Here is a 144,179-nt window from a genome sequence, read left to right on the forward strand (position 1 = left end):
TTGAATTAAGGTTCCCTCTGGATATACGCCCAGGAGTGGGATTGCTGGGTCATAGGGTAAGTTTATTTTTAGTTTTTTGAGGAGTCTGCATACTGTTTTCTATAATGGCTGCACCAAACTGCATTCCCACCAGCAGTGTAGGAGGGTTCCCCTTTCTCCACAGCCTCTCCAGCATTTGTCATTTGTGGACTTTTGAATGATGGCCATTCTGACTGGTGTGAGGTGAACCTCACTGTAGTTTTGATTTGCATTTCTCTGATACTTAGTGATACTGAGCACTTTTTCATGTGCCTATTGGGCCATTAAATTTTTTTAACGGAGGTACTGGGGATTAAACCCTACCTCTCTACCACTGAGCTACACACCCCCCCAAACTTTCTTTTTTTGTTCACAAGCCTACTTCCCACTTGTCTGTCAAACCCTCCCGAACTCTAAACACATCTTCCCCTTTCATCTTCCTCTCGGGGCTCTCCGTCCTGGCGCTGGGCAATGACACAGCTCCTAAGTGCCACCTGCTGCTGAGTCACTTTTGTGACAACCGGGAACCAGAAGGGAGGCGCCGGGTGGCCGGCACGGTCCCTGCGTCTCTAAGGTTGGGGTGGCTCTGGTCCACCCTCGCCCTCGCTGACTTGTCAGCACGGCACCACTTCCCACTCCCTGGTCCCTGCCGGGCCACCTCCAGAGCCACGGCTGAGTGCGTGAATGAAATTATTGTATTTCGTTTTCACAGTAGCCCTGTGAGGGTGATGGCTTCGCCTGGTCTCAGCAAGGCCGTGTTCAGGTCAGGGAGGCACAGCACTTGTCCGCCCCAGACAGAGCCCAGAGTGACCTATTTCTTGCCTTAGCAGCTCAGTCCCTGGCGTGCCAAGGGCCTAATCCTGCTCGAGGGGCCCCGTGTGTCCGGCTCGGCCACCTCCTCAGCTGGCTGCGTGCCCTGAGCGGGCAGGGGCCCTCCCCAAGCTCTGAACTTGGTCGTTGAGCTTGTCAGAGCAGAGGGCCGGCCTTGTTCCCACGGCCTGACGCGCTGAGGCAGCACTTGCTGGCCAGGCCGAGGCTGCTGCAGCCACCAGCGCTCTTACCATAAGCAGAGGGGAGCAGCCACGCACCCCCACTGGCCCCCAAACTGCCTCTCCACACCCGTGACTGCACCTCTCCCCGGTCATCAGAGCCCCTCCCCAGGCTTCCCTACCTCCTCCAGTGCAGTTGGTGCCACTGAGAACTGATTTGTGTCCTTCTAAAACCCACAGGTCGAAGCCTGAAGCCGTGTGATGGCATTTGGAGATGGGACCTTAGGGAGACAATTGAGTTTAAGTGAGGTTATGAGGGTGGGGCCCCCATGATGGGGTTGGCGCCCTGGTCAGAAGAGACACGAGAGAGCTCACTGTCTCCTCAGCACGCGAGGACACGGAGACGACGGCCACATACAAACCAGGAAGAGGGCCTCCCCGGAACTCTGCCAGGCAGGCACCCTGATCGTGGACGTCCAGCCTCTGGACTAGGAGAAGTAAATTTCTGTCATTTAAGGCACCAGTCTGAAGTACCTTGTTATGGCAGCTCTCACAATCTAATACTGGTTTGTTTCCTTATTCTCAGTGCAAAACGAGATATCGAACGTGATTACTGTTGGAATTACTATTCCAGGTGCTGATTTCACATTTTTTTAAACTTATTTTTTAGAGGAAGGACTGGGGATTGAACCTAGGACCTCGTGCATGCTGAGCACGCACTCTACCAATGAGCTCTCCCCTCCCTCCTGAGTTCCCATTTCGAGAGCATAGTTAGCCAGAACTTTGCATGGGTTCTACTTCTAGATGCTCTTGGACCAAGTTTAAACTCTCCATCCGCCCTAGATGGACTGGCCTGTTCCCAGGGCATCTGTGGGGTCCTTAGCAGTGCAGACCCCCGGGCCCCAGAGCCCAGCCCTCCCACTCAGTCTTCCTCCTCCGCCTCCCCTCTGCCTGGTCTGCATACAGATCACCAGAGGGTTCAGGAGGCTACCCCCTGGCACCGTGGGCAGGGCACTGATTCTTTTCTAAACACAAAGCCATCTCTATGCACTGCCTCCCAGAGGAAATTTGCAGATGAAGCTCATGGTGTGACAAGTCCGGACTGCTCTTCAGGAGGTCAGACTGGCCTGAAGACGGAGGTACCTTACGACCCTCAATACACCGTGAGCTGGACTTCACAACAAACTGGGTAAGGAGTATTACCCACTGAAAGACTGCTTAAGATGAATCCAATCACTGCACAAGAAAACTTGAGATGCCCTGGAAAGATCTGGATCATAAGTGGGAAAAGAATAAAAGAAAAGCTCATTGAGGTTTTCCCAAACTCACAACAATCCAAAAAATCCACATGAGTAACAATTACGAATTGTGCAGCTGAAACTCTCCTGAACTTCAATAATAAAAGCAGGATTTGAGCAATTGTGCTAGAGAAAAGAATTCGCTTTCTATTCTCTCTACAGAGAGAAATTTATATTGCAGAATCTTTCTTAGATGAAGAGGAGTATGAAGACCCAAAAAATGTAGGGAAAAGGGAATTTAGAGATGCCTCAGATAATAAGCAAAAAGACAGCATTATTCTCCTGGATTTGGGGGTGTTTGCAGTACTAGTCAGCTTCTGAAAATGTGTGATGTGTTATTCTAAATAAATTATTGACTTTAGAACCCTACTTTCGTTACTCTTCCCCTAAGGAGGGTCTCGAACATTGAAGGAGGAGCTTCAGGACTGACAGGCCCTGAGATGTGACGGATGGAGTCAGCCTCCTCTTCCGCAAGAGCTACTTGGAGCCTGATTCCTGGAGATGAAAATGGGAAGCTAGAAGAAGAATGTGGCAGAGAGCAGGCCGCTTAAATGCCCTTCTGAGACCCCCTGGAGAGAGCTGGCTCTAGTCCCTCCCGTCCCCCAGACTTGAGCAGATCACGGATGCCGCCTTCCCTGGAGCAGAACCCGAAGTCTGCGGTTCATGCTCTTTGGGGCACTTGGTGGTAGGGAACATTCCATTCTGTTTTCAGGCAAATAGGTAATGTTCCATGCTTGTGACACCGTGGGCTTCAGTTTACACGAAGTTCCCTTTTTACCGCAGATCCACTCAATGCCAAAGTTTTGATGAGTCATTGAACCGTTACAAGGGCATGGAGTGGGTTCACAACGTTGCGTTAGTCTCTGGTGCGCAGCATAGGGCTTCAGTTATACACGTATATATTCTTTTCAACGTTCATCTGTTATTACAAGGTACTGAGAGCATCAGGAGGGCGACACCGTCTGCCTGTTTGCTTCGACAGCAGTTAAGCATTGTTCTAGATTTGGAGTTTGCTCCGAACAACCCCACGGGACTACCTGACTGAATTAAAATCTGATACGCCTGTTACTGGGGAGGGTGAAACGTTCTAACACAGACTCATGACCATAGCTGCACCGTAGGTGAAGTCACTAAAAATCACTGGTTTGTGCACTTGAGCTGGGTGAATTTTAAGGTCCAACAAAGTTGTTTTAAAACCTTGATATGCTCCAACGTGTTTACATTTAGGGATTACAAACATGAACTAAATAAAAATAGACAGGTACATCCGATTTCACAAAGTGTTAGGCTTATTTGTTGAAACCGGAACTTCCACAGAAGAATCATCTTAGCTTGCAGGACTCTCGTCACTTAGGCTGTCTCACCCACTCCCCCTGAATCTCCTAGCATTCCCGAAAACCTTTGAAACCCTTAGCTTCTGAAGTTTAAGATTGCAATTTAGAGCTGGAGAGGGTGTGGAGGAAAGGGAGCCCTCCTACACCGCTGGTGGGAATGCAGTTTGGTGCAGCCACTGTGGAGAAAATATGGAGGTTCCTCAAAAAACTAAAAATAGACTTACCATACAATCCAGCAGTCCCGCTCCTGGGCATACAGCCAGAGGAAGCTCTAATTCAAAAAGACACCTGCACCCCAGTGTTCACAGCAGCACTGTTTACAACAGCCAAGACATGGAAACAGCCTAAATTTCCATCGACAGGTGACTGGATAAAGACGCTGTGGTATATTTATATGACGGAATACTACTCAGCCATAAAAATAATAAAACAATACCATTTGCAACAACATGGATGGACCTGGAGATTGTCATACTAAGTGAAGTAAGTCAGACAGAGAAAGACAAATATGATTCCACTTATATGTGGAATCTTAAGAAAGACACAAATGAACTTACTTACAAAACAGAAACAGACTCACAGACACAGATACACACTACTATATATAAAATAGATAAACAACAGGGTCCTACTGCATAGCACAGGGAAATATATTCAATTTCCTGTAGTACCCTATAAGGAAAAAAATATGAAAAAATATGTATGTATATGTGTGACTGAAAAATTATGCTATACACCAGAAATTGACACAACATTGTAAACTGACTATAGCCAATTTTTAAAAATGCTTGCAATTTGGACCAGAAAGCCCCATAAGAGATGTTGATTTCAGTCCTGAATTGCTGAGAACTGTGGCCAGGGAATCCATTGCTCATTCAATAATGAATCAAATACCTAATATGTGTTGACTGTGGAAAGGAAGAGTTTCTCATGTTTTTCTATCACTACATTTGGTGAAGCAGGACACATCACTGAGAGCAAAAAAAAAAAGTCTTTTAGGAGTGGACTCTAGAGACTGAAAGCCACACGACACAAAGTTTTCAGCGGTGAATTTAAAAAATGTAAAAACGCAGCAAATCTGTGTCTACTGCAACTGCTGAACCATTTCATCTAGCAATTTCCACCGTTAACATGAGTAAGTGTCATCTCCGTGGTCTGCGGGCCACGCCCTCTTTAGTTGACTGATGCTCCCGCCGAGTGTGCCCCCTTTAGGGGCCTTTCCTAACATCGGACACTGAGCAGGCTGTGGTTAGTTACGTTGTTTCTATCTCATTTCTCTAGCTGGCATCAGCAGTACCAAGCAGCAGAGTACTCTTTTCCTGGAAAATTCCAGCAAGGATTTGTTAATTGAAATGAACTACTTACCACCTTGGAAATTCTCGTCCCCTGAAGTGGCACACGGGCAGACACGCTTGACCTGGCATGGAGCATGGGTGGGGGTGCGGGAAAGCTCTGGAAGGCCGGGCGTGCTGGGGTCAGTAGTCCCGGAGCAGCTGCACAGCTTGGGGTTCCCGGGTACCTGAACGCTCAGTCAGGACAGGAGGTCCGGAGCTGGGAGAGATGCTTGGTGACGGCTGGATCCCAGTGACCAGACAAGGGGCAAAACAGACATTCCTTCCTTGGTCTGCCTTCTTCTCACCCCTTAAATATTTAAAAGAATTTTTGAGGAGTGCTGACAGATATCAAAAAAAGATAATTTCGTGAAGATGTCATATCGTTTTCCTAAAAAGTTACTTCTAAACGTTTAATTATGTGTGTATCATCATTTGGGGAAATCTATCACAGCACAGGAGGCTGTTTGTCGCCACTTTGGCCCCCAGCCTCTGAGCTCCCTTCCTACCTCGGGGAATGTCCTATTCTAGGAAGTAGAAGCACCTACCGTGGAAGCTGAAGATGCCAGATTCTCATGTTCTCAGCCGCTGTTGCCGCTGGGATGTGGGCACGTGGTCTAGGCTCAGCCAACCCGATGGCTCTGCCCCAGACGTTGAATTGGAAAACTTGACTCAAAGCAGCCTGAACTGCACACTTTACTCTGGAGAGGGACTCACTCCCCCAACACGCCTTGACAAACCGTTTTCGTAGCCCACCCCCACCATCCAGGCCCGCCTTGCATTCCTTGCCTTGCTTGCGTCTCCAGATGGCTGTAGGGCACACGTCTGGCCAGGGAGACAGAGATGGAGATCTGTCTTGAGATTTCTTGGAAACCTTTTGCCTTCTTGATACCTCAGGAGCCACCTTCGCTGTCTTGTCCCCACTTCTGCCTGGAAGGCAAATGTAACATTGAGGGCTGCGGCAGCCATCTTGCAACCACGAGGGAACCATCCTGAAGATGAAAGCCAATATGCACAGGGTGGTAAAGCAGATCAAAAGAGCCGGTGTCCCTGGAAGATTTTTTAGATAGTTGAATCCATGTTTGCAACAACGAATTTCTAGAGATGTGAGAAAAATAAGCACTTATGTTTAACCTATGATTAGCTGGGTTTTTTACTATTTGCGTTTTCATTCCTAATTGATACAGGCAGTGTCCAGCGTCCAGCATGGGTGAGGCCTGTGGTGCAAACCACCACGTCAGCGCCTGGGGTGGCAGCAGTGGTGGTGTTGTGACAGAACCGGTTCTGCAGCATTATTTTGGGTGTCATTCTACTTTCTTAGCCTCCAAACTCCTCCAGGATGCCCGAGGATGTCGTGAGCTCCATAAAGGGCCTTTTAATATATTCTTTTTCTGCTTAAATTTACCAAAGTTTAATAACAATGATAGGAAAAGATGAGCTCATTAGGGTGGGTCTTAATCCAACATGACTGCAGTCGGCCCTTCTGACCAAGGATCCCACTTGACCCCAGGAGAAGAAATGTGGTGTGTTAATGCCTGTCCCGCAGCAGCTGCTGGCCTTATGGAATAGTGGAATGACTAACTGTGGCCTTAATTCCAGTGCCTGCTGAAAGACACTGCTGATTATCCAACAGCACATAGAGGATCTTCTGAACTCAGTGCCAGTGTGTGGCGTTGGTTATCTTGAAGCCTGAATACATAGCTGTACGGTCCAAACAGGATGGCTTCCCTCATGAATACACCAATGATCTACTGCTGAATTTTTAATTCTTCCCTTTACGTCTGGGCTCTGCTAGTTTGAAGGTCTCAGCAGTCAGCGAGGAATTCCTCCGCCAGGAGACTCAAGCGTAGTTCCTTTGAGATTGAAGTCGAGACACTGGCTATTCCAGACTCCCCGTGCTAGTGGGTGAAAACGCAAAAAGGCGCGTGATGGTGGTGACAATCAAGGGGGCGCCAGGTTGCCGTTGTATGATGGGTAATGGAGGCCAGTAGCTAGAATTCAGCTGTGGTGGTGCCGCATGTTACCGGTATGTCCAGTGGAAAACAATTTTTCATTAAAAAATGAATGCACTCAGCTCCCTCAGAATAAGGATTCTCCCCTGATTAGCCGAGGTGCTTGATAAAGGGAAAGGGGGTTTGGAATGTGCGTTTAAGAGAGGAGTCATAAGTTGATATAATTACATACCAATGAAAGCCTTGTGGCCAATGGCAAAAATAACAACCCTAACTTCCAACTGTATTTTCTTCCTTGCTGTGTTATACGTATATTTGCATCTATTTTAATGAATCACCCTTTACTTTTAACTGTCTCCCATTTTATATAGGATAAATTCAAGATAGATATGGTAACACTTTAATCTTTAAGTTCAGAACATTGAGATGGGCTGTGACAGGTAAAGGAGGAAGGACTCATTGCCCAGAGGTCCTGGAATTTGAGCTGGACACAGAAGATGTCCTTTAGTGCGACCCCTTTGGAGGAAGGAGTGAAGGTACTTTTTAATTGTACAAGGAATGTAGCTTTATATTAAGTGGAAGCATTTTTATTTTATACAGTTTTAATTTTCAGAATTGTAAGAGTGGTAAGAAGCAAATCCGATGCTGGGTGTTAAAAGGGACAGACTATTGTAGACATTTGGCATTGTCTGGGGCAGCTTGGGAGCATGGTAAAGACTGCTAGCTCCTTCCCAAATCCATCCTCCTTGTCCTCCCTGACCTTTTGCTGTGTGTATTGCATGTGGAATAAAAACTGCATTTCCCAACGTCTCTCCAGCTATCTTATTAAGGTGAGTTCTGCCAATGAGTAGTGATGCATGGTGTGGTATTTCTGGGAAGGCTCCCTGAACAAGAGAGGACAAGTGCTCTTTAGGCCTCCCCTTTTCTGCCTAATGCCAGCCTGGGAGGTGGATGCAATGGCTGGAGAGCCAGAAGCCATCTTGGATCAAAGGTTGTCTTGGGAACAGAGGTCCTGCCTGGTGGAGGGGAAATATGAGAGCCTCTGATGACACTGGACTCTTTCAGTTTAATAAAATAGAAACAGACACGTTCTGAATGTCCAGGCAAGCACAGGGAAGACATTGGTAAGCGAGGCACAGTTTCTACCCTAGGAAACTTATAAACAAGTGGGGTGGAGTGACAGTTATGCAAAGATGCTCTGGAAGCACACAGGTGGTGCACCTAAGTGGATGGTGGGTGGAGTGGTCTGGGAAGACTTTCTGGAGGAAGTAACCCTCTTACAGATGAATAGGATTTGGCTAGTTGTGGGAGGAAAGGGTGGAAAGAGTTTTCTTGGCAACATTCATTAACACCTCTTAAGAGACAAGTCTGGGGGTAAGCTAGGGTAGAGTTTGGACTTTATCCTCAGAACAATGCTTCATTTGGACAAGTGAAAGGAATGTAAGCATGGGAGTGACATGGCCAGATTTATTTTTCAGAAAGATCATTCTAGCTGCTTTGTGCAGAATGGATTTGGGGAACAAGATCAGTGCTGGGGAGACAAGGAGAGAAGAGAGGAACTGCGAAAGGAGCGTGACACCTTGGCTCTGGTGACGCACCTGAAATACACAGGGGAGGGTGTAAACACTAAATAATTTGTTGGAAAAGCAGGGCTGGATCCAGGCTCCGCGGGGGTCTTTTTAGGAAACAGGACACACAATTAGGCACGAAGTTGACTATTCACTGAAGATGAAAAAATAAACCATAAGATATTACTGAAATCTTGGAGATTCGGGTTCCTTTTTTCCTGCTTACTCGAACTGCTTGCCTAGAAATGCCTCCAGGAAGCAGCTTGGAGAGCCCTCCCTGCCCACAGCACCCTACACCTCCAACACCCCCCGAATGACCCTGGAGACTCGCCCTGGGGAGGAAACTGAGTCAACTGGCCGTCTTGGAGGAGCGACCCTTCAGCCACAGCAAACCACAGAGGCTCGTTGGTCTGATAAACGGACCGTCCTACTGCCTGGGTTGGTTGTAATGGGAGGCAGTACACCGAGAGCGCAGTCACCCCCACCCTGAGGTCCTGCGGCCTCCCTCCCTCCGCTGACTCGCCGCCTTGCTCCCTGCTGCACTAGCTGCTTTGCGGGGACAGGAGGGGCGAGCACCCTTCCTGGCGCACGGCGCGGGCACACGGTGCGGATGGATCTCCGGGAGAAAACAGGCCGGCTTACCGCCGAGACCAGGCAGCAGCCGCGGGGACCATTCCTTTCCTCACTCTGCGTATGCAAACTTGACCTCAAACACAAAAACCCTGTCTTTGGCATTTCTGGACTTAGAACTCAACATCACCCCAGCAGGAGATTTCTAAAGAAAAAACGCCAGCCAGTTCATAGTCACAGAGCCGTAAGGTTTTTATTTTTAATGTTAAAAAATTGCAACGTATGTCATTGTTGAAATAAAATAACTAACTTCTGCAAAACAACAAGTAATCATCAGCTGAGACCGGGTGGCGCGTGGATCAGTCCCGGGAGAAGCGGGCGGCGGGTACCAGGCTGCAGGTCCTGGGGGCTTCGGGGGCGGAGCGGTGCGGGAGCGCGCAGAGCGTGGGGCGGGGACTCACGGGGCGAGGCGCGGGGTTCCTGGGGGCGCGCGGTGCGGGGGACGGGACTCCTGGGGGCGCGCGGGACAGGGGGCGGGGCGGGGGCACGCGGGGAGGGGGCGGGGCTTCCAGGGGCGCGCGGCCAGGCGCTGCGGCTGGGGCTCCTGGAGGTGGGCAGGACGGGGGGCGGGGCTCCTGGGGGCGCGTGGGACGCGGGGGCGGTGCGGGAGCACGCGGGGCGGGGGGCGGGGTTCCTAGGGGCGCGCAGTGCGCGGGGAGGGGCTCCTGGGGTGCGCGGTGCGGAGCCGCGGCGCGCGGGGCTGGCGGGCGCGGCGCTGCCAATCGCAGACGGAGGCCGCCCCAGTGAATCATGTGGTGCCTGGGGAGGAAGTGCGGCTTGTTTTCTTTCCTCTAGTCGCCGGGCTCCGGGTGGAGAGAGATGCGCGGAGACCCCTTCGGGGACGGCGGCGGCGGCGGCAGCGAGTCCCGATGAGGCCCGAGCGCCCCCGGCCGCGCCGCAGCGCCCCCGGCCCGATGGAGGCCCCGCCGTGGGACCCCCTCCGCAACGACTCGCTGCCGCCCACGCTGACCCCCGCCGTGCCCCCCTACGTGAAGCTCGGCCTCACCGTGGTCTACACCGTGTTCTACTCGCTGCTCTTTGTGTTCATCTACGTGCAGCTCTGGCTGGTGCTGCGCTACCGCCACAAGCGGCTGAGCTACCAGAGCGTCTTCCTCTTCCTCTGCCTCCTCTGGGCCTCCCTGCGGACCGTGCTCTTCTCCTTCTACTTCAAGGACTTCGTGGCGGCCAACGCGCTCAGCCCCTTCGTCTTCTGGCTGCTCTACTGCTTCCCGGTGTGCCTCCAGTTCTTCACCCTCACGCTGATGAACCTGTATTTCACGCAGGTGAGTCGCGGGAAGCCACGCCCGCGGGCGAGAGGCACCTGGCGGCGCGCGCCTGGCGGGGGCGAGGCGGCCGTGGCGGGCCGGTCCCCGAGCCGGAGGGCTGAGCGTGTGGCGGGGACAAAGCACGGGTTCTGGGCTGGTCTGAGCCCGGTTCCACCTGCAGGCCTTTCTCCCAGGTAACGACCTCCCATTCGCAAAGAAGGCAAAGGAGGAGGAAAAGGGAAGCGAGGGCTGGGGGCCACCCATTACCCGCTGCCCTCAGCTGGGCGCATCCAGTCGGGTACCGGTGGGAGGTGTGCCCACCAGGGAGACGTGAGCTCCAGCGTTTCTCATCTAGACCCTCATTCCAAAGCTTCGAAGCCCCAGCATGCACGTTGGTCTCTAGACTGGGGCCAGACACTGGGTTTTTGAGTGACGGGAGGCTGGGACATTCCTGGTGGGGATGAGGTGCTGTGAGCTTAGGCGCCCCACCGCTGACGAACTCCTCCGCAGGACTGTCCCACAGCAGCCGGGGTGCCACCACCCTGCTACCGCGCTGGTGCAGCGGGCGGGCTGAGCTCATCCGAGAGGCCCCGAGAAAAAGCCGTAAAAGTTGACTGCGGCGCTTTTATAGGCACACGGGAGTCATTTTATGGAGCATGTTGTTAATAAGCTAATGGGAGAAGCGCCAGTTGTCTTGGCTGTTGTGACCGTTGACTTAGTAGAGTCCTTTCCAAGTACTGTGTGAGGTGTGGCATGAAGGCGGAGCAGCACAAGGCCGCCATTGTCATCGCCGTCACCTCTGCTTCCCAGAAGCTGTCCGAGCCCTGAAGTGTCCATTTTCGCCAGGACCCTGCTCAGGGGAAAGGCACCAACTGCGTCACCCGGTGAGGGGCGTTTCAGAGCTGCCGTTTGGGTAGGCTTTGTGCCAGCAAGCAGTCCACTCCTCTCAGTGGTGGCCTTATGTATTGGAAGAAAATGTCGTTGATTAAAAAAAGGAAAAAAAGAGTAGTGGAGAAGGGCTGGCCCTAGGACGGGGGAACCCTGGACTGAAAATCTGGAGGAAATACCCTTGGCTGAAAACTAACAAATGGACTGTTCAGTAGCCAGTATAATCTTATCGAACAGGATCTCTGCTCAGAGCCTTCTCCTAAATCCAGAGTATCAGCATATTTTCTGGTCCGTGAGTAATGTGTATCATCTGTCCAAATACTGCTTTTCAGCCTGAAAACCAGTTCAGGCAGTCAGCTACATTGCAGACGCTCCGGCGTTTTAACTGGATTGCAGGGAGTGATTTCAAGCAAGACACAAAGGTCAGGTAGGCTGATGCTACTTCAAGGACTGTGACGATGGACCGGCTGCACGTGGAGATCTTTATACTGCTCCCTTTTTGAGAAAAAAAAAAAAAAAAAAAAAGAGCGAGAGGAAAGCGGAGGGCACTAGCACGGCCCTCCGGCGACCGCATGCGGATTCTGCACTGGGTCAGGGGCAGGGCTGCTGCACATTTTCTGCACCATCTGCTGGTTGGCAAGGAAGTGCTGAGCGAGGGAAAGAGTGACCGGCAGACAGCCTCTCGAGCCAGGAGTCCACAAGCCACCGCCCTGGCTGCTTTATCAATCTCAGGTCTTGTTTTCTGTCTGTCTCTGGGGTGGCTGTCAGGAGAAGGTGGCAGTGACTGCTGGCATCTCAGACCCTGGCTTCCTGACAAATACACTTCCGAGGGCATGATAAAGAGGGTGCCCTTTGACTCCCAGCTCTGACACCCCTCTCCCCCCTCCCCTCCCCTCCCACGCTCCTCTTCGGGGGGGTTCTCACCCACTGGAATGGCCAGGGGAGCCTTAGGGACCGCTGCTGCCCAGGCCCCATCTCAGAGCATGCAAACCAGATTGTGGACGATGGGGGTCGTGGCTAACGATTAAGAAGCACGTGCTGTGTGCTGGCCACGCGCTAAGTGTTTTGGCTTACTGCCTCTTCACAGCCACCCTCTGAAGGAAGTACCGATGGTGTTCCCATTTTTCTGAGGATGGTCCGGGAGGTTATATGACTTGCTCAAGGTCACATGACCATCGAGCCCTGGAGCTGGGAGTCACGCCCAAATCTGTGACATCTGAGTGCGGGGCTTATCCTTTATGGCACAGTGTTTAAAACCTCTTATAATTATAGTGGGAAAACATAATTCACTCTAAACATCACAGCCCATCCTCTGAGAGCTTAGCATCCAGCGAGGGGATGAAAGTGCGCTTCTGACACAGCTAAGGAATAACCGCAGGGCTTTTAGGGGAGCATATGTTTCAGCTTCAGGAGACGGGAGCAGGACCTGGGTCCTCAGCAAAGAGGTGGGTTTGCACCGTCTCCTGGGTGGGAGGGGGAAAGGGCAGTGGGAAGGGAGCCGTGTGCCCCAAGTTTGGTTCTGAGAGTGGAGGACATTTTTTCTGTTGGTGCCACATCCTCTGTGGCTGGTCCAGGCCTTGGGGTTTGTGTGCGCACCTCCGTGATAACCTGGTAAGAAGGGTGCTCCCCTCTGAGGTTCAGAGAGGCGAGGTCAGGTGACCACGTGCCCAGCAGCCTGCGAGGCACCTCTCTGAGATGCACGTGGATGCTCCTGTCCCAGTTCCTGGCGGCCTGGCTCAGCACCCTCCTCCACTGCTCCCTGGCCAACACCTTTGTGCAGGGCACACACCACACACCGGTACCAGCTCCTGTCTGCCTGAAGACACACATTCTTAGGGTAATCTGGTAATTGCACAGGCTCAATTTGATTTACTTTTCCCCAAAATCTCTCCTTTAAACCTCTGCTGAGTGCATTCTGTCTTTTCACTGCCTGTCAGGTGGACCATCTCGCTCTCTGGTCATAACTCGGTTATGAGAGCTTTACAGTCAGTTTAAACCTCCTGTCCACCCCCCCCCCCCCACGTCCAGGGCACGCCTGGCTGAGCATCCAGGGCTTGGAGGAGAAGGGTGTGCCCTGCGCTCTTAGCCTCTCCCCCGCCACCTTTGGAATCTGGCTCTCCTGGGGTGGACCTGGGAAGGGGCAGGGTTGTGTCATGTGACCCTGCCTGTCCATCTCCGGCCTGGCTCTGCCTCTCTGGGTGACTCTGCCTGTGGCTGTGTCTACGTTGTGGGACGGGCTTCATCCTGGCCCCTCTCCCCACCTCCCTTCCATCCCAGCCCGGGTGATGGGCTGGTGCCCACCCTGTGTCTCCTCCCCGGCCCCCACCTTTACATTCTCTGCTTTCCTCCCATCTGCAGAAATCCCTAGTGGAAGCAGTGACCGCCCCCCAAGTCCCCAGCGCCCTCAGACCTCCCTGACTGGCTGGCCTGGGCCAGGACTCCCTCCTCACCCACTCAGCCCTGATGTCTCCCGTTGGGCCTGCGCACGCCCAGCTCTGCAGGCATCTGTCCTCCTCACGGGCCTGGGGTGGAGACCGTCGTCTCCCACAGCGAGCACTGCTCTCCTGCCCACAGGCTGGTAACTTCTCCTCGGCTCCCTCTCCAGCTGCTCCAGCAGGCTGCAGATGTGGGGCAGCGGCCAGTGGTAGGACTGGTTCTGTTGTTTACAGGCCCCGTGTGGGGTGTGCGCGCGGCCCCAAACCTGTGGGGCTCTCCTTGGAGCTCGAGGTGCTGAGTCCCTGTGTTGCCAGCTCTGGGCTCTGTCGAGGTGCAGCAGATGCCCCCCCCCCCCAGCTCCTGATGCTCTGGGAGGTGGGAGAGCCCTGGCTGGAGCAGAGGCCTTTCCTCCAAGGCCTGTTCTTCAAGCATCATGTGCTATGAATTGGCATTTTTAAGCGGACTTAGCAGGCAGGACCGGAGACCTGAGGTTCTTGGGGGTCTCTGCTCACCGGGCCTTGTGGGGCCCTCACCCCTGGCTGTAGAGCAGAGGCTCCCAGGCTAAGGCTGCCAGCTTCTGGGCAGGTCGTGGCGGGGGGGAGGGGGCGGAGTGCCCTCGGCAGTCCTGTCTCCCACCTGTTCTCTGTCCACGTTGCGTGTCTGGACCTCAGACTCCTGGGTTCCTGAATCTGGTGGAATGCGGTGGGCTCAGCTTCCCGCTGCTGCAGACTTGTCTTGAGCCTTGTGACGACGACTCCTGTGACAGGAGAGGAAGGAGAAGTGAGCCGTCGGGGTGGGGGGAGGGGTGGTACGTGGATGCTGACGCAGGAGCCAGGACCCACCACGCCTTAGAGGGTGGCTGGGAAGCTGCAGCAGGTTATTGTGGGTGCCTGAGGCTCATGGAGGCCATAGTGGGGGTCTGGGGTTATGGTGGGTGTCAGAGTTCATGGCGGGGCCTGGGGTCGCGGTGGGTGTCGGAGGTCGTGGCAGGGTCCTGGGGTCATGGTGGGCCAGTGGAGGCCGTAGAACAGGGAAGGAGCACCAGAGTGGAAGGAGCAGGGACCCTGTGGACAGAGCGGGGCCCGCCTGTGCTGCGCCTCCACAGCCCGTTACCGACCTGCTCCAGGAAAACGGCAGCCTGGGTGCCCCTGGGGTTGGGGCAGGTTGGGGGTGCCGTCCGGTCCAGTGGCTCCTGTTCTCCAGACCCGGCTCTGATGGCCTCGAGAATTCTGGTGACCTGTCCAGGGTCACCCCAGCAGGCGTGCAGAGCCAGGACGAGTGCTGGGTGCACACCACACCCCTCAGCGGGAAAGGCGTCCGGTCCTCGTCCCTGCAGACCAGGGACCAGGGGGTGGCTGAAAGTTGAATCTGGGGACCCTGTCTGCACCCCCACCAGGAGAAGGGAGGTGGGGGGGTCTTAGGAGTAAGTGGATCTCGCTACGCTCCTGGCAGTCAGTTTAATCGAGAAATGTTCCTGAATCACGTGTGCCCAGTGCTGATCTAGGACTTGTGAAGAGGGAAGCTTCTAGGCCTCTTGGCGATTGAGGAAGTAAGGGGCTTAGGAGCACATGAGGCAAGTCTTTGCAGGCCCCCAAGTACCTTGTCTTAGCTGGGGCCACACGGTTGCACAGGGGCAGGGAATCCTCACCTCTGCAGCACCCAACGCTGGCTCCCTGGGGTCACTCGCTGGCTCACGGCCACCAGAGCTCTGTGTGTGTGTGTGTGTGTGTGTGTGTGTGTGTGCATGCGTGCACACCCAAGCAAGCACACACAGAACCAGGAGGAGTTTCTTACTAGCATTCAGTCTCCCATCGACCACCAGCACCCCCAGGAAGTCACTTCCTCGTTTTCCTTCCAGAACTTCCCCGGAGAAGCAGCTTTCTAACTGTGCAACCCGGTTTCCCAAGCTCTCTCCTCCCAGCACTTGGTCTTTATTCTCTCTGCCCCCATTGCTGCTGCTTCGGTGCTGAAGGGCTCCCTGGCCAGCGTCAGGTGAACCAGATTTCTGTCCTGCCCTCGGCCCACATGGGGACAGTGAGACTCACAGTGTATCTGAGATCCAGCGCCATTGACCTTGAAGCCTCAGCTCCCCACTGGCAGAGGCTGAGCTGAGCGCCGCCAGCTTGGTCCCTTCGGCTCCCATCCCTGGGTCTGGGGCCTGCACAGCCTCGCACTGCAGGGTTTTGCTGCATCCTTTGCTCCACAGCCTTTCCCAGGGTCAGACAAGCAGTGACTAGCAGGGGGGCGGAGGGTGCCGCCTGAAGGCTTTTCTCACCGCTCAGGCGAGTTGCTGGTGGCTGTGTCCAGCGGCCTTGCCCTGCCCGCCAGGGGGCTGTGACGTACCCTCGCCTGAACACCCGCACCTTCTGGTCCCCAGAGCCGTCGGCTGCGAGGTGCTGGGTGGGGCAGTGAGGGCCAGGCTGACTGGAGAGGAGCACTGACAGACTTGATGGCCACGCATCCGAAGGACATCACTGAAAGGGTCTGAGGTTTATGAAAACGTCACAGCACGTGATTCCAAGATCCGCTTCCGTGGTTCCTGCTCGCCGTGAGAGTCCCGTGGGAGGAGGGAAGGCTCCTTCTGGCTGTGTGTCTGGCGGGCCCGCTTCCCCAGGACGGGAAGGGCCTCAGCAAACTGCGGACGGAGCCTGGTCCGTGGGCAGCCGCGGAGGTCTGCGAAGGCTTGTAAACATTTCATTTTTGACTTGTACTGTGCCTAAGTTTAGAGTCTGTTAACTTCCGAGGACAGATGAGGTCCGAGTGGTTTTACCCTGTGAGTGGGCTGATTTCCTCAAACTCGCGTGCAGGGGTGACAGGCGAGGAAGTTGGAAAGGCGCACACGTCAGTGTTCCAGGCCTTGTGCACCACATCTGGCATCAGTTGCATGTTCCTTTTCTTTTAAACGTCTCTTTTAAAAGATCAAAATGATTCTCAGCTCACAGGTCATACAAAAGCAGGCTTCGGGCTGGACTTGGTCCCTGGGACAAGGTTAGGACAAACGCTGGTGTGTCACCAAGCTCCCCCCTCACCTGACTGTGGCATTTACTGGGGCAAGTCTTTCTGGCGGGTTGGAAACAGGCCGTGGCTTCACGTCTGGTGATTAGAGTGTCACTCACTCAGCACACAAATCTCTTCAGTCACCTGCTTGCAGGTGTCTGGGGTCAGAGACAGTAAGGTGGAATTTTTGCCCGAAAGGGTCGTAGACTGCAGAGAAGGACAGATGTACATAGAGATGGGGGTGCCTCCCACAGCACCCAGCAGGGAACCTCTCCCCGCCTGCTGGGAGCAGGGGCACACGGACCAGGGCTCCTGGGGGGGCACCTCTTGTGATGGCATCGCCACCCCCCCTTTTAGGACAGACTTACCAGCTGAGCTACACAGTTTGTAAAACACGGGGTCAACGTCTACACACACTGACATCAGCTGCCCGGGCTGCACTCTGCCTCCTGGGCTGCTGTCCAGCCCTGAGAGCTGTCAGAGGTCACTTGGCCCCCCAGGCGATGTGACAGTCTGTCTTGTGGGATGGGACAGGGCGGGAAGGAGTGGGGGGGCAGACAGGAGAGAGTGTGGGCCGGAGGTGAGCAGTGCGGGCTTCTGCGGGCCCCCCTGCCCGAGGCAGTCCCTCCCCACTTCCCCCTGCCCAGCCCCTGGCCAACCCCAGTCCGCTTTCTGCAGATTTGCCTGTTCTGGATACTTCACATCAGAGGAGTCATACGATCACTGGCCTTTTGTGTGTGGCTTCTTTCACGGGGCGTAGTGTTTCGAGGCTCATCCACGTTGGAGCACGTGTCGCTCCCTCATCCCTGTTAGGCTGGTGGTTCTCCTGTAAGTGTGACCCCCAGCTCACACAGCCACCTGTCCACCCAGGGTCACCGAGGTTGCTTCCCCACGTGCTTCTGAGTGCCTGGGGTTCTCGGGAGGCTGTGCAGGCCGGATGCAGGCCAGAAGAACAGACCTGCTAAATTCTGTGTGCCTGGTGTCGGCAGCCTATGTTACATAGTGACGGTCCTTACAGAGGTGACACCAGGCAGGAGATGTTTCCGATAGAAGGTTGGGGACTTAATTCACTTTGTCACCTCTGTCATTCTCCCTCCAGGACATGTGTTTTCAAAAGAACCAGTGGCTTTGCTGCTCTTTAAGCATCCATCAAATCCACTTGCCCTGCTTTGCTACTGGCAGCTCCCTGGGGCCCAGACTGACACCAGGACGGAGCTGGGGGTAGCCTGGGGGAGGCTGGTCGCCTCCCCTCCCAACCCCTGTGGCCTCACAGAGCCGGGTCCCCGCTCTCATGACAGACGGCCCTTCACAGACTTGGTGGCACATGTCCTGTCCTCCCTGCTGGGGGTGGGGCAGCCTCAGCCCCTTCGTGGTTTCCTGGGGGATGTAGGTTTGTCCATCATGGTCCTGGTCGCCATCCCGGGGTCCTTTCCTGTGTCCCACGGAGAGTTGGGGGCAGACTGGCAGGAGACCCATGTCTCACTTCTCCCCCCACCCCCGCCCCAGAGCAGTTTCTGTCACCATGTTCTTTCCCTGAGGAGGGACCGGCGGCCGTTCTCTCGGGCAGGTCACAAGGAGCCGCGCTGACCCTCTTGGTCTGTTGCAGAATGCTGTGGACGGGGCAGCTTAAACACCAGAAACACCTGCCTCAGGGTCTGGGGACGGGACACTGGGGGAAGGGTGTCCGTGTGGCTGGGCTCCAGGGGGCCTCTGCCTGGGGCCGGCGGCAGTGCGTGTCCTCACATCGGGGAGCGGCAGGCAGAGGGCTCCCGGGTGCCTTCGCTCAGAGAGCGGATCCCGCCCGCGAGGGCTCCACCCGCAGGACCCAAGTGCCCCCTGAGGCCTCCCTGCCTCACACCGTCACACTGAGGGCGAGGATCTCAACATGTAATCTGGGGGGGGGGGCACAGACACGCCGTTCGTGACAGACACCACCCCAGACGGCTCCCCGCAGGGGCAGGAGTTCCAGGGAACCTCAGATTTCTTCCTTCTCGGGCAGAACGTCATTTTCTAGTGGGGAAAAAAAAAACAGAAACGCGTTTTAACCGCTCACTGGTTTTGTCATCTGTGCGTGACTTGCCGCGAGGACCGGGAAGCAGGGGTGCGACATGTCTCCCCCACAGGGGCCGGAGACCTCCCTTCCTGGAGCCTTCAGGGCCGGCTGGCTGGCAACCCAGCTAAACCTCCTCGGCGGAGAAAGGTCTCCTCTGGGCTGTAGTGTGTCCGTATTTAAGCACATTTGGAACAATCACGGGCAGGGCTCTGACTGGCGAACTGTGAGCTGTGTCTGTGGCAGGAGCGGTTCAGAAGCATAAATAATCATGAAGCCACCTGGCGGGGCCACGGCCCTTCCCACCCCCGAGCCCAAGCAGGGAAAGTCCTGCCGGGGAGTCTCTGGGCTTGGTGCTTCCCGGCCCGCCTCCGTGGGCCGGGCCGGGCCTCCGTGCCTGCAGCCCTGGCTGCCCTGGGGGCGCTGGGTCCTGTCCTTTCCCTCCTCCGAGCACGTGGGGCCGCGCCCACCCAGAAGCAAGGCTGCAGCTGCACCTGTGGGCCTTCGCGGGGTGGAGGACACAGAAGTCACCCTGATGGACGTTGGTACCCAGGCTGTTATCTCCCCGCTGGACACCGAGGCCCAGGGAGGTCGAGTCTGTAGGGGGCGAACAAAGCAGGCCTGTGACCGTGTAAGCCCAGGTGCTCGGGAGAGGCAGAGCGAGGGCGGCCCGGGTTCGGTGTGTCGCTGGTGACTTGGGGGCCTTTGCACGGGTGCCGCTGCCCCTCGACGGCACTGCCTGGCCTGCCCTCCCCAGGGTGGGTCCAGGAGCCCGCTAGGGCAGCCTGGCTGGGGCTGGCGCTGTCGGATGGGGCTGCCGTCCCATTTAGGAGGACAGGGAGGCCCTGGGGAGCCGACAGAAGAGAGGGGATCTCAGCTGGAAGCTGGAGCAAGGAGCCCCTTCAGGGAGCGAGGGGGGTGCAGATGCCCTTCTCGGGCAAGACCTTGTCCCTTCATCACTTACAGGAAGTGCGGAGAGTCCGGGGGGAGAGGTGTGGGCCGGGCTTCTGCCTTCCCGGGGTTCCCAGGCTGCCAGTGGGGGTAGGACACACACACGTGCACACACACAGGAGCCTGAGGAGGGCTCTCAGGTGCCTGGTCAGCTGACAGGAGGCTGGAGAAGGCTGAGGTTGCTTCTGGGGGTTCTGGGCTTTGCGGAAGTTCCAGGGAGAGGCAGTGTCATCATTCACAAAAGCGGTTTGCCTAACTGCTGGGGGCTCTGGGTCCCAAGGGTGAACAGGAGGCCAGGCCGTGAGCGGGACTCCCTCCCTGAACCTCCCCCTCACCGGATCCAAAGACAGGAGGTGACGTGGTGAAGACCTCCCCTCGGGAGCCAGTCACCTCCCTGGGTGCCTGGCCAGCCGGGCACACAGCACGTCTGGGCTCCAGGCTGTTGCCCCCCGCATCCACAGCGTGGGCAACACACTCCTTGATTTTTCCTGGGATTCTGTGGCTTTAGAAACTTGGATAGTGTCTGCAGACATTGGAGACATTACCCTCACCCTTCCTTTCTTAGCAAACTGACCTGACATGCCAGACCCCTTCTGCTCTTCAGGGATTGCTGCAGAAACGGGGAAATCCTGCATTTGGATTCAGGGATCCCAGAAATTAAGAAAAATTCAGGTCTTGTCACCCCGCTCTGGTGAATGAGGATGCTCAGCGTATGGAAGCAGAGTAATGACTGTCACCCTGGGAGACCAGCGCCTCGGGGTTTGCATAATTTCCCCAGGATACCAAGAAGTGGGAGGCATGGTGTGTGGGGGGGAGGATCCTGAGAGCCTGCACTGAAATGCGTCAGTGGTTCCTAACCTTTTTGAGCATGAAATTTCCTTTTATGGTCGAGAGAGCATCTATGACCACAGTTGAGTAGCTGTGCATTTAGAATCACGCTTTGAGGACAGATGCGGGGACTCACGATAACTGGCGGGGACAGCGGACGAACGCTTCCGTAGTGCTTGCTAGGCACAGGCACTTGGCTAAGGGTTCTGTATGTGTTAATTCACCTGATCCTGACAAAAGCCTTTGGGATAGACACTATTGTTAGTCTCATTTTACAGAGGAGGCACTTGAAGCCCAGAGAGGTTAGGTAACTTTTCCAGAGTCACACAGCTGATCATCAGTGGAGCCTGAATTCACGCCCAGGTGAGCCGGCTCCAGAATCCACGCTTTTAACCATCCTGAGATGTTTCTCTGCTGGCGGTGGGCACACAGTTGTGACCTGTAGACAGTGGATGCCCTGGGCTTTTTTGGTTTTTTTTTTTTGTGCGTATGTGAAAGGCTTGAAATTATTCTTAAAGAACTTGGCACTATCAGATAACCGTGGTGTTAACTGTAAGTATGTGCACACAAGGAAGGCGGGCGTCTGAGAGACACAGCAGCAGCAGGCCCTGAAGGCTTGCACACTGCAAGGAAGGACACATCCTCTTGCTTTCTGGTTGCAGTCATTTTTCTTTAGAAAGCAGGCCAGCTGCCTCCAGGCAGTCCACCACCTTCAAGGTCAGCGACTGTCCTTGTAGTGGCTCCGTGTCATCCGTATTTTGTGCAGAGTTGTAGGTAAGAACGCAGGGACTAGAGTCGTGTGTTTCAGCACCGATACATTGTCAGCGCCTCATGACAGGTGAACAGACAAGTTGCAGACGGGTGTGGACGGCCTTCATTCAGATGAGGTAAAAACCATGCAAGGCGGGACCCTGGATTGTTTATAGGAGTCAAAGTAGAAGCCTGCTTGGCTGTCGGAACCCCAGGTTCAGGGAGCGGCTCCCTCCGAGGAGAAGGGAGGGGTCCGAGCCAGGGAGAGAGATGCTGGCGGCTTCAATGGTGCCTTTTTATTCACTGAAAATGAAAGACACCTGCGCAGAGGTGGCGTGCCCGAGGTGACTGAGCCGCAGGGCGGGCCTGTGAGCTTGGGCCTTGCTGCTGCCTTGTGGACAGGGCTTCATAATAAGCCTGCCATGAATCTGTAGCATTTTCAAACGACTTTGCATACATACATTTAAAATAGTATGGGGGGAGGGTACAGCTCCATGATAAGAGTGTGTGCTTAGCGTGCACGAGGTCCTGGGTTCCATCCCCGGTGCCTCCTTTAAATAGATAAGAACCCCCCAAACACAACAACAACAACAACAACAAATAAAATAGTGTGAGTGAGGGGGAGAGAGACGGAGACTGGCTTAGACTTCGGTCTGTGCCTGGTGCCCGCAGTTTCAGACCCTCTCCGTTACTCTGAGGGTCTCCGGGGGCCACAGCCCTCAGGCGGGACCACGGCCCCCTGGGGATCAGGTGTCCAGCCTGGGCGTGGGGTGGGAGGTTGTCAGGCGTCCACCCTGCCTGTTGGCTTCTCCGGGGGGCATCACTTCGGGAGGTGGGGGCTCAGACGTGGAGGCTCGGAGTCACAGGTCGTGTCTGGTGGGGGGCTTGATCGAGCAAAACGGTCACGGAGAGGGATTCGCAACACAGTGCAGGCCTGGAAGCATTCAGTTGTCGCTGTCACTGCCTCTGGGGACAGAAGAGGTTGCTTTTGTTGGGTTTCGCTGAATGCCCAAGGGACAGGGTCCCACCCGCGAAGAGGTACCCAGGCCGCTTCTGCCAGAAACAGCTGACAGGTACTAGGAAAGATGACGGCGAGGCAGCAAATGCCAGCTGGAGGTAGGAGGAGGGAGAGCCGGCTGGCAGGAGTTCACAGGGTGGGAACAGACCCGTGAGACGTCCGGGACTATAATTTATGAGGGGAGGCCGGCCGAGGGCGGCCATTGCTTCTAGGACGTTTCTGCTGGCGTTGAGCAAGGACGTCACATGCGCTCTCTGGCCTGTCCTGCGTCATCTGGGGGGTGGCGGGAAGGGCTTGGGGTGGCCAGGAGGGCGCTGAGCTGCTGGGGCTGGACGTGAGGGGAGAGCCAGCTCCCTGCTCCACCCCGGCCTCCCGTGGGCCAGCTTGCAAGTCGCATCCACGCCCACCTGGAGCTCTTCTCAGAACTGGAATCAGAGGAGCCAGGACTGCCCACAGGGCGTCCCCCAACCTGACTCAGATCTCCAGAAGGCCACCGGCTTTCTCTTCATTGGCGCTAGTTCTGGGTAGGACTTTTTAAAAGCCGTTAGAATGATGCTGAGACGGACGGGGATTCGGATTTGAGAGGGCAAAGTACTTTGTTTCCACCACGCGAGATAGTGTTGGATGGAACCTGCTCCCTGGCCCTCCAGTCCCTTCCCTGCCCCCAGGGAGCCCCTGAGAAACCTTGGGTCGACACCGGCTGTGCAGACACGGAGGGGGAGAGGGAAGCAGAGGAGGCCAGGCCCTCCTGTGCTCCAGTCCTGTTTCCTGGGCAGGCTCCCCTGGGACCTCCCTTCTCTCCAGGCTTCTAGCCTGAGCCTGCTGCTGTCCCCGCGACCCTCTGGCAGCCTCCCTCCCCGGTCCTGCCTCCCGCCCCCGGGCGCCCTCCCCTGCACCTCCTGCCTCGCCCCCCACTGCTGCTCCACGGCTCCTCCTCCACCTGCGGGTCCCCATCTCACAACTGTGCGCTCGCATCCTCTCTCTCTCATTTCACAAACACATTTTTTAAAGAGCGGCTGATGCTCCAGGAATGACTCACGGCTCTCGCTTCCTCCTGTCTGCCACCCCAGTGTCCGCCCGCTTCCCCTCCACCCCCTCCACCCACAACATCTGCCAGAGCCGGGGACCGGCTCCCCGGATTCTTCCGTCCAACGTCTGGGCCGCATTGCCGGTCCGTGTCTCTGACCTGGGCTCACCCCTCCACCCCCCAGGCCCTGGAGGCAGTGCTGCCCGGGGCACTCCCACCCCCGGCCCAGCTCCCACCCCACCTGCCTTTCCCTCCTTTACGTCACAGCCTGTGTGGTTCCCCATTTGAGGTTCTGTGTTCACAGACTTGTGCAACCCTCACCGCCACCAGCTTCAGATCATCATCACCCCAGGAGCGGTCACCCCCCGCCATTTGTCCCCAGACCCCCAGCCCAGGCAGCCACTTGTCTAGCTCTGTCTTTGGTTTGCCTGTCACGCCTTCTTTTCACCTCCTCTGAACCTGTGGTCCAGGCCCTTTGGTTCTGACCCCCCCTGCCCCGCCCCCCTAAAGCACAGACCTGATTTCTGATTGTGTTCATTCTGCTGAAGACCTTCTGGGTCCCCTAAAGGGACGGCACTGTCCTCGCCCACTCAGGCTCTACTTCCTTCCCCGCCTGGACTCCCATCCCTGCCCACCTGCTGCCGCGCGGCCTCCCCAGGGACCCAGGTTCCCCTTGGCCATCTCACCTCCAGGCTCAGGCCCCACCTTAAACTTCCAGCAGCGTGCCCCAGTGGAGGCCTCTGATCCGCAGATCAGCACCCAGGGGAGGGAGACTGCAGGCATCTCTGCAGACTTGGCAATAAGGGAGCCCACCTCGCCCCCGAGCCGTTGTGCGGGCTGCTGAGGTCGGGAGAAACTGCAGCAAGCAGCATTTCCCCCAGAGAGAGCCGTCAGGTCTGACGCTCTGTAGTCCAGTGGGCTGCGACGTTTGAGGCCCGGGTCAGTGGACACGCACATTCCAACCACATGCATGTGGCGCCAGTGAAAACTCTAATAACGGTGGCGGGGCTGGGGGAGTGGACTCTACCTCTGGGGAAGGATGGGCTCAAACAGAAATCTGAAAATAAGGGAAGTGCTGGACAGTGGTAGACCACTAATACCTTTAAAATTTTTTTAAACCATTTTTAAATACCTTTACTTTTTTTTTTAACTTTTTTATTGAGTTATAGTCATTTTACAATGTTGTGTCAAATTCCAGTGTAGAGCACAATTTTTCAGTTATACATGAACATACGTATATTGATTGTCATACATTTTTTTTCTCTGTGAGCTACCACAAGATCTCGTATATATTTCTCTGTGCTATTAAGTACCTTTATTTTTGAAAGTGTGTGCACAGCCTAAAAGATGTTTAGCGTCACGAACTTTCTCGCAAAGCAAACATCTCAACTTCAGCGGCCGTGCGCAGCGCCTCGGCAGGGAGGGAATGGGGGGTTCCAAGCACTGGTACCAGTGTGTCGGGGTCAGCATATTGTGTCTCCAACCTGCTGTGTTCTGTTTGTTTGTTTTGTCATTGCAGGTGATTTTTAAAGCCAAGTCCAAATATTCTCCAGAATTACTCAAGTACCGGTAAGTAGCCGCGGGCATCTCTCTGGGTGACAGCAGGTGAAGGGCTCCCCTGTGGAGCGTTGCCCAGCAGAGGGGTGCACGCCTGGCTCCTCTGAGCTGCCTGGACCCGCTGTGTCCTGGGTGCTGCCCTGCGAGGTGGCCTCCCCTGCCCGCCAGCCTCTGCTCTGAATTGAGACTTCCCAGGTCTGGTGGCACATCTGCCTTGTTTGGAAACCAGAGCCCGGTGCCTGTCTTCATCTGGGAGAACAGAGAGGGGAGGGGAGCGGTGCTGCTGCCTCTCGGCCTTCCAGAGGCCCCGGCAGCAAAGGGAAGATGGGGTCCCTGGGACGCAGCGCGGCCAGGCGTCCCCCCGCCCTGTGTGCAGGCGCAGCGATGCCACATCCCGGTCCCCGCGGTCCTGCCCTTGCTGTGCTGGCCTGAGCCCTGGTCTGTGGCTGCCCATTGCTGGTGGGGGCTGTTCTCTGGAACTCTGCGGTACGGTTACCCTAACTCCCCGCACATCAGCGAGCCTGGGGCTCTTTCCACACCCAGCAAGTATATTTTGACCACGTAAGACTCAGGTGGGCACCCCAAGGCGGAAACGCAGTCTGTGTCCTCAAGGGACGCACGGTCTGTCTGTAAAGGGGGCGGAACAACCCAAGAACTTGCAGAGGGAGCACACGTGATACTGCGGGGGTGTGAGCGGGTCTCTGCCATGGCCACTGTGGGGGCGCAGGACATCTGAGGAGCAAGCCAGGCCTGCGCAGGGCCGAGTGCAGGAGGCTGGTCATCACGGAGGGGCCCCTTCCATCGTGTGCCGAATTTAGATGCAGAGGCCAGTTGTGTGTGGGTCCTGGGAAGACGGCCCACTGCTTTCCCCGGATTTTCAGTGAGGTCTGTCAACTCCCCAGCAGCAGAGAACCAGGGGCTTCCAGAATGGTCAGATGTGGCCAGAGGGGGACGGGAGACAAGCTGTCCCAAAGGTGTGAGTGGGGGAGGGGGGCATGGGGGGAGTCCAGGTGTTCTGCCGCCCCACCCAGGGGAGTTCGCGTCCAGGGCAGACAGTCCTGGAAAGGCGACTTTGGCACTTAACATCTTGAGTCAAAATGAAAATTTAATTACCTTATTACTTAAGATACGGAAAAATGTATCCATGTTAAATTTTTGTTTGTTTTGGTGGGGGGAGGTAATTCGGTTTATTTATTTATTTTATTTTTTAAATGGAGGAACTGGGGATTGAACCCAGGACCTGTTGCATGCTAAGCAGGCGCTCTACCACTGAGCTCTACCCTCCCCACCTCGTGTTATATTTTATTTAAATACAGATCACCTTAAATTTACCAAGAGTTTTTATTTAAAATTCTGAAAGTGTCTGTTTTAATCTTCGTTTTGTATCCGAGGAGGCTGAGGTTCAGAAAGGTGACAGTTCTCGGGCCAGGGTACAAGGGATGAGGCTGGCGGTGCCTCCCCGCCACCCTGGCCTGATCCTGGTGTCTCACTATTTTGAGGGGAGTTGAGTTCCTGTTTCTGCTGAACTGTTCATGCGGGACTTCGGAGTCCGCTGTGCGAGTAAGTGATGGAGGAACTCGGGGCCAGCAGCGGGGCAGCTTTGGAGGAAGTGGGCACAGAAGGCGATGAAACCTTTTTCTGGAAGTGGCTTTCTTGACAAGTGAGGCCTCACTGCTCCCCAGAGTGACATCAGAGGAGAAGGCTCAAGGCCCGCTGAGTCCGCCCGGCAGCTCTTTGAGGCAGGAGAGGAGAGGGGAGTGGGCATCTCCTCGCTACGGACCAGGACTTGCCTGGTGTCTGTGGTGGCTGTGTCTCCCGCGCCACATCCTCTGGGTCCCACTGGGCAGAGGGGTGGACGGAGGCTCAGGGGCCCTGGAGTGACCCTCTGGGATGGAGAGGGTGGCGGGGAGCCACACCCCGGTGGCTGTGGGCACCACGCTGTCTGGGTGGTGAGCTAGGCCTGGTGTTCTCGGGTTTACCCATTCCCGGTGTCCTCCAGGGCTCATGTATTACTTTTGTAGTAAAGAAGGAGGCGTAAGAATTCATCTCCACCATAGTATTAGAAACAACAGCTTGGAGAGTCCTCTGGAAAAGCCGGGTGTCCAGACTGGGCTTCTCCAGAGGCTGTTGCTGTCGCATGGTTGGAAGGTGTGTGCAGGGAGCCGGGAACGAGGAGGCTGGTCCCAGAGGTTCTGGCTGTTTCCAAATAGTGCTGTTCACACAAGCACAGCAGATCATAAGAAAACCGTGAAAAACAGGGCTTTGGAGGAGCCAGACTGCAGGTTTTGGTGACTCCCAGAAGTCCTGCCTTTGTCTCTCTCTCCACGCCTCTGATTTCCCCCATCACTGTGAGGACGTGGTAGAGAACGGGTAAAACCATAATAACTGACCGGGAGCCGTGCTAACCACCCCACACGCGTTCTCTCCCCGGCCCTCAGCAGCCGTGCAGGACAGACACAGAAGTCCTGCCTCGCGTTGTGTGGAGGCCTGGTCAGGACAGTCCTGGGGTCGCACACACGAGTCATCTCTCCCTGAGTCTGACCTAGCATTTTTCCCTGAGGCACATTTTTCCCTTACGGCCGCTTCAGGAAGAGAAGAACCAGCCCTGCGTCGAGCGCACAGCATCCCACGTGGGGAGACGGTCCTGATCTTAGCAGTGTGAGGACATGAAACAGACTTGCCCTAGATTCGATTGTCGTGCAGGGGTGCACCAGCCCAGCCTGGTGCTTTGGCGCTGCGGCGCGGGGCTGGGGGCCGCCCTCCCTGAGCTCCGTCAGTTCAGGGCCGGGGAGGGTGCCAGCACCTGGAACTGACCCACGTGGAAGCTGCTGTGAGGGTCGCTGCCTGCTCGGCATGACAGGAGCGGCAGCAGACAGTCGGGGGGCTTCTGGGCTCCTCGTTCAGGGAGAGCCTTGCTGACTGAGGGCAGCTGTCCCAGGAGCCGGCGGCCGGCCCTCCACGCCCAGCGGGCAGCAGGTGCGTGATGCCCGGGGAGAGGAGGTGGATTGGAAGGGCCTAGTCCCATCCTGTAAAAGAGCTGTCCTTGGAGACTAATTCATGTTAGTTGACCCTCAGAGGTTCCTCAGGTTCAGACTACTCCCCTAAATGGGGAAGGGTCTGGGAGCTGCTGTGACAGTGTCCGCAGGAAAGAAAGGGCGGCCTCGTCTAGGTCTCTGACAGGTGCTTTCTGGATTCTAAATGCACATCTTCACCTGGACCGACTTTCCCTCTGCACTCCCTCCCCCTCAGCGTATTTACTGAGCTCCTGCTGTATACAGTGTGGGTAGAGGGAGTGAAGGAAAGAGCCAAAGTCTGGACCCTCGGGGAGCGTATGGCCCGGGAGCACAGGCACTGGTCAGACCATTGTCCCTATGCCTTACTATAAACTGGCTGTCAGTCTGTGAAGTTCAGGTGCAGAGGACCAGAAAGGCAGCTCCCAGGGAGGCCTGATTGTGTGCACACTGTGTGCGTGTGTGCACGTGCGTGCAGGTACAGGAGGGAGTCAGAAAGGCTTCTCTGAAGAAGTGGGATTTAGCGGGGAGGGCACAGCTCAGTGGTAGAGCACGTGCTTAGCATGCGGGGGGTCCTGGGTTCAATCTCCAGGACCTCCATTAAAAAATAAGAAAATACATAAACCTAAAAAAAAAAGAAGTGAAACTGGAGCTAAGACCCGTAGGGTGAGAATGAGTGAGGCAGGCAGAGCCAGCGTGTGTTAAATCATTAACTGCAAGACATAAAACCCCATTCAGATGAGCTTGGGAAAGTGGGGTGTGTTACATCGCCCTGACATCTGATGGCAGGAAATCAAACGTGGTTGGACCATTGCTCCCCCTGCCCACCCCACTCACCGCCACACCACCTCCTGTCAGTGACGTGATGTCTGGAGCCGGGACCAGCATCCAGGTTTCTGTCTCGGTCTGTGGTGGCTTTGGGAGATCCTGACATTGATCGCCCTCTAGCTTCAGACCCACTTTTAATGGATGGTTTTTTGCTTTGGGACTTGGAAACACATTCAAGTTCAATGGTTGATTTTTTTTTTCCAGCCTCTTTTGCCTTTATTACCAAAAAAAGAAAAAAGCACTTCTTTGGGTATAAAATTACAACTTTGGGGCAAGTAATCGAGATTAGTTCTTTCATTAGGTATGTGTGATTCTAAACTATTAAATGTTAAAGAAATGACCATTTGTTCTTAACACCCAGCTTCCCTTCTATGAAGGCAATAATGTTGGCAGAATGAAAGCCACACATGACCAAAAAATAAAGGAAGAAAAACGAAGAGAACATGTGATTATTTGGAAAGAAATTACAATAACGCTTCCATGTTGGGCTTACATAAATGTTTTTTAGCTTGCCAAAGCAAAAGTAGGTCATTGTATGAAGGTATTAAGAATATATCAAAAGGTTCTATTTATTTAACGTATGAGCATCAATGACCCTTTTAAAAATATCAAAACTACATAAGATTACCAAAAAAATAATTAGATTTGTAAGTTTGTAAATTCACCTCACTCATAATCCTATTCCAAAATGTGTTCCTCTTTGGACCCTTATTTTTTAAATTCTCTCTGTACATCTGCCCCATACACTCAGCTTGCTTCTCCCCTGCGAGGTCCCACACATCACCTTCTTCCTTCCCTCTCCGCATTCTTTCTCTTCAATCATACCCGATGTATGCAATGCCCATACTTACTGAGGCTAAAAAAACGCCAGAGAATTGGCTGCCGAAAACCAAACATCTCTTCCTTTTCTCACCTCCGGGAAAGGAGGCTTGGGGAACATCGCCCAGCAGGATGTGCAGGGGGCCGGGCAGTGAGGTGCTGGTGACGCTTCAGGAGGTTCTGCCCCAGCATCACTCTCTGCACATCACGGGGGAGAAAATGTTGATCTTACTGTGCGAGGCCAGTGTCTCAGCCTCTTGCCCCCTCCGTTTCTTTCTCTTGCTTGCTTGCTCATTCTGCCTTTTTGTTCCCTCTCCTTTCCCTTTTTTTTTTTTTTTGCCCTTTTTTTTAAAAAAGCTTTTTTTGTTGAGTTATGGTCATTTTACAATGTTGTGTCAAATTCCAGGGTGGAGCATAAGTTTTCAGTTATACATGAACGTATATACATTCATTGTCACATTCTCTTTTGCTGTGAGCCACCGGTTGATTTTTTTTTTTAATTGAAGTGTAGTCAGTTTGCAATGTTGTGTCAGTTTCTCGTGTGCAGCATCATGTTTCAGTCATCCATGAACATACATTATCTTTCATATTCTCTTTCATTGTAGGTCACTACACGATATTGAACATAGTTCCCTGTGCTCTACAGTGTGAACTTGCTGTTTATCTATTTTATATGTAGTAGTGAGTGTCTGCAAGTCCCCAACTCCCAATTTATCCCTCCCCTCCCTCTTCCCCCTCAGTAACTGTAAGTTTGTTCTCTACGTCTGTGAGTCTGTTTCTAGTTTGTAAATAAGTTCGTTTGTGCCTTTTATCAGATTCCACATATAAGTGATCTCATATGGTATTTTTCTTTCTCTGTCTGACTTACTTCGCTTAGAATGACAATCTCCAGGTTCATCCATGTTGCTGCAAATGGCATTATTTTATTATTTTTATGGCTGAGTGGTATTCCATTGTATAAATATACCACAGCTTCTTTATCCAGTCATCTTTGGATGGACATTGAGGTTGTTATCATGTCTTGGCTGTTGTAAATAGTGCTGCTGTGAACATTGGGGTGCAGGTGTCTTTTCAAATTAAAGTTCCCTCTGGATATATGCCCGGGAGTGGGACTGCTGGATCATATGGTAAGTCTGTTTTCAGTCTTTTGAGGAATCTCCATACTGTTTTCCACAGTGGCTGCACCAAACTGCATTCCCACCAGCAGTGTAGGAGGGTTTCCTTTTCTCCACACCCCCTCCAGCATTAAATGGTCGAGTCTTGAGCCAAACCACTCTGCTCCTTACTAGCGTCCTGAGTGATGTCTCCTTGAAGTAAACGCGATACGGATGGTCCTAAAGGGAAGCTTGAACTGCTGGTTTCTGCTTTAGTAAATCTGAGAAGCCTTTCTCTAGACCTGGCACAGGTCAGTAGGCAGCATGCAGCTGAGAAACGATGTGTAGAAACAGCCCACCACAGAGCTTGTCTCCTTCAGCCCTGGGCGACGTGCTGAGCAGGCGCTAACACACGGCAGACCACCCGCCAGGGAGTGCTCTCCAGGCTCAATGACTTTTGGGGGTTAAACCCCCTTTTCAACATTGTTTCCCTTAAGCCTCCAAAATGGCCTGCAAGGTGGGGATTGTTGTCTCTTTTTTGACGACGACCCTGAGGCTCACACAGGTCGATTCTGCCCAGGTTCTCAGGGCGCAGAACAGCTGGCACCCTCGCCCACGCTCAGCTCTGGCTCAGCACTGGGCTCTGCTCTCTGCATCCTCGTGGGGCTTGGGTACCAGGGGGCACGTCGGCCGATGCCCACAGTCTGTGAACCTCATGGCCCCCTGGGACAGGGAAAGGGGGCTCGGAGAGGTACAGCACCTCCCCGCGTTTGCAGTTGATTTGTAATTTAAATCCAGAAAACTGCCAAAGCCCAAGCCGGTCAGTGTTTGTTTACTGCTCTAAGCATTTGAACAAATAAAAAAAAAATCAGTTTCCTTCTGGATGGATCCAGAATGTACAGGCAACACTCTGGGAATGGAGCCTCACATTTCCTCTGGTCTTTCCCAGGTTCCCCCTCTACCTGGCCTCGCTCCTCATCAGCCTCATCTTCCTGCTGGTGAACCTCACCTGCGCGGTGTTGGTGAAGACGGGCCACTGGGAGAGGAAGGTCATCGTGTCTGTGCGCGTGGCCATTAACGACACGCTCTTCGTGCTGTGTGCCGTCTCTCTGTCTGTCTGCCTCTACAAAATCTCTAAGATGTCCTTGGCCAACATCTACCTGGAGTCCAAGGTAAGATGGAACTGTGGTTGAGATGCCTCCACTCAACCGGTTCTAGAAAGTTCCCTGGTTTGCAGGTGGACTTGACCCATGCATCTCATACCTGACCTCCTGCAGGTGGTTAGCCAGGGGGCGGGCTGGGGGCGGGTTGCAGATCACAGAGGTACGTGGTTCCTTGACCTTTGTAGGCGAGAAGCGTTCGCTCTGGGGGGCGCAGGGTGTATCGGAGTGTGCAGAATTGCTGGCTGAGAGGTGAGTCCCTGGTTTGTAGACGCAGCGGTCTAAGCGGCATTTTAAAGGACCAGGGGATGGGCTGTGCCACGGGTACCAGCAGGAGCACACGTCTGGTGTGCGCTTGTAACCACGCTCTGCTTGCAGAGACGCATGCAACCCTCACTGCTTTGGGGGGGTGGGTGTTACCCACTCGACAGACAGGGAAACTGAGGCACAGAGAGGTCAGTGGCTCACCCTGGGTCACACAGCTTGTCAGTGCAGAGCTGAGATTTGGACTCGGCAGCCTGGCTCTGGGGCTTGGGGTCTGTCCTGTCCTCTCCTCCTCCCGGTCTTAGTGCAGGGGGACTTGGATCCAGGCTCACCCCCACCTTGGCTGTGCCCACCAGAGCGTCCCCCTCATTCAGGACCGCATGCCTCTGGTGGTGACATTCAGAGATGGAGCCAGGCGGGCTGGGAGAGGGCAGCGCCTGCCTGTTCTCTTGTTTCGCTGCTGGGCCTCCCTGCCTAGAGTGTCTGTGTTCTCCCCCCAGCCCCAGAGCTACAGAGGGGCAGGCGTGGTGCCCGGAGCAGAGGGGCCAGCGTGCCCCCGCCCAGCCTGGTCCCTGATCTCCCCTCGTTGAGACGCTGGTGACACGTGCAGGTCGGGAGCGGGTGCCCTGGACTCTGGCCAGCCGTGGGACCACCCCTACCTCTATTACCTTTACCGTTTTTTTTCCTTTTTCAATTTTTTATTTGGTGTTAACCGCACAAGAAAATAACAAATCAGTTATTCTGATGCACGTAAAGTCAGAGCAGTACAACCGTGGGGCAAAACATCCAGCCCAGGAGTGGAAACCCGACACTTCCGGCCCCCAGGTGCGCGATGCGCTTCCTACCACAGTGCGCTTCAGCGCTTTCTGCCAACTTTTTGAAAAGTGCTTTTTTCTTTGTGATCCTCCATTCACAAAGCTAAAAACCACACCTTTCAACGCTGTCGCTGGAAGCCTCTGGACTTAGCCACCTAGAGGTGAAAACAAATAAATACAAAACGCGTTCATCCCTTGGCCCATTTGTAATCCGTTCCCAACCTCCATGGAAGGTACAGGCCCCACGGGGTGTCAGGATGTCTGCCTTTCCCACCTGGAGCTCTTCCTTGACACGGAGCTCGTCGGCTCCTGAGCTTCGGTTTTCTCACTTGCAAAGTGGTTGAGTGATTTCACAGCTCCTCTTTTTTGACATTCAGTGGCACAAGGCACCCCCACCCCACCCCCCTCCTTGCCAGGCTCCCAGGTGTCTGTAACATCTTTGGTCTGAAGACCGGGAGCAGCTCTGTCTGCAGGATGTTGTATCTTCAGTGGTAACCAGTGGGTTAACATCTGTGCCTCCAGCAGGGCATCCTGTGATTTGCCTGGGCTCTTGCCAAATCCCCAAAGTCAGTATGGCAGGGAAGTTTTTTCATTTATAAATTTTGACAAACTTTAGACTTGATGTTGCCTTAGCTTTTTTCTTTGTATTTATTTATATTGTCCTGTATAAGTGCCAGCCAAGGCTTTTTAAAAACAATTGTGGTGGGGGAGGGGGAATTAGGAGTTTGGGATTAACATATACACACTACTGTATATAAAACAGAGAAGCAACAAGGTTCTACTGCACAGCACAGGGAACTGTATTCAATATCTTGTAATAACCTGCAATGAAAAAGGATATGAAAAAGAATATATATATATGTATATGTATATTTGTAACTGAATCACTTTGCTGTACACCTGAAACTAACACAATATCATAAAATCAACTACACTTCAGTTAAAAAAAAAAAAACAGAATTGTGGTTTTAACGGGAAGGGTTAAATTTTAGATTGTCACATTACTAGTTAGATCACCCCCTTGGCAAACAAACTCATAAACTATGACGGGCAAAATAAAATAGTCTCTTGGGTTTAGTGAGTGACTTCCAAATGCAAAACTCAAAAATCAGTTCAGAGTTTCGGTTCTGTTAGCTATCTGTTTCTCGCTAAGGGGTCCTTTAACTGACTTTGGCCAATTGATAGCTTCATGAATTTGGGCACGAACCCCGCATTTCCACATGGCTCCCACCCCCGGGTCTGGTGGGGGTCCAAGACGCCCAGCCTGGCCGGCGCTGGGTTTGGAGGAAGCATCGCTGCCTGGAGCCACTGTCCCCAGCACCAGTCCCGCGGCTTGTCCCCAAGCCAGGTGCCGGGCACTGGGCTCTAAGCTGAGAGGGTCCTTGGAACTGGGCAGTGGCACTTAGAGATCTAACGGAATAAACCATCTGGCTTTCTTGTTCTTACAGACTTGGCCTGAGGCAAATGGCTCCTATTTGAAGGCGCTCCCAGGTCACGTCCCAGGTTTGGGAGCCTCAGTAGGAGGGTCATTTGAGATTTTAGGAAGGGGCGTGGAGCAGGGTGAGGTCTGCAGTGGGGCGGCGGGCCTCGGGGTGGAGGGTACTCCCGCACGCTCGGCGGAGCCGCGCTGCCTCTGAGACGGGGGGGGCCCGCCAGGTCCCAGCCCAGGCCGTGTTCGGGAGGAGGCCGGTCCCCTGCTCACGCCCTCGCTTTTCCAGGGCTCCTCCGTGTGTCAAGTGACTGCCGTCGGCGTCACCGTCATCCTGCTTTACGCCTCCCGCGCCTGCTACAACCTGTTCACCCTGTCGTTCTCCCAGAGCAGGAACGTGCGCTCCTTCGACTACGACTGGTACAATGTGTCCGACCAGGTCAGTGGCTGCCCCCCGCCCCGTGAGGCGCCTGCATCCTTGCCTGTAAAACGGGGTCGCAGTGCTGCCTTGTCCCAGCCCACGCGTCTCTTAGAAAACTGGGACACACACCCTCACACACACAGACACGCACACTCACATCTCTTTTTCTTTACTGGGGCCTGTGTCCAGCAGTATTTACTTTTTTTTTAAGTGCTTTCATATAAATGTAAGATGATCTTGTTAAAGGGTGAAATCTGCAGAGGTAAAACAAATTGTATTGAGGTTTCAGAAAATATATAAAATTATGAGGTTTTTTTTTTTTTTTTAATGGAACGTATAAACTGACAGGATTGGAGAAAATCTAGACAAAAGTGACCGAGGATATTAAGGTGTTAGAAAGAACCCATTTCACATCTCCATCTGAAACTTTCTTTTTTTAGTAGCTTCAGGAAATTCATAAATTACAAAGCAGATGAACAAAGGTAGTGAAACATTATCTGGCATCCATGCTCAGAAAAGCTCAAAATGAAAAAGAGCGAGGCTTAGTTAGTCTCCTCTCACTGGAGAAGTATCAGTTCTGTGTCTCCAGCGGCCCCGGACCAAGTGCTGGAGACACAAAAACGACCAGACCCACCCCTGCCTATAGGAGTCGATGTTCACAGAGGACATGAGACACACAAACAGCCATCACAGCAAAGAAACAGAGCTTCTGTAGTTGGGGTCCATTGGATTGAATCACAAACACTCCTGAGCTTTTCCTGGAAAGACAGTGGACACCCAACTATAGAGGAATGCACGTAAATCTTGCCCTGAATGAAGACTCTGGAAGAAAGAATAAAATGACCATGATAAGTTAAAACTGTGAAGACAAGATGAAATCCTGAAGAGGCACACCCGTGCAAGATGTTACAGCTAGAAATTATTATAACAGCATCAGTAACAAGCATCACCCCCCCCCCCCCTCAAACCACCAGCTCATGAGCAGGATGGGAGACAGTGGGCTGCGGCACTGCTGCCGGCGTCCCCCGTGACCAGAACTTAAGTATATAAAAATCTAAACTTTCGTCAGTGATAGATTAGAGGCTTAGTCCTAATACACACAGGATTTTATTGTAGTGAAATAGACAAGATTGACTGTTTCAATCATTCACAAGCTTGCATTTCAGTGACATGTCCGTCACCCTCGTCCGTCTCCAGAAATCCCTCATCACCCCAGACAGAACCTGCCCCCACTAAACAACAGAGATTTGGTTTATAACAAGACAATTATCTCAGTGTTTCTTTTAATTAAGAGCTTATGATTATACCAAGTTTAAAATATGACCACAGTTTTTAAAATTCTGTTGTTTTTAGTGGCGATTGATTTATTGATCTCTAGACCTCTGTGTCGTAAGCAGAACAGATGGCCCAGGTCTCAGCTTGCTTGTGTGGATCAGAACGTCACACAGCACCTGCTGCTGAGACGGAGAGGTGGAATTTGAGGTGCAGAGTTTGGGAGCAATGTTTGTGAGGAGGAGCGTGACCGGCATGGGTGACTGGACTTTAACCATGAGGTGACAGGGAGGGCGGAAGGATTCCGCCCGGGGCGCTGGCCCTTCCTGGCTTGACAGTGGTGTCGCCGTCCTTTGAACCGGCCGGGCCACACGGGGAGAGCTGTGCCGCCGGCCACGCGCCTCCGCTGTTCTCCACCGCTTGGCTGTCGCACTTGTCCAGGAGGCAGACACCCTGGACTCAGACAGCATTTTTCTAGACAGTCTCGTTTGCTGTAAGTTTTAAAGGGTAAAGGATAGGATGCGAAGAGAGGTCTAAAAACCGACACGCATCTCCTAAGGGAGAGGCCACAGGCATGACGTGTGTGCTGCCCTCGGGAACGGGGGCCAGGGCGGCAGAAGGAACGGCCTCATTGCCGTTACTGAAGAGAAGAAAATCGGCTTATTCCAGGCCGACTTTGGACGAAGGAGGGTTTTGTGGGGGAGGAATGAAACGTCAGAGGCTGGCAGTTTCTCTCCTTGAATGTTTTGAAGAAAACTGTCTGTCTTGTACGGTTGAAGTAACTCCCCACCTGAGGTCTGGACCATGAGTGTTTCCTGATTTCAACGTGCACATTTTAGGCGAAAAGAACGACACGATATTAGAGTTAGTCTCCGTCTGCGTGAGGAAGAGCTGGCTCAGACTTGCTTCCCTTGCCCTCCGCCTGGTGACTCTCCGTGTTCCCTTCCCGACAGGCGGACCTGCGGAACCAGCTGGGCGACGCCGGCTACGTGGTGTTCGGAGTGGTCCTGTTCGTGTGGGAGCTCTTACCTACCACCTTAGTGGTCTTCTTCTTCCGAGTTAGGAGTCCTGCAAAGGACCTGGTCAGTAAACCGCTTTATCTTTGCAGAAGCATCTCCTAATTCTCATCACGAAGCAGACAGAATTTTTCCCAAGATTTTCAGTGGAGAGCCTCTTCCGCCCTCTTCTGATATGAAAAGTTCCCTTGTCGATTTAACTGAGACTTTCTTTCCCCCCACCCCTTAATCATCTTCTAAGGGAAATTTGTTTTTCAGTTTAGTTTTATTTTACCAAAAAAAAACAAAAAAGGTCGGGGGAGAGAGGGGAGGGGAGCAGCCGAGCAGTGGAGCGCGTGCTCAGCGTGCGTGGGGTCCTGGGCTCCATCCCTAAACCTAAACCCTTCCAGTGCCTCGTTTTCCCTCCTTCCCTGCAGGCAGACAGCTCACATTTTCTGGGAACCTTGTGTGACCAGGGGACAAAGGATGAGTCTCTTAATAAAACCCTCTTACCCCATGTGCCCTCTCACCACTTCCTGGTGTCCCAGAGGCTCAGGAGCTCGACCCCCTACCCCCAGGGCGGTCCTGAGGAAGGCATACACCTGCGTCCCAAGGAGGGAAAGGCTGTTGCCCAAAGTGCTGTCTTGGTTTTGGTTTGTCTGTTTGTTTGGTTTTTTGTTTGTTTGTTTTCCTTTCTCTGCAAGCTATTTTTATAGAAGTCTAGTCAGTTTACAACGTTGTGTCAGTTTCCGGTGCGCAGCATGTTTCAGTCACACACAGACACACATGTATCCCTTTTCATATTCTTTTCCATTATAGGTTATTACAAGGTATTGCATATATTCCCCGTGCTGTACAGAAGAAATCTCTTGTTTATCTACTTTGTATCTAGGATCTGCTACTCTCTCAGCACTGTCTTGTTAAATGAATACAGAACAACGTGGATACTCTCACGGTCCAGGGGAGCTTGTCAGCCTCGACACGCTCTGCGTGTGCGTTGAGCTACTTGGCTGCTGTGTTTGAATATATCTGTTACTTAAGGTATTATCTTAGAGCAGTGGTTCCCAGGCTTTTTGGTCTCTAGATGTTTCACACTGATGAATTAGTTATTTTGTTTGCTTTTTTTTATTGAGGTATAATTGAAGGCATATATTAGTCTTCGGTGTGCAGTGTAATGATCTGATATTTATGTCTGTTGCAAAATGGTCACCACCTAGAGTTTCCAAATTTTTTTGTGACGGGAACTTGCAAGATCCACTCTTTTCACGACTTTCAGATATGCAGTACAGTGTTAACTGTAGTCGCCGTGCTGTGCGCTAGTCCCCAGGACTTAGTTTCTCACTGGAAGTCTGTGTCTTTTGACCCCTATCACCCACCTCCCACCTCTGGCAACCGCCAGTCTGTTCTCTGTATCTGTGAGCTTAGGGTTTGTTTGTTTTTAGAGTCCACATGTAAGTGAGATCATGTGGTATTTATCTTTTTTTGTATATATATATTTTTTCTTGAAGTACAGTCAGTTTACAATGCTGTGTCATTGGTGTACAGTATAAAAAAGTTTCATCTTTTTTTAGTTGACTTATTTCACTTAGCATAATGCTTTCCAGGTCCAGCCGTATTTTTGCAAATGGCACGATTTCATTCTTTTTTGTGGCTGAGTATTTGTGTGTGTGTGTGTGTTTCGCATTTTCTTTATCCATTCCTGCCTCGCAGGACATTTAGGTTATTTCCACTTCTTGGCTGTTGTAAGGAATGCTGCAGTGAACATGGGGGTGTGTGCATCTTTTTGAATTATTATTTTCGTTTTCTTCAGATACATATTCAGAAGCGGAATGGCTGGATCATGTGGTGGTTCTATTTTTAGTTTTTTGAGGAGCTGCCACAGTGGCTGCACCATTTACGTCCCCACCAACAGTGCACAAGGGCTCCCTTTTCTCCACGTCCTCACCAAATTTGTTGTCTCTTGCCTTTTTGATAATAGCCGTTCTGACAGGTGTGCAATGGTGGTTTTGATTTTTATTTCCTGATCATTAATGATGTTGGGCACTTTTTCATGTTCCAGTTGGCCTTTTATATGTCTTCTTTGGAAAAATGTCTCTTTTGGAAAAATGTTCAGATCCTCTGCCCATTTTAAAATCAGATTGTGGTGGTGTTTGTTGTTTTTGCTGTTGAGTTGTATGAGTTCTTTATGTGTTTTATATATCAACCCCTTACCACACATAGACTTCGCAGGCATTTTCTCCCATTTGGTGGGCTGCCTTTTGACTGCGTTGATGGTTTCCTTTGCTCTGCAGCAGCTTTTCATTTTGATGTAGCCCCACTTGTTTATTTGTGCTTTTGTTTCCTTTGCTTTTGGAGTCAGATCCAAAAAATCACCAAGACTGATGTCAAGCTTACTGCCTGTGTTTCCTTCTGGGAGTTTATGGCTTCAGGTCTTACATTTGAGTCTGTCATTCATCTTGAGTTAATTTTTGTGTACGGTGTAAGATAGTGGTCCATTTTCCCCGACACCATTTATTGAAGAGACTGTCCTTTCCCCACTGAAGGTTCTTGGCACTTTGTTGTAAATGAGCTGGCCGTGTCTTCGTAGGTTTCTGTCTGAGCGCTCCATGCTACTGATCTGTGCGTCTGTTTCTATGCCAGTACCATTTTGCTTTGATTGCTGTAACTTTGGAGTATAGTTTGAAGTCAGGGGGCACGATGCCTCCGCTTTCTTCTTTTTGCTCAGGATTGCTTTGGCTGTTTGGGGTTACACTGATGGATTATCAAGGACCCCAGAATGCTTTTGTTTGGGGGTATGTGTGCGTGAGAAAATTTTTTACTCACTCAGTTTATTAATTCATTATTAATAAACCCATGTTACTACATATTTCTTTTTTATAGAAAAAAGAACTATATTTTCCAAAACAAATGATGGAGAATAATAGTATTGTTTTAAAATTTTGTGAATCTATTTTAGTATCTGGCTTAATAGAATACAGCTGGGTTCTCACAGCTGCTTCTGCATCCAGTCTGTGATGTGTTTTGCTTGAAGTACATGAAGAAAACCCAGCCTCACAGAGATACATAGTTGCAAAAATGAGTATTTTAATAACTTTCTAATGTAACGGTGAACATTCTTTAATATACATCCAAACTCAGTAAGTTGTGATTTCTTAAAGGCCAGCTGCAGTGTGGAATGTAACCCCTATCGGTGCACTTTTCAGAGGGTGTTATACAGGAGCACCTGCTGGTTTACCTTGTGCTCGGAGTGGACCTTTTTAGCGTGGTTTCGTAATGTCTTGCACTGATCATTTGGAAAATACTGGTTTATTGAGTTATGTGGACCTTCTAAGTTAAGTTTTCCTTATACAGTATCAAAAAAAATTCTCATGCATTAATATCACCACTGATCATCAGAAAAATCTTTTCAACTTTTGGGAAGCTGTCAAGCTCATGGTGGGGAACACACATCTTTCAAAGCTTTAATCTCAGCTTAAAATGAAGCACGTGTGAGGCCTGGTGTCTGAGAGAGTCCTGACCAGCTGACTGTCCTTCTAGACCAACCCGGGAATGGTCCCCAGCCACGGATTCAGTCCCAGGTCTTACTTCTTTGACAACCCTCGGAGGTATGACAGTGATGATGACCTTGCCTGGAACGTTGCCCCTCAGGGACTTCAGGGAAGGTAAGACCCCAGCTCCTGTCAGAGGGGCACGAGCTGGATGAGAGCCCTGGGACTGGAGGCAGGGTCAGGGGACAAGAGGAGGAGGGGGGAGGGCTGCCTGTGAGACTAACTGCAGCTGAGGACAGGCCTGCCCCAGGGTCAGGGCTTCACCCCCTCCCTCAAGGCCACGGGCAGGGTCGGCCAGCAGGCCAGCAGGAGTGGGTAGCCCTTGGACCCCGTCTCCCTTTCCCCAGCCCACGGCACTCCCACCACACCGCCCTGCCAGGGACCAGCACATCCCATCGTTCCCCTGGGGACCCTGGACTTCAAGGGCAGCAGGGGCGAGGGGAGCTGGCGGGGGAGGGGGGCTGGCCTGGGGTTCCCAGGACCCCCGGGCCTTGCCTCTGAAAGGGATGCTTCAGGCTGTGTTTCTCAGAAGTGAGACCTTGTCTCCCGCAGTCCTTTGTCAGGTCCCCCCGCCCCCGGGCAGGGTGAGAGAGAGGCTGTGCCCACTTTTCTGCTCTTCTACTAACAGTGACATCCTTGGGAAACCTTGAAAGAGACCTGAAGGGAGCCCGGGCTGTCAGGACAGGGAACTGAGGACGAGCCGGGAGCACACACTGCTTTCTCAGTGGATCTGGGAGCAGAGAGATCCTGGTCAGAGAGAATCCAGGGTGGGGCTGGGGAGGAGAGCAGGCAGGCCAGCCCCCCAGCCGGCGCTGTGAACAACGTGGAAGCCAGTAGTGTGCACGGAGGACAGGGTCCAAGGGGCCTGACCCTCCTCCCTGAAACCGTCCTTGTCGGGGGACAAGGCGGGCCGGTGTTGTGGGCGGTAGAAGGGTTTACCAAAGACACAAGATGAACATAGAGTTTACTGGGTTATGCTGCCATAGACCACAGCAGGCCACACGGACGAGGGGCGCCCGTGGGAGCCGCGAGGGCCGGCTGTTGGCATCTTTTACAAGGTCGCGTCACAGGGGCCTGACCGGCTCGGGCACGGGGCTCTGGGTGGCTGCAGGTGAGGTGAGAGGCTTAGGGCCCGGGAAGGGCGGTGGGGTCTGTGACTGACACGGGGGGGCTGAACGCAGCCCGCCTGAGCTGTTGTGAGGTTGGGCGTGACCCGGCTGTTGGGTTGTTAGGGCAGATGCGCCAGTGAAGAGTGTCCTTCATCAGCTGAGGGCTGGCAGGCGGGCATCGGGGAGCCCACGCGTGGGGGCCGCTGGCCCCTCAGTCCTGTTACCCAGTGACCTGACTGCTTCCCGACTTGCTGTATGTGTCCCCCCGCCCCCCTGGGACGGCCCTCACCCCTCACCTGCCAGGAGCGACACGGAGCTGAGGGCGCCCTGGCGACCCCTGTGGCAGAGGAGACCCCTTTTCCATGACGCAGGGGAAGCTGGGAAGAGTAACAGCGCTGAGCGCGGTGACTAGAGGCCAAGACGCTGCTCTGAGCGCTGCCCAGGGGCTGGCTCAGCCCCACCGAGGTAGTCCCTGCTCTAACAGGAGGTAAAACCGAGGCACAGAAGCCACACACGCAGTGAGCTCTGCTCCGCTAGGATTCGGATACCATTTGTCGCTGAATCATTCTGTCGTTACCAGCGGTTGGCTTATGGGTCCAGTGATGCTGTGCTTCTGGGCTCTCTTGGGTTCAGGTGGCTCCAGGGCAGACTTCTAGTCACCATGTGAAGCACTGTTTTGTGGGGAAGGGGCTTCCAGGAGCTGCTCTGGAAAGCTTTGGGGCTGCCTCATTTACAGAAGACCCCAGTTCTGCCCAGACCAGACATGTCAAGACCGGCAGAGACAGTGTCCCCAGGCGCTGACACGCCCCTTTCTTTCCCAGCTTTGCTCCGGACTACTATGACTGGGGACAGCAAGCAAACAGCGTCCTGGCACAAGGGGGAACTTCGCAACCAGATTCAGTTTTGGATCCTGACAAACCGAGCCACGGGTAGTGTCAGTTAACAGTTTTATGGAAGATTCCTCAGTTGAAAAGCTTCAGAAAGACTAATGTAATGACAACTGAACTTTAGGGCACTTTTCCTTAAGAAATAGGACTTGATTTTTATTTGTCACAGGTTTCTGATGGCTCCATAGGACTAAGCAATAATTTAGATTGATAAAACCGTATTTTAGTACTAAAAAGTGAGCCTGGCTGCCAATTTCAGCAGCTGTAATTTAAACTTTAAAAAAATTCTGTACTTTTATAAAGATGTATTTTATATAACTTAAATAATAATGCTAAAATATACTAGGGTTTTTTGAGAATGTTACTGCAATATATGTTGTAATTTGCACAGACTTTTATGCATAATTCACTTTAAAAGGATACAGGACATGGTCTGATGGGTTTTTTTTTTAAAGGCTTTTGGACTAAAGTATTCTTCAGATCCTTACCTCTTCAGGTCACTCAGATTCTGAGCTCCATGCTGGTAGAGACTAACTATAATCGACATCTAGAAAGCCAGTTGCAACCCGCGTTGAAAGTTGTAACGTAGCAGAATGTCAGCGGACTGCGCGTGACGGAACTGTCTCCTCAGAGCTGTTCAAAGCCCAGGTGGTTGGGCCCTCAAAGAATCTCCTGTATGTTGCCAACATTTAGTGCTTCTCTAAACAAGGCGCTAGTGCAGACACTACGCTGATAAGTTGATAACGTTAACAGCATTGATAGACTCGACTCACGCTGGCAAAGCTCCCCTGCTGTACTGGAGACTTCTGCGTGCTTTGTGAGCCCCGTGACATCCGAGACCCGCCGCGTCGGGACTCCGCGGGACTGCCCCTCTCCCAGCTCACCGCACATCCATCCGTCCGTGGGCAAGGAAGAGGGTCTCACCGGGGGATCGGTAACAAATTCCCCTGGGTCCTCGAGCCAAAAGACTGGAATCCTAGCAGCTTTCTTTTAGTTTCCAACCACGTTAAGGAGCTGTGAGAGCAGCCTGCTGGAGGCTGCGCGCTTGACATGGGAGCAGCAGGGCCCTGCTGTCTAGCACGAGGGCCGTCTCTCAGCCACGTGCAGGGGCTCACCGTTGTCATTCATGTAAGTGAAACACATGTCGTGACGTACTAGTTCCCCAGCCGTAAGTGCCATTCTAGAATCTCCAAGGGTGACACATGCAATGATGATGCGTATATAACATCTAGCCTGCAGTTGTAAACTACCTGCGGTAGGAGCGCGTACCCGGCTGTCAGGGAGGTCGCACGCTCGCTCTTCCTGAGGAACGGAGTGACCTACCAGAGGCAGAAAGTGCCCCCCGCTCGGCCTAGGGGACCTCCCATCTCTGGACGGAGGTGGGGAGGGGCAGGCGGAGAGGAGCTCACACTGGTCAGTTCTGCCTGAGTGAGGAAGCCCGTTTCGGGTGTCTCGGACCTACCATTTCAGTCTTCAGGCATAACTAATCTCTGGGCATTGATTTCACAGCAATCAAAGTCTGCTTCTCTTGATGGTTCTATTTAAAACTGGGATCTCAAGTTTGAAGTGGGTCAGGATCGGGCTTTTCCTTGGCCCGGAACACCTCTGCCCTGCATAGTCACACAAAACATACTTGCCTTTCAGTGTGTGCAAGAATTTGGGTCACATATTTAACATAATTACTGCCAGGGGAAATTCTACACTGAAGCCACATTTGCACTGACTACTCCAGTTGCCTTAAAACGGCACAGTTGCTGTTCTGAGTAGCTTTACGAACAGCCTACCTGCCACACTGTCTGTTACTGATACTTAGGAGAATTTAAAGGCAGATCAGCAAATGCTTAAAAACCCTTTAAATGGTGCTTTCAGGAAATACTGTAGCTCTTCAATATTCGGTCACTGAAGGGCAGATGTATTTTTAAAAGCGTCACTAAAGCCATGCAGTTTTTATACTCATCCTACGATGATGGACAAATACTTTGTTATTCTGATTATTGGCAGGAAGATCGAAATACTCAGTGTTAACTGGTAAAAGCCATAACATATTTTTATGATAGAGCTGCTAGCATTTGAACTGTTATTTTTTATTGGAAAGGATAAAAATGTTCTCAGTGCCTATTTTTCTCTTCCCTTTTTAAAAAATAGGGGGTGCTGAAGCACAAATGTTGTAAACACATCTAGAATATAAAAAACTATGATTGTAGCGAACTGTCTTTCTCTCAAGGTAAACGATCGCATGTAGCCTGTGAAATGTTGCAGGTGTGGTGTGGAAAGGAAGATTACAGTTTTCTGCAGCTTCCTGAGTTGCTTGTGCAATGTGCACTAACAAAGCAACTCGCAGGTGAACTGGTGAAGGCAAGGAGTGGTGACTGCTGGCTCTAAAATACCCAGGTGTTCTCTCGTTCTAAGGCAACATGATGAAACTAAAAGTTAAAAAAGTAGGGGGAAGAGGCACTTAAATCACTGAAAATTTTGTGCCATGATTTATCGAAGTCTGACTCGGCACTAGAAGGCTGCACGTGACAGTTTCTTTGCATCCAGTGGAAACATGAATAGATGTCCACACTTCCGAGTTAACCGTCGAAAAACTTCCAGCTGATTTGGGTACAGGCAGACCTCAGAGATCCTGCAGGTTCGGCTCCAGACCACCGCAGTAAAGCAAGTACTGCAGTCAAGGGAGTCCCGTGAACTCTGTGGTCTCCCAGTGCGTGCAAAAGGTATGTTTACACTACACTGCAGTCAGTTACTAAGTGTACAATATATTGTCCTAAAAAAAGTTGTACATACCTTAATTAAAAAATACCATATTGCTAAAAATAAAAAGTGCTAACCATTATCTGAGCCTTCAGCAAGCTGTAGGAGTAACATCAAAGGTTACTGCTCACAGGTCCACATAACAAATGTAGGAATACTGCGAGAATTGCCAGAATGTGACACAGACATGATGCGAGCAAATGCTGTTGGAAAAAAATGGCACCGACAGACTTGGCGCGATGCAGCGTTGCCCCAAACCTTCAGTTTGTGGGGGAAAAGAAATGCACTGTCTGAAGTCCATGCTACTTATGGCTTTTCGTCGTCCAGGTGGAGCAGCTACTGGAAAGGAGCAAGCTAAACAGTGGGATTCTCATCAAAGACTATGAACAAGCTGATTAAAGTGGGCAAAGGTTTATATCAAAGGGGCGGCGCTGGTGAGGAGGTAGATGTCAGGGTCTGCGGAGCACCAAGCACGTGCTGGGCCCAGTCGGCCGGCTCGGCGACGCCCTGACGCTGACCCTGCTCCTGGCCCTTAGCAGGTGTGCAGGAAGAGCCCCTGCACCAGAGGGTCAGTAACTCCCCTGACAGCCACGAGCGCTGCCCCTGGGCCCCCACCTAGGTCTAGCTCCCCGGGTCAGGGCGCCCATGGCGGGCTCATCCGTGGTGGGGTTCTGAGATTGGAAGCCCTACTTGATAGAACCCCGGCAGCCACAGTCCTCAGGTCCAGACCCAGTGGCTCAGCGCTTCTGATGGTATCTGGCTGGTTCCTCTCCAGCTGGTCCTTGACCGGTGGCTGGGACCTGTTCCCTCTCTTCCTCGAGGTGGGTCACACCTTGGCCGCATTCACTCTTTAGCCTCCAAAGTTGACCGGTCCCTTTGGACCTCGGCTGCCCCACCACTCAGAGACTTAGACATTCTCTCCAGAACAGGTGCGCCGCCTCTGAGCCCGAGAAGCCTGGTCAGGACCGAGGTCAGCTCTGCGCTCTCTCTCCAGCTCCAGCTATGACCTGCTGCCTCTCAGCCTGTGTGGTCTCAGAGTCCCTCTTTCCCTGCGGGTCCCTGTCACCGTGGCCCTTCCTGACTCTGACCCTCAGTTTCCCAGGAACCTAGCTAACCTGCGCCGGTCCTGCTGTCTGTCCGCAGGCCTGAGTCTCAGTGGTCCTGGACGGCATTACCTGAGGTATAAAAAGGGTTTGCTTAGGATCCACGAGTTACCGCTCTGCCGGCCAGTTTGTCCCGTACACCCTTGGTGTGCTGGCCCCTTGGTGCGTCCACTCGCCGGAGTCTGGGCTTCAGGAGTGCGGACCTGGCACCCGTCAGAGAGCAGAACACTTACCATGGGGAGAGACAGTCTGTGAGGAGGTCCGCAGGGAAGGTTCAGTTCTGTCAGACGATGTGTGGTGAATGCTGGCCGCCCTGACCGAGGGGCTGGTTTTAATCGTCTGCGACAACTTGCTGGCCTGCCAAACAGACACTGAGGGTACCTGCTCCACAAGCAGGTTTCCGTGTTGAGCATGGCCGACCTCGGTGTGGCCGGAAATGCACAGGCAGCTTCGCGACTTCACAGCTCGCCGTGTCCGCGGGTGCGGACCCCCAGGGCTGCCGCTCTGTCGTGTGTGTTCGCTGGACTCGTGCGGCTCAGTCCCACATTCAGGGGCCAGCCGTACTCTCCCTGGGCGTGTCGTCACCACAAACTCGACGTGACCGAGTCAGGCCATGTGGCGGCGGGGCCTGGGAGGGGAGGGAGCCCTCCCGTCCTGTTGTTTTGGCCGATATCATTGGGGTTTTTTTAGGTGACCTTTTATCCACCGCATGTGGATTTTACAAGTTTAAAATGCAGTTAAGGGCTCCCCCCTTGTTTTTTTAATGGCTCTTCCAAGACATCCAACTTTTGGACAAAGAGCCCATAATGGAAATAAAAAGGCAAATGGGATTGGACAGCAAGATAATTCCTAAGAATGATTTGAGAACTAAGTCCTAAAAGCGCTGAGAGGAAACCCCGTCTCCAGAGGCACTGCTCGTTCTGCCCGTCTGGGCCCCGCGTCGCCGTTTGGGCCCTAGCAGGAGGACACTGAGATAATGACCATGACTGACAGCACGGGGTAGGTCTTCACCAGGTGAAATGTCAAATTAACACAACCGTGACGCGCTGTGTGGTCAGAAGTGCTACCCTCCGGAGAAAACCCTGAGCTGGATGGAGCTTCTGCCTGGTCCATATGTTAAAGGATTTTTAGAAGCTCATATGGAACCAACAAGAAGAGCTAAAAAAGTTATTTTAACAAAAGCGAGTGGAGACCAGTGCACCAGGTATTAAAATATAGGCTCTGAGCCATTAAAATAATGCAGTGCTGGTGCACGAGTTAACAGACAACGGGACAGAAGGAAAGCCCGGGACTCCACACGTGACAAACAGCATCTCCAACTGGCGGGGGGAAGGAGCCGTGCGATGGGCGGGTTGCACTAACTGAGCGGTCACCGGGAAGAAGTCAGGCCGCACCTGTAACTTGCACTTTATGCCAGGAGACACCCTGAGGAACCAACATTTAGATCTAAAAAAATAAAACCATAAAAGTTCTGGGGGAAGATACAATTGAATTATTGCAGTGGAGTGAAGAAGGCATTCTTAACTACCACTCAAAATCCAGAAACCACTAAAAATTAAAATTAGACTGTGTAAAAATTTAAAAATTGCACGTCAAAACCATCATAAGCAAAGTCAAAAGACAAATTAAAAAAGAATTTTACAGCGTATTACAGTCAAAGGATTAATGTCCCTAACAAATAAAGCACTCCTCGAAGTGCTAAGAGCCACAGGAAAATGGGTAAAAGATATGAACGCAGAAGGAAACACAGGTGGCTCCTGAACATATTAAAGGCAGTCAGCCGTACTCACGATGAGAAAAGTACAAACTGAAACACAGCGATACGTAACTGCGTCTTAGCAGAATGGCAAAAATCCAGCTTTTTAATAGTGTCGGTGCTGGTGAGGCTGCGGGTTGGCAGGCATGGTCTTAAATTTCAGGTGGGTGGGCAAACTCGTAACCATCCCCTGTGGAGGGCAGTATTCCTAGTCTAGTATCTTCCAAAATTACAAGTGCACATGGTCTTTGACCCCAAAATTCCATTTGGGGGCATTTAGATGACAAGTACATATCTATTTATGTGTGAAATGACTTATATACAAAGTCTGGAAACAATCCAAATGCCCATTAATAGGAGATTGGCTCATTAAAGGACTGTACTTCAATATAATGGAACACCGAGCAGTTACTTAAAAAAAAAAAAAAGTGGGAGGACTGCCGAGAAAAACTAAGTGAAAAAAAAAAAAAAGCAAATAGTATGTATATGATGCTACTCTTTGGGTTAAAATGAGGGAAAAAATAAGACTTCGTATCTGTCTTAAAATGCATGGATGGACACAAGAAGCCAAGGGCAGGGGCAGGGGCAGGGGCAGGCCAGGAAGGAGACATTCCACTGTGTAGCTTTTTGTATTTTCTTGGTTTTTGAACAATGTGAATGTATTACTTATTAAAAGAATTAAATAAAATAAGTATATTTGAAAAATCTTCTGAGTTGATACGAATCAAAGACGCTAAAAGCCCCCCGTTTTTAGTCGAATGGTAACAGGCTCAACGTATGAAGCAACACAAACACCACGTTCTGAGCAGAGGCTCTTGGAGGCAGACTCCTTGGTTTCAAATTCTAGTCCCACAGCCTAGAACTTGTGCCTGTGGACACGTTAGCCTCTTATCCTCAGTCCTCTTATGCAAAAACAGAGAAGTAACCGTACCTCCCTGCCAGTGCTGCTGGGAAAAGAAAACAGTCCGTGCGGAGCCCTTAACGCGCGGCTCCCGGTGACGCCCTGAAAGAGAAGCCACCACGGACTACTTATTTTCTCCCTTCTCCACAAGTCATAACCAATTCTTCATCTCACAAACAGAAACATTTAAAAGGGGGGAAAAACAAGATAGAAAGAGTGCAGAAACATTTACTTTTATTCACGTTTTCTGTAATCTGGTGGGTACAAGAGCAAAATTATTTGGAATTCTGTTCAAAACCAAAGCTGCACCTGTTGACGTTGCTTAAAATAGAGCACGCACACCTGTGTGCATGCCTGTGTTTTTCTGTTTTACCAAATAATTTCGATGGTACCATGCACCCCGTCTGTGAAGTTTGGTGACTAGCTAGGTTTCTGCAGGTACTCCAGTCTGCAAACTGCTGAGAGGCTTACTGTGAACTGTTCCCAAATTTCCAGACGAAGGCAATGTAGATGGAGATCAAAACAGCTGTCCTTTCTTACCTACAATGGCACCTGGGTAAAGTTGGAAAACATGGCACAGTGTTTCATAGACATACAGAGATTACGAGTGTTGAGAAGTTCACAATGTTAAAATGTCAAAATAAAACATCTGACTTATCAAATTTCACACCTGTAAAAACTATTACTCACATTCCGTCTAGTCCTCCTCACAATCTAAGAATCAACACAAGAAACATTTAAATTTGCCAATTTAATATACAACCATTTCTAACTTACATAGATGACACTTAAGAAAAAAATAAACTCATGCCATTGAAAGAAGGAATTTTTTCCTTTTCTTCATTTTCATCACTTCATCAGCTGGTACAATCATTTCTGTCAGTTATATTATCAAGTGCTGGATTTTTTAAATTAGGTGATGAGATAAAAGACACACTGCCAAGAGGTACGGCCAGCCAAGCACCTTCACAACGCAACCGGCAACCTAACGTCACTTCACAACAAAAGGTTTGCAAACTGGAGAAAAGAATTTATACCACAAGGGCCATAAAACATTACTAGGCTCACGAAGATTCCAAGAGCTCACACATTCATTTAAGAAATACGCAGATGTACACAAAAATGTAGGTTGCCCCCCACAATCTAATTTATGGTAAAATAAAGTTAAATAGATTTCAGTTTAAGAATACTTCATTTATTTTCTTGGTAGTGAAAGATTTAGCAAAACCTTTAAAAGAACTTTTTACCCTACCTAGACTTTTTTAATTCCTACAACTCACTCTAATACACAATTTTAACTAAGCTTGAAACAAATCACAATAAAGAAAAGAAGTGGAAATGACCAAAGATTCTCTCTGATAAAGACAGCTTGAATAATAACCTTTATCTTTAACTGAGGGAACAGCAAAGTAATGTTACCAAAAAGGTTTTTAAACTTACAGTAATAACAGAAGAAGTTTAAAACAGTCATGTTTCCTCAGACTCTGAAGAACACTGAGAGTAACTCTCGATAATTTACCAGCAAGATGACTTCCTCACTTTTCAGACAAGTTTACCTTAAGGTGCCGCTCCCCCACCACACAACACTTACATCCCTCAGAATGAAAAGCAGCAGTGGAGGCGGCTGCAACCAAGCCAGCTGGGCTTACTCGACTTAACAAGGAGGCGCCACCACCACCACCACCAACATAAAAACTCCGGGCCTAGAAAGGCTGGAAATGGACAAGCAAACAATTAACCAGTGAGCTCTCACTGCCTTCCGACCTTGTTCCTCCAAGGGGCGGCTGAAGATTCTTAAAAGGGGGGCAAGCCAACTAAGTACAATTTAAAATATGCCACCAGCTCATAGCCGAACACATTTCAGACTTCGGCAGGATAAGACGGGGGTCTAAGAGCCCTTATTTACTGCATGAAAGACTGATACCCGCATTGCGCATACACACGCAACCTTCCAAAGTAATCACATTAGACATACTAACATTTTTTTAAAATAACCAATATTTTAAATATTAAGAATATTTAAATTCCAGGTTTAGAAAATGACAGTTTAGGATTTATGAAGTCATCTGTTGGTACAAGTCACACGAAGTACCATCTATACACAAAGAGCCAGAAAAGAACGTGTGGGGGAAGGGGAAGCTTTTGAGGTCTGAGCTAACCCACCCGCTTGCGCAGCGTACCGAGGAAAATCAGACTGAGAGACGATTGCATAGACGGCATTCTAAAATAAAACCCTTCAAAAATGCTCACTTTAACTTAAAATAGTAAGCTTTTTGTGTACACAATGTTTTAAATTGGTTTATAAATCCATATAACCTCATTCAAATTTTATCAAGATGGAAACTAAGTATTTTAAGTATTTATGCAATTTTTTTGGCTGTTTTCTTAAACAAAAATGTCTAAAATTGGAGTAGGGACAAAGAAATGCACAGTCAACAGACACTGATTCATCGGGTCTAAGTCAAGAATCCTGTTGCTCCAGCCCCCTGCACACGCGTGGAACCTGGCTGAGTAGCACAGGGGACAGTACTTGGTCACCTTTACCGAAGCAGGTCCTCTACACCCAAACAAAACAGCAGCAACAGCAAGTAAAAATTGTCAATAAAACCCAGTGACGGTGAAGCTGAAGTCTCGGGAGTCGCACATGGCTTCTGTAACTGCACACTGACGGGGTCATCCATCCATCACTCCCATTTCAGGTGACACCAGGGCTAGGCCAGGCTAGAAGCACGTTTAGAGGTCACTGACACACACCCGCCCTACACAACATGCGCTCCCCAGCTCTCCTCCTCCTCAACAGACTGCAGCAGTGTCATCAGGATGGAGACGCAGTCACTCAGGTGTGACCACTGGAAATAACAGAGTAAGAGCAAAACCAATCCTAAACAAACAGAAGAGCAGAACATCCAACAGATGGAGATGCAGTGTCCGTAAAACATGTTTTAAAAGTATTTCCTTCATTTATAAATATCTCTCATTGATAATCTATTAAGAAGCATAAATATTCAAGTGAACTTTTGAATTTTCTCTTTACAGTTCAGGATTCTTGAAGTCTGAAAACTGTCTCCTTCTGCTGACTGTCCAAGACTAAAAAGGCTTCACACAGTCACTTTATGTCTCTAATTAGACATAAAAGCTTCTATTACCTACTGTGTTGTAATAAGACTTTGAAATTCTGTAACTCTCTTATACTTGTAGAAAGCCTAGAGGAGGAAAAAAAAGGCGTATTAGTTCAGCTAATATGATGTGTACATATTTCAAATTATAGAAATTCAGGGCTGACACAGTAAAAATCGAATGTTTCTCTTTCTAAGATGACACAGACGCAGTACTGAGCTCCCTTCTTCAAGCACTTAAGAAGGAATAACTTTTCTTCTATCGAGAGCTTAAGGTATGCTAGCCAATGTTCTGAGCCCATCACACATATAATCTCATTAGCTGTAAAAGATGAAAAAAAAAAACCTACAAGGCAAATAAATTAACCCCAATTTTACGTATTAGTAAAGCAGAGGCTCAAATGTGCAATTCCCCAGGGTCACTGAGCTGGTGGATGGGTCCTAACCAGCTCAGCAGATCCCAAGGCCACATGACTCAGAAAATCCACGCTCTCTGTGGGCTTAAAAGCATTCTCTTTATACTCTTACAAGTTGTATCAATTCTGACTCTAATCCTCAGACTATTAGAGGATTGAAACAGTGCTTAATTATTAGGGGAAAAGAAGATTATAAACATGTGAAATCATATGCTGTACCTCAAAGTACCTGTTTAAAAAAAACCTATCAAAATATACACGAAGATGAGGTGGAGGCCAAGGTCCATAACCAAAGAAAAGAGCTTAGTAAAGAGCAGCAGGTGAAAGATGAAGGAAGACGCCGAAGCCTGGTTTAGACACAAGGGGGAGCGTACGTGCAGCAGAAACCAACACGACACTGTCAACTGACTATTCTTTGAAAAATAAAAGAAAAAGAAAAACTCAAAGGTTATCCCAGAAACGAACCCTGGCTGCCTGTCCCCCTGGGAGTGCAAGCTCACCAGCACGATACGGCAGTCTCTGGGAGACGCAGTCCAGACCTCGCCATTTACTACAGAGAGTTGTGCCACACTCCCTGTCATCGTGCTAAGGCAGGCACCCTGGCCCAGAGCACGCACCTGCAGCGGCCTGCTGCTCTGCCAGTGCTCGGAGGGGCACTAAAATACACTGTAATATCCAACAGGCATGTTAATGCCATGTCTGTTTGTGCCCTGGAACATAAATCATTCGATACAAATGTTGAAACTATCAAAAAATGGCCGTTCGTGTAGGAAAGACATTTGCAGAGCATTCAAGGTAAAGAAACCACACTTCCCAGGGTTCCATGTCCAGAACCAAAGACCCCTGCGCGTTGCGAGTCTGCCCACGAGCACCACGCGATGAGGCGATGCCGCGATGCCATGCTGGGTGCCCAGCGGAGGCGGGGCTGCATCACACCGGTGGCTTGACCAAGAAAGCTACCCATTCATGACGAACTAACGCGCAGATTTCAGAACACTGGGGCCCAACTCTGAGCAGAGCAGTAAGAGGCAGAAACAGGCTCCAGCTACAGAACCGAAGCTGGAAGTGTCGGGTTCCTGAGTGTTCAAGACTCAGAACAGTTCTGAGGAAGCTGACATCTGCTTCTTTCTCAATTTAATTTTATTTGAATTTAATTGTTTTAAGAAGCAGACTCACAGATACAGAGAACAAGGCAGTGGTTGCCAGTGGAGAGAGGGAAGGGGGAAGGCGATATAGGCAGGATTAGTAGATTAAGAGGCACACACTATTACGTGTAAGTACAAAGATACACTGTGCAGCACAGGGAACATGGCCAGCAGTGTATAGTAACTATACGCGGGGTAGGACCGTTGAAAACTGTGAATCACTGTACTGGACACCTGTAACAGAATACTGTGTATCAACCATACTCTAAGAAAAAACTTTAAACTGTTTAAAAGCTTTAAAAGTTTCATTTTAAATAATTTAAATTTAGTTCAGTTTCTCCTGTTTTAGCTTACTACAGGCCTCATGAGTGGGTGGACTGAATTTTTCATCAAACACCAACTACTGATGGACATCCTATGTCTGTCCTGTGTTTGAAAGCTCAAACAACATGGTCATCTTTAAATACAGAGGAGCGACAGGTGACATCTTTGCTATTAAGATGGGGAATTAATTTACTTTTAATTTAACTGCTTCTTTCTAACTTAAAAATGCATGTTAAGAAAACAAAGAGCAGCGAGGGAATAGCTCAGTGGTAGAGTGCGTGCTTAGCATACAAACACTCCCCCCAATTAAAAAAAGAGAAGAAAAAAAAAAAAAAGAAAACACAAGAATCTCTGTATCACTCGGTTCTCTATTTTTTAAAAAGCATTCCTCCTTGATTTGACTTTGCTGCCCTTTTCCCAGGGCAGCACAGTGCCGTTTGCTCTTATTTTCTGTGGTCCTTGGCCTTCTCGTCTGTATTCTGTAGTCAGGTGGTGCTGCATGCACCTCTGTAGGCAAATTCAAATTATTTCCAAAATCATCTGCAGTCTAAGGAGGCCGTCTGTCTGGATACAGAGGGAAAACAGGGCAAGAACGAGTGCCTCCACAGCTCAAGGAACAGCTGGAGGTTTCACCTCTTCTTCCCCCCCACTGTCTGAACCAGACCGCCCTCAGCCCTGCTGCTGCACGGGAGCAAGTGAAACAGCTAGGGAGGATCCTGTCAGGAGAGTATCTCCCCACAAGGCCGAGAAGGCCAGCTGAGAAATACTGGCGTCTGAGACTGAATTTTCCCTGTGACCTGTAGAGAAACTGGCTTGTCCGTGCAGACGTGACCCTGTATCACAGCAACCATCTATGTCACCAAAACACAGCAAAACAAACCACGTAAGCAGAGGAGACGATGGAACCAGCAGGGGAATCAAGGGTCTTCACTGGGAACACAGTTCTTACCTCCCAAAAGCATTTAAAAGAGCGACTATTTCCTGTCGAGTGAGTTGGAAACCTTTAGACGGGCTGTTCTCTGGCAGCTTTTGGATCTCTTTTTCAGAGAACAGTATCTTCAGGGCAGTTCCTAAACCCTGAGTCTGAAAAAAAATAGTGATAAACTTGCAATTAAATTCATACAGTAACAACTGCTATAAAGGTTTAAAGGAATACTCCCAGCCACTGTGATGAGAGCCAGGAAATTCGTATGAACTGAACTTTTCACCAAAATGTGGAACTATACAAAATACAGTTCCTACTTCCTCGCAGATTACACGTACAATAAATTTACCTAAGCTGTTAGAGAAACCTGAATAGTTTAACAGTTTTTGGACACATATTATACTTTTCCAAATTACTAAAATGCCTTTTTTAAATCTAGAAAATATCACGTTAGGATTACAATGTTCAGTATGTCATCTGGAAAGCATTCTTTGCAGCCCCCAGCAAGTCAAAACTTAGAAACTATACGCTTAAGTATAGTGAGACCTGTACTTAATAATTTCTCAATTATTAGCACTAGAGGAAAAAAAATCTGATTTCAGTGCAGCCTCCATTAATGCAATTCTGCCTCTTAACTGTCTATGACTTACTATCACCTTTGTTAAAAAATGAAAGTATCACACAATCCTTTTCCCGTGGAGTCCGCAGGGAAACGGGCCTCTCGGCAGAACTCCCCTGTTCTGTGACTAGGGGGCCTCCTCTGGATCACTGACACAAATTCAGTGACCAAAAATTGGTAATAAATGAAATTAAAATTATAATTTTACCCTTTATATAGGTATGTAAAATACTAATATACTCTGTTTATAACCACCACCTTCAGAAATGAATCTGAGATTGTACCAGCAGAAACAGTTACAGTAAAGCCAAAAATCACCGACCTTGAGTAACAGGAAAACGTCTTTACACACACACGTAAAACACACCATTTAATATTAATTGTTTTTATAACTAAAACAGGAAAAGCACATTTCTAATTCAATGAATGAGGAAATTTTAATAAAAACTTACAACTTCTCAATGGAGAAATTTAAGGTTAGCGATAGTTTCAGAACAGAAGACAACACACGAACCTGTAATTTCCCCCATAATCTGCATTTGTCGCATCCAACACAGTCCATTATACGGGAGATATTCTTGAAATGTAACCGGAATTCCTCCTAACATGTGGAAAATATTTTCATTCTAATTAGACATTTAGAATTAAAGTGCATTTGTCTAAATTATAAAACATAAAAGTTTGGAAACTTATTAATGAATGAGTTGTGTTTTTCAACAGTGAGGAAGAAAAACATTTGAACGTGTAGCGCATGACATGGCACGTGAAATAGCTAACGTTAATGGTTGTTTGTAAAATTCATTCCACATCTTAATTCAGTAAACTTTTTATTGAGGGGCTACTCCATACAAAGAACCAACATGCACACTCTGGGGGACACGGAAGTAAATAATACGGTTTTTACTTTGAAGGAGCTTAACTACTCCTCCCATTTGGCATCTGCACACCACCAGGGGGAAATACACCTGTGTTTCATCTGTTTTCAATGCATTGCTTCGGGGGAGTGTGAGTCAGAAAGCTCGTCCGAGAGCAATGACTGGTTTCCGTCTCCCTCCTTAGCACCGCACCCGCCCGTCCCTTGTGCTCCGTGGGCACGATGATCCTGGGGCTACAGGAGGGTAAGGTCCCCCAGGCCCCAGCACTGGCCAGTGCGGCTCCTGCCTGCCCACTGTCCTTGGATTTTGCTGTCTCAGTTTCCCACACGGCTGGGTAACTCTTCCGCCTGTGAGCATCTGTGTATGGGTTTCTGTGACTCGAAGGGCATTCTCACATTCTCCGAGGACAACACTAGTTAAGAAGTTTCCTCATCGTTTTCGCATAGCAAACACTGACCATAAAAATCATCTTATTGGACGGAGGCAAACATTTTATTGCAAAGAACTGGAGCGAGTCGCCTGAAAACCTGGCCATCACAAGCCCCACCCAGCTGCCCAAGGGTTCAGAGGAATCAACACTCTGGCCAAAAGAAAGACGACATAAATAGAACACAAAACTCCTTTGCTCTCCATTCTCATGTAATTCATGTTCTTTGGAGAAAACGGGAAAATGGACCTTTAAGTTCTCCTTTATACACCTTTGAAAAATAGCAAACAAAATTTCCAGCACCTAGTTGTGAAACCTTAGTCTGTTCTCAATCTTACTCGCCTCACCTACAAAATACACAGTCACAGTTGTCTTATCTATTATTGCACAGGGTGTTCTGAAGATCAAAGGTATAATATTTGTATAAACACTTAGAAAACGGAAGTCTTATAAAAATGAATCAACGTTATATTAGATATCATAATAGTAACACGCCTTTAAAACAACCATAAAGCAAAACCACCTTCCAAAACTAAAATACAGTTGTGGCTGAATAACTTACTGCATTTCAGAAACAGCAAGAACCACTCAGTGCTAGTTTATTAGTTCTTGTAGCATATCCACATCTAAAACATCTTGGGGCCAAACGTGTTTCAGAATTCAGAGTTTTTCAGGTTTTACAGATGCAGTACCTACACCACTTATTATGAGACACCCACCAGAGTGCACGGCAACACCACGTAACCGAATACACAACGGTTTTTGCAACAGAGCGTAAGGATACTCGTACAAAGCAGAATTTAAAAAAACCACTCTAAATAGTGTTGTACCAGCTCAAGTCTTGCTAACAAACTGATATGTACCAAACATAAAGATGCTTCAGGTTTTGGAGCTTTCTGGAGTTCAGAATTGCATATTAAAAAAAAAAAAGATCGCAGAGCTGTAGCAGAAGACCGCTTGTCAGGCAGTTTGCAGTGCTTTCATGAGCGCTGTGCGGGGACACCGTGTTCCTTAACCACTGTGAGCAAAGGAGAACGCGGGGCTCCCAGCACGAAGTTTCAACATGTTCCTGAAGTATATTCTCTTTCTGATATCACAGGTCAACGGGTAACTTTTACTTTTTATGTCACTCCATGAGGACAAAACCATAACAGTTTCAAAAACTGTAACATTCCGTAAGATAAAATTTAGAAAATATACCATTTATTGCCTTCAAAATGGTGAACAGTGCATGATTTTTTTGAGAGATGCATCAAAACAGCAATGCTCACTGTGATTTTAAAGAAAACTTTCTCTCAAAATGATGCCTTTTAAAAAGACATTTATAAAGGTGTGATTAGTCAGGGTCATGACTGAGGATTCACTCAGCAGCTGGTCAAACCAGAAAGGAGAAAGGAGCTGAGAAGGAAGGAGGCAGAGGTTTCTGTATCAACTACAGTAAAATCCAGTCCGACCAACTTCAGCAAAATGGAGAACTGGCGAAGAAAGTTTAGATGAATGGGATTAAAACACAGTAAACTGCCCCCACCCTGATCCCCAGTCAACAACTTTTTACCTTTAACGACTTGGCTCCCTTTTTGTCACCTGCGAACATGGACCTCTCATCAAAGTGCATGGGGAAGGACCTGGGGATGACAATACTGTAAGTTACGGACGAAAAATTCACGCTCTGGTGGAATCTTCTATTCCTACGAATACCACACTTTTTCAAATTCACACTTTACTCATGTGTCAGGATTGGTAACGTAGGAAAGTGGCAAACAGTTCACAGACAGACTATTCAATAAAAGAGTCAAGCAAGATTAAAAGGGCTTTGTAATTTGTAAGACTGTAACATTTTGAAAAAATTATTTGATAAAAATAACCTAAAAAATTAACTAAAAACAATTTATATACATAAATGTAAATATCTTTTGAAATGTAATGCGTAATTTACCTTAAACACTTCTTAACCCAACTTCCCTCCACGCTCATTTTAACCATCAATAAACTTAAGTTTCATAGACCCAGCACTTTGGTTTAAAGTTAGTATTACAGAAAGTAAGGTTAGTGTTCCCTTAGACAATACATCGTTAGGCTAACATGCACTACATGTGAATTTTAAAAGCAACTGGAAGAAATCAAAATCAGTTGAAAGAACATTTAAATAGCATTAAATTTTGAGACTACATAAAATTTAAAGTTATATTTAAAAATACAGCCTATTCTCAAGTGTAAACTTTATACAACAATGCTTTATGGATCCTTTTCCGTCATCACTTCTAGAAAAACGCTTAAATGCCGCCACTCCACGTACACTTCGGTTCTGGCCCCTCCTCCCCGCCTTCCGGAGGCGGCCTTCGCTGCACTTCAAGCCCCGCCCCGCCCAGCTGCAGGGCGGGGCACTTCAGACCGGCTCTTACTTGGTGTCTTGGAAGATGCTCAGCAGAAGGGCTTTTGTGTCCGCATCATCTTCCACATTTCCAGTGTAGAGGTCGACAACTGAGCGCTCAAAGTAGGGGGCCACCTTTGTTAAAGCTCGAAGCTCAATTAAATATAAAAAGTACAGATTCTTTAGCCTTCTTGGGCCTTCTCCCTTGGTTTCCACGGGGTCGAAGCGGTGTTTAAATTCTTTCATATTAGGTCCCCAGCTAGGTTTCCCCCATGTTTCTAAAGAGAAAGAGAGATACATTACATCCTTCTAATAAACAGAATGTTTTTTCCTCTGTGGAGAGTATGTTATTTTCCCCCAACAATTTTTATACTAATAGAAGGCAAAGTTTCTATGTAAAAGTCTGGTTACCTTCCAGAAGATAATTTGCGCACAGATGTAAATTGATGCTAGCATGAAGTCCTGATATCAGTTTATAGAAGACTCTTTTCTCCAGACACAAGCCTATTCAGGAGAAGATTGAAAAAGAAATCACATCCATTTAGATAACAGAAATAATCAAGAAGATGCGTACATAGGCTGGTTTTTTAAAGTTAAGATTCAAGTACATCAAAAATAAATCAAGGAAAAATATAAAATAATTGGATCGAGATTCTCTCACTAGAAGGTGAAACAGGATTCTGACTGCAGAATGGCATTAACTGAACACGAGATCCTAATGCAGAAGAAGACGGGAGTGTCTGGCCTAGCCGAGGCCCACACACTGGGTGCACCTGGTAAGTCCTCGTGCTACCCTGAGGGCAACAGCGCGGTTTCCCACGGGCTAGGCTCAAGCAAGGCAGACACAGCGCCCCTCTGCGGCTTCACAGTAGCTGTTTCTCCTCCTCCCTCCCCTACAGATGCTCCTTATTTGAACCTACCTGACAGCAGAGGGACGGGAGCCTGAACGCTGCTTCTCTCCTTCCTCCAGAACCCTCAGTGTGCGTCTCACTAGCCCTCTGCCATGGAACTCTCTAGTTCTACTCAGCTACATGCTCCACTCGTAAGGAGCCAAAACGTGGGAAACAGACGTCCAGGAATTTCAGCCGATAAGAAATAAGGGTGTGCTGATAGTAAAATCATATCAAGATGGAGTTCAGGAATATGATGGAGGATTATTTTACAGCCTTCTTAAGCCACACAGGCTTTTGCTCAAAACAGAGGCCAAGATTATTTCACACCCTATCCTACCCCCATCTCCACTTAAAAATATCTTCTCTTATTATGCGGGTGATGCACATCATGAATGCACTCAATCCATTAAGAACACTTAAAAATGCTTAGGATGGTAAACTTTGTGCTATGCATAATTTATCACAATTGATAAAGAGAAACATGTTTTAGAAAATATTCTTTATAGAAAAATTTAATAAATAAAAATGCAAAAAAGCAAGTTTTAAGACTCCACCAGAGGCAAAACAACTAGCTTTTTCCCTTTCCTACCACCCAGCAGTGTTTGTTTTTGTCTTTTTTGCTTTTTGGTTTTTTTTACTTTCCTCCTGGGGAAAAATGGGCTTCAACAGCAGAAAAACTAAAGAAATAACCTCCTGTGTATGCTGGAGGACTTTTAAACGTGTACGTGGCTTACTCTGCATCTTTTCAGGATCTTTTAGATCTTCAATTTACTCTCCCTGTATGTTCTACCACAGGTGGATCTGACGCAAGGAGCTTCTAATAGGAAGAAATAATTATTTTGAGCTGTCATCCTCTAATTTGGAATTCTTCCTAGAATATTCTCATTGTCATGGATGGAGACCAAAAGGTTGAAATTAAATTCCCTTTTGTGGAATTTCTGCCTAAAAGTATACGGCCAATTCTGAACGCGCATGGTAACAAGGGACACGGACAATGTGAATAACTTTGATATAAACCTTAGGTACTAAGTTCTCCATGACAACTTTTAGTCAATTAAAGCAGCAAAATGATCAGATCTGCAGGGTTACTTTCTCTTCCTTCCAACCTACTTCTCTAAGCAGCAACACGTCTGAAGACTAGAGAAGGGACAGCCTGTGAAAATTCACGTGGCTGCAAATGAGAGCGTGGAAAACTAGGAAGCAGGTCTAGTCTGCAGCCCACCAGGGCCCTGAGATAAAATGGGGGTAAAAGCGGGGGCGGAGGGGCGTAGACATGTACTTCCATCAACTGTGAAAACTAGGTCACTCAAGCAAAACCACCATAATAAAGACGTGCCAAGTGAGTGCACCAACAAGACACAACCTCCGGCAGGAAGCTGCTCCCGCCCACGCTCTGTGGCCAGGCCTGCCCGGCAAACCCACTGCTCAGTTTAGAAAGTGGTTCTCCTCTTCCTCTTCTGGACTTTATTTCATTCAAATTCATTTTCAGCAGCTGAATTATAGGACACCAACTGCTTCGCTCACAAAAGGGCTGGATTTACTGTGACACTATTATTTGTCATTTGAACACTTCAGTGATTTTACAGGCATCAGCTGCACTCACAGGGCGGGTGAGCTGGGTAAGCTGGGTAAGCTGGGTCAGCGGCGCGTAAACAGGAGGGCTCTCTGCAGCCAGGCGGCAGCATTCGGGGACTCTCAGCAGCAGGACAGCAGTAGAGTGCCTGACACAGTGTACCCAGCAGTGCCCACAGATTTCACTCTCATCCACCGTTACCAACATCCAGAGTCTCTGACCACCTCTTTTAACCTAAATACTGCTTCTCGCAGTTTGTACTTTGGGAACAGTGCTAACTAAACAAAGCTAAGCATCCTTCCCCACAAAGGCCATCTATCAGCGTTAACTCCCAGCAGAGTCTGCACAACAACAACGTCCTCCTTCACAGCAGCTCAGATACGCGCGCAGCTCGTTAACTAGAGAGAGAACTCCCGTTCATGAGGCTGTGTGACTGACAGACACGAAGTGGAGCTGCTTAGTTTACCTCTGCAGTGACCCTAATTCAACCTGCTTGTCTTTCATTAATACAGTTTAACTTTTGGTTTCATAAATTAATGGCAATTTGGTAAATTTTTTAAAAGCATCATACACCTAGTTATTAACCAAAGTTGTTAAAATCCTAGAGCATCTGTTTTCCATTAATAACACTGTATATTTTCAACACTGGAAAATATAAGATGCAAAAGTATCTAGTAGATTGGGATCTGTACTCTTTTATCCTTTACTCAGACAAGGTTAGACTATATTAACATGTGTAAACATGTTCAAAACCTTCAGAATTCAAATTTACCTTAATTTCATATGTTAAAAATACTTTCCTCCAAAAAGAATGTTTTTACTTAAAAAAAAAGATATGCATAGTGGTTACTAGAAAAGTAGCTTGGATGAGTATTACATACAGAACAGCAACAGGACTAGGAATGAATTATGAAAACCTGATGACGGCATCTGCCCTGTATATTTCCATGAAACTAGTTTTCAGCTGACCAACATCCTCAAAATTTTCAAAAACTTTAATTCCAAAATATAATAACCTGAATCATATTATTTTCTTTCAAACACTGTCAAGATTAGTTGTCTAGATAATGAATCCTAAATCGTATGAATATATATTAAATAAGTCAATTCATTGTTTGCAAGAAGCCAATAAGATTAAAATACAGACATTAAGTTTACCTTCTAGCCACGTGTAGAACGACTCTCCTAAAAAAAAATCACAGACACAAAGAGAATTGGGTTAAAATGTTCAAAGGGTCATTTATAAATAAGAATAAATTAAGTCTATAAGATATTTCTTATGACAGATTAAGGAATATCTTTAGAAATGTCCACTGCTTCATGTAAAGTGGAAAAATCGGCATATGGTTCTAGACAGCAAAGCCCGAAAGTAACTGACGTAATTCTGGGAGAATGTTCTTACAAACGATACTCTGACTAGTAAAATTCTGGAGAAAACTTTCAGTCAAAATGTTACGTAAATCTTACTCACTAGAAGGCTTAAATACCCATAGGTATGGGGGGAAACAATATTAAATTTGCTTTTGATGATGACACCATAGCACTGTTTAAAACTTCCAAAAAGTAGTGAATTATGATACAAAAATAAAATTCTTAATTATTCCATTTTTCCTGAACCAGTCAAACTAGGTGTATTTCTGAATTGTCTAAAACTACTAAGTTTCAAGGGCTAATTAAGAGGTTCCCTGATTTTCAGGACAATCCCTCAGAACAGTGAAGACCAGAATCCGACGGGCCCGACTTACTCGCGCACTAATGCTGAGAACAGTCTCTAGCCCGATACTACTCTTCTGAGTGGGAAAAACGTGCAGTCAATAAAGATAGCAGTTACACTCTTCCTACGGGCATATCCGTGTCTCACTTGAACTGGGAAAAGCAAGGCCTGGCCAGAAATACTCGATACACAGGTGAGCTGAACAAGGAGTCCAGGGGATGAGCTGGGTGCTGGGGACTCACTTTGCCTCCTGAGAGTCTTCACCTTTTCTGTAACACAACACACACATCTTCCTACAGATTCATTCACTCAACAGCCTGTCACTGAGGATCACTCATCATTATCTCACTTGTGTATCCAAGAAGCCCCAGCCGCTGACAGGGTAAGCCTAGCTCACAAGGGCCTCAGCAACCTGGCCTCTGCTTATCTTCCGATTTAAACCACCCCGATATGAAATGAAGTCTTTCCTACTGCTAACAGAGTCTCCCCAAACACGCCTCGTTTTTCCTTTCTCAACCCCTTGGCCCATGCTGTGTCATCCAAATAGAACATGCTACCCAATTCTACTGGCCTAAATCCGCCCCAGGATTCAAGTTCATCTCAAGTGCCACCTCCTCCAGTAAGCCTGCCCAGATCTCCCCAGGGAGACAGGATCTGTTCCACCTCTAAAGAGCGATGCCACGTCCTGGCTGTACAACGTGCAGAGCACTTCTTTATCACGGTTCACGCACAGTGCATATCATTCCTGCTGTGTGTTGGCAGCTCCTGGAGGGAAGGCATGTTTTATACACCTTTCCATCCTGTCCAGTGCCCACCACAGTGCCCTAGCGCACAGATAAGTAAACATCCATCTGACACAGTTATTTTGGCTATTTTGAGGGACATTATGACCAATATTCATTTAGTGACCTGCAATAACCAACTGCTGATAAACTACTATTCATCAGATTGTTACAATGATAACTGAGGTTTAAATTTCAAAGTCAATAAGAAAATTAAAAAGTCACAGGACAAATCATCTGATAAAACGATTTTAACTTCTATTTCTTTAGAACATATTCAAGTAGCTCATAATGACCAGAAAATGGGGGATGTAGACTGTGATCCTGTTTCTATATTAAACATTGAGGTAAAATGGTCTTTATAACTTTTTTTTAATATAGGATAAAGTTTAAATTATAAAAAATACTCTTGTCACCATTCATTGGTAGCTATTTTGTGAAAAAAAAAATAGAATAAACAGTTTTAATTAGATAGAGGAAAAATCAAATTCTGATCAGTAAAACAATTTTCTCTACATCTGTGAAGCAAACCCAAAATCAGAGTTTTAACTCACCATCATCTTTTCCTGAAAGAGAAAATAATAGACAGGATTTCAGAAAATGTCTTACACAGTTCAGATTCCAATCCTATTTATTTTAATACGGGATTAAAACTTACTGTGTGTTAAACTAATAATTATACCATGAACTTTGGTCAGTGTGTAGCCATCCTGCAAACGAGACTTCTTAATAAGCATACAGGCCAAAGAGAACAACATTTTCAAGCTATATACGGTAAGCAGTGTCAGAAGGCAACTAGAAATAATCATGAAGAACACCAGTTTCAACAATTAACTGACAAATACATAAAGTCACCCCTTTACTCATTATGCACATGACTCTCTCTCAACATGTGTTTCCATTCTGGGATACCTTTCCTTGCCGGGTGACTACTCCTCAGCACACATGAACCTTCATAAAAGCACCTCCCAAACCGTGGCCAGGGAAGCCGTCCCAGCAGGTGCCACAGGCTGCCCCGGCGTGGGAGGACGCAGGCGGCCGGGCTTCAGGACTCACAGCCACGCTGCCTGCCCCAGCTCTGGATGTGGGACTCGGACACAGGTTTCATTTCTGGGAAAACGTTCTGCTGCACAAAAGCTGTTGGAAAGTGGGCTGTGGGAGTCTAACTGCCAGGGCTCAGGAACAGTGTGGAACATCGTTAGGGAGGCTAGATAGCTGCTGACCAACAGGAGCAGCTTCGGGGGAGAAAGCAAATGAGCAGCATCAAATGAGCTGCTCTCGGGTGCCCGCCTGCCACCCAGGGCCCGCTCTCACCCCCACTCTGCGCTCCCTCTCGACATCGCCACCTCTTCTCGCCCCTCCGTCTTTCTCTGTACACACTGTCCTTCCTCTCCTCACCTTTCCAGCAGTCTTATGTCTCCAGTTTATCATATGGAAGTGAAGGAGTCCTTAGGACTTGATGCTTTTATGAAATGAACAATTACATCTTCTGCTTTAAAAGCAGGTGATCATAGGAAAGGTCTGGAAGAATGCCTTCCAAACTCTGCTACAGAAAAGAAAAAGTGTGTCGAGGCAGGTGGGCGGGGGGGTCCCCTTTCCACTTTATATCACTTTTTTGTATTGTTTCACTTTTTAGAAAATCTTACAGAGTAAAAACATTTAAGTTGAAAACAGTAAAGCTATGAGGGGAAAGCAATGAAAGAGACAAAGGGTGAGAAGCCAGGCACACCTTCTTCATACTCCGGTGACCTCGTCCACACGTGGGGAGACCACGGGTCCCTGTGCCACAGAGCACCCCTACGGGAGGCCCACTCATCCAACCCTCCTGCGTCTCTCTGCTTCCCAGAAACACCTAGCGAGAGGGATCTAGACTGGGAAATTCGACTTCCTAAATCAATCCTGGTCTAAAGCAAGCATCAGGATGGCCCGTCAGTCCCAGGGCTGCGCCCAGCTTTGGCTCCTCGTTCACAACAGACTCAGGATATGCCTAATAACTGTGTACTGGAGAACCTCGAGCCGTCTGCGACAACGCCGGCCACGCATGTAATTAAAAGCTGTTCTCTAATCAGGTGTTTTCTAATATCCACACTGGAAAAGCAGAAGGTACACCTGTTCTCCAGGACCGCAACAGTGTGCTCTGTGACGCACGAGGTGAAGCAGCTCCACCAAAACAGCAGAGTTCTGTTTAACGGCAAAGACACTTCAGACTGCTGCGGTTTTCAAATTTAAATGAACTAAAAGTAAGTAAAATGTAAAACTGAGTTTCTTGCTAGCCACATTTCACGTGCTCAACAGCCTTATGTGGCAAGTGGCCACCCCCTGCTTGGAGACTGCTCCAGGCATCCGGACTTTCTGCTTCTCCTCTACACCCTGATGACTCAAGGCATGGTGCCTGGATCAGCATCCTGGGCCACCACCTGGGAGCTTGTCGGAGCCCTGGGCCACACCCAAGACCCAGAGTGAGAACCTGTATTCCAGCGAGGTTCCTCCGTGGTCCGTGCGTGCGCTGAAGTCTAAGGAGCACGCTGTGAGCCACCGGTTCTCAAACCTGGCTGCATACTGGAGTGCTCTGGAGAGTGTAAAAGCTGCCAGAGCCTGGGTCCTCATTCCACAGATTCTGACAACTGCACTAAGACAGGGCCTGGACATCTGGACTTTTAAGAGTTCCCCAGGAACCTCAGATATACATGGATTGCTCGTATGCCCTATTTTACACAAAGCTCTTAGTTTAGGGCTTGGCACATATCACGCAGTCAGTAAATGACAGTAATTCTATAAAACAGGTGGGAGTCTTGAGACTTACCCAAGTACTAATCTTACACTGTTCGTTCACATTAAGCAAAAATATAAAACAATTGAAATTTTTCTCAATATAAAGTCTAGTTACAAAGATATCTTGTAAACAACTTCTAAAAGCATGAAAATGTACGAAAAACCCACCTCGGCCGGGTGCCAGGGGATTTAAAGGACGATAAACAGATCGAGGCCTGGAAGAGAGAGCATAAAGCTCAAACACGAAATGGTTTGACAGTTTGATGTAATTATCCTGACAGCGGCAGGCCCTCCCCAACCCCGTCAGCCGCGCCCCAGCCCCGCCCCCGCCGCCCCGGTTACTTGAAGCAGTTTTCCTCGTAGATGCTGTTCCACACTCGCCACGCCGAGGGCCCTTTGTAGCCAGTGTAACGCTCCGGGTTCAGCAGCAGGTCTACGTACTGGGCAGCTGGAGATCTCTCATCTGGACCAGAAACGATTCACAAAACCATCCATATTTCACCATTTCGCTAGACCGTCACATTACAAAGCAAGGGGGCAGGGTGTAGCTCAGTGGGAGATACACAAGGTCCTGGGTTCAATCCCCAGCACCTCCTCTAAAAATAAATAAATAAGCCTAATTACCTCTCCCCAACAAAAGCACAAAAAATAACGTAACTTAAGGTTAAAAAGAGTATGAAAACAAATATATGTAATGTTCCTATATGACTGAAGTATCGTGCTGTACACAAGAAATTGACATAACTTTGTAGACTGACTATACTTCAATAAATATATTTTTTAAATAATAAAATAAAATAAAATAAATTACAAAGCAAAGAGGACTACCCAGAAGTTAGACAAATGCTACGTTTTCAAGTAGTCTCCAACTTAAACGGCAGAGTGGTTAGCACACTTGTGACAGCACTCGACCGAGGAGTCATCATAACTTGAACTTGAGAAAGGAAAATAACTTCTTTCTTTCCTCTGGATGCTCAACGCTCTCTTAAGTAAAGTAACGTGCCTCACCTTATCAGAGGCAGTAGTCAGTTCTTAAGGTTTACCCATCAGGGCTGAACAGACCCAACAGAGTCATAACCCATTTTAACATTTCATGTGATTGCCCCCATGTATATTCCTTCCTAAACACATGCTTGAAACATTCATTCTGTTCGCACATGTTGTATTTAAAAAAGAGATTTCCCTGCTACTCCCTTCTTGGGCTTAGGAAGCAAATGGTGCAGTATCTCTGTGATTCAAATTTATCACTCACAGAGTCACACAATGTTCTAGTAAAACAAAAATGCGTGGTATTAACTTTTTACCAATGTTAACATGTTGGTTAACATACTAACTGGTTAACACGTTGGTTAGCAGCACAACTTCAAGAGCTTAACACACTTAAAATTAAATAACCATTTTCCACGTTGAACCCCAAGTGAGTATTTACTAGATCTGCACTATTTGGGCAACATTTTGATAGAACCTCTCTAGGGGATACGAAACATAAAGAAAAATGGTTTTAAATATTGAGGCTGTCGGTCTGGGAAGAAAAGGGAAGTACATGCTTTTTTACCACAGGAAAATGATGATGACTGTATCACAGTGTGCTCATAATACACGTCACTGAAGTGCTATGCGTGTTGGCACGGATGTGTTCTTTTACCTATATGCTTCCTACTTTTTGGTGTCGTGATATTAAATCAATGGTATACAGACACCTGGCTTGAAACAGGGGCCAAAAATGGTCATTAAGACACGGTCCCTCTTGTGTCCATTATCTGTCAGTCACAAGTATTCACTGGCCACTCAGTGACCGTAGACTGGGATTATCCATCATCATAACGGTCCATGCCTTCCAAGACCTACCTGTACTCTCACGACGGAGGGAGAGCACGAGGGTAATCCCAGCTTACGATTCCTAAGTGCGCCGCAGCTAACAGACAACAGAAATGCGGTTCTGAAGACTGCTGGCTCTACTTCTAGCACTAACATTATGCAGATGCCCAAACAGAAGGCACAAAAAGCAGTTCACAGATGGATGAGCAGGAACTGTCCAAGGACATCACTAAGTCTTGATCAATAAACTTAATTTAAAAAATCTTACTTGAAAAATAAAAATTTAAATCATTTAGGAAAGGAGGAATTTTGTAGACACAAACGTTTTGCAATTCACTAATTTCTGTTATACTTTAGATTTCTTTGAGCTGTTCATGATTAAGTTCACTGGCAAAACTGATTCAGTTATGTGTATAAGCTTTAGAAATGTTAATCATATAATAAATACGTATGCATTGCCACACGTATGTACACACGTATAAAGAGTGTGTGTGCACATAGGCCTACACTTATGTGCTGTCATCTGTATTCGAATGTGCAAACAGTAAGTACCAACCTCGTCACCCAATTAACCAACTAAACAACCAACAAAGGGAAAAAAAAAACTTGGATTCAGATATTAAAGTATATGGATTCAAAATACACTTAAGGGAGTGGAAAGTCTACAAGTAAAATCAATTATATCAGTTTCAAATTAATTTCTTAAGTAAAACTTACTTTCCTAATGTTCTTAATGTGTATTTTACTAATTCAATCAATATTTTAAAAAACTGCAATACTTTTTCAAATTATGAAAAAGGTGGGTTTTGTTAACTTACAGAAGGGGTTAGCAAACCGTGGCCCACAGGCCAGGTCTGGTCTGCTGTGTGTTTGTTAACCAAGTGTTGTGGGACAAAACCCAGGGGCATTTGCTCATGTGCTGCTTTCACACATTACGGCAGAGCTGAGTAGTTGCAACAGAGGCCATGAGGTTCACAAAGCCTGAAATATTTACTGTCTGCCCACTAAGAGAAGGAAAGGTGTTTCAACCCCTGACCCACACTGACAAGAACGTCACGACGTCCGGAGTGAGGAAGGCACGTGGGAGAAAGCATGCACAGGTGGGGCTCCCTACAGCACACCCCTCCTCACTCCTGGGCCGCCTGGGACACCATGTTAATTTGTCCCTAACTGTAACTTCTTCCCACTGTACAGCTGTGTCGTTCATGCAGATAATTCTCTTGGATCCCTACTAAGTCCTCCCCAAGTCTTCTCTTCCTCCCTCTCCAAACCTGCTCCAAAGCTCTTCTTTCTTTTTGACCATGCCAACCATTACTTAAGGATTCAAAGAATTTCCACTGAATCAAAATACCTACTTCTGGGAATCCATCAGCTTGAACTGATGTCTCTCCCTCCTCAAGTGTATCTTTTCCCCCAGGTGAACGTTGTTCTCACCGTACCGATTTAGCTCTAGCGCACGAGGCCAAGCTGCATTCCCTAGGACGCCGGGCACGCTTCCCGCCTCCTCACCCACCTGTCTCCTAAAGCAGCAGTTGCGTAGGCCAACCCAGCGTGCAGGCTTCTTGATTAGACCAAAACTACCCGTTACGGGTTCAGGACCGAGCCTACAGTTCTCCACCTCCACCTCTACCCCTAATTGCCACTAACTTACTATTAAAACATAATTTCCTCAGTCAAGGAGAATCTATAGTTCATAAAGTATCCAAGTAATTTTGATACACAGCCAGATTTAGAAACTACAGTTTAAAACTATTTTTAATGTAACAATGGACATGTTTTAAGGGGAAAAAATAAAAATAAAAAAATAAAACTGCTTAGGTTACTACTAAACCAACTACTTCATCCAGCAAGTATTTCTTGAGCGTGTGCCGTGCAGGGGCTGTGATCTACGCACTAGGGATCCAGTTGTGAACAAAGAGACAGGTCCTTGCCCTCAAGTAGCTCACCATCTAGCTGACGACACAGCAAACAGAGGAGCTAACCAGTACACTTGCACGCAGTTCTCAGTGCTCGGGGAGCGGCCGCAGTGCAGAGACAGCGACAGAGGTTATTGCCATTTTACAGGGGAGGTGACAGCAGGCTTCTCTCATGACGCGACATCTGAGCAGAAACCCGAAGCAAAGGGAGCAGCTAGCCAGGCATGAAGACAATAACAAACAAACAAAAAGAGAGGGAGAGCAGCTTACCTGAAACTGCTAAATTATTAAAACACCTACTATTTGATCTATAGGGATCACGTTCCTTTCAAATACAGACAAAACCAAAACCAGAAAAACAGCAGGGAGCAGGGGTGTACAGATATATTCCAATAAACTGGGGTGAATATCTAGATTTTGTTTTAATCCAGTGATTTTAGATGACTGAAATAACTAAGCCATGACTCTAAAGCAACTCTGACAGCATTTAAAAACTACAGGTGTGAATCACTGGGGCACACGTGAACGCTGCCACCCAGAAGAGCAGTGGTAATCCAGCTAGTAGCATGATTTCAGATATTTAGGAACCACATAAAATATAAAAACTATTGGTTAATTATGCTAAAATCTTAAAGGATGATTTTAGGTAAATATGTCTCATAGGACATCTCTTCCACTTTCACAATTTAAGAAGCTATTATTAAAAAATTAACACTATTTATATTGCTGACAGGCAATTGGGCACATCAGTTCTAACCACAGCAAGTAATCCCTGTAATTGAGTAGCATTTTTTGTTCAATAAGCACGACCAAGTGTTTCATTTTAATCAAAGAATAATTAAAGTGAGAAAGAAGTGACTAGGAGGGTTAAACACTCAAACACAATTAGAATGAAAACCAAAGCGCAGACGAAAGAGGAAGCAGCGAGGTGAGTGCCTAACCTAGAACACCGGCCCCGATAAAACCTCTGCCAATTCTAAATATCATAATAGGGGTATTTTGTTAAATGCCCATTACTATGTCTAGATACCCCCAAAATCTTTGCTCAGATCCAACAGTTTCCTTGCTGACACCACATAAACCACGGTAATAACATTCCGTCTCCCAGCAGCTTCTCAATTCACCACACTCTGGTAGAGGCTCCCGGTAACCCCCTCCATCACAGACCCGATTCACAGCACAACGCTGCAGGTGAATCTTTAAAGAGTCTTTAGAAAGCAGTGTGACCACCAGATGCTTCACAAGTTCAGGAGGACTTCTGCTATTTCTAACTCTGCGGGCTTGAACCTCGAACTCTTTTCCACCACCAAAAACATAACAATGCCTACGTAAAGGTGACGCGAGGCCAAATGAACGACTTCAGCCTACTCAGCACAATTACTGGGGATCCTCTCCTAGATACGGTATTTTGAGTCATGTCAATTCTCCTCTGTTAGAAGCAGCGGCTGCCACTGCTGAACGTGCGCTGTCTTTGTTCCACGCCAGGGCACTCGTGGAAGGAGGGCTGTCAGGAAGTCAAACTGGAGTTCTCCCCAGTGTCCGTGTCTTTATGTCAGTTTGTTGAGACCTCCAACTACAGAATATTTCTATACTATGTTCACAGACCTGTATCTAACTAAGTGGTGTGAACTGGAGGTCTATCGGAGGTGGGGTGTCATAACAGAAAGAAGACAGGTTTGGGATTCAGTCAGATCTGGGACTGAATCCTGTCTCAGCCTCTTGCCACTGTGTGATCGTGGGCAAGTTAACTCGTCTTTCTGAGAGTCAGTTTCCTCAGCTATAAAGTAATACACACCTATTATCGGGGTAGCTGTCAAGCCCAGAAGTCATGTATCTAAGGCGCTCGGCAAAAGGCCTAGAACACAGGCTCTCGATTAGCGCCACTATGGAAAAGAAGGTCCACACACAACTCCCGGCATATTAAAGCTACAACTCTGTACTGTCACTGATTTGTCTTCAAAGGGTTCAAGTGAAAATAATGTAATTACAATACTTTATTACCGTCAAGTTCACAAAAGTGATCCTGTGAATCATCGTATCTTGCCCAGTCAATGAAAGCTTCTTTGCTTTGATTACTATGGGAAGGAGGAATAAAAAAGAAAAATGTTTAAACTTGGAGTTGAAAACTTTAACATTGTATTCTAGTGTAATTAAAAACAGACAATCTGAGATTACTTCTTTACTAATTAGATGGTGTCACAAATTCAGTTAGTGGTCTCACGAAGGGATGATGAAAACAAGTTACATGCAAGACACAGGTATTCATTTCCACGAGGGACACGTTTCTTAATGGTATTAAAATTATTTTAGCCCTAGTTCAGTGATAATTACTTTGACCAGAAAATTAACTTACAAGTGTGTGTGTATATATATACACACACAGACATACACACACTATGAAGTTAAAGAGAAAATTCAAGCTGGTCTTTTCAAGGTTGACTCAGAAATTGTAGTAAATATGTATTATTTTTTTCTAAAGTAGGAATTAAACTTACTTTCAACAATTCTTTTAATTTAAATTGCTTCTGTACTGACAGGGCCCAGAACACTAAAACCTGCACTGCTAGCCTCCTCCACCCAGCGTGCGACTCCCTCGTAACACCGACATCACTTCCATCGTGGCTTATCATTCATTTCACACCTTACCTCCCATTTACCAAAATCTACGATCAAGATTGCTGACTCACAGAACTGACAAGGAACAACTACATTCATTCAAGTTAACTTTGACCTATATTCACTTTAACCTACATTAGATCTTCTCTGCCTTAAATACATGATGGCAGCATCCATGAGAGAAATATTACCCTTCTATAGTCACGACACAAAAGAAAAAAAAAAAAAACAAGGTAAACAAAATTGTGAACCAAGGATAAATCAGGTATTCCTAGCTGTGGCACTGTCACAGCCAGTAATTTGTTTCATACCTGAGAACGCCACACGGCACCACACTGTGAGCAGTACAGGAGGCCAGCAGCACTACAGATTTATCGAAAAAAAAAAATGCCCAATTCAACTACCATGGGATTTTTTTCTCCTATAGGGATATATAATTAATTTAAAATAATAATAGTTAATGGAAACTTTTATATCAAAGGTGGCTCAGCTGATACATATGTTGCCATAAAACAAGAACGCCTAAGTTCTAGTTATAACTAAAATCACAGCTATGGTTATGTTTAATCAGATACGTCTTCTGCTGAAAACAGTAAAGAACAAAGCAATTTTGATATGAATTCCTATTTCCTTGTCAGCAGTACGACTAACTTAGAGGAACTTTTAGCACCCTTATTTGATGAGGTTTTCCCGACTGTTTCATCTAACCCTTGCCTAAAGCCACGGGAGCAGAAAAGACACGGCACGCTAACCTGACGCTAACAAAGCAGGCCCAGTGGGGTTTACAAACGAGTTAGAAGGAATCTTAGACATCATCTAGTTCACCTTTTCTAAAAGTCCGTTTGAAGATGGACACCACGGGACTTAAGAACTTCTTGGGCTTCACCCAGGGCTTCCTATCAAGACGGTGCTGTGAGTTAAAGTCTAGTCCGTGAAGCAGGGGAAGCCAGGGTGGAAGCGGGGCGTGAGAAAACCTCTGGGACAGCAGACGTGACTGTGCTGACCGTGCTGTGTTCAGGTCAAAACACCAGGCTGCGCATTTGGAACTGGTGCAGCATATCGTATGTCAACCACAAGCGTCACGGTCACCAGTGACACTACGGGCTGTCAGGGGAGCTGTTGGGGGAGGAACCTCTGCATGCTACTGACTAGCGGCAACGTGTTTTAGGACAGTCATTTTGGAAAACCACCTGGGAGTCCTTAATTCCACTCCTAGGTATATTTTCCATAGAAATGCACACCAAACGCACCACCAAAGAGCCACCAAAATATTTAGTGAAATGGCCTTCAAATGGAAAACATCCAGCATAATATTATTCAACATAATGTTGAATAAAATAAGTCAGATACAAATGAACACATACTGTATTACTTCATTTATGCAAATAGGCAAAACTAATCTTTGCTAGTATAACTCAAAATCATGGTTAACTCCAGAAGGTGCTAATGACTAGGAAAGGACATGCCATCTTATGAGTAGCAACTACATTGTTCTGGAGGGTGGCTAATAGAGCTGATGCACTTTGTAAAATTAAATTGAACTTTATCCTTAAGACTTGTATACTTTATTATATGTGTGTTATGCTTAAAAGTTTTCAAACTTATAACTTTTAACAACAAAAATCTGTAAGCAAAATTCAAAGACAAACCCCAACAACTCATATAGCCAACAAATTATATGAAGAATGCCTACAAATTAATTTCAAAATGCAGCCCCTTCTCCAATGGAGAAAAAAATAGCAAAGAGTATGAACAGGCAATTTACCTCAAAATCTCATCATGCCTTAAGGCCCGGTCCCTGGATCACTTCTCCATCTATATCCTACCCTTGGTAATCTCATTCAGGTTTGTGATTTTTAAATACCACACATTCACTGAATGACTCCTACACCCAGACCTCTCCCCTGAAACCGAGGTGTGCGTATCCACCTGTCTGCTCCACATCTCCAACTGGATGTCCCACAGGTAGCTCAAACTTAACAAGTCCAAGGTTGCACTAAAATTTTCCATCAAACTTGCTCCTCCTGCAGGTGTCCCCAGTTCAGTAAACGGCAACTCTTTTTTTAGTTCCAAATCTCGTAGTCATTCAAAGCTCCTGTCTTTTTTCATCTAATCCTTCAGCAAATCCTATCAGCTCTACCTCCTCGGACCGCCCAGTTTAAACCAGTGCAACACCTTCACTCCGAGCCCTCTCCATCCCTCTTCCCTGCATCCTCTATCCCTGGTCCTCATCACCACCTCACTCACTTCCCATTAACTTTGCTCACGCATCTCTCTGATAGGATGAAGCCGCACCAGGGCAGGAATCTGCTTCTCACGGCACTCCTGTGTCCCTAGAACAGCACCTGGCATTCTGCAGGGATCTGCTTGTTGAATAAGGAACCCAAATGTCCAATAAAGAGAGGAGAAAATGTACAGACTCACTAGTGATCAACAAAGTATAAATTAAAAAAAATGAGACACTATTTCACACTTAATCAAACATCATCAACGTTTAGCAAGGATGTGGAGAACAAGTTCTCAGTACCAGAGGTGGTATACATCCACACGAGTATTTTGGAAAGCCATCACATAACAGTAAGAGCTGCAAGAGGGCAACCCAAGACGCAGCAGCTTTACTTTAGTGTGTGTACACACACACACACTCACGGTGGCATAATTTGTAGAAGTAAAAATTTTGAAACAACTTAAATGTTCATCGGTAGGGGAACAGATGGGTAAAATATGGTATATTTATATGATGAAAACCATTCATCAGTTAAAAGAATGAGACAAGTTTCTGTTTTAACATGGATGTATCTGGAAAGCAAAATGTGCAGTGTAAAAAGAAAGCCGCAGAGTGTCAATGACAGCACTCTACCATTTACATAAAGGAAAATAAAATCATATACACCAACCACACATACATATGTATGCATGTATATAAATATACAAAATTAAAGACAAAAACATGGACTCGATACATACCAAATTCAGTTACCTCTAAGAAAAAAGGGAAGAAAACAGAACTGGGGAATAAACATGGGGGATTTCAAATTTGTCTGTGACATTTCTCTTCTTCAAAACATGGTAGAAGATGTTAAGATTTGTTCATTTGGAGTAGAGGATATTTGGGTCTTTATTATATCATCCTTTCTACTTTGCTGTACTAGAATTTTTCATCAATGAAAAGATAAATAAAATTGCTAACTTAAGTCTTTAACAATTATAGTACATAAATACAAATCTAAACAGGTAAATCAAAAGAATTTCTATAATATTCCATTTCCACTCACAACTACAGATCTACTCAGTCATTTTATACTGCATAATCTGAGACCACTTACAAATAATTTATGTTGGCTCTCAAAAGCAGACTTATACTTAGAGCTAATAAAGAAAAGTCAACAGAAAAAAAATCTATGAAATATAACAGTTAAGTTAATAGTAACCTTTATCGTTCAAAATGTAACATATAGATTGAATTACTATTTTAGAAAAGACTTGTCGGTTCAAGTTCCTTTTCCCATAATAATCAGGAAGAATGGACCTAAAAATCCTGCTAGTTGATAAACTGCCTAAAATTTTCCTTTTTAACAGAGACACTATTGATGATTTAGAAATTTAAGAACACATCAGCCAAGAGGAAGCAAAGTTATTGTGGAATTTAGGATAAAGAATAACTTTTTCCTTTTAAAAATTAGTTGAAACTATAATGTTTAATCAAAACCACAAGAAAAGTCAGAAGATTTCTCATATAAACTAAAAGATTATTTTCTTAATACTGTCAAGGTAAAACTTACCTTAACGTGCTGTTAACTGCTCCCAGTTTGCTAGCTTGCTCACAGTCCTCCAGTTCTCTGGTGGCGTTGGCCACTTTCAAGTACTGAAAGGAAGTTCATAAAAGTAAGTTCAGTGATAACTGTTGTGTTTCTCTATGTCGGGTCCCACTAGCAGAAGAGTCAATTTGTCAATGATGACATACACTAAATATAATTTTGGTAATATCCTATTACCAAAATCCCTAACACATCGAAGAAATGCAAATGCAAATGTGTCACAAATTTCCACCTAATAAATAAGCAAAGACATTAAAAATGAAACAACAGCACTGGGATGGTGGTGATGATGAGAACTGAGAAGGCCCTCTTGGGAAAGTAATTTGACAACATTTATGTAGGTCTGTAGAAAGTAATCCATGAGCCAGGAGTCCCACGAGTGAATCCACATTCAGAGTAACATTTAAAAACAAAAACAATAAAAAGGTACAATCACTTTAGAAGGTTATCTGGTACCATCTCCTAATGTTGAGGCAGGCACATCCCAGGGCCCAGCAATCTTACTGCTAAATACAGACGTGGGGAAAGCTTCCATATGTGCACAGTGCAGCAAGACAGGATGCCAGGGCATCACCGTCTGCAACAGCAAACAACTGAAAACAAGTGAACTGTCCCTCAACAGAGGAATGGCTGTTCGCACAATTACACAAAGATTTATGCATCTGAATATTTTGCAGCTGTTAAAATTAGCAAAATCTACATATATCAGCAGAGACAAAATTTCAAAAGCACAATACTGAGTAAAAATACAAACTGATAAAAAATGTTTTAACCTGAAGAAATACAAAATATAGTATTGTTTTAAATGTTTAAAAATGTCGTATAAAAGATCTGTATGTTACTTGTGGGCACCTGTACAATAAACTATAAAAATCAAGACTATCACAGAGGGACGCACACCAGCCTCGGCAAAGTGGGAGCTCCCGGGGGGAGAGAATACGATGGGGTCGGGGAGGGGGGAGTCCAGAGGGGAGCCCAGGTGTCCTCAGACTGTTTGTTGACTTACTTTAGCTCTCAAATAAAAGTATGTAAAAGAGAATGAGCCACAACAGAAGGGAACGGAGAGAGGGTAGGACGGTCTCTATCACAAACGCACAATCGTGAAAAACTACAAGCACGCTGTAACTCCAGACACACGACCGGCAACGTAAACGATGGCACGCGCGGAAGGGGAAAGGGCAATCTTTAAGACAGGAATGTCTTCATGCCGTTTAGAAGCGCCACGCTCAGAGCATCTCGGTGATTGTGCACGACACGCAGTATAACCCTGAACACGGCAAGTTCAGACAGCTGAAAACAGCGGAAACCGAAGAGGGGCAGCCCACGCCTGCCGGGACGCGCGGACGAGGGGACGGACCCCGCAGCTCCCCACGGCCCTTCCACGGGTTCTGAAAGCGGAACTCAAGTGCTTCCAAAGCAGCTGGGCAACTCAGCCGTGAGGACACACGCCGCCTCACTGCCCGCCACAGGCGAGGGGCTCCGCGTGCTGCGGCAAACCGCGTCCGCCCCCAGCGAGCCGCGTCAGGCGGCGAGGGGCAAGTTCCACCGTGCAAAGCGGACGCGTTTACGGAGGACGAGCGACTCACCTTGTTAGCGCCCCCAGCTTTAATTCCAACTGGAACTTTACTCTTAAAAGGAGAAGAACAAAACATTTTTAAATGGCGTTTATATTTTTTGAGATTTCTTCACAGAGTATTAATGCCATTGCTCTAATTCAAAGGCTGTTTTATTCTATGAGGAGAAAACACACATTCATTAAAATTGTTTTCGTACTACCTCCTGAGGGAAAAGGTAAAGAGCTATCCCGATTTACAGACTTATAAATCATACTACAGAAAACTGAAACAGAGGAAGTGTCAAAATCAGCTCTAATGACTCTCAAAGCAGTAATTAATAGTTTATATAACGTTCAGGTTAAAAAAAAAAACTGACTCAAATCACTTTTTCCATACACTTTCTTACCACAGAAACCACTTTTTAAAAATTCAAAATTATTTGAAATCTGTATGCTCAATTTAAATTTCTGCTCCAAGCTGACATTCAAAGTTTGGACAATTCTGGATCAATACTAGAAGGCAAGAGTAAGTTCTCTGGTTCATACGATTAACCTAGGGTTTGCCAATCTATGTAATCTAGGGTTTACCAATGGAAGATCTGCATGTAGGTCCAAAATGCTCTTCTGTAAAGCCATTAATTAGTTTTGGGCTTTAATAAATCAATCAATTATTACAACTGCTTTATCAAACACAGTCTTAAACAAAAATCGTATCTGAAAGCAGGTAATTCCAGATCAACCCTCTGATCAACCCAGGGGGGACTAATTTCCAACATTTGCATCTATGGGCTAACAAATCAATATCAAATCTCCTACTTTGTTTGTGTTTCATAGATAAAATTTAACCAACATTCAGAATAAATATTTTCCTGTCAGACTGAATAATGTAAATTATAATGATGAGAGACTTTTCCCCAACCAACAAAAAGATCATATAGTTAAAATGTTACCAATATTTTATCATTTCAATAATTTCTACCACCTCTAACAGAGGCAGAAGAGAGAAAACTAAAAAACTCAAGTCAAACGTAGAAGCTAGTTATCATACCCAGAATGTAAAATATGGAATAAACACCCATAAAAAGTGCCCTCTGACTACTGTACGTCCTCTAACGAGTAAAATATGCTAAAAATCAAAATATCAGCAGCTTTTCAAAAGGTTTGATGTGAAATGCAATAACCTGACTTAAGCACATCTTAATATAGGCCATCAAGAGATACTGGGGTGGGAACCACAGATGATCCTCATGAATAACAAAAATCACAAAAAAGAATCATGAGAAGTAATGATAAATGTAAAGCTAATAACAAGCAGCAGCAGTCTGTAAATTACAAAATTAAGTGAGCCTCGAAGTTACATTAGACTTCGAATTACAGAAGGCAGATTGAGACTGTATCAAGCCAAGTGTGGGTTCAATACGAAATGTATAGTCAATTTTCCCCCAAACATTAGGTTTAAAAAAATAAACAACATGAAGGGATAGTTTTTACCTCCAGAAAGAAAGGGAAGAGAATGGGAAGGGAACAGACAGAAATTTTAAAATACACAAAATGTTATATTTCTTATGTTGGGGATTTATGTACAATAAATACTTTCATTTATTCTTATTAGAAATTTCAGACTACAAAGGATAACCCACTGTAGACAACGATTATTTTAACATAAATACAACTTGGGAACATAAACTGTGCAAAGCCAATTAACTCTCCCAACTCAGCAATAAAAAGGAAACTCAATTTTAAAATGGGCGAAGGATTTGAATAGGCATTTCTCTGGTGAATATATACAAATGGCCAGTAAGCACCTGAAAAGATGCTTTATTTTACTGACCTTCAGGAAAATGCAAATCAAAACCAAAATGAGATGGCATTTGTAAGGATGGCTAAAGCAAAAGACAAGACAGTAGTCAGTGTAGACAAGTATGCAGGGAAACTAGAACCATCATGCATTGCTAGTGGCAATGTAAAATGGTGCAGCCACAATGGAAATAGTCTGGCAGCTTTCCAACAGTCAAGGCAACGAAAGACAAATACTGAGGGACTATTCCAGATTAAAAGAAGACTAAAGAGATATGATATCCAAATACAAAGTACGACTCTGGATCAGAAACTGTTGTTGCTGCTGCTGTTAGTGTTGTAAAGCACGCCATTAAGTCAGCTGGCAAGGTGTGATTGAGGTCTACAGGGTAGACACTGGTATCATTTAAATGTTAATTTCCTGATTTTGCTCATTATGCTGTGGTTAATAACTCTGCTTTTAAGGAAATACTGAAGTATCTCAGGGTAAAAGATCATCACATTGGTAACTTACACCTAAATGGTTCAGAAAATAAAAATATTAGTATATACATATAGAGGGAATAATAAAACAAACTTGTTAAACATTAACATTTTGGGAATCTGGATAAAAAGTATATGGGAATTTATGCAATTTTTCTATAGGCCTGAAATTATTTCAAACTATCAAGTTAAAAAACAATTTTATTCCTTTAAGAAAATGTAAACAATTTTTTAAAATTTCCCCTTTAGGAAGGATATTGGTTCAGATTTTTTTCCCGTTTTTAAGGCAAAAAACTAGACTGATTAGATACAAAAAGTAAAATGAAAACAAAGCTTATTACTAATTACTGTTTAAAGAATATAATTAATTATGTTAGATGTCAAAAAACAAAGTTTAAAATGTAGGACTCCTTACGAGTAAGTAGAGCCCTTGTTTTTTCCCACGTAAAAAGATGGAGTGAAGACCTAATTTCAAGTCTCAAATTTCCTGACTTTATGCACTCTAATTCCCACTCTAAATTTGAAATTTAAGGTCCAGTTACACTGTCTCTGCCCATGAAACAAGATGCAGGTTCAGTAAAGCCAACTGTGGATCCAGCCCCGGAACAGGCCTCCAGTTTTCCATCCATTTTAGAATGAGACTATATTTCTACATCCAGTCACCAACACCACTGGAGACAAGTGTGTCTTCAAACCCATTCTGGTGGCAACTGCAGATTAAATATTCAGTAATCTGGTTCAAAAGGAGAGAGCTAAGCGTACGAATTTTATGACAAGTCCAAATGCATTGACATTAGCCTAAAATATAGACTTCATGCTTATCTAAAAGTCCAAGAGAAAGCACTTCATTTCTCTATTTTTAAAATGTATTTTACCTCTGGACAAGGCTCTACGTGACAGTCTTTTATTGAACAATGGCCATCTTCTGCCCAGAAGGGACATGGGCGCTTCAGGTTAACCTGGAGAGAAAGGAGGAGTCAGCCACAGTGGGCGTGCGGCTCGGCACTGCAGTGCTCCGAGCATCACCGCGCACCCCAGCCTGCAGCACAGAGCGCAGGAGTTACAACCACCGAAGCTTCTCAGACACCCCAGATAAAACACTAATTTTAAAAAATAAATGACTGCTATCAGTGCTCTGACACTTCAAAAGAGAACTAAAGTCCAAGCCTGCTGGTCACCTGAAGAACCCGGGAAGCATTCCAGGACCACCTGTTCCTTCCAGCCCGGCTGTCCCTCACGCACCTGTGCACTTAAACAGGTGCCCCGAGCACCCTCTCCGCCCCAGGCCCTGGGGTGGGGGGGCTCTAGGGGACAGAGAGGCAGGAAAAGCGTTTTCCCCTGCAACTTACAGTGTGCTGGGGGTGACAGAATTATCTATTTGTATGCTTGTTTAATTACAAATTGTGCCAAGTGCTACAAGGGAAAGTTCAGAGTCTTGTGACAGAAAGAATGGGGCTGGTGTTGGAGGCCCCTGTGGAGGCAGTGTTTAGGACGGGGGAGAGTGGGCAGCAACGTGTGGGGAAAGGTGACAGGGCTGGGACAATCCCGGGGTCTGAGCAACCGACTTTCAGTGGGGAAGGCAGGGGGAGGCAGAGGAGGGTGGAGTGAGGCAAGACCATGCAGGACATTTTACCACAGTAAAAACTCTGTATTTTCATATCCTAAACATAACGGGAAGACAGTAATTCAATAGGACTTCCAGATGGACTGCCCAAGCCCAAAATCAAAGTTTTGTTTGTGTTTCCTCCCTTTTCATCCCCTTCAAACAATGCATTCTTCACTTCTCACCACCTATCCCCTGCCTGGTCCACTGCAGCCCGTCTCCTGCTCCTACCATCTATCCTCTGCACGGCAGCTGTAACTACCTCCTTGAAACATAGTCCAGAGCACACCACCCCTGCTCAGAGCCTTCCTGAGGCTTCCCGCCACCTGCAGAGTAAACGGCAAGTCTGCAGCGAGCACCACAGGCCCTGTGTGGCCTGCCCCCAGCCCGCTCCTCCAGGCACGGGGCCCGCGTGCTGGAGCACAGCACCTGCTGCCTGTCTCCCGCCTGGCTGGCAGCGTCCTCTGCGCCTGCGCTGGTGCCTCCTCCGGATCTTCTGTGGCTCAACCCCTTCACCCCCTCCATCACTGCAGCTGTGTCCCGACCGGACTCCCCAGTGTAGGGCCTGCTATGCATCCCACACAGTTCTATACTTTTTCATAGCATTTATCACTCCCCGAATATTATTTATTTACTTTTTTACTGTCTGCGACCCCCACTGTAAGGGTCGGGATTTTGCCGATTCTTGTTCGTGATTTTATCCCAGTGCCTAGAACATGTACTAGACACCTTAATAAGCACATAAGCGATGAGGACAGCAATACCCACGTCACAGACGAAGGGGCCAAACAGATAGTGACTGGCTGAACTCCAACCCTGCAGTGTCAGGAAGGGGAAGGCCTCCTCGGCAAACTGGGTGCGACTAGAGGTTTCCTAGCGAAAGAGGGGTCAGGATGTCTAAGACAGAGAAGCTTAAAACCGCCTGGCACGGGTGGGAACCGCAGGCGCCCTCGAGCTCCTGGCTTGTAAAGCCAACTGCCTCCGTGGCATCTCAGGGGACATGCGTGGGCACCTCAACTTATTAACACACCTCAAACTGTGCTCTTCCCTCTGCTCGCTCCTGCCAGCTCAGTAAACGGCAACTCCGTCATTCAGGTCTTCAGGCCAAAATCCTGGCATCACCTTTGGCTCTTTTTTCTCCCCCTACATACACCACCTCTGGAGATCAGGGCAGTTCCAATCCAAGTCCCTTTAATGGCCGTTCACAGGCCTCCTGTTGTTCCTCAGATACATGAGGCCCACTGTGGTCTCCAGGCTTGGCTCTTGCTGCTCCCTCTGCCTGGAATGTTCTTTCTCCAGATGTCCACATGCTTGCTCTCTCATCCCTTTAGGTCCTCCCTGAAGGCCACCTTCTCAGCTTGTGGTTTTAAGTTCCTACATTTTAGGCTTATTTGTTATGCAGCAACAGGTAACTAATACCCAGTGCAAGGAGGGGACGGCGGGAGACAGCGCACATGCTGCTCGGGTCACCTTCAGGAACAAAGGGCTTTTACCCCAGTCCTGGGAAGGTCGCAGGCAGCCAACCTCAGCTAGAGAGCCACTCTGCCCAGGGTCACACCTCCCCTTCCTACAATGCCCTTCATCCCATGGCAGGTGAAGGGATATAAAAGCCCAGACCTGTCCGTGAAGTGGGGACAGCTCTGGGGGGCCACCCGAGGTTTCCTTGAGGCTCTCACAGCTTTACTCCTCCCTGTGCCAGCCCTGATGGCCTCCCTCCCCAGAGGCCAGTCCCCAGAGCATCCCCTAATTACCCTCTCTACACTAACCACCGCCTCGGAGCCAGCTTCCCAGGGAACTTCCCTGTGACAACTTGTCTGGCTCCCAAAAAAACCAACTGGTGTTTTTATTGGAGTCACATTACTTTTATGTATCAGTATGGAGGAGAATTAACATCTTTATGCAACAAAAGACATCTATCCATTTGTCCAAGCCTACTTTTGTGTCTTTCAGGAGTGTTCTGAAGCCTTCTTCTTTCAGGTTTTAGATTTCTTGATACATTTATTCCTATACGTTTTATCTTTTCTGCTAACGTAAATGGGGATTTCTTTTCCATTATATCTTCGAACTCGTCATTGCTTGTTGTACTTACGAAGATACTGATTTTTTAAATATTAAGTTTAGAGCCTATCTTGATGCATTTTTTATTGTTTGTTTTCATTATTTTGTGTTTTCTAGCTCTACTTTTGTCATTTATAAATGGAAGTAGTTTTATTTATTCTTTAAAAATTTGTATGACTGGTTGTTTTTTCTTGTTTGACTATACTGGCTAATACGGTCTAAGAGTAAAGGAGATAGTAAGTACCCCCATACCATGGTTCCTGACCTAAGGGAGAATTCCTCTATAGAGTGTTTCCCCAGAAGACGCTGCAATGCTGATGTGCTAGGATCAAAATGCTCATGTTAAGGAAGTATCCATCATTTTTACTCTATTATGTTTTTACAAAATCAGGAGCATGTGTTGAATCTTGCTGAAGCCCTGAAAGCCTCATCCTTGCATTCTTGGAATAAAATCCACTTGGTCATGATATACTTTTTCATAATTCGCTCAAAATGTACGTATCACCTTTGATTTCACTTCTACCCTCACGCCTTACATTCAATCCATCAGAAGAGCCTGCTTGTTACCCTTCATACATGACACTAACTTGATCATTTTTCACCTCTTCCACCGACTCTTCTATCCCAAACCCTTAGCATCTTTCATCTGGACTGCTGCCACGGCCTCCTGTCCGGTTTCTCTATTTCCTGTCTCACACCCTTTCAGTCTGTTTTGTACAAATTCCTCCAGTAGCTTCTTATCACTCTTAAAATCCATCAACCTCTAATTTCCTAAGTCCAGCCCCTACTACCCCTCCAACGCTCTGGTCCGCGTCCTTCCAGCTCTACCGGCCTCCCAACACTCCACGCCTTCGCATCGGCCGGAACGCCCCCCCCCCCCAGGTCTTTCAGGCTCACTCTTTTACATTAGGTAGCTCTTTGCTCAGATGGCACAGCAGGAAGACCTCCTTCTTTAAAATTGGGCAGCCGACCTCTCCCACCCCCATCATTCTGTCTCCTGCTTAGCTTTTTCCCCATAGCACTTACCTTATAATCATAGGAAATTATACATTATTATTTACTTGTTTATTGTTTGTTGCTCTAATCATAATAAGTTTCATGAGATCAGAGTTTCTGTCTTATTCACTGTTGTATTCACAGCACCTAGAACATACTCTGCTACAAAGTGATCACTCCATAAATACCTGACAAATAAAGGAATGGAACGGACCGTACAAGAGAGAAAATATACACACCAGCCAGAGCAGCCGACTGGCCAGCCGACAGAGGTAGACTATGGCTTCTACCTGTGTGTCCTTGCTGACTGAATCTTAGCAAGTGTGTGTGTTTAAAATTAACCTCTTCTCTTAGCTTTCCTTTCCTGCCACCTTTGTATGTAGAATGCACTGCTGGTGGTTAGATTTCCTTTTTGTTTAATTCACAGGTTGACAGAACTAGAAGAGGAGGAGCTACCACCCACACACCCGAGGCTCGGTGCTGGATGCATGAGCTAGATCACTGCTCTCTACTCCCCTCCCCTTTGGGAGAGAGTGTAAGTGTATTCTGGTTATATACAGAGCAGTTTCATTATGTTGGTGAGAGCATTTTTTAAATTGCACGTATAAAGAGGAACTGTACGTCAGCTAGCCGAGGGCCACATTGTTATTTCTACCTATCCAACTTTCATTTTTCCTCCTTACGTAACATCCCCTAATTTTCCTGAGAAATAACATGCAAATATGCAAATGTAGACAAGATTTGTCTTTCAATCTTTTGGTCAAGGGCTGGAGTGACATGACCTTACTTAGACGAATTAGACCCTTTCTCTCAGAAATCTGACTCCTGTATAATGTAAAAAATTGGGAAAATGGCTAATCTGATCCAAAATTTTGGTGGTATCGTAAAGAGAATGACCATTAGTTCCTGCTCTAATTTCTGTATTTTCTGAGACATGCTTCTTCAGCTTATCTTTCAATTTTGTGAGCTGCTCCACACCTTTTCTTAATAAAACTTGTTTTCTTTGTTAAGGCAACAAAAGTGCCCTACCTTAGGACACCTAAACCATTTGTTTCTTCACTTGTAAAATGTGGGCAATACTGGCCTGACAGAATATCTGTGTAAAGATTAAATGAGATATTAATTCATTTACTCAAAATATTTGAGTGTCTACTACTGACCAGACCTGTGGGAATACAGCAAAAGAAGATACAGCCCCACAAGGGAGGAGCGGGAGGGTGAGGGCTAGGACACAGTGAGCGGAGACATGACGGAGACGTCCCATGAAGGGACAATCTGGGACAGAAGGAGCGGTCCTTCACAGCCCTAGACAGAATCATAAGCAAATGGCAGTATTCAACTATTCTGACCTCTAAAAGCAACAACTTCATATGGTTAAGCCTAGCAGCAGAAAGCAAGCAGCTACAAGCGCAGATAGATTTATACAGATTCAGAGGTGGGAGTCAAAAGAAGGTATTCTAACCTTTGTTATTTGTAAGTAAAATGTCTAGAATAATAGTCAATAGTTTGCTTAGGCATAGATTTCTTTTTCAAATAAGTTTATGGAATCTGCATTCCCAAAGGATCTCGTACAGAGGAGAAACATTCACTTTTTGTATATTCCTGGTGCTGATGGGGAAAGGGGGTGAGTTCCCAGTCTTTAGGTCTCTAATTTGTTACCTTTCTGCACAACTTAAGACTGCCAAAATAATGCATTTTTTAACCCTCAAAACTATTTAAAGGACTAAGATAACCTATACAAACTCATGATAAAAAAGAAAACCATGCTCAATTTTTAAAATACACTAAAAAGGAAAATCAAAGAAATTATAAACCCAACTGAATACTGGAGCAGGACCAGACGGGCAAAGCACAAGGGCAGCTTTTACCCCACTGCTCTTTTGCGTTTGCACTGTCGCTGGCGCCGGTTACTCTGCAGAGGTCTGGAGTAGACCACCAGGCTCCGGAACCAAGGCTGCATCTTCCTGTGCACGGCGCGCTGCCTCCATCCCTGGGGCTGGTGTGCCGCCCCGCCCGGCGAGCCAGCCAGTTCAAATGCAGTGGGACTCTGCACGGCTGAGGGGACAGCACACGACACTGCCAGCAGCACACCTCACAGCTGGGCAGGAGTGTCTATGGACAGCACCTAACCTACAGGGGAGGCGGAGGAGAGGGGCCCTGGGCATCTCTACCTCTGTAGCAGGAGGGGTCACTGCCTCAGAACCCGAACTGAGCAATGAGAAGTTCCCCAAACACAGGAAGGGGGCTCAGATTCCTAGTGTTCAAAAAGATTAATAGATTTTCACTACTTTTCTTAATACATTCCAACAATAAAGGATAAACACAGGGCGCTGTGAAGACTCAAAACCTGTTTTCAGGAGAGTCATAAAAAGCACACCTGTGGACAGCTAAATAAGAATCTTCAATACCAGTGGAATCAAATGATGATCATACCTTGTAATAACGGAAATAGTCTCGTTCTTGCAGCTTTTTTATTTTGGGGAAGATTTTGAAGGTGTTGAAGTTATCGATGCTATCAACATCACACAAGCAATCATCCAGGACTCCGGTGACCTAGGGGGAAAAATACGTGTACATATAATTGAAATGATGTAAATGACTGACGTTTCAACCTTAACAAATCTGTTCCATTATATAAAAAGATAAATTATGGAGGGGGTACAGCTCAGTGGCAGAGTGTGTGCTTAGCTTGCACGAGGTCCTGGGTTCAACCCCCAGTATTTCCATCTGAAAAAAAAAAAGATAAAATTATTCATTCAACTGAGCTAGTATTTGCTGATTGAAATGTAAAGCAGCCACTTTTTACAAAGGTCAACTAAATAAAAAGCAACAGTAGGAGTCGATATACCCATGGTGAAGGACTAAACATTCTTGGCTAGAGGTCAAAAAGAAAGATACTGAATGCTCTCTCCTTTGCCTAAACATATATAAAATCCAAATAGTCGTGGAAATGCTAAGGCAGTTTCTTCCAAGACTTACCTAGAAAGCACAGGCTGTAATAATACTGCTGTAGTAACTTTCTTTCAGACCGCCACTTGTGGAACACTCGTGTGACAGGCATAATGCTAACAGCATTACATGTGTTAACTCATGTATTCTTAAAATACCCTATGAAGTGGTATTATTATCCTTATTTTACATACAAGGAAATTAAGGCTTTGCAAGGATAAAATAATTTTTCCAAAGCAGAGATGACACTTACTCCCAAGTCTACTGCACTTTAAAATACATGCTCTTGCATGAGGCCCTGGGTTCAATTCCCAGTACCTCCACTAAAAATAAACAAACCTAATTATCTCCCCATCCAAAAAGTTTTTTAATAAAATATATGCTTTTATCCAATAAATTGGAGAAAATGATATTTACAAAGTGAGTTCAGGATCCAAAAACTCCATAAAGCATTCCTCAGCTGAATTTAAAAATGGGACTCATGAACATGCTACAAACAGGGGTTCCCCAACTTCCTTCCCAAGTTTTATGATTTGCTAGAATGGCTCATACAACTCAGGAAAACACCTTCCTCACACTGACTGGTTTATTGCAAAGGATACAACTCAGAAACAGCCAAACGGAAGGCAGGCACAGGGCAGGGTCCTGGGAGGCCCAAGTGCAGAGCTTCCACATCCCTGAGCTGCCCCACAGCGAGTCCACGTGTTCACCACCTGGAAGCTAATCAGATCTCACTGTTTTAAAGAGTTTTTGCAGAGCTCAGCCTACAGCACCCCTCTCCCAATCCCAGAGGTCAAAGGGTGGGGCTGGAAGTTCCACACCTCTAAGCACTTGGCCCTCCTGGACCAGGCTCATCCTGAAGCTATCTAGGGGTTCCCACCTAAGGCAACTCAGGCGTGACTGAAAGGGGCACTCCGATTACTCAGGAAATTCCAAGGGTTGCCAGGAATAGAGGACAAAGACCAAATATACTTTGTACTACACCACACTGAGTGAGAGAGGAAGCCACTGCAGAGTTTTAAGTGGAGGCTAAAAGGACCACAGAGCACAAGGCGAGGAGGAAGCGTTTATCTTTTATACCGTATGGTCGGGCAAGAGGACCATTCAGGTAAGTGGACACAGCAGATAAGGTGACACTTCAGCAGAAACCTAAGAAAGTGAGCAAGCCAACCATATGAATCCATGAGAAGAGTGTGCCAGGCAGAGGAAACTGCTGGCACAAGGGCCTCAGTGCAAAGATACACTTGCTGTGTTCCAGAACAACACGGAGGTCAGCCGGGCTGCTGCATGTGACTCAGGGGCAGCGACTGTGGGAAGAGCAGATCCAATGGGGTGAAAATCAGGAATTTGGTTCCTGATACATCAAGTGTGAGGTATCTCTTAATTATCCAGGTAATTAATAGAGACATTGAAAAAGTAGTTGGACATGTGGATCTAGAGCTGAGAATCCTAGTCTGGAGATTTTGAGAGTCAGTTATGTAGACGGTATTTCAGCCAAGAGACTAAATGAGATGACCAGGATAGAGAGAGGAAAGAGACAAGATTTGAACCCTGAGGTTCAAGTGATCAGCGGTCAGGGGAAGAGGAGGATCAAGCAAAGGATACTAAGAAAGACTGCCCTGCAGGAAGACAGGAAGGGTGCCAGAGCCGTAGAGTATCCCAAGAAGCCAAAAAAAAAAAAAAAAAAGGAGTTTAAAGGAGAGTGATGAGCTGTGGGAAAAATCTGCCCATAGTTTTTAAACCTTAGCTTCACCAAACTATTGGCTTTAGCAGCAAGGAAGACATTAGTGACCTTGACAAGAACAGTTTCAGAGGAGTGGTCAGGGCAAGTAGCAGGCTGGAATGGGCTGAATGACCAGAATAGGGAAGAGAAAGATACTTCTCTTGAGGAGTTTTTCTATACAGGGGAACAAAAAAATGGAGCAGAGTCAGAAGAGATGAGTGTGTCAAAAGGGGACTTTAAAATAGTAGAATTAACAGCACGTTTTATGATGACAGTAACAGTCCATCAGAAAAGGAAAAATTGGTGATCCAAGAGAGAAAGGGAAGTTTTGCTCGAGCCCTAACAAGCAGAGGGACTGGCCTTTGCTAAGAGTACAGACAGTTCATACACAGGTATGCAGCCCAAGCCAAAATACACGCGGCAGAGACTAGCAGGTGGACAGACGGGATTACTCTAACTTGGTCAAGTATGAAGCTAAGCGCGAGCATGGAGAAGAGGTGCTAGAGGATTAAGTAGAAAGAAAAGGACATAAAGCGGTTGTCTAATTCAATAATCATTTTTTCCTGCTGGGTATAATCAGCTATGTAGTTCATCCATTGAGTTGTTAATTTCATTTCTAGAACTCCTATTTCACGACGCTTTAATCATTTGGTCACTCTTTAAAAGCTCTTGTTCTATTTCATATTTCTGAGTATCTTTTTATTTAAACACATTAAACATAGTAATTTTAAATTATGCCTTATGTTTTCAAAATCTAAAGTCTGGACAGGTCTGTTTCTGTAGTCTACACTTCTAATACCTCATTCACGGTGCCTTGTGGGGTTCGCGATTTTTTTTTTTTTTTTTTTTGACTGTTAGCTTATTCTGCTTGGCACTTTATCTTCAAGAATTCTTTAGGGCCTGGGTTGAAAACAAATTCCTACAGCGGGGATGGGTATTTGCTTTTACCAGTAAACTAGGAGCGTACCAACCTGAGGCTGCTATAAATTAAATTTTGCCCTCGAAGCTCTTCCCAGCACAGGAGGCATGAATTTGGCCCGTATAAGGGCTGGCTCGTGGTTACAAATTCTCAAGGCAGTTTTCCTCCCTTAGTTTCTTTACTCTCCCCTTACTTGTGGTGGGTTTCATTTCTCCTTACACTGAACATGTAGCCCTTTGGAGTTCCGCTTTTACTGTGGGGCCTTTCATTGTCCCCTCTTTGGGCAGACAAAGGCTTTATGTCCTCTCTCCTCCACTCCACATGGTTGTTAAAGCAGAAGCTCAAGGTCCCCAGGGTCTGGGGGAAATCCTCAGGGTAACGGGAGTGAAGCAGCACCGTTTGAGTCTCAAGGTTCTGGCTCTCCATCTTGAGGGGGCTTTATGCATTCTATGATTTAATGCCATCTCAGAAATGCATTCAGAAAGACTTAAAAAATATATGTCACTGGAATTACTTCTCTACAGGAAGCTTGTTAGAGCACTTGTGCGCGGTGTTTTTAGTTCCTAGTGTTTTGCCGTACTACAAAGCATATTTGCATATCATTGATAAACAGGGTGTGAGATGTACAAATGCCTATCATTTTATGTGCTCGCAAATGACTTTATGCTTTAAATGTAAAAAGATAATATTCAATATACTCATCTCCTTAAATGATTTCTTGTCAATAAAAGTACGACTTCTTTCATTCTTTACTGTTTTTTCTTCCAATTTAGTATACAAAAGAGAAGTGAAAAACTGGCTTAGTTCCACTTTTTTATTTTCCTGGGTTTCCTTCTGCTTTATTTCTGTACCGCACAGAAGCAAGCACAGTGAGTTGCACTGTATAGAACAGAAAGAGGCCTACTGGTCTCCAGTTAAATCTTGCTCACTTACGTAACAAGTGTGAAACTAATCATGTAACTCTTTGAAAGTCGGTTGCCTCAACAGCCCCACAGGTGCGTCAAATAAAATGATAATGTATATCTAAACGTTACAAATTACAGTAAGATCTAAAATGTGATCAAACACTATGATTAGAAAGTACCACTGGAAACAAAAACCGAATGTATTCATTTTTGAGGACAGTTTGGCACAATGCTACTTTGAATATGCCAAATCTTTAACTGCTGAACTATATATATGTATATGTTCATTTGGACATAAATTTAAATTACACATATTCATTTGGATATAATAAAATTTAAAGTACACAGGCAATTATAAGACATTAGTATACAAAATTAGTGATAGGAGCCTAAAGTGAAGCTTCTACACTGGTGATACAGTATACAATTGATATATGCTACATAATAAAAAAAATGAAAAAAAAAGAGAAAACTCTCATTTTAGAAAAACATCTAAATGTAAATTCTACTAAAAAAGAAACAGCCCATTAATAACTAGAAAATAATTTTGCCAAAGACAATTTGGAAAATATACTTTTCATAAGTCTGGTAGATATGCCCAGATTGCCACTGTTCCTGTGTTTTCAAGTGGAGTTAAAGACAGTTGAAGGGATAACTGCGTTTGTTACTTGCAAGGCTGTTTTACAATGCTGATACTCCTGGACCACATCCAGATCCACTGTATCAGAACATCCGGTAATGGGGCCAAAGAATCTGCATTTTTAACACGCTCCCAAAAAACCAAAACCAAAAGCTTCTCCCTTTTATCGAATCATTCACTTAAAAAACATTTGAACAGGGACATAAATTTAAGATTCAGGCATCCTGAGATTCGATTCAGAACACCGTAACACTCTGACAAAAGTGTCAAAAGTGTCTGAGTAAAGTTAGAAAAACATGTTTACATGATTACACCCAGGGTTACCTTCAGTTTTTCTTAACAATCAGCATTAATTGCTTCAAACGACATCTGCCCTCATTATCGGGCCACCTGGGACATCTTTTTATGTTTTTTTCGCTCTTAGCAGTTTTGCCACTTTGCAGCAGGTGCAGACAAGACAGCACCTGGCCGCGGTCTACTGAGTAAAAAAGGAAGCAAACACCTCTCTTCAGGCAAAAGGCTCTGGTCCGCTTCCCCCGCGATTTCCAGCATCTTGAGAAACTTGTTAAGATACGTCTCACAAAGACACGCTCAAACTCTGATTTATCAGCCGTCGCCTCACTGCTGCTGGACTCGCGAGGCCAGACACAGACCCCTAGGGTCGTAACCGGACTCCCCTGGCAATGCCGCCGAGCAGAGTCCCAGCTGAGTGAAAGAACAGCGCTCCCGGGCCAGGGACGGGGGAAAAGCCGAGGGACTCTCGATCCGCAATTCCGGGAAGTTAAGTGTCGCCTTCGCGGGCCGGGCGTCCCGCCCTCCCCTCCCGTCTCGCGGGGTGGGCGCCGCCGTCCGCGCGCGTGCTCTCCCCACGACAGCCGCGGACGTCCTCCTGCCGTCCCACCCCCCGCCCCGGTCTCAGCCGCTCAAACAGCCGGGGACAGAGACGACGACACCTCGGCGGCCGTCCCCGGCCTCCCCAGTCACGCCGGGAGCCGCGCGCGCCGCCATCCCCGCCCCCGGCAGGCGCTCCGCGGGCTTGGCCGTCAGGTGTCCGGCCCCCGGCCTCCCCGCCGCCACAAGCCCCTCGGGGCGACCCCCACGCCCGCCTCAGCGCGGCCCGCTCGGCCGGCGCCCCGCCGCGCCAGCGCTCGGGCTCACCTGGGCCTCGACGACGCTCGGGAGGAAGCTCAGGGTGACCAGCAGCTGCACTGCGGCCGCCGCCCCCTGCCCCGCGCCGCCCCGCCGGGCCCCCCGGCTCATGCTGACCTCCCCCCACGCCGCGGCCGGCCGGGGAGCGGCGGGCGGCCCGGGCGACGACCCGAGGGGACGCCTCCCGGAGGCTGAGAGACTCCGGGTCAGGGGCCGCTCGCCGTCCGGAGATGGGGACGCTCTCCCGGCAGCGGTGAGCGACGCTGGAGAGCCGCGCGCCCCCACCTCATCCCACGGGCGACCCCGCCCCCGGCTTCCCAGCGCCCGGCCCCGCCCCCAGAGCGCGGGGCATTGTGGGAGTTGTAGTCCGCGAGGCGGGGGCGCCTCGGGCCGGAAGGCGGGGCCGGGAGGGGGCCGGGCACAGCAACCGGGGGTGCTGCTCCTCCTCCCCGGGCCTCGGGCTCCGCGGCGGCCAATGACGCGGGACCACGCCGGCCTCCAAAACAAGGGGAGTGGTGGGGGCCCCTCCTCCTCCCCTCTTCCCACCCGCAGTTGCTCCTGGAAACGGGGCGGGGCCTCCTGTGTCGCGTCCCTGCACGCCGCGCGGCCGCAGCCTCCGGGATGCGTCCGGTACCCACGCGGGCGAGCAACCAACGGCGAAGGCCTTCGGCTTCCCAGCTCAGGCGCTTTTTTTGTGTCGCTCACTCTTTTGGAGCCACACTCACATCCGCTGTGGGTGCCTGCGGAAGCCCCTGCCCCTGTGGACGTGGCTCCGGCGCCCTTTTCGCCTTCCATGCCCCAGTCGTGGGTGTCATGCTCGCCCCGTCCTGCCTCCACTCCTGTGGACACGCACAAACACCGTGCACGTTAAAGAATCGGAGTAAACCCGAGTGTATAATATAATAAGGGATGGAGATGAACCCACAGAAAAATTGCGAGTGATCATGGACTGGGTTCAACTCCCACCTCTAAAACATTGTAGTATGTTATGTGGCTTTGCACAAGTTACTTCACCTCTCTGAGCCTCAGTTTGCCCGTCTGTAAAGTAAATACAGTAATACCCACCTCTAGCATCGTTCTAGGCTTACGTAATATTATATCCATAAAGGGCTTCTTCATATGATGCCTGGCACACAAGAAATGTTCACCAAATGATAGGTGCTGTTAGTTTTATTAATATCCTTGATTTCTAGTGAACGCGTATATACATCACCGTACATTTATGTAGTGGGTATTAGCTTCCCATCGCCTCTGTAACAGATTACCACAGGCTCAAGACGAATGTATTATCTTACCGTTCTGAGAGTCATAAGTCCAAATTGGACGAGCAGGGCTGCACTCTTTCTAGAGGGTGTCTTTAGGGGACAGTATGTTTCCTTGCCTTTTCCAGCTTCTAGAGGCCACCTGTATTCTTTAGCTCATGACCTGGCATCACATTGTCCCATTTCACTCCCTGTTTTCTATTGTCACATGCCTCCTCTTACCAACCCTAACTCCACTGCCTCCCTCTTGTAAAGACCCTTGTGATTACATTGGGCCTGCCGGGTAATCCAGAATAATCTCCCCAACTCAAAGCCCTTAACTTAATCACATCTGCAAAGTCCTTTTTGCCATATAGGGTAACATACTTACAGGTTCTGGGGACAAGGGCATGGGCATCTTTGTAGGGGCATTAGTCAGCCTACACATAATGCTTTATACCTTTTGAAGCACTTTCATAACTGGCTGGGCCAAGTACAAAATGAAAATGCCGAGTCCTGGCTCAAAAAATATGAAGAATTTCAGGACAGTGACAGCAGAGCATTAAACCAGGTGCAGGGCCCTTCTAAACACAGGTCGCATGCCCAGAAGCCAGCCTTGTCTGGCCTTTTTCTCTTCAGCAACACTTTCTCTTCTGCCTCCACTCGTGTTTAGCTCTTATCCTAGCTTAAAAACATAAAGATCCTTGTAATGGGCTGTCATGGAAAAGAATCTGAAAAAAAAAAAAAATATATATATATATATATATATATATATATTTATAACTGAATCACTTTGCTGCATGCCTGAAACTAACATTGCAAATCAACTGCACTTCAATAAAAAAAATAAGAATTAAAAATAAACAGTTTTTTAAAAGCTTTGAACAACAATTAAAAAAACCAATAAGAGTTTTAACTTGATTCTTCCAACTACTTTTCCATCTCTCCTCTTCTTTTCTTTGCCAAACCTCCCTCTTCTATCTTCCCATTTCCCCCATATAACTGTACTCTGTTGCCATCAGCCTGCTAAAGCTTTTCTCTCGTGAAATCCAGTGGACTTTTCTTAAGATTCCTCGTCTCGGTACTGCATTTGATGTCACTGGTAACACCTACTTCCTGGGATGACGTTATAAAAAATATTGGAAATTTTTTTGTTCTTGTCAAAAAGAGTGCATTATAAATTTTCTTGTAAAATCTCAGGTCGTTTGATGGACCTTTACTCTCAGGTCCTCTCGGGCTTGTGATATCAAGGGCAGGATCCACAGCCTGTAGTTCAGGCTCTTCTGGATTTGTCGTTGAAGAACAATTTGAGTGGTCAGTTGATGAAAAGGGGAAAGCAGGGAGAGAACTCCAGTGCAGGGGTTGGATAGGTTTTGTCCTCTCAGTTCCCTAAGCCAGAAAGTAACAGTAACAGTGGTACCCCCTCCTCATTTCCAGCTCAGAAGCCTGACCCAACCTTTGGGGGTGAATAGGATTTTTCCTTGGTGAGTGAAATTGGAAATCGCAGCATTTGTCATGAGGTACGGACTACCCAGACTCACTCACAGCGATGTCTGTTGCAATCTGTGTTAGTGTTCATTGTTACCAGTGTTACGAGGGGTTTGTGAACAGACTGCCCTCTGCTTGGTTCTCTCACCCTGGCCTTACTTTTGACCTTCACGTTCCCCAACATCAGCTGCACGGAAGCCAGCACTCTGAGAGGTGTGGTGGTGTCACTCTGCTTTCTGCAGAGTTCCATGGGCACGTGCAGGTTGAACCTCTCCATCCCTAATACTATGCTTGGAAATTGTCACAGAAGAAGTAAAGTGCATGCCCTAATTCCCTTTGGTTGCCAGCCACAAAAATCAGCTCTAGCTAAATTTTTTTTTAAATCATAGCAAATTTTTAAAATGTGGAATAGCTTATAGTACCAAGGCAGAGTTCACCGCTCACACCTCTGGAAAGGCAAGAATCAGGACAGCATTCGGGGGCTCCCAGGAGAATCTTACCTAGAATACTGCCATTGGATTACTCAATTCCAATTGCTTTTAGTCCTTGTCCCTAGAATCAAAATTCAAATTTCTTCTAGAGTCTAGCTTGGGGGGGAGGAAGCAAGCTCTTTGATTGACAACCCCACAAGACTACATGAAATGAGTAAGAAGTAATTGCACAAATGAACAGTGAGTGCTACTACCTTCAGTCATTGATAGAAGGAAAAGGGATGCTGGTCAGAAAAAAAGTGACAGATGTTCCATTCTGGACGTCATGGTTTTATTCAGATACTCAATTTGCACTTTAACGTTGTCTTTTTTAACCTCAGCATGTATTCACACATTCACTAAATCATCACAGATGGCCTGAGAGCAGAACACCAAAAAGCACACATTATGTCCCTTTGTTTCCCTTGCCTACTTTCCACTCCATTATCTCCCTTCCTCTCTGAGAGGATGGGCTAATTCTCTCATCCCCATAGCCTGGAGTGAGTCATCCAGGGGCTACGGCGGTTCCCATCCACCGCATTCACTTGGCACCAGCAATCTGCTGCTCTGTTTCAGGAGTTTGCCTTTCCTGTGCGTATGTGATTGCAGACATGCAAGTGCCAAGTTCTGGAGGACGCCATCTCCTGACACCATCCTCTCTTTAATGGCCATCTCAGTTCCCACGAACAGCAGTTGAGATATATTTGTTGATTAACTGGTTAATGTTACTTAGGGTCTTCACTGATCTTAGAAGGCATCTGTCTCAGGACCGATCCTGAGTGTGGTGTCCCTAAACATCTCCCGTGGACAGCTGGGCATGGGCTTCGCTGGACCAGAGCATTGCTGGGAGAGGCAATACGATGGAACTTTCAGCCTTTCATTAAGGCAACAGATTACAGTTCCTTAAACAGAGGTGTATTGGGGGACCATAAAAAAAAAAAAAAAAACTGAGGGAGTTACAGACCTGTCATAGGACCAGTTGAGACCAATTACTGGAAATCTATGACTTCAAGAGTTGTTTTTTTTTCCGCAAGCACTGGTTGAAATGTCTACAGCTAATGGTTGTGGAAGCAAAGGCTTGAGAATTGTCTTGAGTAGATTACTAGAATGCTTAACAGACCTTGTGAATTAATGAAATTGCACTGAGTATTTACATTTCCAAGATACCATCAAATGGTGTTTCTTTGATGGGTTTTTTTTTTTTTTTTTTTTTTTTTTGGCTTGGTTAACTTGTGACTTCTAATGAAGGAGGAAATCATTGATGGATGGTTCTAAGTAAAAGTCAAGGTAATGGGGTGGAAATTTAATAACACCAGTAATTTTCACCCCTGATAGCGAGCTGAAAAGTGATTAATGAGCCTGCTACATAATGGTAATCTGTTGTGTTTAAACAACTGTATTTGTAGACAGTCCCACTGTGTTAACAGCTGGCCACAGCAATTTTTTTAAAAGTGGATTTCCACCTGTACCTTAGCTACAAAGGGAATTTTTGCTTCATGATAAGATTTCTCAATTTTACTGAGGGAATTTCTTGCCCTTTTCTTTTGACAAGTAATGGGGATTAAAAGTAATCCAAACCAAAGAACTTGGCTGGTCTGCGGCTTGTTATTGGTTACCTACCGAAAGCATTTACTGTTTTTCTTTCATATGTACTCAGCTGCGACACTGTCAAGCATTTTCACTTAACAGCAATGAAGGCTGATAAACTTAAGAGTTATTTCCATTTCTAAAGGAGTTTACATGGTGATATATGCAGTTTGGATAAAACTTTCTTCTTTATAACAAACATGGTATTACGCTAGAAGTTGATATATAACGTAATCAGGGAAACACCTATTAAAGGTAAATAATTGGGAAAACTAGAATCATAATTCTGTCAATGTCATGCTCCAAGCAGGTTTCTCTAGCGCAAAAGGCTTCACATAACCACGCAGTTCTTTGTCACGACCTGCACGCTGGGACCGTCTGACTTCTGTCCCCTGTCCTACTCTGGTCCATCCACAAAGGGTCCAGGGCACATGGCAGTGAGGGCTAACTCCAGGAAGGTTTGCACAACATAGAAACCAACATCCCTGGAAGTGGAGAGGGACAAGGTCATGGAGATGGTGACTGCAGACAGCGAAAGGCAGAGAAGGTCACAGGTGGTCATAAATCCCTGCTGGGGGTGTTTCTGGGTCAGCACTGACTGGGTTCCTCCCTCCTGTCAATTTGTAACCCCAGTCATTGGGAACCTCGGGAAGTTTAGCATCCCCAATGCAGCTGCTTTCTCCTGAGTCCAATCAAGTATATTTATATTGAGTGCAGGCAGTTGCTTCATCTTTGCTCGGTGCGGCTGCTCCTCATGCAGGGGTCACACTCCCACCTCCTCCCCACTGCTGCCCTGCTGTCCCCTTCCCCAGCCCCTTCCCCCAGCAGAGCCTCAGTTGGGCAGGAGTCCGACCTCCTCCTGTGCCTCCTGTTCTCTTGCCTGCCAACATCTTGACTCAGATTTGGATTCCATTTGGCCTTAACAGAATCACGTGCTTGCTGGTTTCCATTTAGCATTATTTCCTTTATTCTACTTAGGGACTTTTTTTTTTTAGTTTTTTGTTGTTGTTGTTGTTTCTGAATGAGGTATAGTTGATTTACAATGTTATATTAGTTTCAGGTGTACAACACAGTGATTCAAATTTTTTATGGATTATACTTCGTTTAAGGTATTATAAAATATGGCTGTATTCCCTCTGCTGTATAATATATCCTTGTAGCTTGTTTTTTTTTTTTCTTTTGGCAGGAGAGGAAATTAGGTTTATTTATTTATTTAATGGAGGTACTGGGGATTGAACCCAGGACCTTGTGCAGGCTAAGCACACGCTCTACCACTGAGCTCTACCCACCCCCACCTCCTTGTAGCTTATTTATTTTTAATGATCTCTCATAGATACACGTTCTTCAAGGAACTTCCTTGTGAGCAGGATGACCATCTTGCATTTAGAATGTTACAGAAAAACCTGTACTCGTTCCTGAAAAGAATACGGGCATAACACACACTCTGCAAGGCACTGTACGTGCCCTGACCCCACACCTCTTAGGACTGGAATCCCAGTGGAGGTCTTAACTGCTTGTGACCACTGTCCACAGTCACCCACAGACGCAGGATGAGACCCCTCACTGAACTGCATTCCAGGGACTCTTCCAGGCCCCCAAGAATGGAACGGGTTATTCACGCCTCCCCTTTCTTCCACGATTCCAGAGATTCACTTTCCAGTCTGCTGTACAATAAAATCGACTAGCTATTTCTTGGAAAATACTACCTATTTTCACCAGTTTGCAGTTGCCACCGGGTTATAAAACAATCAGAAAATGCAGAGAAAATATCCAGGTATTTCAGAGATTACTTTACAACTGCTCGAGAGAATCTTTCCCCCAGTTTTCAGGTTCTGCTCTAAAAAAAGTCTTAAAATCTGATACGTCTAGTGTGTGGGGCTCTATCCAGACATCTCTGGATGTAACACACAACTAACGTAGAGTGAGTCTTCACCCTACAAGATAATTTACCAAAGAAATCCCTGATCAAATGCCTTCACTGTAGCTTTGTAATCACTCTGTGTAAAAATTGATCAAAAATGGCTCTAAGTTTTCTAATTAAAAAAAGAACATTTTGCAAATGAGTCTTTGTTCTCGTTCAGAGACTTGTGGGCATACCTGAAAGCTTTGTGAAATCATTTTTTAATAGACTTTCTTTTTTAAGAGTAGTTTTAGGTTCACAGCAAAACGGAGCAGAAAGTAGAGCTCCTGTGTGCCCCTGTCCCCTCCAAGCACAGCCTTGCCCCCTTTCAGCATCCCTCGCCAGAATGGGCCATGTGTTACCGTCAATGAACAGACACTGAACTGACACATCGTCATCACCCAAAGTCCACCGTTGATCTTACGGTTCACTCGTGGTGTTCTACACACTATGCGTCTTGACAAATGTGTGCTGACATGTACCCACCATAACAGCATCTTACACATAGCCTCTCTGCCCTTAAAATCCCCTGTGCTTCACCTCATCATTCCTCTCTCCCCAGGGAAATCATATTTTAATAAACTTACTATGCTGAGGTTTACGTCACAAATGGGAAAGTCTGTGTCGGTGGAAATTAATTCCAACCATGTAGATTAAAACGAAAATGAAGCATCAAGTTTGCTAACCTGAAATGATTTCTCTTACTCCCATCTGCATTATGAGCTCTAAAGAGAAAAATTGTGTCCAATTGTCTTATTAAAAATGAATGATTAGGAATGCAGTCTTCTGATCAAAGTTATGAACCAGGAGGGTGGAATTTTAAATTCTGCAGCAAACCGGTTACCTTGAGCTAAGTCAAAGGTGAGAAAAGTGTCTGCCGCATTGTCAAGGTCAGGGAAGAAATTAAGCTGCCTTCCTCGGCAGTTTTGGGCTGGCACCCGCCAGTTCAGACTTCCCACAGCATTTCGTGCCCTCACCTATGAAGTGGCTAGTGCTTCAGGCCTGAATTTGCTTGGGATTCTTTGCATCTTTGCTGCACAAGGTATTTATGCCGCCCGCACTTCCCAGCTTTGAGTCTATGTAAAAGCGTAATTCTGCTTTTTTTTCCAAGTAACAACTGAAAAATGTCTTAACTGTCCTGAAAATTACATACAACTCGTAGCAATTTTAAATAGAAACCTGCTAATGTGTTCTTGCTCATTAATTTCGATGATGTAGAGGAGGGAAGTTGTCACTTCCCAGCACTTAGAAGAGCTAAGGGAACGGTGGACACACACTTAGCAGGGGTGTCACAGGGGAGTTTAAGCATCGACTGCATAATTGGGTCAGATGATTTTTAAGACTTTTTCTATCCTGGCTTTCAGTGATCCCACCTAAAACACAGAGAGCTCTACCAAGCCTTTTATCAACCAACCAACCGACCAACCGACCAACCCAAAGTCTTTTTCCAACATATCGCAAACATTTTAGGATGATTCCCCCTCATTTTCAGTCTGGGCACCAATGTCATCAATTCAGTTAATGATCATTATCCCATGTTCCCACCACGAATAGTTTGAACTAGACAGTAGCTATAAATTCAGTGAACGGAGCGATCAACAGCCACATTTTACCAGTTTGTTGAAATAGACTAGACTACATACAATAACGCCCAGGAAACAGGAATGGAGGCTCCTCTAAGAAAAAAAAACAGCAAGAAAAACATTATGATTCAAAGATCCAAACTGAAAAATAGCTGATGTTTAGATGAAGGGAACTAATTATTGCGGGGTTATTTTAAGAGAGTTATTATTAAGTTATTCTTATTAAGCTTTTTAAGGAAACACTTTAAAACATCCAGAGAGCAGCGTCAGAAAGAGCTATTTGGGAGAAAAGTCACCAGTCTGTCTCGGAGCATTTGAGCATTTCTCGCCAGGGTCACAGCAGCATTGGTAACATGGGGACTTTTCAGATTTGAAAGATAATCTTTTCAATCCAGAATGAGTATCTCCAAGGTCCTACTATGTAGGACAAGGAACTATATTCAATGGCTTGTAGTAACCTGTGATGGGAAGGAATATGAAAAAGAATATATATATATGAATGCATAACTGAATCACTTTGGTGAACCCCAGAAGCTAACACAACACTGTAAACCAATTATATTTCAATTTAAAAATGTTTCATTTAAAAAAAAATGAGGAGGGAAGGGTATAGCTCAGTGGTATAGCGCGTGCTGAGCATGCACGAGGTCCCAGGTTCGATCCCTAGTACTGCCATTTAAAAACCAGTAAACAAATAAATGAACCTAATTACCTACCCACCTCCAAACAAAACAAAGTGAACATCTCACCCATCACTATCATTGTATTTAACATGTTAACCAAAAATTTTGTTTCATTTGCAAAAAACCATACAGAAACCAAAGTATGGCCCGCTGTCTCCCACCACCAGGTCCACCCAGCCTGCGTCTGCCTGTCCTGGGACTGCCCATCCCTGCCCTTACACACTGAGCGTTGCTCTCACAGTTCTCTCATCCCTTTCCTGTGTGTCCCTCTGCACTCTACAGACTTACTCCATCAATATATAAAAACATGTTGTCATTACTCCCATCCTTCAAATACGCTTTCTTGACCCTGTTTCTGCCATACCTTTCTTTCTTTTTTTTTTTAATTTGACATATAGTCAGTTACAATGTGTCAAGGTCTGGTGTACAGCATAATGTTTCAGCCATACAGATACATACATATATTCCTTTTCATATTTTTTTCCTTAAGTGTTACCTACTACAAGAATGGAATATTGTCCCCTGTGCCGTGCCTTTCTTTTTACAGAACTATCTAATTAGTTATCTGCGTTTGCTTATCTCCAATTCTGCCCATCCTGTTCTCTCATTAACCCACACCCATTACGTTTCTATCCTCACTACCCCAAAACCACCCTCATCAGAGCTCACCGCAGAACTATCGCTCTGTCCAGAGCTGGATTTTCAGCTCTTTTCTGCGTGACCTGAAGCAGCATCTGGCCCAGCTGATCAGTCACTCCTTGAAACACTTTCTCCCCTTGACTTCCAGAACACCACTCCTGGCTTTCCTCCCTCCCAGTCCCCTCTGCTGGTTCTTCCTAGTCTCCATGACCTCTAAACATGCTCTTCTTTTTGGTTATTCACTTTCACTCCCTTGGTGATTTCCTCCAGCCACTATAGATGCCATCACATGACAGTGACACCCAAATTTCCATCTCCAGCCTGGACCTCTGCATTCAGCTCCAGGCTCGCACCCCGGCCCACACGGCATGTACACTGTGCTGTCTGCCAAGCATCCCGGCCCCGCGATGCTCCTCTGTTCATCTTCCCCATTTCAGCGAATGGCAACTCCCTTCTTCCAGCGAAACAGCTCAGAATCCTTGGTGTGTTACTGGCTTTTCTCATTGAAAGGCAAGACTATAAAGTTAATAGGAAAATGATACAGGAGTACATCTTTGGAACTAAGAGGTGGAAAAGGAATTATTAAACACGACTTCAAAACACAAACCTAACTGGTCAATTTTATTCCCACAAAATGAATGATTTCTGTTCCATGAAGAGCACCATCAACAAAGTTGTGGTAGGTCACAAAGCACAGTTACCCGCAGAGTCCCTCCTGAGTGTGGAAAGTGAGAGCACCCTGCCACGATGTGCTACATCTCAGTGTGAGCACCACGACCGTCTGCTTTCGCTTCTCCCACCCACGTGTGCTGTGCGGGGCCGTTCTGTCCCCCTGGTCCCCTGGTCACGTGGCCAGGCCATCGCAGGTCCAGCCTACTAGCGACAGCCTGGGAGCCCTGGGATCCTGTGCACCGGAGAGTCTGCAAAGATAACTTCAAAATTCCAAGGAGCAGTGTGCACTGTTCTAACTCAGCCACCCGGCGGAAGAAAGATCCAAAACAAAACCCAACGCTCAGCCTAGGAAACCTGTGCACCGCGGAAGTGAAACAACGCGTGGTTATTGCCACTGTGAGGCTCACAGGATATACTCGGGCCTTTTATTTTTTAAATTTTTTGTTGAAATGTAGTTGAGTTACAATGTTAGTTTCAGGTGTACAGCAAAGTGATTCAGTTCTACATAGACACACATATATATTTTATTTTCAGATGCTTTTCCATTATTTGTTATTACAAAAAATTGAACATATTTCCCTTTGCTGTATAGCAGGTCCTTGCTGTTTATCTATTTTATACATAGTAACGTGTGTCTGTTTATCCCCAACCTCTAATTTATCCCTCACTATTCTTTCCCCTTCGGTAATGTTTTTCTATATCCATGAGTCTGTTTTTGGCTTATAAATAGAATTAGTATCATTTATTTTCAGATTTCACATGTAAGTGGCATCATATGATATTTGTTTCTCTGACTTCCTTCACTTAATGTGATCATCTCTAGGTCCATCTGTTTTTTTTTTTTAATTGAAGTATACTTGATTTACAACGTTATGTTTCTGGTGTACAGCATAGTAATTCAGTTACACGTACGTATGTTCTTTTTCATGATCGGTCATTACAAGATACCGAATGCAGTCCCCCCTACTGTACAGTTGGACCTTGTTGTTTCAGGCAGTCCTCAATGGCATTATCTTACCACCTAAAAAGGACTTCAGAAGGCTGTGGTTCTTGGGTCAACATTCAGGAGAAGCAGGAATAGTACTCCCAGGCCAACATAATGCAGGAAAATGGGATGCACCTCGGTTTGTGAGCCTTCCCAACTTAGGTTACTGTCAAATGAAGTAGCTTTATACAAAGTTAATGTAAGTTTGGGGGAGGGTGTAGCTCGGTGGTAGAGTGCATGCTTAGCATGCACGAGGTACTGGCTTCAATCCCTAGCACCTCCATTAAAAAATAAAAATAAATAAACCTAATTACCTGCCCCCCCAAAAAAGACTAATCGCAAAAAAAAAAAAAAAAAAAAAAAAGTAACGTAGACCACAGTTAACGTGAGACAGAGGGATACTAAAACTAAAACAGCTGGGAAAGAAGTCTCACGGGTACATGTCTTCAACCCCCACGTGGCCGTGCAGGCAGGGGCCTCAGGCCTGGAACTCTTCCTTCCTAAGAGACAAAGCCCTGTGCTGGCTTGTCGCCTTGTGTGGGAACATCTTTCTCTGCTTCAGGCTCAATGTGTGCTTCTTTGCTCTGCTTAAGCATGTGTGTCATGTGGCGCCTGGCCAGCCCCTCTGCCCTGTTTGTCCCTGTTGGGAGGGGATGGGGTCCTTCTCTCTGGTGCAGCTCCAGAGAGCCAACTGCCCTGCATCGGCTGCCTGGGGTGCACCCACTGGCCACAGGGGACCAACCATCTTGCGCTGTCTCCGCTACGCGAGTCCAGCTTGGCTCCATCCAGTGCTTTGACTGTGTTTTGTTTTCCTTGGCAACTCCAATACCAAGACGCCGTGGGCAGAAGTGTTCAGACTTCTGTTCCTGGAAATAAGCCATCGATGTCACTTGCTCCACAAAAACTTAAACCGCAAGGCAAATACATCGTACAAATTAGAGACAAATTAGGAATTGTGAATTCGTCATCTCTAGACTGTTGGACTAATTGTACTGCTGCCTAGAAATTCTGAATTGTAACTATTACATTAGGAGCTGTTATTTTGTTATTTGTTGTCAAGTCAGGTGACCGTTAGCCTTTATTTTTAATTTGCTGTAAATACCGACCAGTATGACACTGTGCCATGCCTCAAGAAATCGCTCACGCCTCCATCTCCGTTCAATAGGAAAAATCCAGGAAGAACCCTTCCATGAAGCCCGGGAGCTACTTACATAAAGTTGCCACAGAGCGGACGAGGGGGCCAGGCTGGCCAACCCTAGGACACAGGGATGTGTTTTAGCCTAGGGCTTCCCAGACTCCAGTGAGAGTGTCAGTCCCTCGAGCATCCTGTTCAAATGCAGGTTCAGATTCCCGAGGCTGCAGTGAGTCTCAGACTCTGCATTTCTAACAGGCTTCCAGGTGCTGCTGATGCCACCAGTCCCTGAACTACACTTGCTACACAGTAGCAAGGTCCCTGTCAGTCTTCCAGTTCTTGGTTTTAGCAGTTGTGGTTTTGAGTGGTCTGAAAAGCTGTGAAGAGCTTCGTGTGTAATCACACACAGTCCTTTTGAGGGGCACGTCTGTGATTTAGCGCACGTGAGACTGCAGTGTGGGAGTGAGTCGCATATAATTCATGAGCACAGAATCCACACCTCAGACAGCCTTCCCAGGGGCTGAGGTGGAGCTCAGCGGTAGAACCTGTGCTTAGCATGCATGGGGTCCTGGGCTCGATCGCCAGTACCTCCATTAAAAAAAAAAAAAAAAGCTGTGACATCAAGGAGCCTTGTCTTTTTACTCACCATCCTATACATTTTATGGGGAAGGTTTTAGACTTTGAAGATTCAGGACATATGCTTTGCCAGTGCCAAGCTAACTATATTTACTTCTTGAATTTACATCTCATCTCAGCTTCTTGAAGAAGAGAACGTTCAACGGGAACGAGAGAGAAACCTCGGGTGGTGAAGACAGATTAAGACATCATAAGCCCCCTGCTCTGTTATCCTTTCATGTTACACATGACCTCTTTTTTCTGTCAAAATGGCTATTTTTCATCACGAAGCTACATAGGTATATTTACTACAAGACAACAAATATTCAAAAGTATATACACCAGAAATTAACACAACATTGTAAATCGACTGTAGTTCATTTTTTTAAGTATATATTCTGATGAAAATAATATTATGTTCTACTTTATTTGCCATTTTTATAAGATTACCTGTGTTGTAAGAAAGCATTTAAATGAATCTTTCCTTTTTCTAAAATCTTAGAATAATCTTGAATGAGTCATTTATTCCCCCTCTTCCCCAAGGATTTTTTTCCTTGTTCTCCTTCCACATGGAATCTCATCTCAAAGTACCTCCCATGTCTAAAGGCAAAACGGGTTCACATCTCTCTTCTACGCCCTCTAACCCAAGGAGGGAAGAATTTCTTACAGAGGCTTCATTCTTCAGTTGAGGGTTCAAGTATAGATTGACGGCCACTGATTTTCCTTTCTTTAGGACAATCTTAAATCTTTTCAGTGAATTAAATGAGTGTTTAAGTGAGCCAGGGTGTTATTACTTACATACATAAAAAAAAAATAAAAGTTGAACCATGATTAAACACTATATATGGCACGTGTATGCAAATGGATAAGATCTGGACAGAAGACAGAGGAAAATGAAGGCAGTTTGACATACTTGCAAGAATGCTTTATGTCTTAAATTTTCATTTAAATGTATGTTATATAGCTACTCTATATTGGAAATAAATTGGTAAAAAATATTATAGTTAGGGATGGCACTAAAGATCTTTTGGCTACGGAGAAAGATCGGATGGGGCCGGGTAGGTACGCATGACCAGAACTTTTAGTAAGGACTGTGATCTTCCAAACCTAGGTAAATTTCTAAGTATCTGTATGCCTTTTCTGGCCTTAAAGGTTTATTACCAGCTCTAGGAAACAGCCCTAAGTTCAGACTTTTAGAACATGTGACATCTCTGGAACAGATGTCTTGAAGTGGGAATTTGATGAGACAACTGACGAAAGGGGCCTTAAGAAAAGACTAATTCTGATAATGCTTAATCTTCACTGGGATGTGAGGCATTAGAATCTTTTTTTCAGGCACAGGTGGATGCTTTGGAGGAAGTAGAAAGGAGACTTTGTCAAAAAGAGCAAAGAATAGGAATGTCACTCACTGGTAGTCTGCCTGGCAGGAAACCAAACTTCTAGTCCTTTTTTCCTGCCACCTTTTTTATGACTGTGACCAAGTCATTTATAACTTCCCGTTGTGTACACTCATCAGTAACATAAGGGTGATAACACCTGCCTTCTTTAAGCCTGCTGAAGCTGCTACAAGAGTAAAAGGAAGTAACAAATAAGATTTATTGGTACTGACGCCTTGCTATTTCCGGGGACTTTTCCTTTAATTTCAGTGAAGCTTCATCGGAGGATCCAACTCCATGATAAAAGACAAGGGCTTTCCATTTGGGCAGGGATAAATTGGGAGTTCGAGATTTGCAGATATTAACCACTATATATAAAACAGATTAACAACAAGGACCTTCTGTAGAGTACAGGGAACTATATTCAATATCTTGTAATAACCTATAACGACAAAGAATATGAAACAAATATATGTATGTTCATGTATGACTGAAGCAGTGTGCTGTACACTAGTAATTGACACAACATTGTAAACTGACTAGACTTCAGTAAAAATACACATGCAAAAGTAAATAAATAAATGAGTAAATAAACCGAATTCTCACCCCACCTAAAAGAAAAAAAAAGTTCTAATACTGATCGGCATACATGTTGTTGACTTTAATGTCATCATTCCTCATCAGCTTCTCCACCAGGGAAATCACGTGAGCCCAGGCCACGCCCACCCACCGAGGAGGCCCCAGCCCGGCTGCACGTCCTGGTGCCTGGCTCACTCACACCTGTGCCCAGCGTGCCTCGCAGGGGGTGCTAGCCAGATGCTTCCAGATTCCCCTGTCCACAGAGCCTGACTTCCCCATGGAAACCCTAATGCCGCCCATTTGGGATGGATTCAGGATGCCTGAACCTCTTTCCCGAGAAGCCTCATCTCAGGCCTGGGAACACCTGGCAGATGTGAGCGACCCAGGGCTTTTGCTGCTGTGAGCTGATCTGGGGGCGGGGCTGAAAAGGTCTGGAAGTACCTTTTCATCTCAGCCCCATAAAGCAGCCCATTCTGGTCACTGATGCATTGTTTCAAAATCCTCTGCTGATAGATGTTGAACTAAGAAAAGTGTTCCAAATGAACTTTTTGGTACATTAATTTTGCAAGGCCTTTGAGTTCCAGGGACCTCTTTTCATCGCTAGGGTCTTTACTCCTTGCCCCTGAATTGACCAAAGTGAGCACCAAGTGGTAAGCTTTTGCTTTCCTCTGCTTTGGGATGAACCTTTATATCTCGAGTTCGCTGTTTCTAGAGAGACTTTCCCCCCCGCCCTCTGGGTTATAGAACCTACAACCAGCTTGGACTTGTGAACATTCCCTTACTGCCTTGAAATGTTTTCCTCTTTAAAGAACTCACACTGAATCATTTAGAAGGCTATTTGCCTTGAAGTATCGCCACTGATTTCCATAATTGTGAATGAAAAGTATTGCAGCCGTTATCAGAACAAAGGATGCTGTGGCCACCAAGTCATCAGCCATTGCTGCCACCCTGACAGCGGAGAGAACTCAGGATGGACACAAGCAGGTGTCCCAGCCTCTGCAGCACCCCCAACAGTGCCCCCTCAGGATGGGAAAGAATAGGACACTGGCCCTAGAGAGCTAGGTGCACATCAAAGGAACGATTTCAATGAGCCCAGACCTTTGCACCTTCCCATACACAGAAAAGCGCTAAATTCCTTAACTTGAGATGTCTGGTTTTCTTTAATTAACAGTAATCTTTTGATGTTCCGACTACCTGGTCTTTGTGGCAAAAACTCTTATACACCCTGGCTTCTCCCTTGCCACTTTGGAACAGTCTCTTGGAGCCACCTGAGAGGCTGTGTCCCGGGCTCCAATCCTCAGGCAGTCTGCTGAATAAAGCTTACCTTCCAACTTTTAGGTTGTGCATTTTATTTCAGTTGACGTGCTATACTGAATTCCAGTGCCACCAAGATTTGCAGCAAAACCCAGTTTCGTGCGAATCACTTCTATTGAGTAATCAGACAAACCCCACATCGTGATGAGAAAATCTGGGGTGGGGCGAATAGACCAGAACACTGTATTTGGAATTAGAGAGATTGGAGTTCAAATTCCAGTACCTACTTTTCCCCCTGTTTTTAAGGAGTGTAACTTTGGACAAGTCAATTAGCTTCTTGGAGCCCCAGTTTCTTCAAATTTCCAAAATACTATTTTTTTTTTTAAATAGCAAACCACTGTATAGAGCAGTAAGTATCTATGTATTTCATGCATACAACAACGTCATAGATGGGTACTTTATTACCCCCATTTTACAGATGGGTTAACCTCAGACAGTTAGTAAGTCGGGGTGGAGCCAGAATTTGAAGCAGGCCATTGTCTCCAGAGCCCATGCTCTTACCCACCGCAGAACCTTGGCTGGCTTAGTGGTGTGTGTGACACCAAGTCCCAACTCCCCGGCCAGACTTCCATCCTCCAAGCTGCCCGTGATTTCTCATTGAAGAAGCCAAGTACTAACCAGTCTATGTGAGGAGTGTGGAGTAAGGTAAATATCTGATAACTTTCATGCTCTTAACCCCCTGGCGGAAGTACCAGCAGAGCAGTATCCCCCATGACTTTCATTCACCTCAGAAGACGGACTTGTGCTTCTGGGAAAGGACGGTGCCTCTGCTGGTTCTAAAATGTTGAGAGAGTTGAAAATCACCTTTGAACTCTGTCCTCAGGGAAGGAGCTGGCCTCGTGCAAGGAGACACTGTGCAGGGAGCAGAGGTGTGGACTCCCGGTGCCGCGAGCTCTGGCTTCACCTGAGAAGAGGCCAACTTTGGTCCTAAAAATTCTTCAGCTTCTTTGGAAAATCTTCTATTGTGAGAATTTCAAACTGGTGGTCCATGACCTCATACATATCACAGAACTAACCTGTTTGGCTTGCAAATTGTGCCCTACAGACTTTTTAAAAGTGTAATTAGTTGTCGATATTCACCAGTAAGAAGAGTTCACAGTTATATCCAAGTTGCTGGCCCATTGACAAATCCGAAGGCCTGACCTCAGTCCCACACGTCAGCTGTGGGCAGCTGCCGCTGCCGCCGCCGCCGCCGCCGGAACAGACGTGCGCACCACGTCCCACTCCAGCGGCCCGTTTCACGCCTCCCGGACTCCTGACAGCGACAGAAGTGGCCGTCCCTGCTGCAGCCTCTCAGGGCCTTTCCCTGGCATCAGCCCCTTTCACCAGCTGCCTATAGCGCCTTTCCGGTTGAATTCTGTTCACTTCATTTACTCAATTAGGGACTATTTCCAAGTTTAAAAAAAATGCTTTAGCCCTGCTAAAATGAAGACGTCTCCTTAGAAGCCATTAAGGGAATGGCGTGAATAACGAGGATTTCGGGCATCCAGAAAGTCCATTTAACCAAAGGGCCTTTTGACACAGCTTGCTTGACAATAAATCATCTTCAGAACATAAAATACATACATTTTAAGATGGTAAGTTGTTTTTTTTTTCACGTTTCATTTCACAAATGAAATGCCAGAATTATATCAATAATATGCTCCAAATGCCACGCCTGCAGAAAGCTGTAATGATGATCAGCTTACAGCTAACCGAGGGGACTGTTACTTGAAAACTCCCGTAATGGAATAAGTGAATAAGACAATGCTTCATAAAGTGAATTTTCTCCACGACAATTCTTTATGAGAAAATTTTCAATCCTCCAAATTGGGAGAGGTGGTCTGAGTTTTGGTGTGTGTGTGTTTGTTTTGATTTGATACCTTCTAAGAGAATATCCCACTCTGGATTATTTTTAGCTACACTTCACAACCCATTATTCTCCACAATATCTAAACCATACTAGGTGTGGGTATAGCTCAGGGGCAGAGCTCATGCTTAGCATGCTCGAGGTCCTGGGTTCAATGCCCAGCATATTCATTAAGGGAAAAAAAATCAGTGGATATGAATGAAGACAGCAGTATCACCAAAGCCATAATTGAGAGCATTGCTTCTCCCATAAATAATCGGTAATTACAGATTCGTGTTATATTTAGCATCTCTTACAGCAGGTACTGTATGGTAGAAAAAGTATGTGTCATTTCTCTACTGGGAATGAGAAAGCATTGCTGACAAGCAGGTGTGCCATCCAGAAAAAGGAAGAGGCGTACGTGGTAGTTGGAAGCCTTATATGTGCAGTTTTGATCCTTAAATCGCATATTGACACCACTGAAATGACTTTCTGTCCTTTTAAATATTTATAAAGCAACTCATGGTCTTGGTTCACCTTTAATTTTCACAAAATACTTTACCCACAGTACGTCAGGCAGAAAGAAGGCAGCCATCTACTCATCACATTTTGTAAGACACTCAGAGTCTCTGTTGCTCAACAGCACTAGGCTTTGACAGTCTCTGAGATCACAGCTGTTGCAGACACATGGTGCTGCCAACAACAGCGCCACCTTCTCTATGCTGGTGTTTGCAAGTCTACTTGGGTTGCAATCTGTCACCTCTAATTTTACCCCATCTCCAATAAGCAGTCAAAAATTGTAGGGGGACGGGTATAGCTCATGTGGTAGGGCACACGATTAGCATGCACGAGTCCTAGGTTCAACTCCCAGGGCCTCCATCTTAAATAAATAAATAAACCTAATTACCCCCACCCTCCACCCTCCACCCCTGCCAGGAAAAACACCATCCGAGTTTCCCTCCAACTGTCAATCACTGATCTGCTTTCTGTCTCTGTAACTTTACCTTTTCTGGACATTTTATATAAATGGAATCATACAAGACGTGTGGTCTTTTAGGAATCACTTCTTTCACTTAGCATAATATTTTCAAGGTTTATCCATGTTGCTGTTTGTATCAGTACTTCATTTTTTTTTACTACCAAGTAATATTTCATTTTATGATTATACCACATTTAAGAATCTGAAGATACAAGGTTATTTCAGTGAGGTGAAGCAATAAGAAATCCAGTCCTGACCAGTGTGTAAACTGTTACAACCACTGTGATGAGCAACTGGCGGTAGGATCATAGTTAAAGGACACAGCAATTTCAACCTCAGGTACGTCCTCTGCAGAAATGCTTGTGCCGGTGCTCAAAAGACTCGTACGTGTGCATTCACCTTTGTAAGTGCAAAATACTCTAATCTCTCAATGGACTATCCATACCCATTTTATTTTGTAGGTTTAATTTATAGAATTCTCTTGGTTTAATTTTTTTGTGGATTTAATTAATCTTTAGAGTTCCTCTCTTGCTTAATTCTTTTTTATCCATACCCATTTAATGGAAAATTTCATAATGAATTGTAGCCATGGATGAAATTTTAAACACAATGCTAAACAAAAAAGCAACTTTCCAGAAGACACACAATATGATAACATGTATGTAATTTTAAATTTTTTCTTTAATTAAAAAAATTTTTAATGAAACTAATACTGGCTTTTATTTCTCTAAAAGCATTGACTTAAGTAAAGTGCAAGACATTTATTTGAGGAAATGCCCGTCAGAGAAAATGAGGAGGGAGCCGGAAGAGGCTGGGAGAGCAGTCAGACCTGGAGTTGGGTCTGATTAAAAAGCCAGAGAAGACGGGAAGGAAAGTGGAGTAACAGTCTTAGCCTGCAGCACCGTCTTCAATGTCCTCAAGTCCGCTCGGGGAGTCCTGCATCCGAGCAGTCTCCCAGGAGGAGGCGGCTTGCCTCACACCCCTGCTGAGCCCCGCCCTGGGCTGGATGAAGCGGCCGAGAAGCCTGGGCTGTGTGCCAACCTAGTGACAGGCTTCAGAGCAGAGCATCAGCGCCAGCTGCGAAGACCTGAGGGGAGCGTTCCCCTCGCCTGAACCATACCATCAGTAATAAAAAAGAGAAAAATCAAAACTAGCCCCTTCCCTCCACCGCAGCTAGGCGTCTTCGATGTTTACAAGCAATAGGAAATAACTAAACTTTGTTCAAAACAAAGGAACGTATTGCAGTTATACTGAGCAATCCATAGGGTCCAAGAAAATGCTGAGCCATAAAATCTTGAAATGCCCTCAAGGCAGGACCCAAGTCCTCAGCAGAAGGAATTTCCTTGGGGGCCCTGCCATTGTGTGACTCTGCTTCTGAACCTTCAGTCCTTTGTGGGTTTTCTGCTTGGAAATTAAAATTCTTGAAAGAGTGTGTCATTGACCGAACTTGGTCTCACTGCCCTTGGGTGGGCATCACAGCCCAGCGTGTTCCCAGCTATCACTGATGTGCAGCCAAGGGCAGCGCGCCTCTCGGTCCCCACCGCAGGGTCCTGAGGATGCAGGAAGTGCCCAGAGTTGTCCGTCAGACTTGTGGGATAAGCTTTTATTCCATAGCTGGGATGGAGTTAAGTGAACAAGTGTGTTGTCCTACCAGGGGATCTTCATGGAAGGTAGTCTGCAGTCTTCTCTGCAACGTCGCTTAAATATTTGATAAAGGCAATGAGATTCATATTCCGGGGTTTATGCAACTCATTTCTAATTTAACAGCACGCTGCTCAAAGCAGGATTCCATTTTTTTTCTAATTACGCAAAAGAAAGCTAGAATTTTTGTTACTCAACATTTCAGCGACTAATCGAACACCTGTTTTAATATTATTTCTTTTTCTGTAAGTAATCAAGTCTCAGCCATCATGAGACAATGTTTACCAGATGTAGGATCTTAAAAAAAAAAATCTCTTGGTTATTCTTTGTTTTGGGGGGGAAGGCAATATTTAAAAGATGATTTAAAAGAAATCAATTCATTATACATACATGACAACCAAAAAAATCTTTTTTGCTTGGTGGTTTCTGTAAAAGAAAATAATGCTTAATATTTTGTTATGTTCTTCTTTGATTCCCAGCATATATGCCTGTTTACTTCTCAGAACGCTAAAAACAGAAGAGACAGTAAAAATTCACTTTTTTTTGACACATCAGATCATACTATCATCATCATGCCATAACGATGAAGCAAATGCACCAGGAGTGCTTCACGCCTCATTCTGAGCTGTGCGGCAGCACAGGGATGTCTCTGCTTCAGGCAGGAGTTCCTCCCATACCACCCCCCGTAGTGTGGAGAGTAAGGTGTCACATCATCAGGGACTCTCCAGCTCAGGTTTGTTAATAACCAACAATCACGAACATTTGAGGAAAACCAACATCATGAAAGACAGATGACAATCTATAAATGGAGAGTCTTTTGAAAAAGCAGAAGGGCGTGCTAAAATAACTATAGATAATATTTATAGAGGGCTGAGAGACCATGGCACCTGGGGAAAAATAGACTGGGTGTGGAGGGAAGAACTTGCAAGAATAAAAATCGTGTTTAAAGTTAATTCACCAGATGGGCTGAATAGCAGAGGAAACACAGATCAAGAGTAAATCAATGAACAGGAATATCAAGGCAAGCACTTCTCTAAGAACACAATTCACAGACAGGGGAGATACGCAAGGTAAGAGACATAAAGGACAAATCCTAAAGTTCCAACATCATTCCCAAGTTGCTTTATTTACACTAATGTCATCTCCTTCCTGCTTTCCTTCCTAGCCAAAAATAAGTCATCTTAAAGCAGCCTTTTCTCTTCCTGAGTTTTCAGGCGGGAAGCCCCATAAAAAAGACCAGCAGGACCCCCAGGCAGGGCCACTACTCTCCTGCCAGCACATTTAGGTTCCCTGGCCCAGAGGCTCTATCTCACTTTTTGCCTCTGAAATGGCTTATTTCTAGAAAAGTGGAACTTACCCCTAAAATTCTATTTGTTCCCTGAGCTAACTCCTGATCGGTCCATTTGTAGTGCTTCATTTGCATGGATCTCACTCCTGATTGGTCCATTTCTACAAAGCTTGTTCCTAATTAGTCACCTTTGTTATACCTTATTTGCATATGATGTTACAAAATGTTGCAAAGTCTAGACTGGCAGCCTATAAAAGCCTGTGTAAACCTACAGACGGGGTCCAGAGCTTGGACTGTTAACTCCTCTGGGCCTGCTGGTGTAATAAACCTGAGTTCTCCAACTCTCTGAGTGCTGCTTGGTCTCTCGTGTGGATCCAGGTTGCTGCCACAACTGAGCTGTAACACTGAACTATAACACTGAGCTGTAGCTCACTTTTCTGCAACAGTTTGAGGTACTGCACAGCCCACCACAGGTGCCAAAGGCCCCATTGCACCTGATAAGTTGAGACTACTTGGACCTCAACACCAGAGGAGGTGCCAGCTTGGCCAGAGAGTGTGTTCTCCTGGGGTCCACAGCCTGGCCCAAGAGCAAGCCCTGGGTCTGTGGAAGCCCCTCCCTCTGGACCCTGGTCTGCAAATCTTCCCTTCCAATCCAAACTAAGGATTGTCCCTGCAAGAGCACAAGGAAGTGAGATTCAGGAGGGCTTCCCTGCATGGAATCTCCAAAATTTCCTAACTGAAATCTAACCTGTCCCGAGAACCTACCCAGCCCTCACAAATGGCCAGATGTTCAAAAGACGCTTTCAAAAATTTCTCTCTGGCCTCATACCAACTGCCAGTTCTTCGAGGTTTCATCAGTGTCTTCTAGGTTCCATCAGCGTCTTCTGCACCATTTTCACGGCAAGCCCAGTTAAGGGCTTTCATGACCACCACCATTCAAACACACATACAAGCAATTCAATTTTAAAAATAAACAACAAGCTTCTCTCCCTCCAGGAAGCTTTTGAGCCACGTGGCTTTGAGGAAGCAAGGCTCTTCCGTCAGTCTGGGAAAGGCCACTGGCCGTTTTCAGCCTGGTACAATGAGGCCAGCGTGAGGGCAGGACCCCTGAGACATCAGCAGGGCTGCCCCACAGCCTAGAGCGCATCGCAGTGAATCCCGCAGTGCTTAGAGGCATGGTTCAGCACAGCCAGCGAGGGTACGATCTCCAGCCAGACTGCCGCGGCTCACATCCCGGCTCTGCCCGTTATCACCTGGTGTCTTTCTGAACCTCAGTTTTCTCATCTGTAAGGTGGGAGTAATAATAGCACCTACCTCATAGGGCAGTTGTGAGGATTGAACAAATACCTGTAAAGTGCTTAGAGCAATGCTTGTCGCATAGTGAGTGTTCAGTAACTCTGTGATTACTTATGTTATTTATAAATATGACATAAGTTTAAAATGGAATTCAAGTGGAGTTTCCTTGGATAGTCTGGTTTCTCTCTTCTCTGAGAATATTTACTGGACTCTCATTTTGTTGGATTTAAATGAGAGCCCATCCGGCAAACTGTTCTGGAGCCAGAGTAGGAAAAAATATGAAGACAGTTCTTGGGGTGAGACGGTGCAGCTCAGTGGTGGAGTGTGTGCTCAGCATGCATGAGGCCCTGGGTTGAATCCCCAGTATCTCCATTAAAACAAATAAATAAAATACATAAATATAAATAAACAACAAGCCAATGTGTGCCAACCTCCTGGTGGAAGCGCAGGGAGTGAGAAAGTCCAGCGTTCCCTACCCTGTGACATGCCAGCAAAGGCTGGGCTCAGAGACCTGGGACCCGGGACCCTGGCCCCTTGGCAGTTTCCACGACTGCAGATGCAAACATGCCAAATTCTGAGGGAGAACTCACTAACTCTGAAAGAGTAAACGTTTGTCAAGACTGAAAGAGGGGAAATCAGTTTGTTCTGAAAATGAAAAAAGCAGTCCTGCTATCAGTCCGACTGGGTGTCCAGGCACAAGGGCAGCCGCACGGGCCACAGACACCACTGCGTCTCTAAGGTTCTGCTGTAGCTGTGAAATGCCAGGGGCACCCAGCTGCTAAGCTGCCCTGTCCTCATGACAGCACTTCTTAGGGACTCGGTGTTTACACTCCCCCTAAATTCCTATGTTGAGATTCTAACCCCCCGAGGTGATGGCATCAGGAGGTACAGCCTTTGGGGCGATTAGGTCATGAGGACGGAGCCCTCAGGCATGGGCTTAGTGTCCTTACAAGAAAAGACACACAAGCTGGTACTCTCTGCTGTCCGCCACGTGAGGATGCAAGCCGATGGCTGGCTGTGACCTGGGAAGCGGGCCCTCACCAGACCCCAGAGCTGCCAGTACCTTGATCTTGAAGTTCCCAGAATCCAGACCCGTGAGTAATAAACACTTGTTTAAAGACCCCCAGTCTGAGGTCATTTGCTATAACAGCCTGAAGGAAGACGGCACCAAATCCTGACAAATCCTGACTTCAGCTCACTGCACCTGAGAAACAGCAACCAGTCCAGAACAGCTTCCCTTAGACCCGCCTCAGGCGCCTTCAGCAGGAGCCCGGACCTTCCAAAGGACGCTTTCCTCCAGCCTCTTGGCAAACAGCATCCTCTGGTTTCTGCGAAACGTCCCCCGTCACTATATGGAGTCAATACGTCTGATCTGAACAGATACCAGGCTTGGTCCTGGTGGTCTCTGCAGCTGGAGGCTCTAACTCTGAGGAAGTTCCCAAATGGTCCCTGAAGGGGTCACCTGCGTCTCTGAAGCCTGTTTGTCTGTTCCTGGAACCACAGCCAAGACAAAACCTGCCAGGTGCGATTTCTCGTGGCGTTCACCGTTTGGCTTCGAATTTTCTCACAGGCCTATTCTACTTTAATCAGTTCTTGGCAAAAGAGCCAGTTGGTCATGGGTACAAAATGCACTGATATGTCGTATCAAGATTAGAAAACAGTTCTTGAGTGCCAAGCATTTTCTGTGTATTCGGCGCTGTGGTCAATATCTGACGAGGATTAAAACATTCAAAACTCAGAGTAACCCTTTAAGGCAGGCACTATCATTATGCTCATTTCCTAAATTATAAAACAGGGTCAGAGAACAAGACGTAGCCAAAAGGAACCAAGATTGGAGGCAGCTTGACCCCACAGCCAGGCTTAACCAGTCAGCATATAGACCAGGTGCCGGTGTCAGCTCTGCGGTAACCTTCCCATGACCACGGATGAGCCGTTCATCTCTAAGGTCAAGCTCTGCACCTGCACATCAGAGATGTTCCCAGGACACGTACCTTCCAGACCCTTCCTGTGAACTCCATGCTTGTACATTCCACTGCCTACTTGACTTTTTATAAAGAACTGGAAGGGTTGGAAATTTTACCCCCACTGCAAGCTCAGAAGCTGGCCTGCCACAGTTTCCTGGGTGCTGTCAGAAGACACAGGATATTTAGGTCAGCACAACAAAGGACAGCATGAGATTCACATTCACGTGGGCTTCTCTGATTCCCCAGGTGTCATCGGGGTAACGTGGAGCAGCCCAGGTGGATGCTGGGCACACAGCAGGTTTGCATCACAGTTGAGGAGCCCTGAGCATTGGGATCCCAAAGCTTTTATAATGGACAGTAAGCCTGATCTTTCCCTAAATGGAGATGTTATCCTTATTATACTGGACAGTGAGCAACTCTGCCCTCTGCTCTGGAAAGCGACCCTCCTTCTGTATTTTAAGGATGTTCACTACATAAACATCTTTGAAAAGACAGCCTGGAGCAAGGGCTTTCAGTGCCTCTGCTCACAAGATGTGCAGAAATGGAGATTCACGGAAAACTGTCCTCCAACAATATCCATTCCATATTCCTTTTACTTTTTTTTTATTGAAGTAGAGTCAGTTTACAATGTTGTGTCAATTTCTGGTGTACAGCATAGGGATTCAGTCAGACACATACATACATATGTTCTCTTTCATATTCTTTTTCATTATAGGTTACTACAAGATTTGAATAGATTTCCCTGTGCTGTACAGGAGGACCTTTTGTTTCTTTATTTTATATATAGTAGTTAGTATCTGCAAATCTCGAACTCCCAATTTACCACTTCCCACCCTCTTTACCCCCTGGCAACCACAAATTTGTTTTCTATGTCTGTGAGTCTGCTTCTGTTTTATAAAAATTAAATAAAGTTATTATGGATGTTGTTTGGAATTGCACTTCTATCTTGGGGATACACCAGGTGGTCATCTTGGAGGTAGTTCTGAAAATTCACTTGGAGGGCTGGTTTAACCTTGTGGGTCAGGAACTTTTCTAATGAGGGCGGTAACATGAAAGGCGAAAACACTGGCATTCCTGCATTAAGAAAAAGGACCACAGTGCCTTAAACACAGATATACTGTTCAGTTCTCAGAAAGTCCACAAGGCTATCAAACATGTGTAGCAAACTAACGGAACCTGGAAGCTCAGAGGCTGTATTCCCAAAGGGCAAGGGGAAATTCCTCTAGTTAATGACTCTTCTTGACGGAGGCTTGACAATGGCCTTGACGCATCTACTGTAATGTTTAATTTAATCTTACAAATTAATCACGGACATAGAAAACAAACTGGTTACTGGGGGGAAAGAGGGAGGGGGTAGATTAGAGGTTTGGGATTAACAGACACACCATATATAAAACAGGTAAACAACGAAGACCTACTGTAGAGCACAGGGAACTATATTGAATATCTAGGAATGAGCTGTAATGGAAAAGAAGCTTAAAATATATACGTGTATGTGTATGTATGACTGAACTGCTTTGCTGTACAACTGAAACTACCATTGTAAATCGACTATCCTTCAATAAAATATGAGAATAAAAAATAAAAGATAATTTTAAAAATAATCAATCAATAAAAATAAAAGTAAAAACTTGACCAGCAATTGAACATAAAAGACTCAGAAAAAGAGTCTTACAAATAAAGAAAACTTCATTGGGCACTTACGATTCCATGTTACCATCAAGAATACTATCGTTCTACTAAAATTTTGTGGTTCCTGATTTAGGAATCAGCCGATGAACAATTCTACATCAGTGTCAAGGTAATGGGATAAAAATGTAAGAAGGAGTTTATTTGTACTTCTGGGAGTAAGCTAAATTGTGATTAATGACAGCTAGACACTGCTAACTACTTTGGTTTTTAATTATTTTTTTTAGTTGAAGTATAATCAGTTTACAATGTTGTGTCAATTTCTGAAGTAAGTCAGAAAGAGAAAGACAAATACCATATGATATCACTCATATGTGGAATCTGACAAAACAGAAAAGACACAGGTGAACTTATTTACAAAACAGGAACAGACTCACAGACAGGAAACAAACTTGTGGTTACCAGAGAGGAAAATGGGTGGGAAGGGATAAAATAGGAGTTCAAGATTTGCAGATACTAACTAATATACATAAAATAGATAAACAAGGTCCTACTGTACAGCACAGGGAACTATATTCAATATTTTGTAGTAACCTATAATAAAAAGAATATGAAAAGGAATACATATATGTGTATATATGACTACTTTATTTATAAGGCGTAATAGAGATATTAGAAGGTGGTTTGTAAAAGGCTTCTGAGGAGGCAGAAGATTTACTGACTGATTACGTCTTAAGTAAAAATCACAATTTGCGCTTTGTGATAAGATTTCTGATATTTCTGGTCTCTCCTTTCTTTGGCACGTCAGCAGGATTAAAAAGCAACAGGAATGAGTCCATTGTTTTTCTTAAATGCTTTATGGAGCTATAAAACTCTCAAGTTTTCCTTACTAGACAGGAGTAGGTATTTTCGGGATAAAGTTAGAATAATTTGCACTGCAAAAGGTTACAAAGTGAAGAAATGTCAGTTAGGAGCAAGCTCATTTTTATAACCGCATATTGACTGGACTGGAGATTAATGAGTGCTGCGCCCAGGATGAAAAAGCGCAGTATATTCCACGACTGGTAGAACTTGCTCCAGCATGCCGCCCCTCTGGTCCACAGACCATCATCTTCTGCACAAAGCACTTCCCATCAGAAAATCCGCTAACACAGTCGGGCAGTTGCCTTTGATCTCCCAAGCACTCCAGGGGGCACGCCTGCCATCCGCAGGTAACTGATCACACTCTTGGAATCTGTTTGTCACCCAGGAGTGGGAGGGACCACTCAGGAACCACTCTTCTTCCACAGCATCAGGCTGGCTTCCTCCACACTTATCTGGCACTGAACAGCCTGTCCATGACAGATAACTTCACCCACTTTCAGCCACGGAAAACCACCACCAGATTATAAAATCGCCGGCAAACAGAAGGAAGAAACGCCTCGCCTCTCCTTCCACCCCTCAAGGCGAAGCCGGCCTGGGGAGCTCACTGAGGATGCCGCAGTCCTTTTACAGAATCAGGCTCGAACACCCTGTAGGCGCTTGGTGGGGTCGCCCAGCGTCTGGAGAAGACAGGAAGGGGATGGGACCATAAAAGAGAACAGACGGGCTTCAGCTTCGTGGGGACAGACAGAGCCCATATCTATTTTTGGTTTTGGTTTTGTTTTTATTGAAGTACAGTCAGTTTACAATGTTGTGTCAATTTCTGGTGTACAGCATAATGTTTCAGGCATATGTATACATACACATACTCATTTTCATTATAGGTTACTACAAGATATTGAATATAGTTCCCTGTGCTGTACAGTAGGACCTTGTTGTATATCTATTTTATATTAAGTAGTCAGTATCTGCAAATCTTAAACTCCCAATTTATCCATTCCCACCTCCTTTACCCTGGTAACAATAAGTTTGTTTTCTATGTCTGTGAGTCTGTTTCTGTTTTGTAAATAAGATCATTTGTATATGTATTTTTTAGATTCCATATACAAGTGATATTATATGGCATTTTTTTCTCTTTCTTGCTTAATTCACTTAGAATGACAATCTCCAGGTCCATCCATGTTGCTGCAAATGGCATTATTTTATTCTTTTTTATGGCTGAGTAGTATTCCCTTGTATAATATACCACAACTTCTTTATCCAATCATCTGTCAACGGACATTTAAGTTGTTTCCATGTCTTGTCTACTGTATATAGTGCTGCTGTGAACATACAGAAATCAGTTGCATTTCTTTATACTAACAATGAAATATGAGAAAAGGAAAGTAAGGAAACAATCCCTTTTAAAATCACATCCAAAAGAATAAAATACTTAGGAATAAATTTGACTGAGGAGGTGAAAGACTTATATGTGGAGAACTACAAAACATTGATTAAAGAAATTAAAGATAACTTAAAGAAATGGAAAGCTATCCTGTGCTCTTGGATTGGAAGAATCAGTATTGTTAAAATGGCCATATTGCCCAAGGCAATTTACAGATTTATTGCAATTTCTATCAAATTACCCAGGATATTATTTGACTAGAACAAATAATCCTAAAATTTATATGGAACCACAGAAGACCCACTATTGCCAAAGCAATACTGAAGACAAAGAACGACGCTGGAGGCATAACCCTCCCAGACTTCACACGTCTATTTTTATTTCTGCTTTGATCTTGCCACTATAAACCCAGGTCAGAGCCCAGTGCCTGGAACAGAGTAGACTAAGTCCTCCAGAACTGATCCCCATTGCTATGTGTACTACCAGGTACTTTCCACAAAGGCCCCAGTGGCACGGATTCCCCCAGCTCCCTCGATGCCCTGCAGCACAACCCAGTGCACTTAATGCAACGAGGAGTCACTCTGCTAGATTAAAAACAGTGAGACTCATTGACCTGGGCCTGGATGACACCAGCCACATTGTACTGTAGGACCTCTGATTTCCCGATGGTGAGTGTTTACTTCTCTCCTTAAGAGGATGGCTCCCCAGGTCTCCCTCTTCAACTCTCTGAACCTGCGTCTGGAGTCCGGCACCAGGACTCCACCTAGAATCATGCGAATGAATTTGCTCTTATCACACAATAAATCTTATCAGAAACAAAAGGAAACAGACCTCTATCTCCCTCGTTGAAAATGTAACACATTCTGCCTCTCTCACACACACACTCACAAAATCAAAAGCGACAACAAGACATCTCCATTCTCATTGCTCAGCAAGGGCATTCTCAGTGTCTTCTGCCGCTCCGTCACCATGCTCCTCCGGGCTCGGTCCCCAGGCACCTTCTGTGATGCAGCAGAACCAGTGGTGGCACCTTGTGCCCTCCATCCAGAAGTCTGTTGTCTGCACCCCCTTCCCCATGCCCCCAAGCGCTGGTGGATTTCCCTTAGCCATCCACCCTCTCCTAGAGCTTTTCTACTGCCTTGTGGGGAAGAGAACCATCACTTCTCACCAAGGGCTGTCTTGCGCCTTCTATGCTGTGATGGTCAGCCCAGTGAGGAGACCGAGAACCAAAGGACCTGCGTCTGGTTATGGATAACACAAACTCTGGGGCTTGGGACACATGAAAACATGACACAGTGGTAGAATTGGAGGTTAAGGACTTGCCCAAGGTCCCACACCTGGTGGGCAGCAGAACAAGAAGTCGCAGACCCCAGGAGTGTCGGCACTGGAAAGGCTATCAGTCACCAGCCAACTCGGTATTGTCAGCTGTGAAGAACTAACCCCCAGACACCTACCACAAGTGTGATTTTCTGGCTAAGTTACTTGGGTGGTTTCTTGATACCCAAACCCAAACGGTGGCTCTGCTGCGGAGTAGTCACTCCGCTTCCTCCCAGTGTCCTACCCAGCGCAGGGCAGCCCTGGGATGCCCTCATACCTCAGCTCCTGCCAAGACAACAGCAGAAGTTCCTGATTCCGTCCTAAAGCTCATGCCTTGTTCGTTACCTCCTAAATCTGGTAATCGCACCCTCATCTTCTTTCCCCCCAAAATCCACCATTTTCTGGGAACCTTCCAGTTGTTTCTCAACCCCATGATCTTGTGGACAACAACTTACTGAAACCAGCGAGTGCATACAGATGTCCATTTTTCACATGTGTGTGCTACACAGTAACCTTGTTCTATGTTTTTAACAACCAGGGCTTTGCCTTGTTGCAAAGACCTCTGAAAGTCCAGCACCTGTAATAATTTGTGAGTACCTGGAGGTGGATTTTTTCTAACTTACTGCTTTTCAAAAAATATTATTCTTTTCTTTTTATTTATTTTTCTGATTTTTTATTTTATTTTATTGGGGGGGTAATTAGGTTTATTTATTTTTTTATTCATCTATTGGAGGGACTGGGGATTGAGCCCAGGACTTCCTGCATGCTAAGCATGTGCTCTGCCACTGAGCTGTACCCTCCCCCTGGAAGTGGATTTTAATTTGAGTCCATTGTGCAGACACCTGAAGCAGTAAGTTGCCTGACCAGTGAATGAGACACGCACACCTCCAGAGGCTTGGGGAGACCTCCCTTCAAAGATATACATTCCTCAGAAAGCTGCCCTCACTCGGTGCTAAAAATCCTCCTACTTTATCCATTAGCTTCCTCTCAAAATTCCAGCTAACCAATAGAGGCAACAGGGTAATTTTCTACATGACAAAAATTCGAGGCTATGTACTTTGAAACAAATAATTTTGTACTTTTTGGCTTTGCTAGTTTAACAGACCTATCTAGAAGAGAGGCATTTAGAAGGGGCTTCTGATTTCCCAACTGAAGTTAGAACTGCTCCTAAGTTGGTTATTTATTCTCTCCCCTTCCTCCTGTGAATTTTTTCCTGTCCTGCTTTCACCTGAGAATAGTTTGACCTCAAATTCCATCTGAGTGAGAAATTCGATAGCATTTTTCTCTCCCATTGTTCATTAATTTTCCATTAATAGTAAATAGTATAATTTCAAGAGAATGTTCACGTGCAAAGCAATGGACTTTGATTTTTCTGCTCTTAACGCTGACAACGAAGCCTACGTAAATCACACGTATGCAGAATCTACGAAGGAAACACCAACTACCGCAGACAAGAGTTTGATTTGTTTGCAGAATGTTAGGGGAATGTCACTTTTTGAGACTTCTCTTAATGTGGATATATCATCTGTAAAACAAAACTGCAATGACATCTACAATCAGTGTCTCTGCTTGATATCTGAGCTGGAGAGACGTGGAAGCTCGGGGGTGGGGGGTGTGCCGGGTGCTGTCACCATACCCTGCACAGTAGAACGTGATCTGTCCAGGCACGAGACATTCTTGTCACCATGTGTGCTTTCTTTCCCACTCTAAGAATGTACTAAAAAATTGTTAGGATGAAACTCTAAACTCAAGCTTTCTTGAGACAGTTTTTGGAAAAGACCAACATCATAGGTCACAAGATAAGAGGGGCCGTAAGGAACACAGGCTTTAAAATTACTTGATCTTTATGGGGATGCGTGAAATTAGTTCTTCTACACATGCAAGGGGCGAGGTTGGGTATCAAGAAACCACCAATACAATTCAGCCGATAAATACATTTGTAGTGAGTGTGCATGTGTGTGAGAATTCCTCATAACTGAATTGTTTGCTCTCAGTCTACTATCGGGCTGTGGAAAAAAAAAAGTTCCATGGTAAAGTTGCCAAATGAACCTATCCACCAACTAAAATTATGTATAACTAGCTATTATAGGTAATAATAATAAACTAGCTAGTATTAGTAATACTAATTAATGATAGCTAATTAATTGGTTATTATATTTTTATTGTATCTTTCATGAACTGATCAAAAATACAAGTTTTGCTGGGCAAGATTTTCTTACCTGTTGGAAGACAAGGGAGAAACAGAATGCACCGAAGGAGGATTCAGTTTTGAAATGGATAAAGGCTGATTCTACCCCATACAAGCTGAGTCTAATGCAGCTTGGTAACTTGGGTACCTGCCTACCATTCCAAGAGCAAATGCAGAAGTAGCCAGAGAGAGGATGATGAATTTGTTACGGAAGCGAAAACACTCGTTCAACTTGAATTTTCTGTAATTCAAAGTGGGAATGTAGTATGTTAACTCTAAGGTTTTACATGCCGTAATCATTTAATTTTTTTTAACCAAAGACTAAACAGTATCTTTATTTTCTGTGTCCACTGCTATCTGCTTAGAGAATGCTGAAAACTACAACTCTATCAATGAGGTGCTTACATGCTGAAAACAACAGACCCTCAAATTTCTTAAAGGATAAATATTTAAATTTTAAATTATGCCCACTAGCAACAGGGGTTCAGGGCACAAATAGGAGTGAACACTTGATCAGTGGTCCAGTTTTACCTTCTGTTCTTCAGTGGATGGTATTATCTTGGCAGAACCATGAAAAGAGTTCTTATATAGAATGTGGATGACCCCACAGCCTCTTGTTCTACCAAGATATAAAAGTGTGCCAATATCAATTTTCAAAGGATTGCCTCCAGCAAGTTCTCATTTTTAATGTAATGTTAATTTTAAAAACTTATTTATATCCAATACAAAGAATAAATGTCATGTCATTTCTGTAGCAGAGATACTACTGGCGTTGTTTTTATCCATCTTTGAGAGTCCTAGTGAAGATGCTTGGTTCCCTTTTAAGCACTGAAAAAAGATACTAAAAAAAACTTGAGGAGGGCTCCTTGGGTCCTTCTTTCCTACCGTCCCCTTTCGTACACGAGGAAAGGAGGTTTAAACCCAGAGAGAGGGAGCCAAAGAAAACTGAAAGGGTAACTGGTTGAGATACTAGAACAAGATGCTTCACCAAAATATAACCTTTCAGGAAGCAGAAGGCAGGATCTCTACTTTCAGCTAGGAACAGAGTATGGGAACCTCAGCAAAAAAACCAAGCAAAATCCCAATGATTATCAGCTTCAGGAAGGATGGGGGTCCCCTAGGTAGCCACTAGGCTACAAATCTTGCCTCTTTCCACTTCCATTAAAAAAAAAAAAAAAATGAAACCCTTCAGTGCCCTCTCCTTAGTCCTCTTCCTCCCGAAAAGAGACAGAAATCAAAAAAATCAGTGACACAGAAACCAACAACCACAAACATTTCAGGAAAATCAAAACATAAGAAGGAACAACTTTAACATAGATTTTTCTCTCTTTTTTTAAAGACAGAATTTGCACCCGAGGAAACTAAAATATATATATAGATAGATAGATAGATAGATCAGGACATTAAAATTAGTGTAATTAAAATAATCATAGGAATAATCATGAATATCACATCATAAAATGAGAGCAGTTATGAAAAGAGTTAACCGGAGATCTTGGAAATAACAAACAGCTACTAAAATAAAAAGAAACCTTTCAAGAGGTGGTTGAATAGCAGAATGCGCACTGCTGAAAAGCAAACTAGAGAGGTGGAATATCAAGCCAAGGAATTCTTCCAGAACACAACACCAGGGAGAAAAAGATAAAACCTGTGAGTGACAGTTAAAGAACTCTCGAGGGCAGATCTCAAGAGTTTCAGCGCTGGCCCACAGACACCCACTGATTTGGTGGTCATCTTTCCTGCTCATCTTCACAGCCAAAGTTCAAGCACCTTAGAGGTTGGGCTTTTCCCCAGAATAGTTGTTGGCTTCCGGCTCGTAGCTCTGGTTTGGGCCCCAGTTTTCCCCTGGGGAACCCCAACCAGCACCAATAACTTCCTGGGCCTCGGACAGGCGCCCCAGGATGCCCCGGACCCCGAGATGCCTCAATGTGACCCAGTGTCCACCCTGCGCCTCCCCAGCCAACACTCTGGCACACGCTGCCTATCAGACGCCTGTGCGAAGCGACGCCCCTAGACGGTGAGGGACTCCAGGGGTCAGAGGACCAGGCACCAGTCCACGGAGGAGAAAGCTCCCGAGCTCCAGGAAGCCCCTTGGGGAAGCCGGGATGCTGAGCATCAGGACTTCGGTCGCATCACGCAGCGCCCTCGGCCCAGGCCCCGCCCTCCGCTCCGACCACGCCCCTCAGCCAGGCCACACCCCCGAACGCGGGGGCTTGTGGGAGTCGTGGTTTTGCACGGCCGCGGCGGAGCTACCTACCCTGAGGAGGCCGCTCCGCCTCCCCGGCCGCGACTCCACCTCAGCCCGCGAGACGGGCCTCCAAAGCGAGGAGGTGCGGGCCCGTGGGGCGGTGCGCTCCCGCATCCTTCTTTAGAGGCGCTGCGTCCCGCGCTTCCTCTGCTCCGCACTGGCGCGCCCTGGGCCCAGAGTTTGGCCCGAACTTTCGGGAAATGGGCTCTCGTCCGTCCTGCGTCTTTCGGGAGCGTCTTCCCCGCAGGCTTCACGAGCCGCTCCCGGACGGAAGGGTCCCGGCTCGAACAGGGGCCGCGCCCGGAGACCCCGCGCGCTGCGGCGCCCACGTGTGCGAGCGCAGCGGCCACCCGGCTGCCGCCGGAGGTGCCCGGCTTCCTCGGCCCTTCCTTCTCCTGACGGACCCCGAGGGAGCCCAGGTCCAGGCTCGGTTCGGGTGAAGTGCGCCAGCCCCGAGAGCTGGCTGCCCCTAGCTGTCAGCTGACTTCGGCCGGTGTGTTAAAAAAAAGCCCAGAAGTTTCCCCCATGTCTTTCCCCCATGTCAGCCAGATAAATAGTTGATTTTTTTTTAAATTTTGTTTTCTATTGAAGAGTAGTTGATTTACAATGTTAGTTTCAGGTGTACAGCAAAGCGGTGCAGTTCTACATATATAGACATATTTTCAGATGCTTTTTCATCATAGCTTATTACAGGAAATTGAATATAGTTCCCTGTGCTGTACAGTAGGTCCCTGAATAGTTGACTTCAATCAGACTGTTGGAGAGGAGAAACCTTTCCTTCTAGCCACCTAGTTCTCCAGCTGAGGGCCTTGGAAATTAAAGGACATTGAGAAGCAGGGGAATTTAGCAATGAAAATACACTCAGGCAGGCGGCCAGGTGATTGAGGCTTATGTGCCCTCTTAGGCTGAGCGAAGAAAAAGAGGTTTGGGAGTTCTTGGGAGGGGGAGGCAAGTTAGAGGAGGCAGAGGGAAGGGGGTGTATGATATATGAAGGTTGTCTTTATGCAGGTAGGCGTCTCAGGTGTAAGAGATGTCTCTGGGAGCAGCTCTCTTCCTGATCCTGAGGCCCCTTTACAAGTGGAAATTTCCTTATTTCCTTTATCGACGAAAGTTCCCTTTTCGAAAGGTGAAATTGGTACTCTATTTTAGTTATTTAGGGGGAGGTGAAGAACTTTCCCTGCATCTGCTGCCGCTCAATCCCCTGTAGCTCAAAATAATCTGTGTGCCAAATAGGAGTATTTCGGAGTGTCTACTCTGGTACCCCTCAAGACGTTGACGAAAGAGCTGGCCGGCTGCGTGGAGGACAGGCACAGAGAAGCTGGTCAGTGATAATGACAGGAGGATAGGGAATTCGTTCCCCGTGGCCAGTCTTCTTTTTGGATTGTATCACAGTAGCCTTCAAATAGCTCTGTGAAGTGGCCATGATCACTTTTGCTGGCCCTGGTACCTCTGTTACTAAATGCTAGCCTTGAGGCAGTCTGGGTTCAGAGCCCAGGGCTGTTACCTCCCTCCTACCAGACACCCAGGCTCCGTTTCAGCGCTGCCCATCGCATGGCCTTTCTCTTCTGTATGTGCACGTAGCTGTGTTAGTTGGTGGTGAAAACCACCCTTGCTCTGAGACTGTCGGACTGCTGAGCACGCACTATGCATGACACTTGCTGACACAGAGATGTTAGACCAAATGCTGGTGTCTAAAATGGAGACTATTTTTGGTAAAGTAGCGTAAATGTGTAACAACACTTTAAGTGCCTGTTAAATGAGGTGGTATAGTTTTCATCACTTGGCTTTTCTGCCTGTTGCCCAGACAGCAGGCACCAGATAATCCTCTTTCACTGAGGCTTGCTTAGCAAAAGCACAGGTTCTTCCCTTTGGAACTCATTAGTTCTCCTGCAGCTAGAGACTTTTTTTCCTCTTCTGCTCTTTGTTCTGAGGCTTAAAGATTCTAAGACACTGAGTTTTGTGTTGGTAATCCTGTTTCACAAGGCTGTTATTTTTCCCCTTTGAAGACAAACTCTCCATCATTTAGATGCTTAAAAGCCTAGACACGGCACAGTTTATTCCTAAAATGTGCTGATCCCAAATGCCAAGTAGGTTTCGCAGCGCCTACCCAGGACACAAATCCTGGGTTATGCACAAATGACTCACGTACGTTAAAGTGCCATGAGAAACCCAGGGATTTTTAGGTGAAAGTGTCAAAATAAAAGAAAAGGCTAGAATAATGGAGGCCACACTTAGTGTCAGACCCCAGGATCTTGACTTTTTGGGCTATGTGAACTTGGACAAATTAATCAGCCACTCTAAGCCTTAGTTTCCACTGCCATAAAATTATGGTAAAAAATCACAGAGTTTTTTAAAGGACCATATGATACACATATAGTGTATTACGTTGTCAGAGAACACCACTCCCATCCGTCTCTACAAGGATTAGGTCATTAGCCGCTGCAGCCAGAGACCTTCAACACACCCTGAAAGGAATTCAGGGAGGAGATCAAGAATGAGGCACTCTGTGCTCTGGGAAAAGTGGTAGAACACGGCTTCAGACACTTTCAAGAGAAAATTTCATAAACCCAATTTCTTGCATCTTCCTATACTTGGACAAACACTAAAATCAACCAAGATATCTATGCCTCATGACTAGCAGTAACCTTCTACCAGGATGTGTGTTTCATTGCATGTACGCCTTCTCCAAAGTCACATATATGCTTACCTCCCCTCTTACGTCTTTGGAGCAATTCCTCAGAGTTCTCTGAGAAGCTGTCTCCTGGGCTATAGTTCTCAGTAAGTCCCAAATAAAACAAATGCACAGTTCTCACGTTGTGCATTTTTATTTCAGTTGACAGTTTTGGCAACCACGAAGGGACCCAGGGCAGAATTCTCTCCTTTGCCTGAACTCTGCTAGGATCTGGAGCCTTGGCACCAGCAGGACCCCTTCTGGCCGTCTGCCTCCTTGGCAAGTCCAGATGGATTTGGGTGAGTCTCTTCTGATTCTCAGATCTCTCAATTATTGGTTGACGATCCTGAGTTTTATTTGGTAGAATATTACAAGTACCTGGCCCCCCAGCTGAAAGATACTGGGGGAACCTGTTTGAAAGACACTGGAAGTTACTTGGTTGAAAGACACTGAGAGGTCTGGACAGGGTGATTGGGTGGGAGGGGTGGCCAATGTCTTTCGTAAACAAGAAACATTAGAAAACCAGCCTCCAGCTAATACCCCAGCCAGGTTTATGTACAAATGAAGCGTACACTTCCTAGTACTTACTTAATTGGGAATTAAAGGAAATCCCGCCCCAAAAATGACCAGGATGGGGCTCTTTTGACATTCCAACACTGGTTGGTTGCATAAGCTGTTAGAATTAGAGAAAGCCAGCCTGATAAAACATCTTTTCAGAACTCTGACCCTAAGAAAACAAGCCCTTCTAGAGAAGCTTGCATTTCCCTCCCTGTGCCTTGAGATGTAAATGTTCTGCCAGGGTTCTTAGGAACTCTTACCTTATCTAGACCATGTCTAATTCCTGGGACTGAGAAAAAGAAAAAAGAAAAAAGAAAAAAGAGGCCTTCTGGAACTCAAGTGACCAAACATATTCCAACTGTTAATAAACTAGTGAGTTTTATATTGTAATACCTGATTTATGACTAAGTTGTCAGCAAGAAAAATAACTTGGTGTAATGAAATTTTTATAAGTAAATTAAATGTAAATGAGGTAAAAGCTTTTAGATAAACTCTTTGGGAACAATTATGTTTTATCTGCTTAAAAATAGTCTCCCCTGGGGGTATGAGTATAGCTCAGTGGTAGAGCATATGCTTAGCATGCACGAGGCCCTGTGTTCAATCCCCAGTACTTCCATTTAAAAAGGAAATCATTTTCCCTGATTTTGGTAACTTGAAACTTTATAGTTTGCTAAATTAAGCTAAATGGTAGAAGTTTATTAAATATCTAGGTCAGAAGCTCTGCAGCCCATAAAGGGAGTGGCATGATATATCTCAAGTGATGAAAGAGGAAAACCTACAACCAAGAGTATTTACCCAGCAAGGCTTTCATTCAGATTTCATGGAGAGATCGAAAGTTCTACAGACAGGTGAAAGCTAACAGGGTTCAGCACCACCAAACCAGCTTTATAAAAAATGTTAAAGGAACTTTTCCAAGCAAAAACAAAAACAAAAACCCCAAAATAGACCACAACTAGAAATGTGAAAATTACTAAAAAGAGAAAGCTCATTGGTAAAGGCAAATCAACAGTAAAGGTAGTGAATCAGCCACATAAAAGCTAGTAGGAAGGATAAAAGACAGAAGTCGCCAAATCACCTATATCCTCAATAAGTACTTAGGGGATACACAAAACAAACAAAAAAAAGTAAAATATGATGTCAAAAACAGTAATCATGGGTAAAGGGGAGTAAAAATGTAGGTGGTTAAAATGTCTGAAATTAAGAGATCATAACTTCGAAGGAACAAGATGAAACTTAGATTTTTCTAGTCTTTAATTTCCAATCCCAATACTTGTTCTAAGATAGTCATAATCCAAATAAAATTAATTTCTGTAACTCTAAAGTTTCAGCATAAAAATTTCATCAGACAACCCATAATATCTACCACCTTCTGAAGGACAGACAAGTCTCTGGCTGGTATTTAAGGTCTTCCTCAGTCAGGTTCTTCCACATCTTTCCAACCTTATCTGCCATAAGAACCTTGACTCTAATCACTTGTTCTGTCACTCTTGTTTGATTTCTCACTATATGACAATCCACAGTGTGTCCTTGTCTGCATAATCTTTGTCCCCACCTCCCCTCAACCCAGCTCCCATCCAGTCATTCAAAGGCTAACAATACTTACAGCTCTTGTTATTTTCATGAGCTTTAAACTCAAAAGGATCTCTTCCTCTCATATTTCTCTCTTCTAAACTTTTTATAGCACTTACTCTTTGTATCTTTTGACAATTCATTATCCAGTTTATATATATATATGTGTGTGTGTGTGTGTGTGTGTGTGTTTATTTCACTCTCTGTGTATGTTTTCCCAAGGATATGTACATTTTTTGAGGTAAGGGATATGCTTTTTTTTCACGGAATGATAATTAAATGATAAAATTATCATTCACACTATAGACAAAAAATTTTGCTGATTAATTATTTTAGGCATAAAAGCGTCTAATTTAGAATACTGTATTCCTAGAGAAGGCCAGCACATTACAACCAGTGACACCATAGCACATGGCCTTCCATCATTAATTAAGGCTTTGACAACAGGAAGCAGCACTAGTTGACTTTGATGATGGGAAATAAGCTTAGTTTAATTTGGGAAGCCACAGTGGAGTGCCCTGGGCAGTCAGCCAGGCCTAAGGGCCCACGGAGAAGAGCAGCATCCCCAAGGGAAGTTAGAAGGTGGCAGGGGGCGGAGGGGTGCAATGAAAAAGGCCAGGAGTGTGTTTGCAGAAAGCTGGCCCCCATGCAATGTGTGAGCTGATGATTCGTCACGCTGCTCAAGTGACACCAAAAATCTACGCCATGGCTCCTCCTTCTTCAGGAATATTTACTGCCTCTGAAGGGCAACAGCAATAACAAGGTCACTCTGGGGTGAAATGCTGCTGCTGGCTCCTCACTGCTCTGTCGTGTCTCAAACAGGAGAAGGACTCGTTACTGTACAAGGCCAAGTCTCACTGCTGTCCAGCTGCTTCGCTTCTGTCTCCTGTACAAGGTTTGGATCTTCCTCTTTCCCCACCTTCTCCCTCCAGCCCAATTCTCAAGAGTCAGAGGGCTCTATTCAAGGCTTAAAATTGTATTGACTCCCAAGGCAAAAGAAGTAAAAGCAAAAATAAGCAAATGGAACCTAATCAAACTTAAAAGCTTTTGTACAGCAAATGAAACCATAAACAAAACTAAAAGACAGCCTACAAGGCTGGGGGAAAATATTTGCAAACGATGTGACCAACAAGAGAATCATTTCCAGAATACACAAACAGCTCATACAACTCAATAACAAAAACAGCAAAAAAACCCAAACAACCCAATCAAAAATGAGCAGAAGACCTGAATAGACATTTCTCCAAAGAAGGCATACAAATGGCCCATAAGCATATGAGAAGATGCTCAGTATCGCTAATTACCAGAGAAATGCAAGTCAGAACTACAGTGAGGTATCACCTCACACTGGTCAGAGTGGCCATCATTAAGAAGTCCACAAACAATAAATGCTGGAGAGGGTGTGGAGAAAAAGGACCCCTCCTCCACTGATAGTGGGAAGGTAGTCTGGTGCAGCCATTATGGAAAACAGTATGGAGATTCCTTAAAAAACTAAAAATAGACTTACCATATGATCTAGCAGTCCTGCTCCTGGACATATATCCAGAGAAAACTCTAATTCAAAAAGATACATGCACCCCAGTGTTCACAGAAGCACTATTTACAATAGCCAAGATACGGAAACAACTGAAATGTCCATCAGTAAATGACTGGATACAGAAGTTGTGGTGTGTATATACAATGGAATACTACTCAGCCATAAAAAAGAGTGAAATAGTGCTATATGCAGGAACATGGATGGACCTAGAGATCATCATATTAAGTGAAGGACATCAGAAAGAGAAAGACAAATACGATATCACTTATATGTGGAATCTGAAAAAAATGATACAGATGAACTTATTTTCAAAACAGAAACAGACTCACAGGCATAGAAAACAAACTGATGGTTACCAAAGGGGAAAGGTGGGGGGAAGGATAATTTAGGAGTTTGGGATTAGAAATATATATATATATATGGTAAACAACAAGGTCCTGCTATATAGCACAGGGAACTACATTCAGTATTTTGTAATAACCTATAATGAAAAAGAATATGTATAACTGAATCACTATGCTGTACATCAGAAATAAATACATTATAAATCAATGAGACTTCAATTAAAAAAGTTGTATCGAGCTGTTGCTCAGTAAAGGCTTGGCCCTCAAGGAGCTGAGGCAAGCAAAGCCACAGAGGGTGGACCAGCATCACTCCCATTGGTCATCAACAGCAACAAGCAGGTGGACGGGGATGCGAGGGCCTCAGCCAAATGGAATGAGGCACTGGTAATGTCAGAGAGCCAGGCCTGAAAAAGGAAGGAGGGTCTGCAAGGTTGCCCAGCTCCCAAGCACCTCCCAGGTGCCAGCCTCAGGCAAAGGCTGAGTGCCTCTCAGCACGCCCCGCCCTCCTCCTCCAGTGGTTTCTCCAGGAGAGGTCCCCACCTTTATTAGCTCTCCTCGTGGGAGCTGGGCACATCCCATCTGCTCCTCTTCCCTGCGACCAGACCAACCCTGTTTAACCTGCAAGGTCTTGCTTGTCTGCTTTTCATCTCTTCTCTTCCTAGTGGATAGTCATAAACACTGTGACCTGCTTCCATCAGGATGTACCTTTTGGACTACCAGAACCTTTCTCTTGTGCCAGTGAAACCTAAGAAACACTTCTGATGAGTGCACCAGTAACTTGAACAGATCACATTTATGCTGAATGTTCTGTCCCAATGAAAAAATACTTGAATTTCTGAGGAGCATCAAGGTCTCTGAAAAGGGAAATTTCATAGACTATCACATGAGCATGTACATAAATGTCAACTCCAGTTCTGTTTGTCAGTCAGCTTAGGTCCCCAGCTCCCACCTCGTTAGATACTCTTCACTTCAGAAAGCGCCACTGTCAACCCCACCCCATGTAATCCCTTCCTCTCTGCAAGCCATCGCTGTTAGAGTCCACACCACGGCACCTGGTGCCTGATGGTGCTGTGCCTTGGGTCCAGCTGCTGTGGCGCCTTGGGAAGGCAAGACGACCTAGCACATCTCCTGTTCTAAGACTTAGTGTGGGGCACCTAGTAAGCAGTGATTACTTCTGTTGATTCACACCCCCCCCCCAAATTTTAATCTCTCTTAAAGTGGCATGCATCTTGCATTCGACGACATCATATAGTTTAAGTGATAGTGTTTCTACTTCTTAGCGGTAACATAAAAATGGTGTATCTTCAAATTTTATTAATAAATCAAAAATAGACTCATGGACATAGAAATCAAACTATGGTTACCAAAGGGGAAAGGGCAGGGGAGGGATAAATTAGGAGTTTGGGATTAACAGGTACACATTACTATGTATAAAATAGATAATAAGGACCTACTGTATAGCACAGGGAACTATATTCAGTTTTTTGTAATAACCTATAATAGAAAAGAATCTGAAAAATACATGTAATACATGTAAAAAAAAAAAGTGTATCTTGCCTTTGATGGACGCTTCGATGCAGTTAAATGCTCTGATTCGATCATGACTCTGCTACTTTAAATCCCCAGTTGGTTCCACGGGCCCCAGAGTGTGGCGTCCCAACTCCTCAGCACAGTAGACAAGTCGTCTCCCTCCAGTCCCCGCTCTGGGCTCACCAGCCTCTTCCTCTGGTCCATGTCCTCACACCAGTGTTGCTGTGGTCCTGAACCTCTTGTTTCCCTAACGCACAGTGCTGCCTCCTGCTGCTTTGAAAACATGGCACATTCATGCTCATCCTTCAAGGCTGCATTCGAGCTTCACCTCTCCTGAAAATCTCTCACTATCTTAGTGGCTCCTCCCACCTCCTACCCTTGGCAGCCTTTACCTCCTCTCCTGTAGAGCCTGTCCCATGGCACTGTGGGCATGCCGGTCTTTCCCCGCCCTGTTCTGTGCAGAGGGAAGAAGCACCGAGGGCGCTGAGCCTTTCCAGCTCCAGTGCTGAACCTGGCTCCCAGGAAGTAGACAGGTGGTTATCCTCTGGCTCCAGCAGTGTCTCCTCCTTGGCCTACCACAGGCAGTGCATTAGGAGGTCAGCTTAGCTCAGGATCTGGGTCAATAACTAGCAGTTATTAGTATCGTTAAGTTCTAGGGGTATTTTTCCATCTACTTCCCAGATCTTTCCCCTTTCTACATTACTTTAAATTAATTCAGGCTTCAACCACTTTCTGATCAGGTAAGGTGAAAACATTTTCCTTCCTGTACCCTTTAAATATGCTATACCTCGTAATTTATAATCTAGATGGATTTACTGTGTTAAATAGTTCCAGCTTCTTCAAGTATCATTTTGATCATATCACTGTCTTGTCTTGTCATCACGCCATGCCTTTAACAGCAAACTTGAATTCTTGGTCATTTTTGTGGGGAGGGAAACTTTAAAAATCCCCCAGCACCTGGTTCTGTCTTACCTGACTGCTTTCAACTTTCTGCAACAAAGTTGTTCCTCCTCCAAAACCTCTCATTATCGTCAGTCGTGCCCCCTTCTAGATACTTCAGTAATGGAAACTTTTTCCTCCTGTGGTCGGTTTTGTAATAGCAGTGAGACATTTCATTTCAGTGGAGTTGCTTCACAAATACATTTACCTAACTATGGGGTGGGCAGTTACTTAAAAAGGAGGTTTACAAGGTGTTTTAAAGACATTGATAATTACTACAATTCTAACTTAATGTACTCTTAACCCGCCAAACCCTTTTTTGGCACACAAGCAAGCAGAATAGAGGTTTCACAAATAAATTTCTCTAACTAGGGGGTGAGGAGTCTCTTCCACCCAAATAAACAATGTGGTGATTCTCTGAGTGAGTTACAATTTTTGTTTAAACAGTTATCTCTTGAAAGGATTTTAATCGTTTTTTAAAAAATCCCCTATATTTACACATGTAGTTGCTCCCATCCTGAAACTTTGTCATTTTGACCATCTCTGCTGATTAAAAAATTCTCTCTAAAAGCTTCAAATAGTTATTGGCAAGTATTTGCAGGGTAAACTTTTTTTTCCACATATTTAAAAAATATCAGTTCATAAACTTCATTTGCTATCAGAATACCAAGACTCCTTAGTGAAAATCTCAGGAATCTAAAAGCGTACCATTTGCCACTCATCGAATAGTTCCTGAGTCTCCGCTAAGTACCAGGGCTTCAGAGAGGGTGAACTGAAGAGAAAGTAGCATTTTTACACCTTCTGCCACCGTCTTCATTTCTCAGAGGGGCCTTCTTTGTAGAAGGACGTATTACCCGATTTTCTAAAGATCATAAAGCTGAATTTAAGTTCTGTCCCTTCATTTCCCATAGTCTTTGTAAAGCCGAGAAGCATTGGATGAAAAACAACTGACCTTACCCTGTGCCTGGTCTTAGCAGAAAAGCGTCTAGTCTCGCAGCATTAAGTATAATGTCAGTGCGTGTGTTTTGCAGAGGTTCTTTATCAGGAATGAGTGAAGTGACTGGTGGATGTGATTATATCCAGCTGACTGATGGTGCTGTTGAACTCAGCTGTGTCCACACTGACTTCCTACTGGATCGTCTGTTTCTGAGAGGGTGCTGCACTCTCCAACATAATAGATTCATCTACTTCTCCCGTGGTTCTGTCAGTTTTTCCCTCATGCATTTCGATGCTCTTTTGTTAGACACATATGTGTTAAGAATTGTTATATCTTCTTGGAGAACTGACCCCTTTATCACTATGTAACTCCTCTCTCTCTCTCTCTGATAACTTTCTTTCCTCTGGAGTCTTCTCCGTCACAAATTAATACAGCTACTCCTGCTTTCTTTGATTAGTGTTAACATGGTGTCGATTGCTCTATCCCTTTACTTTTCATCTATATGTGTCTATATATCTAAAGTGTGCTTCTTATAGACAACATTTAGTTGGGTCTTGCTTTTTGATCCACTCTTGACAGTTTCTATCCTACAGTTGGTATATTTGGACCATTAACATTTAAAGTGATTATTAACATGCTTTGATTGATATCTACCACATTACAGTTTTCTGTTCATGTCCCTCGTTCTTTGTTCCTGTTTTTGTCTTCCACTATTCTAATGCCTTTTGCAGTTTTCACCGAACATTTTATATGATTCCATTTTCTCTTCTTTCTTGGCATATCAGTTATATTACTGGTTTTTTAAACTTTCTTTGGTGGTTGTCCTAGAGTTTGCAACATACATTTACAACTACTACAAACCACTTTCAAATAGCACTATCATAGTTCATGGACAGTGCAGATGTTTTATAATTACAAAATAATCCTAATTCCTCCCTCCCATCTCTTGTATTGCTGTCATTCATTTCATGTATACATACGTATATGTAATCATATACATGTACGTAAGCATACATAATTGAATATACTGCTGTTACTATTTTGAACTGTTATCTGTTAGATCAATTAAAAATAATAAAAATAAAAGTTTTTAGAGGGGAGGGCATAGCTCAGTGGTAGAGTGGGTGCTTAGCATACATGAGATCCTGGGTTCAATCCCTAATACCTCTATTAAAACAAATAAACCTAATTACCCCCCCCAAAAAATGAAAAAAAAATAATAAAAGTTTTATTTTACCTTCACGTATTGCTTCTTTGATGTTCTTGTTTTCTTCATGCAGATCTGAGTTTTTGAATTATATTAGTTTCCTTTTCTCTAAAGAACTTTTAAAAATATTTCTTGTAAGGCAGGTCTATTGGCAACAAATTCCTTCCAATTTTTATTTGTCTCAGGAAGTCTATTTCTCCTTCACTTTTGAAGGATAATTTCATAGGATACAGAATTCTAGGTTGGTGTTTTTATTCTCTCAACACTTTAAACATTTCACTCCACTCTCTTCTTGCTTGCCTGGTTTCTGAGCAGAAGCTGGTTGTAATCCTTATCTTTACTCCTCTATAGGCAAGGTGTTTTTATTCTCCGGCTCCAGAGTTTTTTCTTCATCATTGCTTTTCTGGAGTTTGACTATAATATGCTTAGGTATATCAGTTTGTTTTGTTTTGGGGTTTTTTTGGCATTTATCCTTTTGGCATTCTCTGAGTTCCTTGAATCTGTGCTTTGGTGTCTGACCTTAGTTTGGAGAAGTTCTCAGTCATTGTTGCTTCAAATAGTCTTTCTGTTCCTTTCTCTCTTTCTCCACCTTCTGATGTTCCCATTACACATATGTTAAACCTTCTGCAGCTGTCCCACAGCTCCTCGATGTTTTGGTCCTTTTTTTCTTTCCCTTCGCTTTTCCGTTTTGGAAGTTTTTAATTGACATGTCTTACAGCTCCGAGACTCTTTCCTCATCTATGTCCAGTCTACTAATGAGCCCATCAAAGACATTCTCTCTTTCTGTTACAGTGTTTTTTTTTTTTTATCTCTAGCGTTTCTTTTTGATAACTTTCTGAGAATTTCCATCTCTCTGCTCACGTTGCCTGTCTGTTCTTGCCTTCTGTCTCCTTTATCCATCAGAGCCCTTTGCATATAATCACAGAGGTTTTCACTCCCTGTCAGATAATTCCAACCTCCTTGCCAGATCTGAGACCAATTCTGATGCTTGTTCTATGTCTTCAAACTCTTGTTGTTCACCTTTTAGTATGCCTTGAGATTTTTTTTTCTTGATAGCCAGATATGATGTACTAGGTAAAAGCAGATGCAGTAAATAGGCCGTTAATAAGGTGGTGGTGAGGTGTGAGGGGCGGGGAAGCCTTCTACACATCTGTGATTAGGTCTCAGCCTCCTCGTGAGCCTGTGCGGCTGGACTGAGGGCTTCACAAGCACTTCTCAGGCCCCGCTCCCGCTCAGGTGAGATAGGAATGCTGGAGTGGGCTGCAGTCGGGTATCTCCCTTCCCCCGTGTGGAAGGTTAGAGGCAGCTAGGACTGGGCTTTTCCTTCTCCCAGGCTCGTTAGGCTCTGATAAGACCTCCGTCGGCTTTGGTAGAATAGCTTCTCTGGGGGGCAGGTCTTGCTAAAAACAGAATGCTCTGCGTATTTCAAAGTGGCTCCTCTTCCTACTCCTCCTGCTGATATTCAGTGTGAGAACCTGGTCAGAATCCTGGAGATAAAACTCATAAATGTGCCCCTTCCCTGGAGTTTTTATCTCTCAGACTGGTCCATCCTGAGTCTTCAGCAGTTTGTCAGTTATGGTCCAGGTCTTCCTGCCCTGGTACTGGCTCCCATGGAAGCTTCGGTTCTGGTAAACTGTGGCTCTCTGTATCGCTCACCTGCTGGTCTCTCCAGTTCTGAGGGCAGCAGTTTGCTCTGTGACATCACTCCTCTGATGAATCTAAGAAGAACTATTGTTCTTTCAATTTGTAGAGCTTTCTACTTGTTGTTAGGAAGGAAGGGTGACTTCCAAGTTTCCTACATGCTTGCCATTATGAAGTTTTAAATATTTGAAAGCAAAATAACTGCTGCATTGTTATACTGATATACTTTTGTGGTCGCCGTTATTGTGTGACAGTTCCACCACTTTCCCATTATTGGACATTTAGGTGCTACCATTTTCCCTTTATTTATTATTTATACTTCAGCTGAAATGATTACCTTTGTGTACTTAAAATTACTCTTTTATATAATTTTCTCCTTATGTCCAAAATTCACATCCATAATCCTCAATCCCAAACTCTATTTTAAAAATGACTGTAGTATTCGCAATTGATCAGATCCTTTGCGGCAGGGGCGAGGGGATTGGTCCTCTTTCCACAGCTGCCCTAATTGAAATGGAAAATCTCTGAGTATCGCAGGAAGTTTCCTGTTGAAACAACTAATGTCACAATCCCTTTTCTCTATAAAAGAAACGTGTTGTTCTGAAACTGAGACCGCTTTTATTGAATGACCGGTGATGGGCATTTCTAAAATACAAGCTCTTAATGATCACAAAAGAAAGGTCCCTGAACTTCTGTTAACCTATGAGAAGTTCTGTTCTACAGCCTGCAACCTGAGCTCCCTCTTTTGTTTCAGACGATTTGAACTTCTCCCATGCTGATGGTGCCAAGTGTAAGTGACTGATGAAGGAGCACTGGCTCCCTCCTCCGAGACCGCAGCGTTACAGGCGTTCACGTGCAGGTCCCCTGCACTCTTGCTTGCCTTTGGTGCCCCCTACCTTCCCTCTCCAAGCAGTTCCATCTCCTGGCTCCTCTTCCTTATTCCTCCCTTCACAGTGTTCGCCTGCCCCCCAGAGAAAACCTGATCCAATAAAAATAACTGATCATAGCATAAAACTCTTGGCATTTAAAAAGTGATCAAAATAATACAGCACAAAGAAATGAAATGCTCGTGGTGTAATCACGGAGAGAAGTCCTGAATCACTTCAGATATGCTAACTGCCACTTATTCCGTAAAATGGATTTAAAAATCAATTATTACTTTCATATTTATTTGAATATTTCATAGTCTGGAAAATGAGAAGAGGGAAGAAAATTTTTTCAGATGACCAAAGCTTTGCAAGCAGATCCGTCTGTGGAACAGTGTTTGTGGCGGCACAAGCAGGTCACGACTGGTTTTGTTAAGCAGCACCTTTATGAAGCTCATTTCTAAATTTACTATTTAAATTGCTTAACTAAATAAGATATATGCAAATTAGCATTCATGTATAAAATTAGAACAGTACAGACAAAGCTTAAGTCCCCTTTAAGTATTACTTTCTCCCAATCCCGGTCCTTCCCCCGCTGCCCAGAGATAGCCATTATCAGTCATTGGCATGAGTTTGGCAGGCGTCCATTCTTTAAATAAAAACCAGCTTTACTGAGGAATAGCTGTTGTTCAATCAACTGCACATGTTTAAAGTGTACAATCTGATAAGTTCTGACATATGCATACACCTGTGAAATTGTCACCACACGCTCCATGTGGTGAATGTATCCGTCACCCCCAGACTTCACTCATTTATTTCCCTTTTGTAATCATTTTCCCCTCCCATTCCTGAGCCCACACACCCATTAATCAGCTTCCTGTCACTACATATAGTTCGAATTTCAACAGGTGTATATAAATGGAGTCACACGGTATGTACTCTTTTTTCCCCTGGCCTCTCTCACTCAGCGTAACTATTTTGACTTTCATCCATGTTGTTATGTGTATCAATAGGCCATTCCTTTTATTGCTGAGTAGCATTTCATTGTAAAGCTATACCTTGATATTTTTACCCATTCACCTGTTGAACATTTGGGCTGTTTCCGATTTGGAGCTATTACCAACAAAGCTGCGGTAAACACTTGTGTTTAAGTCTTTGTCTGGACACATACTTCTTAAAAACCTGGGTAAATACAGAGAATAGCAAGATCATGTGGTAGGTGTATACACAGAATTTTAAGAAAATGCCAAATGGTTCTCCAAAGAGATTGTACTCCTTAACGTGGCGACCACCAGGGGGAGAGTTCCAGTTCTGCCACATCCTTGCCAACACGTGATATGGTCAGTCTTTTGAATTTTAGCCATTCTAACAGGTGTTAAGCAGTCTCTCATTATGATTTTAATTAGAATTTCTCAAAAGGCTAGGGATGTGACCATCTGTTCATGTGCTTATTTGCTGTCTTCTTTGGGGAAGTGTTTCTTTGAATGTTTTATCCATTTTTTGTTGGATTGTTTGTTTCCTTGTGTTGAGGGTTCTTTTTGTA

General features: G+C 46.1%; 2 protein-coding genes and 1 long non-coding RNA gene across 6 annotated transcripts; 2 read left to right on the forward strand and 1 right to left on the reverse strand.

Moving 5' to 3' along the window:
* Positions 1-9,757: 9,757 nt before the first annotated feature.
* Positions 9,758-48,857, forward strand: GPR137B (G protein-coupled receptor 137B). Of its 2 annotated transcripts, XM_032491910.1 has the most exons (7): positions 9,760-10,403; positions 24,850-24,899; positions 31,589-31,811; positions 34,597-34,746; positions 36,954-37,082; positions 40,533-40,657; positions 42,474-48,857. In XM_032491910.1, exons 1-7 carry the CDS (start codon positions 9,990-9,992, stop codon positions 42,583-42,585), a joined length of 1,203 nt encoding a protein of 400 aa, XP_032347801.1. In that variant the 5' UTR covers positions 9,760-9,989; the 3' UTR covers positions 42,586-48,857. The 2 variants fall into 2 exon arrangements, with proteins under 2 accessions (XP_032347802.1, XP_032347801.1); XM_032491911.1 differs by lacking the exon at positions 36,954-37,082 and having other exon boundaries at positions 9,758-10,403.
* Positions 48,858-49,267: 410 nt separating this feature from the next.
* ERO1B (endoplasmic reticulum oxidoreductase 1 beta) lies at positions 49,268-94,271 on the reverse strand. Of its 3 annotated transcripts, XM_032491906.1 has the most exons (17): positions 93,960-94,271; positions 88,099-88,218; positions 81,884-81,967; positions 78,760-78,801; positions 77,138-77,220; positions 72,741-72,814; positions 67,348-67,468; positions 67,174-67,220; positions 64,788-64,799; positions 62,896-62,922; positions 59,683-59,775; positions 59,303-59,549; positions 58,456-58,525; positions 56,113-56,199; positions 55,004-55,137; positions 52,200-52,256; positions 49,268-49,605 (listed from the first exon to the last, which is right to left on the reverse strand). In XM_032491906.1, the coding sequence occupies exons 1-17, from the start codon at positions 94,059-94,061 to the stop codon at positions 49,590-49,592; spliced, it is 1,416 nt and encodes a 471-aa protein (XP_032347797.1). In that variant the 5' UTR covers positions 94,062-94,271; the 3' UTR covers positions 49,268-49,589. The 3 variants fall into 3 exon arrangements, with proteins under 3 accessions (XP_032347797.1, XP_032347799.1, XP_032347800.1); XM_032491908.1 differs by having other exon boundaries at positions 49,268-52,256; positions 93,960-94,270; XM_032491909.1 differs by lacking the exons at positions 49,268-49,605; positions 52,200-52,256 and adding an exon at positions 52,264-53,964.
* Positions 94,272-128,416: 34,145 nt separating this feature from the next.
* LOC116667297 lies at positions 128,417-134,671 on the forward strand. Its single transcript, XR_004324161.1, has 3 exons — positions 128,417-129,330; positions 131,671-131,807; positions 134,458-134,671. It is a non-coding gene; the product is annotated as an uncharacterized LOC116667297 (long non-coding RNA).
* Positions 134,672-144,179: the final 9,508 nt, after the last annotated feature.

This window comes from Camelus ferus, chromosome 11 (genome assembly GCF_009834535.1).
Source record: "Camelus ferus isolate YT-003-E chromosome 11, BCGSAC_Cfer_1.0, whole genome shotgun sequence".
Taxonomy (NCBI): domain Eukaryota; kingdom Metazoa; phylum Chordata; class Mammalia; order Artiodactyla; family Camelidae; genus Camelus; species Camelus ferus.

Coding starts and splice junctions, on each gene's coding strand:
- GPR137B (XM_032491910.1), top strand. CDS start 9,990: ATGAGGCCCGAGCGCCCCCGGCCGCGCCGCAGCGCCCCCGGCCCGATG. Junction 31,812..34,596: donor ACATCTACCTGGAGTCCAAG/GTAAGATGGAAC, acceptor TCGCTTTTCCAG/GGCTCCTCCGTGTGTCAAGT. Junction 37,083..40,532: donor GGAGTCCTGCAAAGGACCTG/GTCAGTAAACCG, acceptor CTGTCCTTCTAG/ACCAACCCGGGAATGGTCCC.
- ERO1B (XM_032491906.1), bottom strand. CDS start 94,061: ATGAGCCGGGGGGCCCGGCGGGGCGGCGCGGGGCAGGGGGCGGCGGCC. Junction 67,221..67,347: donor TACGAGGAAAACTGCTTCAA/GTAACCGGGGCG, acceptor TCTCTCTTCCAG/GCCTCGATCTGTTTATCGTC. Junction 59,550..59,682: donor CGCAAATTATCTTCTGGAAG/GTAACCAGACTT, acceptor CTTTCTCTTTAG/AAACATGGGGGAAACCTAGC.